Below are 144,179 nucleotides of genomic sequence, written 5' to 3'. Positions count from 1 at the left end.
AGCATGTTGGTATGGATGATTGATGCGAACATGTTGGTTGGGAACATTAAATTATCATATATGTTGATTCAGATCGATTGTTCAGTGTTCCCTTTTAGCTTTTCACTACTTTATAAGGACCGAGAACCTTGTCTAGTAAGTTGAAACCTTATACCCATATAGAGGGGTTTATCAGTATTAAAGGAAAGGTTGAATTAATTGGAATAAGTCTTGTGTGACGTCTCTGTGATCACTTGTTTAATTCAAAGATAAAAGAAGTTGCGTTTACTTGTTGAATATAATATTTATGTTTGATGAGTCATAACCAAGTATTAAAAGTTAAGTCATGTAAAGTGAAAATGAGTAGCAATAGCTTTAGACTGTGCACGTCTAAAGTGTCGGACAATCAGGAGTTGGGGTCATGGGTCGCCTATGGCTTTTTCTGGGGCCGGATTGATCACCGGTTCTATTTTATTCAAAAGTCCCTCGATATCGCAGGTCATTGGGGTTTACGGAGTCGCGCCCGTACCTCGTCTTCCTTAGTGAAGAAGAAGAAGTTTTTAGTAGACAACTCAGTCCATTGACTATTTCAATTAAAATAATGTTAATGATACAAAGGTCTAGTTCAGTCAAGTATAGTCTTCAAGTCAATATATCTTGATTATCCTTGCTTATGTTTTATTTAGTACCATGTTAGGATTGTTCGTTTAATAGAATCATGTTAGGATTATTATTGATTTAGTATGTAGTACTCAGCTTTGCTGATTACGTGCTTTTGCTTGTGCATGTTGATCATGGCTATGCCTTATTGATCCTGTGATGACCCAATCTTGGTGAGCAGTCTCTAAGGATCAATAAGCATTGTCCATCTGCAGGTTTGAAGATGATGCATCATTGGGGATCGGGATTAGAGAGCTTGTAGTTAGATTTGCTTTATTAAGTGATTTGGTTTGTTAACTTAAATTTGAAATTTGTCGTACTATTCGTATTTCCTTATTTCAGTTAAATGGGTTTTGGACTAAATCTGTAATCGATTATTTATAAACCTAAAGTTAGTTTTATGTTTTCCGCTGCAAAATTCTGAATAAGCCGTTACGTTTTCACACGGGCGATAATGCCTTGATAATTCTCTACGTTTTATATTAAAAGATTATTTTAGAAAAGAGAGAATTGTCGGGGTGTTACACAGATGAACCTTGTTGGGGTTTTTCTAGGAATGGTGATTTTACAGTTAAATCTGCTACATGGCTAGCACATAATTTTTGTTCCCCCACTAAGTGGGAATTTTCTTGGATATGGAAGCTAGATATTGCTCCAAAGTTTAAAAAATTTGTTTGGCAATTATTGCATAACAGCCTCCCTTCCCGGGATAATTTATCCTATCGTCATATAAACATTTATAATAGTTGCCCTTTTTGTGCTATTTCAAGAGAAATGCAAGACCATTTATTTTTGCACTGTCCCGTTGTTAGAGAATATTGGAATGCAAACGCCTCAGTTCGATGGCTTGGTACTCATCTTCGATCTTCTTCTGTTCTCTCTCTCTTCCGTGAACTCCGTAATAATGTAACCTTACCGGCTAAAAAGATCATAACTTCCATTTGGAGTATTTGGAAAACACGTAATGCTCACATTTTTAGACAATCTCCCGTCTCATCGATGGGAATATACAGTAGAGCTTTCAGGATCCTTACGGAATGGAATATGCGTACACGTCTCGATTCATTGGATGTGAACATTAATAATAATTCTCTTTCAAAGCCTCCACGTACCATGCAAGTTGCTTGGACACCTCCGACCCCTGGTATTGTGAAAATTAATTTTGATGGGTCAGTTCGTAACAACTCTGGATCGGAACAGCTGGTGTAGTAATTAGAGACCACTTAGGAAATAACATTATTAGTCGAACCTACAATCTTGGAACATCCTCTCCGATTCTTGCTGAAGCTACAGCTCTTCGTAATAGTCTTCTATTAGCCATCGAAAAAAATATACGACGTGTTTTCATTGAGGGTGATAATTTATTAATCATAAATATTTTGCAAGGAAAAACTCAATGCCCGTGGAAGATACAAGTATTGATGAATGATGTCAAACAACTTTTAAATAATTTTGATAGTATTTCTTCTCATCACATTTATAGGGAAGCAAATCGCGCTGCAGATTATGTTGCCGCATTAGGTCATTGCATACAAACGCACCAAGAAATTGATCCATACATAGATAGTAAATTTTATTATTTTTTATCTTTAGATAAGTTAGGATACAATCTTGAGCGAAGACTATCCTAACTTTTATTGTATCTTTCTAATAAAAAAAAATTAAAAAAAAAAAAGAAAAAAAGAATGGTTATTAAGAGTGAAAATACATTACACAACCTAAATCTAAGCAAAAGCACGAACCAATTACCACTTAGCATCATTTCTGTACAAAATCAATCGACAAACTAAACTCCTCGCGACTTTCTTCCCGTTTATGAAACAACTAGTTGGATATAACTAATACTATCGAGAAGCCAACAAACAAATTGAACTATCGGTTTTTATTAGATGCATTACCATGATAAGAAATCACTTTATTTACAGCATCAACAGGCCAGAATCTCTCCACTCAATTACCACCACCACCACCACCACCATCCGCGGTAGAATCAAGCAAGGCCAGATATTCATTAATAGCATCCGCTTCTATTGTCACGTCAATGTCATAATCTTCAAACGTGTCTTCTCCTTGGAGTCCCTCTAACAGTTCATTTTCCATCTCAACATCTCGTTCTATCCCTTGTTGAGAACTTGATGGACTCTCTCTCTCACCAGAACTAGAACTAGAACTAGAACTCGTCTGATTTTCTGTTGTTTCAGCATTTGAACGGGGAGCAGGATCAGAACTGGGTATGGATCCATCAACAGCAGCTCCAGGGGTCTGCCCTTGTGCAAGCAGCGCGTTTAATGCCTCAGTTCTTGTTCCGTGGGAATTAACAGCAGAAATCACTGTAAACAAAAACTCAATCAGAGAGGAAACACCAGAAAGAGGACTACAACATACATTTTAATTCCTTTTCTAGTTCAAACTTAAAGACCATCAATATACGTGAAGGATCAACAGGCTACAATAAATACCAGGCAAATCTAGCTACCTTCTAATCTTGGAAAACCCATGGATACAAGTTCCTCGATTCTTGAATTTAAATGGTTTTGTTGTCTTTTCCTCTTCTTAGAGTCAATATCAAGCTGCAAACAGAATGATGGTAAGAGGTATTAGAAAAGGTAACTAATCCAAAAATACAAGTTATAGTTTTACATTGTGAATGTGACAAAAGGTAACCTGTATCTTAGAATTAAGCTCAGGGTTAGTAAGAGCATCCAAAGCCTTTTGAGTGTCATTTTCATGTCTTCGCAGGGCTTCTGCAGCAAGCTCCCTCTCAAATCTAACAAAAGAACAGATTTCAAATTTCAAATTTGAAATTTGCTATATACTTGTCAGGAATTGATAAACAACGAGGAAATTATAGTCTATAAGTGTATTGTTCATCAATTCCTGACAAGTGAAGTATATAACAATTGAAATTCCTTTTCGTTTTAGGTGGGGGGACAGGGGGTCAAAACTTAACACTCTAACAGGGAAATGACATATCATGATATCAAGAAATCTGCTGAGCAACGGGTAGCCTTTGCTTAGATCTTTCCATCACCTTCACTTTTTTGAGGCAGTTCAGCAGTTTAGCACAACTGTCCAGTGCTAATTTAAGAGATAATATTTTCACATGCAACTTAATCGGCAACTCAATGAGCTCAAACTATATCTCACATCCCTCTCACATCCATACACCTTTAATATATAAGTAGTTATTTCACAAGGATGTATGAATGAAGTAGAAACCTGGCTAAGACAAATATAGGCAGGAAATAGCCCAAGGCCCTTAGCAGTAAGTGAGCTTACCCAATGCTCTCCATATAGTGCACTATTTGAAGATCAACAGCTTTACCAAGTGGAGTCTTTCCAAATTTCTTCTGCTCCCTGCAAGAAGTTAAAGCATTAAGTGATAGGAATATAGAAGCAACTAAATCGAACAATTAGAATATGTTAAACACACACCTAATTTCCTGCTGACGCTTGATATTGTCTTCCTGCTTCTTTGCTTTCTTTTCTTTCTCTTCTTCGAGAAAATTGATAGCGCTTTCAACATCCTGCTCATTCATTTTCAGACCTCTCTTAGCTTCATATTCATGGTATCCCATGCTCATTAACAGTGATAAGGCTTCGTCTGATACTTGAAGCTGAATATAAAAAGAAAAATTATCATCACTTCCAGCAGCGATGCAACTTAGTAATGTGGCCAACCTGGTAATTGGAGAAAGATTCAATTTGAATATGTATAGTATAGAGAAATCCAACAATAAAGGCAGTAAAATGGAAGTCATAAAAACCGTAATAGCCTCAAAACCAGCAAATTTACAGATCAACGCAGTCACCTCAAACGCAAGTTCCACAACTAGTTTTACCAGAGTACAGCTCATCATTGTTAACCTAATTTCCTAGAAATATAACAATATAGGACAAACTGATTACAATACTTATCAATCCCCAATCTCATGGCCAAAATTAGTTGACCACAAAGGCAAATACATACTACAACCGTAGAAACTCTATAAGACAACCCTGTCACCTATGCAAAAATGGTGTGGAAATTTCTCAGACGAAAAGAAGATTAAAATCTACATAGAAACAGTGTCCTTTTTATGTTTACACAGCAGGAGGGGGGGGGGGGGGGGGGGGGGGGGGGGGGGGGGACTTCACTTAATTATCTTCTTACTCTTCCATGAGTTCCATCTACAAGAAGCATCTCCTTCTTAAATATCAAACAGGTTATAAGATAACCGTCGATAAAGAAAATGACGGAAAAATGCATTGTTTGGCTAACATAAAACAGGCTGGTGCTCATCTTGAAGAATACAATATAATCCAACTTCTCCATACCTTGTCGAATCTTGCTTTGGCAGATGTCAAAGATTCTCTGCATTTGTCCAATTTTCCACAGTGAAATGCTGCAACACCTTCCAAGAGCTCCAACCTCAAATATCTAGGAGGAACCAAAAAGAAAGTAATGCACCCGGTCATCTTTCCCATCTTCAAAGAAACAACAAAACAGAAAAAAAGAAGGATGTAACCTACAATGCCATCTCTGGGCTACGACTTCTGTTAAGCTTTCTTGCACGAGAGGCATTCTTTCCATGGGAATGTTCAATTCCTATTCTAGCTACTTCAAGACGCTCACCAGCCAATGCAAGCAAGTTGATGTCACGGAGCATAAAACAGCACCACACCATATCAATTTGAAGGATCGGAACATTGTCAATCCTCTGAATATAATCCAACGAATTAGCACGCATATAATCGTATGCAAGAGACAACAAGAAGGAAGCAGTTAACCAGATACACTCAGATAAGCAACATATATCACTATAAGATACCAGCTGATAGCATAATTTAGAAACTCAGAAAGAAACGGATAAATAACACCTCTACGAATTTCGTATCAATGAGAGTAAAGGCCTCCTGGAAAACACAATGGATCTCATGTTAAGAACATCATAAGTAGAAACTGTAAGGAGAAATTTAGAATTTCATTTGGCAAAATAATTTCTTCCTTTAAAAAGACGTGCTGCCACTAACCTCTCCCAGTTTAAGCACATGCAATGCATCTTTATATTGTTGTTTTCTCATTAGCTGTTTTCCCTTTGTATGCAACATAAGACCCATCATTATTGCTCTGTCAAATTTAAACTATAAGGCACATGTGGTTGAATAGATTTAGGAGGCCAGAAAGTGCAAAAAGTAACACTGGCAGTAAGCAAGCACAAACCTTTGCTCAGACTCAGACTCCAATTTAACCTTCTGCCCTCTTTGATCTTCCATCTCTATGTTGAAGTCCTCAATCGGTAGTAATCCTTCAGCATGTCTCTTCACGAGCATACCTGCAGCTAACCTTGTAATTTCAAGAAAGAAATTTTTGAGGCATTAGGTCAGTAGAAATTCATCCAGCAATAAACAAATATCAAATTATGTTAAAGCAAGCAATAACCATCCTCATTCTCCTTAACCTCGAGAAAAATAACGTTACATTTAAACCGACTATAGTAAACAAACTTTAGAAACGCTTGACAAAATACAAAATTTGAAAGCCTAACCCTAGAACATAGTACTTGAACAAAGCACATACTTTCAAACAGACGATAGGACTCTGTAAAGTCACGAGTGATAAAATAAAAGTTCAAATGCGTAAGCCTACAACATAGTTAGACTGCTTCAACAACCAATATCTTTCTAAAGCAATTCAGATCAGAATTCGAAACCCCCTTATTATCATGATATTCATGAGCATAACAACAAGGCCCAAACAAACTTCTCACACGTAATGCTAAAATAAGCTAAACAGACTAAACCCTGAAAATCAAACTTCTTAAAGTACAATATGAAATCCAATCCCATAATTTATCAAAACAAAACCCTTAAAATCATGCTATACATTAACACGGTCTCCTTGATCAACAACCCCAAAACCCTTAATCAAAGCTATCAAAACATGCATTAACACAATCTCCTTGATCAACAACCCCTAAACCCTTCATCAAAATATTCATTAACACAATTTCCTTGATCAACAACCCAAAACCCTATATCAGAGCTACCAAAACATCAATTAACACAATATCCTTAATCAACAACCCAAAACCCTTCATCGACAAACAAAAAAGAAACAGAAATTCAACGAAATCCAACAGACGATAAATTAGCGCAAAATAAAAAATTGGGGTTTTCATACTCAAGGCGACTGAGCTTAGCACGGCGTTCTTCTACATCAGTCAATTCTTTCTGAAAAGACTTGCCGGCGTCAACATTGACTTGAGTGGACAAAACCTTGGAATTATTTTTAAGACCCAATTCACTCAATTTAAGGTTGTTGGTGTTGTTTTGATCATCAGTGTCTTTGAGTAAACGACCTCCAAAAATCAAATTGATCGATGATGGGTTGCAATTTGATCGATTAGCAACCTCTTGACGCAACATGGGTACTGTCAATTTCTCTAATTCTACCTCTAAAACACCTGACCATGTCCCTGCTATCTTCAGTTTCGCCGCCATTGGAAGGGTGATTGCAGAGGAGAGAGAAACGACAATTTGAGTATTCGGAGAAAAGACTAAATGCGTCATTCTATCTTTTGTACTCACCCGTAGCACATTATTTGATACACTTTTCTTTTTCGTCTGTGTTGGATATATTTTATCATTGTAGGTGCCGTAAGGCCTTACAGTATTCTATTGTCTATCTTTTCCCACTATTTTTTTTGTCCTCACACACTCTCTCATCCAATTAAAAATTATGCTACTAATGCTTATCACATCTACTTTCTCAATAAAATAACAATTGATAATCAAATAACCATTTATAACCTAAAAGTGTAGCGAGTAATTTAGGACGGAGGGAGTACGAGTTAAGCTAAGCGATGAGATTCACCTTTTATATTTTTCACTCTGTAGGACTTATATTTTTTTCACATTTTTCAATCTTTAAACTTATACATTTTTTCACCTTTTGGTCCTCAAATTCATTTTTCGACAAGTTAACTCAAAGTTAACCCATTGTGAACACCATATGTATATACACATATAAAAAGAGTTAAACTAATGTTTGAGGTCCAACTTTTCACATTTTTCACCTTTTAGGACTTACACTTTTTTTTTACCCTTTAGGACTTCAAACAAAACATGGTGAGTTAACCAAAACCCAATCAATTACTCCCTCCGTGTCTCGAAATAATCGAAACGGTTTGACCGACACAGAGTTTAATGCATTATAATTGACTTATTATTTAATTAGATGGTATTTGTTAGTGGGGTATTTTTTTTTTAATATAGATAGTGGAATGTGTGTCAAACTTTTAAAGGGGTAGGGAGGTGGGGGTGGGGTTAGAGCTGACAATTTCAACTGAACCCGATGGATATCCATCAACCCGATCCAGATTATACGGACGAAAACCCGAAAATAAGCAGATGGTTGACGGTTGATGGATGGATCGGATGACGGGTGAGTCGGATATGGATGAGGGTGCATCCAACCCACCACCCAATTCATCACCCGATCCATCAACCTATTAAATACTTGTATGATTTAATTTATCATCATTTACTTTCATAATATATTTATTATTTTAAATAAAACTATACAAGACATAACCGTAGCACAAAATATTGTGTTCCCTTACTAGGATATCTTAAGCTTTGTAAAAGTCATGCTATGGTGTTTTAAATAGAAAATTAGTCATGTGTACTATATGTGGACTAATGATTCCTAATTGCAATATGTGTCACTTTAAGTTGTTTTTATATATCTTTAAATATATTTCACCCGATTCACACCCGACCCACCTGAATCACCTGTGGATGATAGATGGATCAGATGTGGATGAAGAATTTTACGGATGATGGATGGGTTGGATGACGGATGAAATGTCATGGATGGATGCGGATTGAGCCTCACCCGATCCATTGCCACCCCTAGTGGGGGTAGTGGAATTTTTTAATGTTTTTTAGGGAGTAGGGATGTAGGTTGGTCCTTGTATAAGTGAGAAATTGATATAATATTAATTAAAGTTTACATTTTTAGAAACGTTGCAAGTAATTCGGGATGACCTTATAAGAAAAGCGTTTCGAGTATTCTAGGACGGAGAAGTATTAACCAAATGAGCAATATTATAAACAACAAAATCAATTAGATGCATAAAATACAAAAAGAAAAAATAAAAGAAATAAAAAGTAAATTAAAGTCCCGACTCTTGCATTTTCTCCATTAACACCCGTTATCCATGTCTATTTTACAAAGAATTTGGAAAGTAATGTTGAAATATGATGCATCTCATTCGTCTAACACCAAAACTAGCATCAATTTAAAGAGCATGCCAAAAAATAACAAGAAAATGTAGACACATATCGAGTATCTAACAACATCACCGAAATCAGATTAATTTTCACTAACTTTCTATCGAAGAACACGAACTCAACAAACCTAGAAATGGTGCGACCATAAGTTTATCTAAATAACCAAAACTTTGTTGGTTATATCCGATTGAAGATGGTAGATGAAGATAAATCACCAATTTGGGTGAAAATAAAAAAAATAAAAAATAAAAAGGTAAAATTTTCAACCGAAGAACAATGAAATTCGTCAAGAATCGCTATCAACCCAGTAGACATCGAAACCGTAAATTTAGTGCAGGCATGTGAGTTTGAGGGGAGCCGTTGATTTTGTTGATTGTTTTTATATATAATCCGCAACGAATTTTGGATTACTTTTGAGAAGAAAGATGAAACAGGTGTTGAAGAATCTAGGGTAGGGGAATTCCTTTGATTGAGCGTTGGAAATATTATTTCATTAGTGATGAATTTGACATTAATTTATATTGTCTGGTTTAAGTTTTTTAGTTTAATTTATTGGTGATTGATATGAGAGTGGAAGATTTTAAAAGACAGATTTGAGGATCTAGTGTGATGAAAAATGGAATTGAATGAGTAATTAATTATAACTACTATAGATTAATTAACATCTAATTTTAAAAAAGAAAACAATTTGGAATTAGATATTCTCCTTAAAAGATATTGATTTAATTTCATTCCCTAAAATAATGTTTTAATTTCCTTTGATTATCATAATTAATTGGCCACACTTTCTATGCTTAATTCTCATTGGTTAATGGTTGAGATTAATTTACATACAAACCAACCGGTAGTTGACACGTCAAATCTTTACAAGGGGATTAAACTTTTAACCAGGGGACTAACCATTTATTTGTTTGGGTTAGTTTTGACCGGAAAGTTAATAGTAGGTCCCAAACGGTGAAAAAAAATGTTTAGATCCCAAACAGTGAAAAATGTAAAAGGTGAGACCCAAACCTTATACTTAACTCGTATTTATACTGTTATGCTATTTTTGTTCTAACATCGTAACCGCATTGTCATTTGATTATGTCATGTCACCAGGTGTTATCTTGTCTACAAGTATTGTCGTGTCGCCTGGATAGGTCGTGACGACAGTGTTAAAAAAGAGTTAGGTCAAACACAATGGGCTTAGGCCCAAGCCGCCGCGCCGCTCTGTGTGTTGAATCGGTCAAGTATCCATGGACGAGTAGTGGGGAAGCTCCGGTCAATGCGGAAGACGTGGAAGAGTTAGTTGCATAACCCCCTCCTATATTCGAGGGATTCTCTCAACCAAGTAGTCGTTGCTCATGCCTTATAAAAGACGCTCGGATGTGCAACAAAAAGGGATAAGTTCACAACCATCCAAGCCCTAATACTATCTAATTATCAAGCAATAGCATCGAATTATTGTATTCTTTATTTCTTCATAAACACTGGCTTTATTTTTCTAGTTTGTACTTAGGAATTCTAGTGGATTGGTGAACTCATTTCCACCCGCAATTTTTCTTCCGTATTCATGGATTTTTCGTTTCATCATCTCCTTGTGTGGTCTCTTTCTTTGCTTTCTTTTATTATTTTACTTAGTTAGTGTCGACCCAAGCCAAGTGTATCCCCCTTAGACGATATTCGGCATAAACAGTTTGGTGCCGTCTATGAGGACATTAGCTAGGTTTTCATCCAAAACTTTCTCGAACAGAAAAGGCAACTGAAGATATGACGCTGGAGCACATCCAGGCTGCTTAAGTCAAGGCCCAAGAAAAGCTGGCCCGCCAAAAATCTGAAAACGACCGACTCACATCAGAGAATGTCTCCTCGAAGGCTTCTGTCGAGAACCTCCAGAAAGAGCTGAAATATGTGAAAAGAAATAAGTACTCATCTCACTATAAGTCTCCCATAAAAACACACCACTTGTTCAAGGTGTTCGCGTCGGAAGACGAAGACGCCCACGAAGATTTTGAGCACCCGTCGCCTTCACCCAAACCCTATAATGAAGAAGGCAGCGACCATTAGCATGTCGCCTAAACTTCCTGGAGAAGAAAATCTCGTTGATGTTGAAGTTGATGTCCAGGTTACCCGGGGTACCAACACCGGTAGAGGCAAAGCCTTCCTAAGGGTATGATGCACCACCTTTCTGCGCTGAGATCGCCATGGTAACTGTGCAGCACAAGCTGTCAATCCCAACCTGGACCACCCTCTGCGATGGAACGAGTAACTCCTATCACCACATCAACGTATACAAGCAACAAATGTGGCAGATAAGCATCCCATGGGACTAGGTGGAGCTTGTTATGTGCAAGTCGTTCGGAGCAACACTCACCTTACCAGCATTGTGGTGGCTCATCAATATCACACCTGGTCCCGTCTCTAAATTTGCTGACCTGATTAATGCCATTTACCAAAAGTTCGCCAGCATTCGTCACCTGGAAAAGAAAACTAGCGATCTTATCGCCTGGTCTTGGCTCCCACCGAGTATGTATGTAATTATTTCAGTCGATTTAATTGTGAGAAAACTATTATCATAAAATGTGATATCAGGACATGTATCAAAGCCTTCAAGAGAGGTCTCATCCCTAATTCGGAGTTGTACCAGGAAATCACCAAATATCCCTTTGCGATTTCGAAGAAGTCAGGTCCAAGGCCAACGCCCAAATGCGATTGGGACGATGAAGCAATTCGGATGTCGGCACCACAACCAACCGGGGCACTGATGAGCGACATTTATGTCGCTCTTAGCTTAGGATTTTATGTTAGTTTTTATACTTTTTTATAGTTTTTAATAGCTTTTTGTGTGAATTTTATAAGTTTCCTTCCATCTTGTGCTTTATAGGTGATTATGATGAAAAGTGATGGAAAACAAGTAGAATCAAGCCAAAACAGGGCTTGTGCGACCGAGTGATGGTTTGTGCGCCCGAACAGAGGAGTGCAAATGAGTACAAGGAATATCCAGTTCTGTGCGATCGAACGTGCTCTGTTGTTCGGTCGCACAGGATTAATTTTTGGAGTCAGAAGGTCTCTAATTTGGGATGCGATCGCAGAGCCCACAATTCGACAACACAGGTTTTGTGCGAGCGAACGTGCTCTATTGTTCGGTCGCACATGTTTGGTTTTTGGAGGCAGAATGTCCCTAATTTGGGATGCGACCGCACAAGGTTATCAACTCGACCGCACAAGAGTTGTGCGCCCACACAAGGCATTTCGTTCGAGCGAATCGTGATGCAGAGGAATAATGAGCCAAAGAAACTCCATTCGATCGAACATGGTTCTTCGTTCGGTCGCACATGACGAAGGAAATGTTCTTCGCTGCCTTCGCTCGCACAGGACCCAGTATGCGCTCGAATGACTCATTTACGTTCGGTCGCACAAAAGGTGTGTGCGACCGAATGGTTGCGCGGGCTGCCCTTATTCGAATTTTGGCTTCTATTTGGGGAAACCTATAAATAGATTTTTCGATTATTTTGTTAGAGTAGAATTTTAGTTGATAATTTTAGATTCTCAAAGTTAGTTTTTCAGTATTTCTAGAGAGAGAAACTCTCCTCCATTGAAGCATCAATTTGTAATTCTCTAAACTCTTCTTCTAATTTTGTGCAATTCAATTCAATTTCTTAATTCTTGCTTTTGTTTTGATTGTTGATTGTTCTATAATTCCTTCAATTCTTGAATTCTTCTTGATTTTACTTAGTTACTTTGATTCTTAATTCTCTTGTTGATTGTTCAATTGATTGTTCTAGTCTTTGATTCTCTCTTCTTAATCCTTCAATTTCATGCTTGCTAGTGTAGAATTAATGGATTTCTTGATTCCTAGAATGGCTAGTGAGTAGATTTAGGTTAGGGAAAGGGGAGAATCTAGGGGCCTAATTAGGGGAATTTGATGATTTAATTGATTAATGATTGATGTGATTAAATTGATTTAGTGCTAGGATTTTCCATGATCAATTGAGTAGTAGTTGCAAATGCTAGTTGATTGAGTTAGATTGGAATGTTTGATTTAGGTTTGGCAAGACATTGTGAGCCTAGTTCATGCAAGTGAATGATAGCACCTATTATATGCTTGCTAATCTAGCTTAGGACTATGCGAAAGCTTTCCAAAGGCTAGGTTGCTTCGCATGCTCTATCCGAGAGGTGGCGAGTACGTCATTAGTTTTCATTCCCCTAAGTGTTATTTCATTGCATCGTTCATGATTACTATATGGTAGTTCATTTCCCCCGATTTTCCCTAGACTATCCCCAACTCCCTAACGCTTAGCTTCCTTGATTTAATCTAGTTTAATTGTTAGTTTAGCATCTTAGTGATAATTCAAATCAAACCTCTTGTTCGAATTAGCTTGACATTTAAACTCAAGAACCATCGTTTCTTTGGGAGGATCCCTTTACTTGCCACTATAGTTGATATAGTTGGTTAGTCTAGTGGTTTATAAATTTTGTTTGATTGTGGCGTTGATCTTTCAACGACGGAAAAACGCCCTATCAAATTGGCGCTGTTGCCGGAGAACGGTTGTTGTTTTTTAGTTTAAGTTGAGACTAGTTCATCATTAGAAAATACAAAAACATTACAATTTCGCTTAGCTTTCTTTTTCCTTGGCATTGCTCACGGTTTTTCTTGAGTTTGTATGCTTGTTAGGGGGCGTGCTCGTCAAAGGACCCTCCATCCTCTTGACCTCGAATTGGAGAGGACACTTAGGAGACAAAGGCGTGTACGGTCTAGCTCATCAAGCAATAACAGATTTGCATCGTTGAGTGTTGGTGAGGAACAACAAGAGAGTGAGCAAGTTTTTGAGAACATGGCGCTCCCGGTTAAGAACTTGGGAATACCGGGAGCATTCGAAGCTACATGTGGTATTCAAGCCCCAACAACGGGTGCCAACAACTTTGAGATCAAGCCCGCCTTGATCGATTTGGTGCAAAGCCACCCCTTTTGTGGGAAGATTAATGAATCACCTCACGAACATCTCAAACAATTCGAGCACTATTGTGACACAATCAAGCACAATGGTGTCACATCGGATTATGTGAGGTTGACATTGTTTCAGTTCTCTCTACTTGGGCGAGCAAGTGATTGGCTTGACAAGGAGGTCAAGCCCAACTCACTTCGCACTTGGACCGAAGTGACAAGTGCATTCTTAAACAAGTTCTATTCGCATGACACTAGTAGAAAAAACCCTTATTGCAGCGGGCTTTTAGACCCCTGTTGCAGCGTACATCGTATGCTGTAATTGGGGGCCTACAACAAGTCTGAACTTGTTGCAGCGTACATTATTCGCTGCGAAAAGTACTTTTTTGCAGCGTACATATGCATGTACGCTGCAACAAGTGTCAAAAATTTCGCCAAAATCTTGACTTGTTGCAGCGTACATATTCGTGTATGCTGCAAAAAACCCCACCTGTTGCAGGGTACATCTATATGTACGCTGCAACAAGTCTGAAATTTTGCCAAATTTTACACCCTTGTTGCAGCGTACATATATATATGTACGCTGCAACAAAGCACTTTTGGCGGGAAAATTTTAATCTTATTTAGGGATACCTAGAGTGCCTTGCACCAAATATAAAAACCTGTCACAACAATAATAATATCGCAACTTGTATAAGAATTATAAAAACAATAACTGATGTTTTGTATATTATATATCCCAAAACAAATTTCATGTAATACATTTAAATATATGTACGTTCCAATTTCAACGTACGCATACATTTTAATATAAAAGATTGTTCTATAACATCTAAGCCAACTCGATCAAACGCGCTCAGGCCAATAATAAATACTTGCTGGTAAAAAACTTAGCCCATTGCTCACGAACCACATAAATTTCCTCACTAGCATAAGGCGTATTCCTCGTAGTATAGACCTTCAAAAACAAAAATTTGATGGGAGCATTAGATAAAATGTCATTTTAGTCTAAATATGACCTATAACGACCCAATGAGCCTTAAATGTGCATAAATAGATTGGAATGAGTATTGAAAACTTTAAAACTAAGCATATTAATCATGTAATAAGTTTGAAATAAGTCATTAAGTTCTTTAGTTCAAAGTTGGGAACGAAAATGTCATCTTAGTCTAAATATGACATATAACGACCCAATGTAAATAGATTGGAAGGAGTCTTGGAAGCTTAAAACTAAGCATATTAATCATGTAAAGGGTTTAAAATGAGTCTTTAGGTTCTTTAGTTCAAGGTTAGGAGCGAAAATGTCTCATTTTAGCCTAAATATGACCTATAACGACCAAACAAGTCTCAAATGTGCATAATAGATCGGATTGAGTCTTGAAAAGTTAAAAATAACCATATGAATCATGTAATAAGTTTGAAATTAGTTTTTAAGTTCGTTAGTTCAAAATTGGGAGCGAAAATGTCATTTTAGCTTAAATATGACCTATAACGGCCAAACAAGTCTCAAATGTGCATAAATAGATTGGCTTGAGTCTTGGAAAGTTTAAACTAATCATACGAATCATGTAGTAAGTTTGAAATGAGTTCTTAGGTTCGTTAGTTCAAAGTTGGGAACGAAAAATGCCTCATTTTAGCCTAAATATGACCTATAACGACCAAACAAGTCCCAAATGTGCATAAATAGATTGGATTGAGTCTTGGAAACTTAAAACTAATCATATGAATCATGTAATAAGTTTGAAATGAGAAAACTCCACATAGAAAACTCAAACTCTTAACACATAGAAATAAAATCAGTTTAATACTTGTGTTTGCGAGGGGGTATTTCACAAGCAGAAGATGACTAGTTTGAATGATGTATAAGGCTAATTATAATTATGGTAAATAAAAAGAAATTTAAAGACATACCAAGTCATCTGTCACCATGTCCAACTTTTTCAAAACAACTCCCTTGGAGAAAACCAACGGTGACTGCACATTTTAAGCAAATTACAATTAGTAGATGAAAGCTATTGATGGATAGACATACACCGACATTGTAAGTGCGAATAAAATTAGTGTCACTGATGTATTCGCCTAGATAAGGAGATGCACTGGCCCTGCAGATATTATTCTAGCAAAATATCAATGGAAGTCAGATACTGGTATGGTATGGAGTACTTTAGACACTTGAAGTTCTATGTCTCATGAGATGACATATTATTAGAGAGCATAAAATTCCAGCAACATTCAAATAAAATTACACTGAATTTTGGCCTTGAGCCAAATGGTGATATTTCAAGGAAAAATCAGAACAAATAATACTAGTACCTTTGACTCAAAAAAGAATTTTGGGCCAAGGGCTTTAGTAAAATCAAAGTGCATTGTAATGGACCAATCGACCACTGACACACCTTTTCTTGTGTACCACAGGCGCAACAAAAAGGGGAAGAAAAGCAACAACAACACTGCAACTGTACCAGAAAGAGGGGCAACCCACAAGGCCGTTGCCACCACCTGACAAGCAGAAGTACAGCAGGGTCATTTAATGCTTGTAAGCAGCCAAGTAGTATAAGTAGAGGAGAAGAGGAAAGAGAAGGGTATTCAGAAAATTATAGAGAGTTAAGAGAATTGTAACCTAAAGTTACTAACTGAAATTTGTAAAGCTACTACTCCTTGTAACAATTCAGTTTAAGTTCAGTCAATCGATCTTCCCTTCTTCTATTTATCCTTGTTCCAGTTCTGTTGTTTGGCCTTGTTATTTGGGTGTCTTCTGCTGTGTGTATTGCATTTGCAGGTGAGAGTAAAGCTAGGGCTTTACATGCATCCCTTCAAAAACTTCTGGCTTCAGAGACACTGCCAACAACCAAGGCACCCAAATTAAAAAAATAAAATAAAAATCAAGCTCCATTGAGCACGTAGTACAGTGAAATCAAACACATAAGCTCCAAATAAAGTTAAACAAAAAATATCAAAAACGAGATTAAACATTCAAAACACAACATCAATGTATTGTAAAACAACACCCCTCGACCCAAAAAAAACCAGAGAAAATACGGCATCTTAGAGAGCTATATTAGAAGATCAAACCATAAAGCCTGTAAAGGCTTACATAGAAAAGCAAAACAAAACTATATTGTTGCATCAGACTAGAACTCCTACGAGCAACTAGTGTAAACCAGACCTGACTCTGGCATGCTCTGTAAGATCATTCCTTCACTTACCTCCCAGGTTTGATTAAAGTCACTAACATCCTTGATGATGCTAAGCATTGTTTCTTGCAGCTGAGAACCCAATAACTTGGAAAAGACATGTACAATACGACAATACAAGTTTGGTAAAGCCAGAGTAGTGTACGATGCAAGCCTTATGGTTCTACACAATAATTAACACAACTTAGCTATACTAGCAAGACGAGAAATGGATTATTCACATAACTATTATGATCAGCCAGTCAAGGACATCAATTTCATCTATTAAAGATTCCTCCAATATCTCGTTATACCCAACTCAAGCTTTTTAATTGTGATCAAGCAAAAATACAAATTTAACATTTTGCGTTTCAAACATTTCTAATACTAGTAAAAATCACCAACATGTCAGGGAATTATCATCCTTCTATTAAAAAAAAGGGTTTTCACCAGCACTAAACCACCCTTGAACATTCCCATTGAAATCATGACAATAATGCTGAAGAGTTTCTTTGCAATCATATTATGTATGAGTAACTGGGTAAAGGCTATACACATTCTCATTTTGCTATAAGGAGAGCCTTGTTACTTGTTAAAAACATTAGGGTATAAAGGTATTGTATATTAGCATGAGTCAAGAGTCAAGAAAAACGCTTAGCAACTACAAACTCCGCAGCAACATAGAAACTCTAGCATGACCATGATGTTCTTGATAATATCCAGCAAATGGAGCAGCATCAAAAGTAGGAATTGATGGAGTTTTAATGTTTAAATGAGACTAAGGCTCTTATCAGACATAACTAATTGGTGATGCAGACCAAGCCTTTTGTTAGTAAAGCATGCAACCTAATTTTGATACTTTGCAAAGATGGGCAATGATTTTGTTTATTCAAGCTTTGAATCAGATTTGGTAGCTATTGTATCTCATCAGAACACAGATACTTCTTTAAACACTAAATAAAAAATCTGACAGAGCCATCAACGAACCCAGCATTATTAAGATGTCAGATGCTTTAATCGAGTCAATTCAAATCCAAGAAAAGCACAAGTATGAGACAGGGCAAGTTAACAGTACGTATAACTTAGACACCATAAAGTACAATTTATAAATGACAACAAAAAAAGTAGACCCCTAATCAGCTCACATTTCAGGTAATCTGATGTCAAAGAGTCTGACAGATCCATCAACGAACCTGGCAGAAAATTGACCTCCATGAACTTGAGAAGCAGCCTACAAATCCAATAAAAAAGTATTAACCAGAAATAAAGACAATTGAACAATATGTTAAAGCAGCTATTCATAAAGTTAGAGAGAGTAACATATGAATTGATAGCAGCGCATACAGAGTTTTGAAGAAAAATTCTATGCAGAGTTTTCTGCTTGAATATTTCAAGAAAATTTGAAGACTAAGACTAAAACATCATATTCATGAAACATGTAACAAAGGCTTTTTCAAGCGTAGCCCATAAAGGAGATACCAGTGCTGATATGAAACACTATTCCTTTTAAAACAGATTCCTTGAACATCAACAAAGGCTAGGTTATAATCTGGCACCTTTCATATCAATCTTCATTCATCACTACTATGCACAATAAAATTCTTTCAATACCATGATGACTCACCTACCACGTTTCAAGGTAGACACAACAACAACAACTCATATAGGTTGTGGCGGAGAAATAGTCTTTGACTTCCCTGATAATGAGGGTTGTCATTAGAAATTTGGAGATATAATTCTATTATATATAAGTCATGATTCATGACAACAAATTGAACTAAAATACATGTATGAAACTCAAGTAACAAAAAACGCCTCTGTAGTCTTCTTCTCTATATATTTTTTCAAGCACTTACCTCTTGTAGATGATATTGCATTGCGCTTTTGAAAGGTTAAATATTCAATGTCAGGCAGGCATGAAATCTGCATTAAGAGAAAGACATTAGCTAGAAAAAATTGTCTCTGTAATGCAAGACAGAAAATTAGGAACAATTAGGAATAAATTGTCTCTGTAATGCAAGACAGAAAATTCTACAGATGCCACCAGCAAAAGCTAACTAGAAGTAAAAAATTTCAAGCTATTAATGATCAAAGTAATACCTGCGCAACAGCTAGTTTCACTTCGCATTAAGGGCAAGCTCGAAATAAAGATTTTCACTCAATGCCACAGATATAAAGCATCAAAATTTAAAGAACTAACCCCAAAAAAGCACCCCATCACCATCCCAACAGAAATTCAGCAGCATCTGCAAGCAGAATCAAATTTCAATGTCCCCCAACTCCTCAATTGACCTAGTAGGTCGAAAATCAAAACAAAACGAACACAATTTCATTCCCCCTAACCCTAATTTCCCAAACTTGATGACATTCTAGGGTTTGCGAAAATGAAAATAAAAATTATGTCAAAATTAAAGGTCGAGAAGATCACCTGAGCAAAACACACCACCCCCGCAACACGAAACCCTTAGATTACAAAACCTATGTCGCAAAACAGCAATCGAAATTTGAAATCCTTTGCCCTAATTTTCGAAACTAGGGTTTTTTTAGGGCTTGTAAAACGAAACTAAAAAAAACAATTACTTGTTGTGGCGAGGAGAGTGACGGCCGAGCAAGCACCAGACTCCCACGACGGGGGAGGACACCGAGGAGAGGAGAGTTTTCAGCGACTGAAAAGTCGTGGTTCAGCCACCGGCGAGGACATCGACGCGACGGGGGAGATGAGGCAAGACCACACACCCACCGGCGAGGACAACAACGCAGGGCCGAGGAAGGGCTGAGTTCGACGGCGACGCAGGGCCGAGCAAGGGTTCGACGGCGAAAAGGTTCCACAATGCTTGGAGAGTTGGAGTTGAGCGCGGGGAATGAACTTCTAAAATTTTGAGATATTAGAATTAAGTATTCACGAAATACGGAGTCATATTATTGCAGCAACATATTTTGAAACGCGGACCTGTTGCAGGGTACAATAGCAAGTATGCTACAACAGTGTCTGGATATTGCTGCGGGCTTTAATTTTGTACGCTGCAATAAACAATTTCGCAGCGAACAATAAAAATTTACGTTGTGACAACCCTTTACAGGGTTTGACCCGCGTTGACCGACTGGTTGTTGCAGGGTATTAATACATGTACGCTGCAACAAGGGGGCTGCAACAGGGGTTTTTTCTACTAGTGTGGGAAGACGACGGAGCGTCGCCACAAGATTCAATCCTTTGAGAAAAAGCGAGATGAGTCACTCTTTGAAGCTTGGGATCGTTTTAAGGAGTACCAAAGGGAATGCCCTCACCATGAGATTCCTAAATGGTTGTTGCTCCAAACATTCTACTTGGGGTTGAGTCCAAGTTCGAAGACAAGTCTTGATGCGGGCGCGGGAGGCCCCATTATGAATAAAACTGAGGATCAAATAGAGGAAATCATTGAGGATGTAGTTCAAAACTACCAATCTTGGCATGTAGGCACAAGGAATTATGATGGGAAAGGTAGGAGTGAAGATGGTAAGGGTTCGGTGTACGCCATAGAGCAAGCACGGATGATAGAGAAGCTTACCTCACGCTTGGAGAAGCTCGAAAACACACCAAGCCAATCGCCATCACCGTCTACAATCCCCTCCTCCCTCGGCCACTCTTCTCTCTAAGGGGAAGGGCAAGGTTAGTTCTTATGGCTCAATGCCTCCGGGCACCTTCTTTTGCGAGAATTGCCAAGACTATAGTCATTCCCCCGATGCATGCCCCTTAGTTCATAACTTGTCATTTGTGGATTATGGCCCTTCGTATGAAGGAGAGTTTGATATAGAGTATGCTAATGCCGTAAATGAGAGGTCTAGGAATGATAACCCTAACAATCCTAATTTTGCTAGGCAACCTAGAGGGCCCTCCATGTATGGTCCCCACCAAGGCTATGGCCAAGGAAGTGGGTATGATAGCCAAAATCGAGGTGGCTATAGAGCACAAGGCTATCAAAGCCAAGCGCCCTATGGTCAATATCAAGGTTTTGGAAATCAAGGCCAATACAACTAAGGGAGTTATAATCCCAACCATCAAGGTGGAGGGGGTTATAACTACTCTTATGGGAAATTTAGGGGTGCCTCAAGTGGGGGTTATCCTTTGAAGTCGGGAGGTCCTTATGGTGCATCTCAATTGCCACCTCCCGTATTCAATGGACCGAGGACCTTTGGAAACCAATATCAAGCAAACCTTAGTGGTTATGGCATTGCACCTCCACCACTCCCGCCTCTTAAGTCTAATCTTGAGGCTCTCATGGAGTCGTTTGTGGGGGCGCAAGCCAAGAAGAATGTCGAGTTTGAGGATGGATTCAAGCAATCCAACACTCACTTAAAGATGATTGAGACCCAACTAGCTCAACTTGCAAATACCTTTAGGGAACATCATGCGCATGCTAGTCTCCCACCCCAAAGTCATGCTCCAAGGCAAATGAATGTCATAGTGACAAGAAGTGGGAGCATTTTAGATGATGTTCCTAGAGCTAGTAAAGTTTCTAAGCCCAATGGAAAGGATCAAGAGGGAGTCATTGAGTCTAGTGACAATGATGTGGTAGAAAAGGAGCCTCCCTTCAATGATGAAGGTGAAACTCCTATACCAAAGGAGGCAACTCTCCTACCTCTCCCCCCTCCTCCCCCTATCCCCAAAGAGTTAAAAGGCACAAGTTAGATGTGCAATTCTCAAAATGTCTTGAGGTTCTTCGAAAATTGCATATCACTCTCCCCTTTATGGACGCGTTGAAACAAATGCCTACATACTCAAGATTCCTTAAGGAAATCTTGAATGGGAAGCGGAATTGCGACGTAAAGGAGACAATGAGCCTCACCGAAAATTGTAGTGCTATCATTCTTAACAAAACGCCACCCAAACTCAAAGACCTGGGAAGTTTTTCTATCCCTTGTGCTATTAAGGAGCTTGAAATAAGCAATGTCTTGTGTGATTTGGGTGCTAGCGTTAGTATACTACCTTATTCGGTGTTTGCCAAGCTTGACGTTGGAGATCTTGTCCCAACCAACATCACCTTGCAACTTGCCGACCGTTCGGTCAAGTATCCTATTGGCAAGGTTGAGGATGTTCCCCTAGTTGTTGGCAAGCTTACTTTCCTTGTGGATTTCGTCGTCTTGGACATTGATGAGGTTGCCTATACCCCCATTATCTTGGGGAGGCCATTTTTGGCCACCGCGGGTGCTCTTATCGATGTGCAAGAATGACTAATCACCTTGAAAGCGGGAGACGCCAAGGCTAGTTTCAAGCTTGCAATTGATGAACATTGTTGCTCTAAAATGAAAAGTTGCATGAAAGTTGACACTCTTGCTTGTGTTGAGCACAATCATTCTTGTGCAATTGCTTCTAACAATCCTTGTGTTCTTGAGTGTGATTTTGAGATTGATAGGAAGGTGAAGAAGGATGTGCACGAGAGTTCCTTTGTGCAAGGAGATCCCTATGATGACGTCATTACCATTCCCGACACATTCGGGATGGATCTTGATGATGAAAAGTCACTCACTCCGGCATCTAATGGTAAGAAGTGTATGAGCAAGAAGTCCAAGCAAGGCAATCCTATGCCTAAAAGGATTTGGTTTAGTCCCCACTCATTAAGTGGTGATTTGGGTAAGTGGTTTGTGCCCAAGGAGGCCAAGAAAGGTTTGTTGACTAGTGGTGACACGAGGTTTGTTGTGTTTGACCCCCCCTTGACTTTTGGGGGGGTCCGTCAAGCTAATGACGTTAAACGAGCGCTACCGGGAGGCAACCCGTGTATTCTTTTCCTCTCTTGTCCCCCCATGAGCTTTGGGGGGATTCATCAAGCTAATGACGTTAAACGAGCGCTACCCGGGAGGCAACCCGGTTGTCTAACTCCTAGTTTCAGTTTTTGTTAGATTTTGTGCATTAATTTCCATTAATTAGTTTAATTTTCGATTTAAAGGGGAAGCTTGTAAAACATTTGCAAAATCTTGTTTTGTGCGACCGAACATGCTCTGTCGTTCGATCACACAAACCAGGTTTTTGAGACAGAATGGCCAGTTTTTGGTATGCGATCGCACAGTTTCAGATATTCGATAGCACAAGGTCTGTGCGACCGAACGACTCTTTCTGAACGGCTTAATCTATTCGATCGCACAGCCTGGCGGAGCTGTTTCTGAAGTCTTTAATTTCAAAAATCGCGAGCTCCTCCCCTTATTTCCCTTCATTTGCTCGACTCTCCTCTCCATTGCTCCCTCTTCTCTCACTTGCTACCACTACTCCTCATCAAATTCATTCACTTCCCTTCACAAATTTCACTTCCCATTCATCAAATACACTCAATCTCATTCATCCCAACCCCCAAAATCCCCAAATTTTCAGATTTTTGTAAAATCCCCAATTTCTAGGATTTTTGTGAAATTGTTCATAATTGTGTGTGTGGTGAATTGGAGCTCTTGAGGATACTTGGAATAGATCCTACACCACTTCCTTTGCTTGTGGTGATGATTTCTTTCCCTTAACTCTTGTACTTCGTTCCATTTTCACCATGTTCACATTGTTTTTTATTTTTCTGAAATAATTGATTCTTGGGTGTTTGTTGATGCATGTTTGTATTGTGGTTAATCTTTAATTGTCTAGATGAGCTATGCATGTTTAATTCCTTGTTCCATTTAAGCTCTAGACTTTTTGAGATGATTTTGTGAGATTTTGAGCTCCTTTGACTATACTTGTTTGTGGAAGTGTTGTTTGATTGATTGTGGTTATTTTTGTAGAGTAATGTGGTTAGTTCAAGCTTGTTGAGGAGTTGGTGTAATGTTTATAGCTTGATGATGAATTGATGAAGATAGTTTAATCTTAGCTCTTGTAGTAGTTCGTTTGTCCTAGATTGTGAACTAACTTAGTTTATCCTTCTTTGTGTGTCTTTGTTTGTTTCTTCTTGTTTTGTATATTTTTGCTTAGAATCCACTCATCTCAATGGCACCAAAACGCTCCAAGAAGAACCCCACCGCAACCGCGACCACCTCTTCATCAAAGAGGAAGGCAACTACGGCACCAACCCCGCCGAACATGGAAACTTTCGGAATTGAGTTTGCCGAGCAAAGGTCTTGAGACTTCTTCGAGCTCCTTTCCAAGAGGACAATTAAGCCCACCAAGTTCTTCCATCGGGATAGTGTTCGTAATTTGGGGGTTGAGGCCGAGGTTGACAAGTTGATCAAGGGCCTAGGGTGGGAAGAGTTCGCAAAGATGAGTGCCCCAACCTATAAAAGGTTGACATTGGAGTTCCTCTCCTCGGCTCGGAAGAACCTTGTAGAAGATGAGGATGGTGATAGTGTGGTGGAATTGAGCTTCCAAGTCTTCGGTCGCCAATACAAGTTGAACCACAATCAAATCAATGCCCTCTTCTCCATCGACTCGGACCATGGTTTCATCACGAACCCAAGGGCCGAATGTGCTAACACCTATGATGAAAATCGTTGGTGGAGAGAGCTCACCGGAGACGACGGGGATTTCTTCTCCGCCTCGGCCAAGTCTTCCGCATTCCATCATCCGGCCATCCGCATCATGAGCCGGTTCCTCATCTATGCCCTTTTCTCTAAGGGTGCTACCGGTGCCTTGTCAGGCACGGAACTTGGTGGCTTATGGTTGGCCACACAAGAGGAGCAAGGGGTACTTGATTTCGGGCAATTGCTCATTTCCCGGATCCTCGAGGTTAGGGATAGCCACTTGAATAAATCCGACATCCTCCTTGGCGGCATGCTTACTCTTCTTGTTCGGCTTCTACCAAACAACCTTCATGCCAAGGAGATGGCGGCTTCACCTCCTGTGCCCGGTGGTGAGTTCTTAAACATCCGGGCGATGTTCAATGCTACTTGGCTCCACTACACCACCAATGAGGCGCAATGGATTTGGCTTGTGCGGAAGAACGATTGGTGCTTTCTTCCGCACCCATATCAAAAATTTGTCAAGGTCGCTGTCGCCGCCGCCGCCACTTCCGAGCCTACCGGTACCACTACCGAGCCTACTCAAGCTCCCTCTCGGTCTCTTAGTCCTCCTCCTCCGAATATGGGTAACATACCTCTCTACTCTCCTTTTGACATGACGGGTTTGCAATCCACCCTTGCGACTCTCTTGCAAGGGCAAGAGGATCAAGCACGTGTCTTGGCTTCTCTTTCTTCTCAAGGGAACCGCACGGGGAATTCATTTCCCGATTTTGACTCGTCCTACTACGGTAGGCGGGTGTACGACTTTCATGTTGACAAAGGGGACTTTGCCCCCTATGTCAACTACCCTTACCACCCTCCCCAACAAGGGCCCATCCCTAGTTGGAATGAGGAGCGTACACCCACCTACCCGTATTAGACGGGTCCATCCCAACCCGGTGTCACTCCCCCCTCCTAGTTTTGTTTTAGGCCTTGAGGACACGGCCTAATTCGAGCTTGGGGGGAGATTCTATTGTTTGCTACTTTGATCTCCGTGTGATGGATTGCTTGATTTTGTGAATATTTTGGATTTTGTGCATATTTCTTGTTTAGTTTCATTGATTTTGTGAATATTTTCTTTATTTTCATTTTCTTTTTCATTTCTTTTCTTTTTCCTTATTTTCTTTTTCATTTCTTTTCTTTCTTTTTCCTTTTCTATCTTTGTCAAGGCAAGTTTTTCTAGCATTTTAGGCATTATTCTTGATTTGGGCAAATAAAATTGGAACTTGTAGGTTAGAATGCTTTTATTCCCAATTGGTAGATGTTTACACGGTTTTTAATGTCTTGGGTCGAATTTAGGATTTGGTGTTAAGGAAGTTGGTTAGAACTTTGGGTAGCATGCGTCTTGAACCCTTGGCTTGTGGTAAGATGGTGTCGATCTCTCTAGTGATTTGAAACCGGAGAGAGTGGTATTTGCTCCCTTGTGAGGTTCATGTTCAAATTAGCCCAAAAACATATTCATATATTTTTGAGTGGCATGGATCCTTGGCATTGACTTTCCTACTTCCCGAATTTGACTATTTCCTTCCCGAGACCGCGACCGAACTACTTTAGGGGACGATAGAGGCATTTCTTTCGGTGACTATTTTTCTTTTTAGTTTAGGACTTTATTTTCTATTTTTCTCATATGTTTTTGTTTGCATTTGCCCCCTTGCTAGCCATTTGAGCCTTGCCCCTTCATTTCTTATGAGCACAATACAAGCCTAATAGCCTTTGTTTTGTTTTCACCCTTAGAAGTTATGGTGAAGCTTAGAGTTATGATGCTTGTTGGTTTTTGAATGATTATGCATATTTGAGGAATGATGTTTATTGGTATGAATGGCAAAGTTTGGGAAATGTGTTGTATATAGTGAATAAATGATGCAAAAGCAAAAATGAGAAATAAAAGTTTTGAAAAAGCCAAAAATAGAGAAAAACAAGGCATGAGAAAAGTTTCAATTGAAACACAAAAAAGAGAAAATCAAATCAAGAAAAGTGCAAAAAGAGTTGTAGTTTAGAATCGTTGTTGAATAATCTTGAAGGTACCCCAAATAAGTGGTATGAGTTTGTATTTGGTTCGTTTTTCTTGAGTTGAGTTCTTATTGCGCTTCACTTTAGGTATGAGCACCAAATTACCAAATTTGTTCCACACCTTACCCCTAGCCTACGTTACACCCTAAAATTCCTCTTGACCCTTTTGAGTTGAGTCATTGTCGGTGGAGGGAGGATTTGGTCAAGTTTATGGAATGGGATTGTCATGCTAAGATGTCGGGTAGCCTATCTTATTTTCTCCGGCGCCTTCGCGGTGTCTCGAGACGCTACTCTCAAGGGTGGAAAAGTTCTAGAGATTTGACGTGGTATACTCGGTTGAAGGGAAATTGATTAGTGTTCACCCTTAGTTTGCTTTGCTTGGCACTTGAATCTTTCACTCGATTTAAGACATTAGTTAGCGTGTACTCATTTATTTGATTGGTAATGTTAGTGATCTTTTATACTCGTTCCATAATAAAGGCCCTATCTTGGATTTTGTAGTTTAATTTCTTTTCTTCTCTTTTCTTTTCCTCTTCTTTTCTTTCTTTCTTTTCTTGGTTTGTGCTTTTCATTCTTAGTCTTGCCTTGATTAGATTTGCTGGTTTTTTGTGTTTGTCAGTTTTTAGGATTCTAATAGTTGCTCATTCTTTCCTAGTTGAGTTTAGTTTGCTAGAGACTAGCAAACGCTTAGCTTGGGGGAGTTTGATGAGCGACATTTATGTCGCTCTTAGCTTAGGGTTTTATGCTAGTTTTTATACTTTTTTTATAGTTTTTAATAGCTTTTTGTGTGAATTTTATAAGTTTCCTTCCATCTTGTGCTTTATAGGTGATTATGATGAAAAGTGATGGAAAACAAGTAGAATCAAGACAAAACAGGGCTTGTGCGACCGAGTGATGGTTTGTGCGCCCGAACAGAGGAGTGCAAATGAGTACAAGGAATATCCAGTTCTGTGCGTTCGAACGTGCTCTGTTGTTCGGTCGCACAGGATTGATTTTTGGAGTCAGAAGGTCTCTAATTTGGGATGCGATCGCAGAGCCCACAATTCGACAGCACAGGTTTTGTGCGAGCGAACGTGCTCTATTGTTCGGTCGCACAGGTTTGGTTTTTGGAGGCAGAATGTCCCTAATTTGGGATGCGACCGCACAAGGTCATCAACTCGACCGCACAAGAGTTGTGCGCCCACACAAGGCATTTCGTTCGAGCGAATCGTGCTGCAGAGGAATAATGAGCCAAAGAAACTCCATTCGACCGAACATGGTTCTTCGTTCGGTCGCACATGACGAAGGAAATGTTCTTCGCTGCCTTCGCTCGCACAAGACCCAGTATGCGCTCGAATGACTCATTTAAGTTCGGTCGCACAAAAGGTATGTGCGACCGAATGGTTGCGCGGGCTGCCCTTATTCGAATTTTGGCTTCTATTTGGGGAAACTTATAAATAGATTTTTCGATTATTTTGTTAGAGTAGAATTTTAGTTGATAATTTTAGATTCTCAAAGTTAGTTTTTCAGCATTTCTAGAGAGAGAAACTCTCCTCCATTGAAGCATCAATTTGTAATTCTCTAAACTCTTCTTCTAATTTTGTGCAATTCAATTCAATTTCTTAATTCTTGCTTTTGTTTTGATTGTTGATTCCTCTATAATTCCTTCAATTCTTGAATTCTTCTTGATTTTACTTAGTTACTTTGATTCTTAATTCTCTTGTTGATTATTCAATTGATTGTCCTAGTCTTTGATTCTCTCTTCTTAATCCTTCAATTTCATGCTTGCTAGTGTAGAATTAATGGATTTCTTGATTCCTAGAATGGCTAGTGAGTAGATTTAGGTTAGGGAAAGGGGAGAATCTAGGGGCCTAATTAGGGGAATTTGATGATTTAATTGATTAATGATTGATGTGATTAAATTGATTTAGTGCTAGGATTTTCCATGATCAATTGAGTAGTAGTTGCAAATGCTAGTTGATTGAGTTAGATTGGAATGTTTGATTTAGGTTTGGAAAGACATTGTGAGCCTAGTTCATGCAAGTGAATGATAGCACCTATTATATGCTTGCTAATCTAGCTTAGGACTATGCGAAAGCTTTCCATAGGCTAGGTTGCTTCGCGTGCTCTATCCGAGAGGTGGCGAGTACGTCATTAGTTTTCATTCCCCTAAGTGTTATTTCATTGCATCGTTCATGATTACTATATGGTAGTTCATTTCCCCCGATTTTCCCTAGACTATCCCCAACTCCCTAACGCTTAGCTTCCTTGATTTAATCTAGTTTAATTGTTAGTTTAGCATCTTAGTGATAATTCAAATCAAACCTCTTGTTCGAATTAGCTTGACATTTAAACTCAAGAACCATCGTTTCTTTGGGACGATCCCTTTACTTGCCACTATAGTTGATATAGTTGGTTAGTCTAGTGGTTTATAAATTTTGTTTGATTGTGGCGTTGATCTTTCAACGACGGAAAAACGCCCTATCAGGCACCAGCGACAGAAAGTCCTACATCCCAAGGAGCAACAACTGGCGACAGCCACCATACAATCGCCAAAACCAGGTACAAAATGTCAATCAATATCATGATACTAACAATGGTTACAAAAATTAGTGGGCCTACTACCGGGATACATCAGAGCACGGTTTCAACGTCGGCATTGGAGGTGTTGTTAATGCCCTTAAACACATTGGCGGACACGCCATGTGCCCAAAAGTAGTGACAAGCCATATTCAATGAAAGACATGAGCAAAAGGTGTGAGTTCCATGACGACAACGACCACTAAACTGAAGACTGCATCTCCCTCAAATAGGAGGTAGCATACCTGCTGAAGCGTGGATATATAAAAGAGCTATTAAGCGACTAAGGGAAGGAAACCTTCAACGAAGAGCAGACCAACGAGGCTAACCCAACGCCTACCAACGAAAAACCGACCCCGCCTCAGTACAATAAAGTGGTAAATGTTATTTCTGGTGGTTCAGAATTTATGACCTAACCTCTTCTACAACTAAGAAAATAAACAGAGGTGAATCTATAGACGTCAAAGAGGGGTAAACTAAGGATGAGAACTCACTCGAGAAAACCCTAGCAGCAATATCAATCACCTTTGACGACTCACATTCAGTCGAATCGCACCACGAACATCACAACAAATTGGTGATATTTCTTTCTATCGGGATGCTCTGATCAAAAGGATATTAACCGACAAAAGAAGTTTCAAACGTGTTGTTTCTCGAAGCTCTTCAAGAAATGGGGCTCGTCGAGATAAACATAGTCAAGAGATCAATAGTTCTAGTAGGATTATGTGGGGAATCGATGCACATAGTAGGCGTAATATTCCTTCCACCTACGCAGAAGGTGTCAACATAATGACAAAATTCAACGTCGTCGATTACCCGTCAACATACAATGTCATTTTGGGGAGACCATGGATCCAAAAGATGAAAGAAGGTTCATCCACATACCACCAGTCAATCAAGTTCCCTACCAAATGGGGGATCAAGGGACAGCAGCGCGAAGCCAAACACTGCTACGAGACTGCACTGAAGCCATCTAAGACATCCATCTAGCAATTACAGCAAGGGTCGAAAGCAGACAAACCAGATGACCAATAGATCGATGAAGTTGAGTTTGACCTAACCAGGCCAGATCAGCTCATAAGGATTGGGGCGTCACCCCCTGACAATATCAGAAGTCAGATATTGGCGTTCCTAAAAGAAAACCTAGACTTCTTCGCCTGGTCGCATGAAGACATGATAAGAATCACCCCAAATGTCATCATTCATAAGCTCAACACCGACCCCAACTTCAAGCCAGTCAAATAGAAGTGACGAAAGTTTGCACCTAAAAGAAACAAGATCATAGATGAAGAGGTCCAGAAGCTGATCGAGATAGCTAGCGAAGATTCGAGAAGTTAAGTACCTGGATTGGTTAGAAAATATCATCGTCGTCAACAAAAAGAATGGCAAGTGGAGAGTGTGCATAGACTTCACATACATCAACAAAGCATGTCCTAAAGATTCTTTCCCCTTACCACAGATCGACGCATGGTGGACGCCACAGCCGGTCACGAATTGCTGCCATTTATGGACATATTCTAGATATAATTAGATCCTCATGCATCATGAGGATTAAGAAAAAATAGCTTTTGTAACAGATAGAGGAATATATTGTTATAAAGTCTTGTCTTTTGGTCTTAAGAATGCAGGTGCGACGTATCAAAGACAAGTTAACAAGATGTTCAAGGACTAGCTTGGAGACACGATGGAAGTCTACATCGACGACATGTTGGTGAAATCAAAAAAATTAGGCGACCACGTGGAACATTTACGACAATCCTTTGAAATATTAAGGAAATACGGTTTGAAACTAAACCCTACTAAATGTTCTGTTGGAGTGTCTGCTGGAAAGTTCTTGGGCTACATCGGCACCCAATGAGGAATTGAAGCAATTCCAGATCAAGGCCTATCGATCATCGACATCCAGTCACCAAGAAACATCAAAGAGGTACAACGCTTGACATGAATAGCGGTAGCATTAAATCGCTTCATCTCGAGGTCTTCAGACAAGTGTCAACTATTTTATGACGTCTTGAGAAAAAAACAAAGGATTCGATTATTCTAACGACCAGGGGAAACTTTGAAAAAATTAAAGAAATATTTGCTGACGCCACCCCTCCTGCCCAAGCCCAGGGAAGGTGAAGTCCTGCAACTTTACCTTACCGTCAGCCCTATAACAGTCAGCGCGATGCTAGCCTGAGAAGAAGAGACCTAAAAGTTACCCATCTACTACATCAATAAGTCTCTATTAGACACAGAGACCAGGTACTATTCTCTAGAAAAACTCATTTTAACACTCGTCACTACTGCCAAAAATCTAAGTCATTATTTCAAAACTCACTAAATAGTGGTGATAAATAATTTCCCTATTAAGTTTGTGATGCGTAAGCCAGAACTTACAGGTCACATGGAGAAAGGGACGATTTCATTAGGAGGATTCGACATCAGATACCTGAAGGAAATATTTCCTTCACCCAAGGCCACACTAATGACATAAAACAAATCTCCGGATTAAATGAATCAGGAATTCATTTATTGGCTACTCGGGAGTTTAGTTCAGAAAACGTAAATATACGATATGACGTTGGATCGTAATCGTATATCGTATTGCATATATTCGTAGGCCGGGCCGAACGAATAATTGTATCGTATGACATTGGATTCGTCAAGTACTATAAAATAATTAAATTCCGTAAGGCATTAGACGCAAGGCGAAAAGGGAACAAGCAAGTTGTTAGCCGACGAGCCCAAGTGCGCAAGCGTTGAGCCCATGGGCGCAACAACATAACAGCAGCGGCAGCACAACAACGTGTAGGACCATGGACTTGCTGTTCTATGTGTGCATGGGCTGTGCAGCGAGCAATACAGCAGCGAGCAATACAGCAGCAGTAACGCGCTATCCTGGGAGCGGCCCACGATCCTGCGGCTGTGCGCTTGCTTGCTTGCTAGGATGGGCTTGTTGGCCGGCCAATGCTTAATGCATTTGGTCGTTTAACCTATATCATTCGCAATAGGTTTATTCATTAAACCTAAGATAGCTTTCCATACTACACATTTGATGTAACCCTAGAGGTGTAGGGGTTTTTTTTTTTAGTGGTATTTTTTCGTATTTTGTATAACTTGTAATTTGAATTTTGTATGTAAGTGATAAGTGCTTGATGAATCTTGTTTAAGACTCACCAAAGACTCTAACTTAGCTTGTTCGATTTGTCAAGAGTGTGATCAACTAGATTTGACTTGATCTTCTGAATCCCACCCCTAAAAACGGAGCCAAATTCTAGGTTCACACAAGTGATGTAATTGAAATTGAACATAGAAAATAAAAGTTCAAAATATAGGAAAATGCGTAAAATACCCCTACGACTTTTGGAATTTAGTTGAATTATTCTGCATGTTTTTTACTTGTGAATTTGAAAGTTTTTTTCTGTTTAACTAATCAATTTTATTGAGAGTTAATAAGATTGAGATTTTGTGAATATGGTGTGGCTTCTTGTTGATGTAGTTTGGGTCTTTTGTGAAAATTCTTCGTGGTGCTTTTAATCGAAAAAAATTGAGATTTCGGAAAATACAGTAGAAATTGAGAGAATGTTGAAAAGAAAGGAGATATAAAGTTGTCTGTTTTGAGTTTTTATTTGATCATTATGTGAGAATTTATTTTGATTGGTGCAAATAATAATATGGAATATTAAAATGGACTGACTTTTGATCTTATCCAATTAACTATGTATAAATTATTTTATTGACTGTTAATAGGAGCAGTTAGTATTAACACTCTTTCGTTACGTGTTTCCGCTGCTTGGGTTTATCAACTTTTGTTTGCAAAGATAAATATTTAGTTTTTATTGGTTTTGCTTTTTCATTTGCTTGGTTTTAAGTACTCCGTAAAAATAAAAATCGCTTGGAGTTGTAAATAACTTCTAGCAATCTTTTTAACCAAATATCTCGCTAAAAAATAGATTTAACCAAACATATTATAAAACTATGATTACGATCGAGTATTTTTTCTGTTCCAATCTAATCTCAAAAATGCCAATCTAATCTCAAAAAAGCAATCAATTATCTTATATTTGTAAGCAATGGTCTATAACTTAAGTTTAGTTGGTTAAATCGTGGGCCATGACAATCAAATGTAACACCTAATACTTTGGGCCATTTGTATCTTGGTGTACACCTAATATTATGGTCTACCCAAGCAGCATTATGAATTTGTGTTGTTTGTTGGTGGAAATATCCTCATTTTTTGCGTTGAATGTTGAAATTCAGTGTTTTAGTGAAAATCATGTTATTATTTTCAGTTAGTGTGATTTTTAGGGGATTAATTAGGTGTTTGATATTGTTTTTTCTGTTGTTGTTTAGAGTTTTTTGTGTGTTTTTCTAGTGGATTGTGTTTTTTTAGTGTATTGGATTCCTAGAATCAATGAAGTTAACTGGGTCTTTGTTTTGTTAAAGTTAATTAGGTTCATCTTGTTTAGTTAAAAATGTGAGCTCACATGTCAATCCAAATCAGTTTAAATTTTTTGATTCGGTTTAGAATTTTATATAACACATTTTTAAGTTTTTAAGAACTAACAAACCAATCCAAATCAGTTTTAAATTCACATTGTCACTGACTATTCTAAACTGATGTTTTTTGTTCTGTTAAGATTTAGTTTTGTTAATTTGTTTAGCTCTATTGAGTTTGTGTAAAATGCCATTTTAAAATCTTTAATTATAGATTTCAGTTTCTTTTTAAGTGTATTGCATTCTTAGAATCTAATAAAATTTGAAAATAGAGATTACGTTCAAATAACAACTTATTTGAATAAAAAACATGAACTAAAATCTGTAATAATTAATTAAAATCAATAAAAGCATGCATATTACTATTTTGTTTAAGAGATTGATAGGCCACATACCTTACGTCGTTGGTTTTGTGGTTTGATTTTTGTATGCCTTGACGAACTTGCCACCAGATGCAAAGTCGAACTTTAAAATGAAACTGAAACATGCAAAAACCATTATTCATTTCAGTTTTCATTATTGATTTTAGATAATAGATAAACTAATGGTTCCAATTCATAATAAGAAATATTTTGAATATACCTTATATTTTGAAATCTACAATTAGAGATTAGAAAAATATAAGAGATTAAGAAAATATAAGAGATTATTTAATTAAAACCATGAATTAAAAATCACATACCGTATGTTGTTCGTTATTGTATCTCGTTATGAACTTCAAACCCAACTTAAAATCTGCATAAAAACCGACTCAAGTCAATTATTTTCCAATTCATAATTCTAATAACACAAATTTACTTCATCTCTATTACACATAAGCTATTGCACTCTCCCAAAAACCCTATAAACATACCTTATATTTTGAAATCTGCAATTAGAGATTAAAAAATATAAGAGATTATTTAATTAAAATGTGAAATAATTAATTAAAATTCATAAAAGCATTAAAGTCACATAACTTATATTTTGAAATATGCAAAATAAATTAAAGAAAAGTGTGTTAGTTAGACCGATTTAATTTACATAGCAACAATCTTTAAAAAGAACATTTGTTTATGTATAAAAATTCACGAATTATTATTATTTAAATTTGTTTAATTTCTGTTTTTATTAAAAAAAATTAATTGTTATGTATACTATAATTCCATGTATTTTTATACATAAACAGATTTTAATGGCTCTATCCCTGAAGTAATTAAATTAAAAATTCATGAATTTGTTAAAAATTTAATTATTTAATTTTTGTTGTTTTTGGTTATGCAGTAAAATTCACGAATCTCTATTAAAAGTGTGTTTAATTTCTATTTTATTTCTTGCAAGGATTTGTGAGAAAAGTATACTTATTTGTATGGGAGTGACTTCAACGGTGACATGGTTCTTCCAATAATGGCTTCCTTCCGAGAATCAAACTTTGCGAATGATTTTTCTTATTCTGAGAATCAGTGTTGTAGAACGTTTTTTTTCACTTTTGGTTTTTGGAGATTTTTTTTTTTGTTGCAAATTCTGGAGATTTTTTTAGACTCTTTTTAGAATAAGCTGTAATAATTTTCATTTCCTGATTTGACGATTGTAATAATTTGTAATATTTTCTTTCCCAATTTTTTTTAATGTCCTGATTTAAATGCTCAATCAACCCTAATTTAGGTACTGCATTCGATCGTATATTTAATGGGCCCCCGTTCACGATTTTGCCCGTTTTATTATGGCAGTCAAATTAGGTTTGCATGTTAGATTAAATAGTAATACCGTGAAGGGTGTTTTTGTAATTTACTCGCTGGACACGAAAAGTGGTGTTACTAAATTTCCCCTCCCCTTTTGGCTTTTATAATAGAGATATATACATATATACTAGATTAGATCCCGTGCATGCACGGATATTCAAAAATTATTACGCGACCATCTTTTTTATAAAATATTTAACTGAAATATTTGTCTCTCAAAGTTAACGCATATTCCCTCCGATCCATAATGTTTTTCACTTTTCCCTTTTGCGCGGTCTACAATGCACTACTTTGACCGTTAATAATTATAATTTCGTATTAGTAAAAATTATAAAAAAATTGATATTTAGAAAATTTATATTGAAACGAATCCAATTATATCCCACAAGTTAACATTTATACTCTTAATCATACTATTAATTACGGTCAAAGTTTTTAAACTTTGACCATATGAATAGTAAACATGAGGAACATTATGGAACAGAGGGAGTAGTTAATAAATCATGAATATATTCATTTAATAATCTAATATGTAATTTTCTTCCTATTATGTATTTTTTTTGAAACTATCCTACTATCCTACTACGTATTATATATATTTTATATTTTTAATATGATAGTTTGACCAAAATATTCGATAGGCTTAATATACCTATTTTGAATAAATCTATTTTCTATTATTAATGTTACCAAATCTTCTAATGTTGACATATATATACTATAATACTATATTTTTTTCCCATACATAAAGAGTTTATAGAAAAGGAAAGAAAATAAATGAGATTTTTTTTTAGGAAAGTGACTTTTGATAGGAAAATATATATTTCACCAGTAAATGACATGTGTCATTTTTTGTGTCTGTTTATTTATATATATATATATATATATATATATATATATATATATATATATATATATATATATATATATATATATATATATATATATATATATATATATATATATATATATATATATATATATATATATATATATATATATATATATATATATATATATATGGGGTAAACATTGAAAAAACAATATTCTCCCAAAATATTTATATGTGTGGTAAACATTGAAAAAACAATATTCTCCGTATGTGTTAACTGGTATGCATTGTAAAATGTTTGGTAAATATTGAAAAAAAACACACACACATATATATATATGTGTGTGTGTGTGTGTGGGGTAAACATTGAAAAAACAATATTCTCCCAAAATATTTCCAAATTTCGTTGCTTTTAAAGTATTAAACTAGTATTTTGTGTCCAGGTGATGCCTCAGATTACTACTTTAAATATCATATACTCCGTATGTGTTAACTGGTATGCATTGTAAAATGTTTGGTGTATATTATATGCTTGGATGTTCCAAGTTATATATACTAGATTTTAGCCCGTGTGATGCACGGATTCTATTAAATTGTTAAGTTGAAATAAAACGTCTATATGTATCAACTGCTACATTTTATATACGGAATATTAGATTAGATTAGTGTTTGATTTTGGATTGCATTTCCTTTTTTTTCTTTTTTAATTATTAAAGTGTTTGATTTTGGATGTAGTTGTAAATACGTTGTATTAATAATTAATTAATAAAAATATCTACGTGGCACTCGACTTTTCTAATTCATAAATGATTTCAAAATCTTACTTTTCATTGGCCAAAACCATTAGATTTCCTACGTGGCTCTCTACTATTATATTAGTGTTTGATTTTGTATTGAATTTCATTTTTTTTATTAATGTTTGATTTTGGATTTAATTTAATTTTGAATTTATTTTTTAATTATTATAGAGTTTGATTTTGGATGAAGTTGTATATATTAGTAATAAATTAATTAAAATATTTATGTGGCACCTAATTAATTATCTACGTGACACTCGATTATTTAATTCAAAAATAAATTAGAAATCTTATTTTTCATTGGCCGTAGATTTCCTACGTGGCGCTCTAATAATTCAGCAAATATGCCTCCTTTATATATATATATATATATATATATATATATATATATATATATATATATATATATATATATATAATATAGATTTATGTGCAATAAAGATCATATCTAATGGTTGGCTAAGATGGTAAGATATTAACTTTTTATTTGATAGATCTCATGTTCAAATCGACCTTATTGTGGTAAATTTTTAATCTATTTTATATGTGATATATATTCCTTGCTAATTAGATGACATGGCATGTTCTAGTGATTAAAGAGAGTATTATACGTCACACGCATACGTTATGTGTACACTAGATTATATCCCGTGCACGCATGGATATTTTAAAATTACTATTTGACCGTATATTTAATGAAATATTTATCCACTTAAATCTAATGCATAGTTAATAAATCTTGAGCATACTCATTTAATCATCTAATATGAAAAAAAATTCCTACTTCGTATTTTATATGCTTAATATGGCACGAGTAATAAATATTGATTAATATATCGATTTGAATAAAACATTTCTACAGGGATATATTATTGTCATATTCTGTAATCCAATATTTTTTTCCATACATAAACCCTTTATAAAAAAAATAGAAAAATAAAATCTAATATATATATATAAAGGAGGCATATTTGCTGGAATATTAGAGCGCCACCTAGGATTACTAATGGGTTTCGGCCAATGAAAAATAAGATTTCCAAATATTTTTTTGAATTAAAAAAATCGATTGCCACTTAGATAATTAATTAGGTGCCACTATTTTAATTAATTAATTACTAATTTATACAACTCCATCTAAAATCAAACACTCTAATAATATAATTAAAAAATAAATCTAAAATAAAATTCATTCAAAATCAAATACTAATCTAAAATAAAATAAATAAAATTCAATTTAAAATCAAATATTAGAGCGCCACGTGGGAAATCTAATGGTTTCGGCCAATGAAAAATAAGATTTCAAACTTAATTTTGAATTAAATAAGTCGAGTGCCACATAGATAAATAATTAAGTGCCACGTATATATTTTTATTAATTAATTATTAATATTACGCATGTACAATTTCATCCAAAAACAAACACTCTCATAATTAAAAAAAAAATCTAAAATAAAATTCAATGCAAAATAAAAAACTAATCTAATATATAAAATTGGTATATATATATATATAGGAGTTCTGTTTTAACATAACAATTTAATATAATCCGTGCATCGTACGGGCTAAAATCTAGCAAATAAACAAAGTAGATATATTTTAGAAAATAGATTTTTAGCGGGAATAGATAGATAGATTGATAAATCTTTGTTTCCTTTAAAATTGAGAATCCTTCTCCAACTTGATTTGTATCTTTGTTATTATTTAAGTAAAAGATAATAATTCTCCTAAAAAATCAATAATTACTGTTGGGGTGTTAAAATGGGCCCACCATTTTAACCTAAAAACCAATAAAATCCACTCAAGCCCAATATCCCTTACAAGGCCTCAAAGGCACAACAAAGGCACTATATATACCCCTCAAAGGGCAAGGTAAAGGGGCCATTCTCTAACCCTAGAGAAGCCACCCTACTCTCTCTCCCCTAAACACCTCATTTTATACATCAATTGTACTGACTTGAGCGTCGGAGGCTCCGCCTCGGGGACCCCCCCTTGGCCCGGAGTTCATCTTGCAGGCACCGTACGTGATCGGAACTCAAGACATCAAGGACGCTCCTTCCATCGTTTCAACCCCGGAACAATTTGGCGCCGTCTGTGGGGATCGAGAGCAATAACCCATGAAAATCCACATTTTCATACTATTATGTTCAACCGCAAAAATGGCCGGAAATCTGAAATAGCCGACCAAAAATTACTGTTTGTCAACAAATTACGTTATAATGGGTAGTGTGGTGACAAATAATGTTGCTACAAATTGTTGCTACAGATCGTTACTACATTTTGGTGGCCCAGTAGCCTCAAGGCCAAGTAAAGATGCTTTCCCACTCTCCCAGATCTGCAAACTCATTTTCAGAATAAAGAGGATTCATTTTGCTTGAGTACAGATTTTTGGAGCCAGTAACAGCTCACGCGTGAAAGTTATGAATTTGGAAATAAAGCAAGTTTCCACAACTCAGACTCAACTGAGCCCACAATCACCTTGCACGATTGGTAACAACAGCATACATTGGCATGATGGCACTACATCACTTCCGAAGGTAAAAATCCGAAGGATAAAACCGAGCCGAAGGTAAAAATCCGAAGGATAAAACCGATCCGAAGGTAAAAATCCGAAGGATAAAACCGAGCCGAAGGTAAAAATCCGAAGGATAAATCCGAGCCGAAGGTAAAAATCCGAAGGATAAAACCGAGCCGAAGTTAAAAATCCGAAGGTAAAAAGCCGCTCCGAGATTACAACTCGAACCGATGTTACAATCCGAGCCGATTTTAGAAGCACGTTCTTGAACAGATCTTCGGATTTGAAGAGCGAGGTTAAAAATCGCTCCGAGATTACAACTCGAATCGACGTTACAATCCGAGCCGAAGTAAAGAAATCGCTCCGAGATTACAACTCGAACCGATGTTACAATCCGAGCCGATTTTAGAAGCACGTTCTTGAACAGATCTTCGGATTTGAAGAGCGAGGTTAAAAATCGCTCCGAGATTACAACTCGAATCGACGTTACAATCCGAGCCGAAGTAAAGAAATCGCTCCGAGATTACAACTCGAACCGATGTTACAATCCGAGCCGATTTTAGAAGCACGTTCTTGAACAGATCTCCGGATTTGAAGAACGAGGTTAAAAATCGCTCCGAGATTACAACTCGAATCGACGTTACAATCCGAGCCGAGGTAAAGAAACCGCTCCGAGATTACAACTCGAACCGATGTTACAATCCGAGCCGATTTTAGAAGCACGTTCTTGAACAGATCTCCGGATTTGAAGAACGAGGTTAAAAATCGCTCCGAGATTACAACTCGAATCGACGTTACAATCCGAGCCGAGGTAAAGAAACCGCTCCGAGATTACAACTCGAACCGATGTTACAATCCGAGCCGATTTTAGAAGCACGTTCTTAAATAGATCTTCGGATTTGAAGAGCGAGGTTAAAAATCGCTCCGAGATTACAACTCGAATCGACGTTACAATCCGAGCCGAAGTAAAGAAATCGCTCCGAGATTACAACTCGAACCGATGTTACAATCCGAGCCGATTTTAGAAGCACGTTCTTGAACAGATCTCCGGATTTGAAGAACGAGGTTAAAAATCGCTCCGAGATTACAACTCGAATCGACGTTACAATCCGAGCCGAGGTAAAGAAACCGCTCCGAGATTACAACTCGAACCGATGTTACAATCCGAGCCGATTTTAGAAGCACGTTCTTAAATAGATCTTCGGATTTGAAGAGCGAGGTTAAAAATCGCTCCGAGATTACAACTCGAATCGACGTTACAATCCGAGCCGAAGTAAAAAAACCGCTCCGAGATTACAACTCGAACAGATGTTACAATCCGAGCCGATTTTAGAAGCACGTTCTTAAACAGATCTCCGGATTTGAAGAACGAGGTTAAAAATCGCTCAAAGATTACAACTCGAATCGATGTTACAATCCGAGCCGAAGGAAAAAAGCCGCTCCGAGATTACAACTCGAACCGATGTTACAATCCGAGCCGATTTTAGAAGCACGTTCTTGAACAGATCTCCGGATTTGAAGAACGAGGTTAAAAATCGCTCCGAGATTACAACTCGAATCGACGTTACAATCCGAGCCGAGGTAAAGAAACCGCTCCGAGATTACAACTCGAACCGATGTTACAATCCGAGCCGATTTTAGAAGCACGTTCTTAAATAGATCTTCGGATTTGAAGAGCGAGGTTAAAAATCGCTCCGAGATTACAACTCGAATCGACGTTACAATCCGAGCCGAAGTAAAGAAATCGCTCCGAGATTACAACTCGAACCGATGTTACAATCCGAGCCGATTTTAGAAGCACGTTCTTAAACAGATCTCCGGATTTGAAGAGCGAGGTGAAAAATCGCTCCGAAATTACAACTCGAATCGATGTTACAGTCCGAGCTGAAGGTAAAATCCGAAGGTAAAAATCCGAAGGATAAAACCGAGCCGAAGGTAAAAATCCGAAGGACAAAACCGAGCCGAAGGTAAAAATCCGAAGGACAAAACCGAGCCGAAGGTAAAAATCCGAAGGATAAAACCGAGCCGAAGGTAAAAATCCGAAGGATAAAACCGAGCCGAAGGTAAAAATCCGAAGGATAAAACCGAGCCGAAGGTAAAAATCCGAAGGATAAAACCGAGCCGAAGGTAAAAATCCGAAGGACAAAACCGAGCCGAAGGTAAAAATCCGAAGGATAAAACCGAGCCGAAGGTAAAAAACCGAAGGATAAAACCGAGCCGAAGGTAAAAATCCGAAGGACAAAACCGAGCCGAAGGTAAAAATCCGAAGGACAAAACCGAGCCGAAGGTAAAAATCCGAAGGACAAAACCGAGCCGAAGGTAAAAATCCGAAGGACAAAACCGAGCCGAAGGTAAAAATCCGAAGGACAAAAATCCGAAGGTAAAACCCGAGCCGAGATTACAACTCGAACCGATGTTACAATCCGAGCCGAGGTTAAAATTCTGAGCTGAAATCGACTTTCACTTGGAAGTGATCAAAATCAAAACCCAACCCATTTTTCAAATAGAATTGGGTCTGGGGGGCATTTGTTGGGGTGTTAAAATGGGCCCACCATTTTAACCTAAAAACCAATAAAATCCACTCAAGCCCAATATCCCTTACAAGGCCTCAAAGGCACAACAAAGGCACTATATATACCCCTCAAAGGGCAAGGTAAAGGGGCCATTCTCTAACCCTAGAGAAGCCACCCTACTCTCTCTCCCCTAAACACCTCATTTTATACATCAATTGTACTGACTTGAGCGTCGGAGGCTCCGCCTCGGGGACCCCCCCTTGGCCCGGAGTTCATCTTGCAGGCACCGTACGTGATCGGAACTCAAGACATCAAGGACGCTCCTTCCATCGTTTCAACCCCGGAACAATTACTATTAACATAGGTCATAGGGTTGATCTCGGTTATAAATACAGGGCCGATTTTATGTAAAGACCTTAATGACAAACACAAGTATTATATATGCAATCCAGTAACAAAGAAATGGGTTGGTCTCCCAGCGACTCCGTCAGAGGTCGATGATAAGGTCTGTTGGTGTTGTTTAATTAATATGTGAAGATCCTTATTTTAGTAATGAGTATGAAGATATTGATTACAGGTTTAGGGTTGTGGTAGTTGATCGTAACCCCGTGGACCGACTCTTAATTAAAAATCACCCTTTTGAGAAGATTATGAACTTGTTGGTGTTTTGTTCTGAGAGTTGTGAATGGAGGAAAATCAATGTTAGTATATGGTCACCGGAAATTGTTTTCCGGCTTAGATGTCCTTTGTATTTTATGGGTGTGGTTTGTGTGATACTAAGTCCCGATGCTTGAAGATTTTGGGTCAACTACCTCCGGATCATTTAGGCTCTTTCGCCAGACTTGAGCTTCAATATTGGCCTACGCCACTTCCTATAATCCCACCTCAAAACTGAAATATATTAATCCAACAGGACCACTTCTTGCTTAACCTATCAGATATCTATCTTTAATTTTCACTTTATATTTATTTTTTTTAAATTTTTGTTTTTATTTATTTTGTCACTATTACTTTAAATTTACAAGCTCTTTATTTGACGGATGTATTATTGATCAATACTTGATTGTTTATACTAATTTTATAATTGTCTTTTTCCGTCTCATTAGCTATGTGTTTATTTTGTTTGAATAATATCCGATCCTAGTATATACTACCTCTGTTCCAAACCCTTAGTGTACTCGAAAAATAAGGCTCATCTTCTTCTACCCAAAACCTCTCTTAATATGTCGGTTAGGTTTCGATCTTCAGCGAATACTTTAATAACTAATAAAATTGTGGGAAGTTCTAAGATTGTCAGTTTTCAAACATTTTCATCTGTTTCTACCCAACTGATGGAATAACCCATGAAAATCCTTTATGACAAAAACAAACAACTTATCTGTATTAAAATGATCATACAAACTTACAATCTGAATCAACATATTTTAAATGTTGGATACAATCATACAAGGGTTAGGAGAAACCGAGAAACCGAACTCTTTGTCCCTTCCTAGAAACAAAACAGACCTAAGACAATCGCTATTTCGTATACAACAATTACAAGCCAATCCTTGGAAACTTAGTTGCTTCTTGCAAGCCTTGGCGTAGCTCAGTCACTGCCCTGAGAAACTGCTGGGCCACCTTTATTAGACCTGTTCAACGGGCCGGGCTTAACCTAATAGGAACTCCCTATGAGTTCTCAATCATTTGGAGCTTGCCATGCCTCACAGATCAAAATGCAAATCGAAAAGCTACTCTAGCTGAGAAAGAGCATGATAATAGCTTTCTATACACGACTGTTGTTGCCTTTCAACTCTTGCATTGGGTATGTCAACTGTTAAATCTCAGGCCAGGATGGTGTATAAAATGTACAAATAACAAAATTGCAACTTCAGCTCCTATTTCAAAATGAGGGCTCCATGAATTGATGCACGCAGAATAAAGAATCACCTGACCTGCACAAAGTACGCGGTGGAATCACCGATATTAAAATGAAGATAAGATACACCAACCCCCCAAATACATGGGGTACTTATAGGAAAAGAAACAACTCAATTCAGATACTTTGTATAAAATTTGCTTCAAACTTTCCCCAAGGAAACATTACTTGCAGATTAATACTACAATGAGTAGCAGATGCGCTCTTCTCCTCTTTTCAAACACTCGAGGAAGAAACAGAAGGGAAATCTAGAAACATATGTGAATATCCTATCAACATTCCTCGTTCGTGAAATCAGTCGCAGCACAATTATCACTGAGAAGGTGTAGTAAATACAAGCGTACAGTAAAATGGCACCAGAAAGACTGAATCACAGAAGCATGGACGAAAGAAGAATTCAATTGCAACATTTGTAAGCAAAGCCAGTCCTAAGACTTCATGTCTAAGAAAGGATTCTAGATTGGGTGTCTGCTTTTATAGATAAATCATCATAGTTTCAAATCTATTATTGTTGTCCCCTATGAGTTTTCTTAATTTATGTTGTCAGAACATCAAATTGTTACTTTCTGGAAGCATGTTAAGAGTCAGAAGGGTACCTGCAAAGTTGCAAGTTTGCAAATGTTCACTAAGATAGTGAATTCAAATTTCACAATGTACCGCGGTATAGCCCTTGAACTCAATTTGATAACTCCAGTCAAGTGACCAGTAAAGCAAACAATTAGCTGCTGAGAGATGATTATGTCTATAAGCATGTAACACAAACTACTGTTTCTAACATAGTAACAAAAATCAACCAAAAAAACCTTCTGTTATAATTCCCGAAGAAGTCCACATCTAGGCAACCTTACCTCCACAAGTCTAGAACTCTAGAGTATTGAGAGAAACAAACAATGAAACAAATAGGACAAAATAATGCAATTATGAAGACTACAGAAAACTTTGAGACAAGCATACTCACCTCAGTATATAAACTATACACATCTGGAAATTTTTGTACTCGTAACTTCGGAAGTAACAAAATTTATGGGGCACACTTCATTGCATCTGAATTGGCAATTTATCATGCCTGATCGAGTGCATAATATATTTTTGACACCCGTCGCCGCAGTAATGGTTCAAGGCGAAATGATGGTACCCCAGTGTACCACCTTTTTGCTTCATCCATCTCGTTCCATGCTTGTACAATCTCATCAATCTTGAAACCTACACCTAAAATCATGACATATTGTTAAGCACTTCAAATGGTATAAGGGTTGAAGTTGATGTTTAATCCTGTAAAAGTTCTGTACATACTACCTTCTAGCCCAGTATCATTGGAACAATGATTCTTCACCATAACAGCTATGTCAGCTGGAGAAGCTCCTGCAAGTTCAAATTTTTCCAGAGCAGCCTCCAAACATTCATGCCAAACCGGCAGGCATAACTTAAACTCCATGATAGATCTTTCATAAAGCATGGTACCCCATAGAACGTTAACCTGGGAACTGATTGTCATAGCCATTTCTTCACTGTCGGTAATTGATATATCTTGAAATAAACGATCAAAACCCATTTTCTGCATCTGAGCGTGGCTGTTGCTGGGGCTGGAGTGTGAATTTTGACGCTGCAGCTCTATTTCCTCCCATATTTGCACTCCTTTTTCTATGTTTTCCTCAGCATTATTATACAGATCAAGGACACCAGTTGGTGACCATGTGTCTAAATCAACATTGCTTGCAACTGCATAGTACCAAGTAAGTTTTGCCTGCTCAAACTGCTGTAATGCTAATGCTAGGTGTCCTTCGTAGAAATTTGGCATTATCTTAAAGGCTGCTTCATACTTATGCCCTGCTTTCTCATACTCCTGTTGGGCCCAATCATAGGAAACTTTTACCTGATCAAGCATTATATCTTGGTTTGAATCTTCCACAAAATGTACTCGCTTCCTTGCCCGTGCCATGTGAACGTTACCCCAATTAAACAGTGCCAATGCTGCCATTTCCTGGAACTTATCAGCTGCTGAATCAAACAGTACCTGAGCTTCTTCGCAACTAATTGTCTCCTCCATGGCCTCAGAATAGAGTTTCACCCCCAGCTCATGAAGATCCAAGTATGCATCAGAGCTGAAACCAACATAGTTCTTGAACAATTGAGCAAACGGGACTATCCATTCTTCAATGCACAGTGCCCCTTGATCTTTTACCTTTTTCCCTTTAACACTACCGTTCTCGGAGAAACTATTTTCTTTTGCATGTACATGTTTCCCTCTTAAATGCTCATAGAAAGGGTCAAGCTCTGGACTAACTTGTACTATGTAAATCTTCACAGAACCTTGGGGGTCTGCAGATGCTTCAGCCAGTCTTAGCTCATCATTAGTAGTAATAGTGATCATATCTCCCTCGTCATCTTTGTATTTTACAAGAACTGACTTTGAGGTAGGAAATCTATCCTGTATGACCTCCCTCAATTTCAAGAGACTACAATTTACAGGCAGTTGTGCCCACCTAATATCCTCTCCAAACACCAATTTCACAATACTCTTTTTATCATCTTCATTTGCATAAGACATCGTCTCCTCAACCACCACCTTATCCTCAGCTTTCTTCTCCACCAGATACTCAACTTCTCTCTGCTGATTATCTTCTGCTTTCTTTTGTACACTGGTCTTCGGTGTCTTCTTCTTTTCCTCGGATCTTGCTTTCTTGTATTCCTTAATGGCCGCTTTCTTCTCCTTTTTTCCCTCCAGTTTCTCCAGTAAGTCCTCCAAGCCCTTTTTATCTTCTTCTGTCTTCTCATTTTTTGAGCTACTCTTCTTCTTCAATTTCTCTTTCACTGCTCTGAGTAGAGGCTGTGAAACTGGAGCACTAGGAGATTCAATATACTCAGGAACAGGATGGTCAAAGACCCTAACACCTCTACTTTCCTTAGTCTGCTTCACCCTTTCCACTATCTCCAAGGCTGTTAAATTACTCGGCTCCAAAGATAAAACAGCATTCAAATCTCTTAAAGCCAACTCCAATCTGTTGAGCCCCTCATAACACTTAGCCCTCTTAATAAGAGCCTTGGTGTACTTTGGAGAAACCTCGAGAGCTAAATTGCATTCGTGAACAGCTCGAGGATAATCACTAATACCCATTTGCATATAACAAGCGGCCATATTGCTGCGAAGATAAGCTACATCTATGTGATTTCTAGGTAGCAATTTCAACGCCTTTTCATACTTCAACAAGGCTCCTTCAGAATCCCTCCCTTGAAACAACCTGTTACCCTCATCCTTCAACTCCTGTGCCATTGCAATGAACACTTCAGTATCCTTATCATACACCACCCTCGGACTACTATCTTCTGTTCTAGTTTGCTTTTGGGTCAAATCTGCGGATTTCTCCCCAATCTGTTTTTTCTTCTTCCCACTTGACCTCCCCATTGCAGACCTACCAATCCAAAATCCCAAAAATTTCATCTACAGAACACTAGAACATTCATTTCTTTCCTATACTTCATGCTTATCTAACAAAACCCATATTTCCTAAACAATTTTAATCAATATATTTTGAGATAAATTAATGTCAAAGTTCGACGTCGAAAAGCGAAAGTAAGATACTAATCACTATTTAGGAATAATAAATATTTAGGAATGATGGAGGGAGTATTAATTCACAAAAGTAGTGTATCAGCATTATCTCTTACAATCTGGAAAACCCATCAAAATTCCCACAATTCTTTTTCTTCAATAATTACAATTTAGCCATTATACTAATTAAAATCACCAGAAGTCCAGAATCATTATAATCAAGTATTCAATTGCATAAACACAATAAACTAAAATGAGCTCAAAAAATCAGCTAAGTTAAACATAATGTAAGGTAAATTACTTACAAGGAGGCCAAACACCAATCTTCTGCAGAAAATGGAGTAATCTGGGCAACAAATTTCCTGTAAAATGACACCCACCACAAAAATCCGGAGAGAGAAAATGAGAAAGTTGGAAAAACTATAAAAGAAGAAACCCAACACAAATGGGCAAATGGGTCCTCCTTTCTTTTATCTTAGATCAACTTTTTTACAGCTTAGAATCAAATCCAATTGAAAAAAGATAAGAAATGAGCTGCAAATTTTGTTTCTTTTTCCAGAAAAATAAGAGAAATCCCAGAATTTTGATTTTTCAAATAAATACAAATTGGGTGTTTGCCAATGTTCTCCCAAATGGCAGGAATTTTAGTGTGAAAATGTAGAAAATGGATAAATCCTCTTTGGGATTGGAGAAGGTTTTATGAAATTTTGCGATTGATTTTAAAATAAATGGAATTTCAGTATTTAGCTAAATGTTTTTCTGTGAAAGAATATTAAATTCAAGAGTTTGGCAGGAAAGAGATCTGGATTATAGTTATACCCTTGCTTGCCCACACGCACTCTTTTTCTCTTTTAATTTTTCTTTTTCTTTTTCTTTTTCTTTTTCTTTTTCTTTTTTTTCTCTTCACGCTATCGGATTCCATACTTGAAATTACATTTTCCCGGAATGATTTTCCTCTATAACGCTGAAAGATGCTCGAGTTTCTAAATACTTTTTTAACAAAAAAAATTCCTCGACCCTTGTATTCCTAAACTAATTTCAATGTAAAAAATGTATTAAATGTTTTAAAGACTGCATATATCATTATTCTTGTAAAAACATACGAAGTACGATATATAAGGTTATAAAAATACGATATGTATACGGATTAACATTGATAAGTACTTCGTATAAGGTTGTAAAAGAGGATATATATACTCTATTCGTTTAAAAATAATGGTTACACTTTGACTTTTAACACTATTTACAAATTTTAATTTGACTATCATTTGTCATTTATACGTGAGGAAAAATATAGTCTTATAGGATTTTGTTTGGTTCGTCTCGACGTACTTTCGAAATATCAATTTTTATAATTTTTACGAATACAAAATTAAAGATTTTAATCTTTAATCACTTACATTGTCAAGCGTGTAAAGTAAAGTGTAACCACTCGGGTAGGGTGTTATTCTTAAAATCATATCATACCGGATAAAGCAAAATACATTCAAATATATTATACCAGACAAGACAAAAAAATTCAGACCTGAAAAAATCAAACAAGACCAGACCATAAAAGAGAAAAGTCAGGCCACATCATGTGAAAATAATATAGTATTAATGTACTTAATTTCTGTCATGTGAAGATAACCTAATATTGAGTAAGTCTTCTCGGCTAACAGGTACTCCGTATGTGTTAGCAAATAAATAACAGCACATAAAAGAAAATGAAAATTGAATATAAAATTAATTTGGGGGGGGGGGGAAATGAAAGTGTACAGTAAAAAATACAAGGAGCTCTTACTTACTTGGACCAGCTGACGTGATAACCTGAAATTAAAAAAACTACAATTTTACTAAAAATGAGTACCATTGTAAGTTACAAAAAAAAAGTACCATTACAAATAACAAAAGTATCATTGTATTGAAAATGGTACCATTATAAAGTATCATTCTATTGAAAATGAGTACCATTAATAAGTAAAAGAGGTAGCATTACGAGTAACAAAGTATCATTCTATTGAAACTGAGTACCATTATAATTAACAAAAGTATCATTCTAAGGTCACGCTGGAACCGAACTCACAACGTAGATTTATTAAACCACATCAACTTTTTCAAAAAATTTCTGCAATTTACAAAATTAACCCCGATTATATATTTGACATACATAACAAATAGCCACAGCGACGAGCCCCATAATATCAGTGTACTTAATTTCTACTCATTATCAAATGTATATTTAATTCTTTTTTATGATATACTACCTCCGTTCCTAAAAGTTTTTTACGCTTTCCGTTTTAGTCCGTTCCTGAAAGTTCTTTACACTTCTACTTTATTCCATTTTTACTCTTATTTGGCCCACCATAATTTACCCACTCACAATACTTTAATATTAGTTTCCACCCACTCACATTGTTGGACAATTTATAGCCACTCATTTTCCATTTGTTACCCCACCATCACATGTTCACCAAAATTCCTTAATTACCGTGCAAATAGTAACCGTAAAGATCATTTAGGAACGGAGGTAGTACTCAAGTGTATAATAGGAACACCACTATTGTGGTGTTCAGTTGTTCACGTTACTCTAAGTGCATGTGTTGTAAATTTGTAAAGGGTAACGAACTCCCGCGAGAATTCTCAACTGTCAAAAGTGTGATAAAAGTTGTTTGGACAGCTGTTGGATTCTACGTAAAGTCTTCTATACCAAAAAGTGTGAGAATGCGTTTTAGTGGACACCAAGCCAAACATGTCCTTAACGTCACTTTCAAATTATCAACCGTTAGTTGAGATTTAATTCTACATTTATACGACATGACCCTCACAAAGTCAAGTCACTAATCTCACTACTACACCAAAATTTTATCCCATTTTATAATTTGTGAAATGAGTCCATTGTACCGACTCATGCAACCAACCAAACAAAGTAAATAATCTATCCGTCTTATTTTACTTATTCTATTTAACTATTTTTATGGGAGTTTATTCTATACTCCATATAAAATTAGGTTTTGTTATGTTCGACTTATTTTGACTTATTTCAGACATAATAAGTTCAGATAAGTTCAAATAAGTTCAGTTAAATTCAGATAATATAAGTTCAGAAAATATAAGTTTTTTTTTTCAGACAAATATAAGTTTCTATTTTAGACAAAATAAGTTTTTGCACATAAAATAACTCCAAATAAGTTTAATTAATTTCAGATAAGTTCAGATAAGTTTAGATAAGTTCAGATAATATAAGTTCAGTCAAAATAAGTCTAATAGAACGGAGCCTTAGACAAGTAATGAAACGAATGAAATATATTTCCTCCGATTTTTAATACTTGCAACATTGGTAACTTTCAAGCATGCCTATGCAAAACTTTGATCATTAATATCTTTAATTCTTTTTAAGCAAAAATTATTAAATTTAATATTTTGAAAATACAAATTGATACGAATCTAACAAGATCCTACATGATTATGTTTTATCTTACGTATAAATCACCAACATGGTATTGAGCCATCCGAACTGCGCTGGGCACCCGCTTCAGAGGGACAACAGAGCAAGGATCAACAGAAGTAGAGGTCGAACCCAATGTTGCTCGAGGCCTCTTGACACGATGCCCCAACTCAATCCCCTCCGGTTGAGCAAAGGCAGTAGAAGCATCTTGCATCTCCCCTTCAGCAGTTTCAGGAATCTTCACCTGATGCTCAGTGTCACGGTCCGAGTGTTTTGACACCGGATCCGTGCGACACGCTCTTGCCTATGGGGCGGCAAGGGCACAAGCCTTGTGCGGAAAGTGAATCTCAAGGCTCGAGGCACGAGCGAGTGTTTGCTTTAGAATGGGCACTCTTGCCTATTGGCGACAAGAGCGAGGGTCGAGGGTCGATCGGGGCGCTTGTGTGCGCACATCAAGCACAAGCGGGACTGACGACGAGAGTGTGTCTGTTTTGCAAGGGACTTTGATGGGTCTTGGAAAGCTTAAAAGCATGCGACAGCACAATATCTATAAAGGCTAGCAACAACACATGAATTAAGCAAAGGCAACTTCTGATGAGAGGTATTGGTTCATACCCCTCATAGAGGTTTATTTTGAATTAGCTAAATCTTGCTAGTGAACACTGGAATTACAGTAACATAATAATTCTCCCTAAAGCCTAGAAAACTATTAGAAAGATCCTAGAAAGAAATAGGAAGGAGAAATACAAGTAAAGGAAGGTTGGATTCTAACATCCTCCCCCACTTAAGTTGTCGACGCCCTCGTCGACTTACAAGAGTTACAAAAGATGAAAGAAAAAGCTCATATTCTAAACTCTGTAGTCTTCTCTGCACCGTTGGTTGATGGCGGTTGCTGGAGTCTTCTTGAATCTTGTTGTGTCTTGATAGGCTGGTGAATCTTGTGAATCCAAGTCTTCCTTGTTTTCAATTTCTGGCTCGGAGCGGCTTGGCTTGAGCTTGTATCTTGTTTCTTGTTTTTGATGCGAGGGGGTATCTGGGATGTCGCCTTTCTGAGTGGCTCCATCACTCGCATTGCCGAAAGGAGTCGGCCCTTCTCTTTTGTCTTTGTGGGAGTACCTGTACTTCGAACTAGACAAGTTTGTCCACCTGCTACAAGCAAAGAATTCAAGTGAGGCATTACAACTGCTTTGCTGGAGCGGAGGAACTCCAATCCTAGTACAAGATTGAAGTCGTCCATTTTGACGGCAGTGAAGTTCATTTTTCCTTCATAGTCTCCCAACTTTGCTTCCACCTTTTCTGCCACACCGAGAATCGGCTTGGATTTGGAGTTGACGGATTTCATGCTACCGCCTCCTTTCTTGAGCACTAACCCCAATCTTCGGGCTTCTTCTTCGGTCACAAAGTTGTGAGAGGCGCCGGTGTCTACCATGGCTCGAGCATTCCTCCCATTTATCACGAGGTCCACATACATCATGTTTGTGGATTCCTCTCTTGTCTTTGGGGCCTCTTTCCCCATTGCATACATCATGTAGACAGAACTCAATCTCCGGGGTTTGTCGTCTTCATTGCATGCTTCTTCTTCTGTCTCTTTTGGGGTTTCCTCCACGGACATGGCCGACAACTTCCTCTGTAGGTTGTCGATCTCCCCTTTGTGTTTGCACTCCCACCATTTGTGTGGGCCTCAACATAGCAAACAGTTAAGTCTACTAATGTTTTCCGAGGGCGTGCTGATCTTGGATTCCTTTGTTGATACGGAAGGTGATGACTAGGATTTATGTGAATCTCCTCCCCCCATTTCCTTTCTTGAATCCCCCGACTGAGCTGGACGACACCCTTGAGTCACTTCTCGCACTCTTGGGTGAGCTTGGAGTCGGGCCCTCCGAGCTTGTAGGCGTCCCCCTTGTTCCTTCTTCCGAGCGATGAGCCCTTCCTGCGGAGTAGTCCATCAATCCCTCTGCAGCAGTCATAGCGGCCGAAAGCGTGTCCACTTTTGCCCTCAATACTTCACGTTGCGCCCATTCTTGTAGCCCGTGAACAAAGTTGAACAACCAATCTTTCTCATTCATGTCTCGGATGTCCAACATGCAGGCCGAGTATTCCTTCACATAGTCGCGTATGGAGCCCTTGTGGCGGATCTCCTGTAGCTTCATTCTTGCAACAAACTCGGTGTTCTCGGGATATAATTGATCTTTTAGTTCCTTCTTGAACTCCTCCCAGGTGTCTATCTTTATTTTCCCCTCTTCGATGTCGGTGTGCTTGGTGCGCCACCACAGCTTCGCATCATTCGACAAATGCATGGTCGCGGTATCCACCTTTAGATTGTCACTCAGTTGACAAATTCTGAAATACTGCTCCATGTCGAAGAGGAAGTTATCAACTTCCTTCGAGTCTCTAGCCCCACTGTAATCTCAAGGCTTTGGAGGTTTGATCTTCATCGCACAACCTCCACTCGAGTCAGTCCTTGCAGCGCGCATCAGTGTCGCGCATTTATCTTCAGTTTGCTTCTGGACAAAGTTGAGTTGTTCCTAAAGCGCTTCTTTCTCTTGCATGAGCTCATCGACCGCACCCTCGAGTCTTTCTATCTCTTTGGCTTGGCCAATCACAATTTCCTCGAGTCGGGTTCAGCTATCTGACTTGCCTTCTAGCCAGGCTAGTCTTTCTTCGATCGTTTCCATCTCAAATTGCTTGCTTGGGTCTCTCGATGCCTAGGTTTGAACCTTGGCTCTAATACCAACTGTCACGGTCCGAGTGTTTTGACACCGGATCCGTGCGGCGCGCTCATGCCTATGGGGCGGCAAGGGCGCAAGCCTTGTGCGGAAAGTGAATCTCAAGGCTCGGGGCACGAGCGGGTGTTTGCTTTAGAATGGGCACTCTTGCCTATTGGCGACAAGAGCGAGGGTCGAGGGTCGATCGGGGCACTTGTGTGCGCACAACAGGCACAAGCGGGACCGACGACGAGAGTTTGGCTGTTTTGCAAGGGACTTTGATGGGTCTTGGAAAGCTTAAAAGCATGCGATAACACAATATCTATAAAGGCTAGCAACAACGCATGAATTAAGCAAAGGCAACTTCTGATGAGAGGTATTGGTTCATACCCCTCATAGAGGTTTATTTTGAATTAGCTAAATCTTGCCAGTGAACACTGGAATTACAGTAACATAATAATTCTCCCTAAAGCCTAGAAAACTATTAGAAAGATCCTAGAAAGCAATAGAAAGGAGAAATACACTCAGCCTCCGAAGGACCCACCAGAACCTTCTCCGGAGTCTCTGGACCATCCCCCAAGTCAATAATGGGTATGTCTCCCCCCTCGGGAACGACAGGCTCATAGAAGTAGGGGTGTGCAAATGCGGGTTCGGTTACCCGTTAGAAATTTATTTCGGGTATCCGTTAGTTTCGGGTTGCAAGAATACCGACCCTAAACCGTATCCACAACTACCGGTACCCGCTTTTTCGGGTATCGGGTTTTTTCCGGTCGGTTCGGTCGGGTAATGATTCACTTTAATATTTGATTTACGTAGTATACAAAAACAAATTCAATCACATAAGAATATCCAACGTTAAACATCAACGTTAAACATCATCATCAGGTATTCAGGTTAGACCTTAGAAAGTAAGAGAACAACCCTAACGACAGGTTACGGCACACAGGCGGAGGTCTCAACACAAGAATCAGCAACTAGAGATACATCAGTTTAGCAGATCATATGCATACATCAGTAGTTAGCACGCCGGAGGTGGAGAACGCTCAGAACAAATGTTGCTTAATTCAATTATATAAACTTCATAAACATCGAAAAGAAGTGAGTAGCTTGGAAATTTGGAATGTCAGACTCCAAGCTTGGAATGTCAGTAACTGAACATCCCTACACATCTCCAAGCTCAGAATGTCCCTAATTGAAGACAACAAGGTTTCGGACCCTAATTGAAGACAACCAAGTTTCGGACCCAAATAAATTAATTAATTTATTTAACTAAACTGGTTGGGAAAAATGGATAAAAGTTTATTTATTTATTTATTTTAAATAAAATTTTATAAATTCGGTCGGTTCGGTTACCTGCATGTTCGGTTCGGGTGTTTTTTTAAAGCAAAAAGTCCGACCCTAACCCTATTATTTCGGTTCGGTTACCCTCTTTTTTGGTTCGGTTTTTTCGGTTATCGGGTTCGGTTTCGGTTTTACGGATTTTTTGCACACACCTACATAGAAGACAGGAGGAAGATCGGTCGCCTCGGGAGCTTCCTTGTGAGTCACATCTGCGACTACCACTTCAGCAGGGACGATCGGCTTCAAGGGCGGCGGCACCGGAATCTCCTCAACAATAGGCTGGTCCACCGGGTTATGCACAACCGGTATCACCACACTTTTTAACTTCTTAACAGACAAGGGAATGAGACCTCGAAGCTTCTTTGGTGGACCCATCTGGCGAGCGAGATAACGTTCACCCGCCTCGGCAAGCTTGGGATCCTCGGCAACCACCTGTCAAATCGCAGCCTCATAAAGGAAAGGTAGTTGCTTTAAAAATTCAAGCACCTCAGGGCTGGATTTTACCTTCTCTGAAGAATGTGAACCCTTTCTCTTCTGCTTCGGAGAAGACCTCCTCTCAGAAGATGCTTTCCTTTTCCCTCGTCTCCTTTCCTCCTAAAGGGGAAGAAGAGATGAGATCAACATCAAAATAAAAGAGGAAGAAAAGGAAAAGAAAATAGGAAAAACAAAAACAACTAAGTACCCGAGTCCTAAAAACAGAAAGATCTAGCCGAGTCGGTGATGAAACTGATGGGACAACACGCGGCACAACGTCAATCACAGGTCCCTAAAAAGACCAGGACTAAGACGTCAGGCGACGGCCATCAAACGGACAAAAAGAAGTGAAAGCATAAGTCTGAAACCTTACCGGATCCGAATTCGTCACGAGTGGACCAAGGACGACATTCAAAGGAGCAGCGTTCCCCGGATTCGTAGAGTCCTAGGGGTCGGCTCGGACGTCGTTCACCCGAGCAAGCGCTTCGGGAGATAGCTTATGCTCGTGAATCCGAGGGTTCAGATGATTCCCCTTCTCGAACCTATACTCAGGATTCGGGTTGTAAATGGTCTTCAAATCCAAGGAAATACCGAGGATGTGAGGATCAAGCTTAAAGAATCCGAGCTCTGCAAAGAAAAATAAAATCAACATCATATATTGAAACTGAAAAGCTGGAGATCAAGTAACTGAAAAACGGTCTCAGCCGAAAGAAATCTCACCCCTATCAAAAATTCTGCTGAGACCGGCAGCAGCAAGGATGACCTCCAGGAAAATATAGTGTAAGTTGGGAAGCCAATGTTGGGGTAGCTTCGAGTTGTCAGCTCGAGCCAAGAACCAAAGCAGGAGATCCTGAGAGTTGCGGCTATTCCTATCCGGGGCACGAACCCCAACCATGTCAGGGTCTGGATTCACGAACCACTTGGGAGGACGATAGAAATTGGATGCTTCGGATCCGTGGGAACCCGAACAAGCAGCCACTGCCCCTTCCAATTAAGGTCGAACTAACGTAAGGATGCGTCGTAATATAAGAGGGCTCACCCTTCTTCTTCGTCCTCCTGTTGATGATACTCCACCAACCATACCCATTTACACCTACAACAGCATCATTCTTCACCAACTCATGTAGATCCCTGAAGACCGCCACAGAGCAGGGAAAGTTGATGAAGTCACACACCCATCCGAAACCGACGATGTGTCTCATGGATTTCGGGGTAAGTTGGGCCAACGAAATATTATACGAGACCAGAACCTCCGCCACAAATGGGTCCAAAGGAAACCAAAGGCCATTCTCGAAGTGGTGGGTGTAGACGGCAATGAAACCCCTCGGAGGATGAGTCACCCGAGGATGCTCGCTTTCAGGAATCTCACATCAGTACCCTAGAGTATACTGGATTCCATACAGATCTTCGGCAACCCGATGATAGGCACCGGCCTTCGCCTTCACCAACCAAGCACCGTCGGGATCCTTACCCAACGGCCCTGTAAGTTCTGAAGTCTCATGCAAAATTGGCGCAAGCTTCGACTCCGGATCCGCTTTCTCGGTACGGCAAGGATAAGCACGATACCCCCCCCCCCCCCAAAGAGCCAGCTTGCCTGCCAGACTCAACACGACCAGACCCACCAGCAGCGGCGCCTCCCGAAGCACCCTCGTCTCTAGAGGACTTCTTCGCCCTCTCCAAAGGAATTTCATTATCTTCCCCTTCACTGGAGGACTCAACTACAAACTTTCTCTTACCCTTATCTCTAGCCATTATCGGAAAACCTAAATTCTAGGGTTTAGACGGTGGGGTACAAGGGAAAATACAGAAAAAAGAGGAAAATTCACAAGCAAATTACCTTCTTCAGAAGCGGAACTCGCCGATGAACCAAATGACACAGGTTCCCGAAGAGAAAATCCAACCAAGAAGCAAAGATATAAAGATTTCAAACGAGTAAGATCGCCGGAATTTGAGAGAATTCCGAGAGAAAGAGGTTCAAGCTGAGTATTTATAGAGAAAATAAAACCACTTGAACTTCCCTCAAAACTCACACCCACGATGTGAAAAATTTGAAGAGACTTCGACACTTGTCACCATTGCATATTCAAACCACCTTTCTCAAATAAAGAGGCGGGACTTTTAACTCCCCAAGGTACCAGATGCATATGAATACCCGTCCATTTAGCCATAAATGGACCGGGTTTGGAGGAGAATGTTGTTTGGGTGCCCAATTGACTACCAATTGGGCCTACAGCCCAAAAGCCCAATAGGCTACAAAACATCATAAAGTCATTCACCCATCAAAGGCCAGTCAACCAACCTACATGGGCCACGACCCATCAAGTAATAAATGACCTAAGGGCATTTACTACACAAGCACTATAAATAAGCCGCCAAGGCTCACAATTCAAGGTACGTCAAATTTATTGTCTTAACACTACTTTCTAGAGAACTCTCTCTAGAATCCGAACATAGTGCTTACTTAGGCATCGGAGGGGCTTTTCTCGGAACACCCCCGAGGCCAGTTACTTTGTTCATCGTGTAGGTAACTTCGAAAACTACATAACCAAGCAAGCTAGATCTTTCACATCAACAAAAGGGCATTCAATCTGAAGCCCATTGTTTCAACACCGGAACAGTTACGATTGCTACTAAGAAATCCATAAAAGTTATTTGAACTGATAAGATATACGAAGTATAAAGTAAGAGAGAGTTAGTGAAAACATGTAACATTGTAGGAAAATGGGATAAAACGTGTTTGCCAAAATTAACATAAAAAGATTATAAAACCATATAGTCTCATATCAAATCGTCTTACAATTTCTTAATTGTCAGAACATGCATAATAATACAGTATGTTAGTTGAGTATGAGATGAGTGCTATAACATGTGGTTTCTGGCAGACGGACTTTTACAAGAACTTGTATATAAACGCCTCAACACAGAAATGAGGAGAACATAACAAAACAAAGAGAGTATATAGAAAGGATAACATTTGAACTTGATCTAGCTTAAATATCACTTTCACACATTCTTATTTACAAGTGGTGTACAATATTTATTGTACACCAGAGTAAAAATTAACTCAAAATGCTTAAAAGTTACCCTATATACGTAAAAGTTATCTATTTTTTAGTGGTAAACTTTTATTTTAATAAAAGGTATTACTTCAAAATCACTAATAATGTATGAAATTAATTATTTAACCCTTTAAAATGGTTATCTATCAACTTTTTTTTGATAATATAAAAGTTAATTAAAACATATTAAAAGTTACAAAAAATAGGTAAAATTTACAAAAAAAACCGGGTAAAAGTTATATTGGTGTTTAAGAAATTTATTTGTACACCTTGTGCGCGCAAGACCCTATGTGTTACTTTATCTCATAGAGATGGGAACGTGTCGGGCCATGCATGTGCCAAGCGCATGCATATGTGACTCGTTCCTCAACGAACCATGCCTTTGAACGAAACAAAAAGGTTGTTTTGTGCCATATTCATGTCTTTCTTTCACAAATGAGGCTCATGCATGACCCGTCCCATTGCGTCGTGTCAGGTTGGGTTGGATTGAGTTAGGTTGTGCCGTGCCATGCAGCGGGCCTCCACTAATTTTAAGAATTTTGGTTAATTAGTTAAGATTAGCGTGCGAATGTGCGGGTCGGTTTACCTTGCTCGTGGCAAATTTCTAAAATGATGTCCATGCATGACTCATGACCCATCACCGTACCTCTCGTACAATGTCAAACTTACAATGGACTTTTGCCGTATCGGGCCAATTTCGTGCCGGCCGGCAATGCCCAGTCTACTATCCCATAAGACAACCAAAATGGCCAATGAAATATATCCCAAGTCCATCGTTTGGTATCCAAATGCGAAGCTCCAATGGCCCAATTACCGTTTGACCATTCTTATTCAAACATTTTTTTGGATGATAATTGGTCGAAATGACGTGGCAATCTCAAATGCCCAATAGGACCCATACCCGGTTACAATTTGATGACCCAAATAAAAAACAAAATTAAGTTGACGGACCCAATCAACACCTACTTCGGTTCTTCATCTCTCTTCTTCTCGGAAGAATTAATTCTGGGTTTGATTTTGATCAAAATTAGCGAAGATGAGATTTTGTTGGTTAATCATCGCTCCATTTTTCCTGTATTTCGTAACCCTGAAAATTTCAGGTGATTCAGTAATCACAGCTCAAGGAGGTAAATCAATCTTATAAAAAAAATTCAGTATTTTTCATTAGCCCGTTTCAATTTAATGCCAAATTGTTTAGTTTGGTTGTTCTTTTTCAAATAATTATGCTCTTATATAATGTACTGAATTATTTGTGTTGCAATTTTTGTCTTACCCAGTTGGGGAATCAAGAACCCTAATCGAGAGTGATTTTTTGGGTTTCATTTCTGTTTACTAATTAGTTAATGTAGATGTTTTGAGCTGGATTTCCCGAGTTTATGAATTTTGAGACAAATATGAACCCCCATTAGAGGAAATCTAAACTTTATTTTGGTTTTGAGTAAATGGGTTTATGCTAAACAGGAATTTTCTGTGGGTTTAGCTTGTTTTGGAGGAATCAATTCGCTTGATCTATCGATTTCGTGGGATTTGGTTGATTTCAGTTCTTATATGGCTGTCATGTCTTCAACTGGTGATATTGAGTGTTCTTTGGGTTGTTGTTTAATGTTTTACTTGGATGGTGAGAGAATGGGTATTGTTGTATGTGAGTGCTTTGACAGTTAGACAAACTAAGGGTCAAGTTTAACTTTCTCCATGTTATTGCAACTCACAAGGGTGAGGTTGTATATGTAACATGATAAATCTAATACCCCCTCGCTTGTCCTTAGCAAGAGCTGCTGTAGATCAGCATTACCAGGAAGGCAGTATGTTTCGGTACGTGGAATAGTATGCAATTCGCTTTCTACGTGGAAGATTCTGGATTGTGGTTTGTGGGGGGATTTTGTAAATTAGGTGACATTGCTTTAAATCCAAAGGAATGACGCTGATGTTGTTGTAGACTCTTAAAGGGTATAGGTTCACATCTTCTTAGATTTGGGGAGGGATTATCAACCTTGGCTTTTGTTTAAAAGGCTTGAATCTGCTATATCCTGTTATCTTCTTCGTTTTTAAATCATGGGCTGCACTTAACCTTTTGTCGTGCTTTGATAATCGATTTGTTAAAAGTGTATACTGATCTACAATGTGAAATACTGAAATTAATAAGTTTCAGTTCATTTTTAGAAGTACTTCTACAAAAGAGCATTTTTCTATAGTGCGGGCACACACACACACACACTTACACAACCCAAAAAGAAAGAGAGAGAAGAAGAGAAACCAAGAGAGTTAACTTTGGCCATTTGGTTGGAAATGGAAACTTACTTAAGTTTATTGTTCAATGCAGCTGGCACAAATTCTCACAGGTCACGCGAACCAAAATACAAAATTGAGTTCCACTCAGAAGACTCGCCATATCTTCCTGTAAGCAAGCTGATAAAAGTGTAGATTTTGGGGCTATTATGAACCTTTTGTCCGTATTTGGGTTGTGTATGATTCTTGCTGCACTGCTGGCTACTTTTTGGAGTTGGTTGACTTAGTTTATTCTTTATTCTTTCTTGACTAAGGATCAAATAAGTCTCCGTCATATTCTATGTTGAGATTGTTTTCAAGGATTTTCACTCTAATGTCAACCAGTAACTGATTCTGCTACCCCTAGCACAGGTCCCAGTACTAATGCTGAGAACATACTATCTCTTGGCTTGTTTTCTAACTCCTGAGAAGCTATGGGGTGACTGGTGGTATTGGATTATTAGATATGAAACTGCAAAAGCATGGACTTAGTCTAAGTTATTTTCTATGACTCTGTAGTTGGACCTGTAGATTTCTCTAATTCTTTTTTTAGGAAAATTTGTGGCTTTTATTCCTGAAAATTTATTACTTTAGATGTAGTCCGAACTCTTAAGTTAAGCAGTCTATTGTTTTATGCAATCCAGTGCTTTAAAGTGAACTTGCCGCATCTGGCGCAGCAATTTCTTGACCTCAGATATAGGGTTATAAACAGCTCTAATCTCACAGTTAGCTGAGTGTTAATTGTTGTTCAGCTATATTAGGTAGTTTTCTAATTTGGCAACTCTCAAAACCTTTTCTTAAATTGAGGCCACACAATAGAAAATAATTCCATATACTTACAGCAATAGCCGACCTCATTTTCCTTCCATTCACACACTCTTAACACTCTCACACAATCAAATATAATTCTACCTTGAGCAGCATCCATTTACATGATAATTGTTGGCTGAACAATTTGGCATGTACTTCCTTCTTCTGTGTGGATCTACTTAATGATTGATAATGTTGTTTCTTGACAATGATATGCAGGGTGATGACCAAGAGTCTATCTTCATGCCAAATGAAGATGGGAAGAATTATTTGTGCTTTCTACCCAAGATTGAGAAACCTAAGAGTGGAAAGCCAGTCAGCCAATATAATACTACTGGCATGATCATGGAAAGTGAGAGAAGGATCAAAGTAAAGACACCAGATGAGCTACTTGAAGTACTGGAAGATCAATGCCTTCTCAGGGTCAGTATCAAGACCTTTTCATGTGAAATCTATGTTATAATGACTCTTCATTTTATCCTAATTATCTTGATACTTAGACTTCGATATGAAATCCTAAACTGATAGTTGATATCCTGATTTTCACCTTGACAACTCACATCTTGAATGACTTGTTGGTAGATACTAATACAAAAACTGTGGATTGTTACATCTTTAAAACAGGGCATGAGGGAAGTACTTATAACTTTTTTTAGCAAACTAGTCAACCTGAAGCTCAATATTTTTTATTTTTGTATCTGTAACATGTAAGGCATTTGCAAAAGTCATAAGAATCGGGATATTTATATACTTGTCCCTGTATCCTTAAGTGTGAACCATATCCTACAACCGTGTCCAAAATTTCAAAATGTGTCCCTGTATTCTAAAGTTTTAAGCCATCTCATTTCATATACTCGAATACCTACACTTTTGGACGTAACCCCATGTATAATATGAGTAACTCAGCGTGAAATAGATAGGTTCTTATGGCATCTCCTGTTAGGCATCTATTATATACTAATGAGACTTTTGAAGCTGCCTTTAACAGTTAGAAGAAAGAAAGTGGCTCCACTATTATCTCCCCTCCCCCCTGCATTATTACTTTGTTTTTGTGTGTGCATGTGTGTGGGTAGGGGTCTAGTCTTTGCTCTTGCAGAAGGTCATCTTCTTTTCTTTCTGCAATTTTTCTGTATCATGTGGTAATTGATGGAAGTTGAGACCTTGTTTCCCCCTTTTCTTGCAGCAAGAGGGTTGGTGGACATATGAATTCTGTTTTAAGAATAAACTACGGCAGCTTCATTTGGAAGATGATAAGGTAGACAACTAACTATCTCTTGGTTTATTGCTTTTACGATCTTTAGTGTTCCTGCTAATTATGTTACTGATTTTGTCCTGGTGTTACTATACTGGAATAGTTTGGTCATTTTGGATTACTTTTTGATTCATGGAAGAATGAAATTAGAACAATGAAGAAGTTGTTTTTATTAAATTGACAGCCTCTTAATTTCGAAGACACGTAGCAGGAGTTGGCTTGTTTTCTGATTATTCGTTGGTGGCAATTCCTTTCCTGAGCTTTATCCACAGTTGCCTCTGATATTCTATTTCTTGACGCAAATAGATTTTCGGGCATAGTTAAAAAAATTATGCCTTGGCTTTTGCCCTACTTTTGTAATGCCTTGGACTCTTGGAGTGTCATTGTCTGGAGCCAATTTTTAGTTAACTTCTATTTTTTTGTATCTTACGGAGTATTTTGTTTTTCCCTTTTCCAATACAACTGTCTGCTAATCACTCCATAGAATTAGATGACAACGGGAGCTTTAATTTTATTCTGAGCTCAATTATTACTCTGATATTTACAAACTTACGAGTATTCCGTAGTGGCGTAGTGCATTCATACTTTGTGTGGTTATACAGATAGCTCAAGAGTTTGTGCTGGGAGTATATGATCCTGAAGCTACAACTCTTAATAATCAGAATCTCTCTGACATTTCTATATTGAAAGATCCACATTCAAAAGATGCTTCTCAGAGGTATGATAACTTATAAGCGTATTAGCTGAATTATAATTTTACTGCTTGATATAAATGCTACTGGAGTGATGGTCTGAGCTATGCAGGTATCATGCTCATCAGTACACCAATGGAACAGTCTGTGACCTTACGAATCAACATCGAGAGACAGAGGTATGAAACGCATTTACAATTTTATTCTTCATCTGTGCTCATTGTTAAATATTTTCCTTTTCCAACACAGGTTAGATTTGTGTGTTCAGAGGGCAAAGCCATGATTAGCTCCATTACAGAGTTATCCACCTGTAAATACGCACTTACAGTTCAGTTTCCGATGCTTTGTTCACACCCGTGAGTCTTTCTCTCTCTTTCTCACTGGCGCAATGTTTTCACTACTTCTAGTTACTCATCCCCTTCTGTCCAGAATTATTTGTCATACTGTTTTAGGATGTATGAAAAAAGTTGCCACCTTTCCTCGTAAAGTAATGGTTTATGAATAGAATTTCCTATTTGCTGCTGATATTAGTTGACGGGGAGAGGATAGAATTGTTCAACCATTATAAAGGGTTGTCTTGTAAAATAATGTCACGTTCTTGAGGATGAGGGGGTTAAGTTAATGTGACAACTAATTTTAGATCGAGGGAGTACATTGAATGTTAGTAATATAACTCTGTGAGAGGCGGCTTGTTACATTACTGGTTTTCCTTCTCTTTTGCAGGATGTTTCAAGAAGAGCGGCCTGTTTGGTATGCCATACATTGCAACTTGCTTTCCAAGGATGGCAAAGATATGAAAGCAGAAGAAGATACTGAGCATGACAACAGAATCAAATTGGTCTCGGAAGTTGAATACCCGTTTGACATTGGTGCTGACGAATCTGCTGCGTAAATGTTTTTGTTTAAGTTTTTTACACAGACAGGTACAGGTAGCTAGGGAGGAACTTCGAAAGAAGAAATAGAAATGTTTACTTATAGTGCCAAATGTAGATTGCTGTAATTTTGTAGATTGATGATCCCTTCTACATATCAGTCAAGTTTCTACGTTCATTTGCTTACTAGAAAGGTTCTTTTGTTCCTTGTTTTACCTTGATGTTGATCAAAGAGCTTCTAATTGTTATTCCAGTAGGAACACACACAAGAGGGGGGGGTGAATTGTAATTAGAACTTTGATAAAGTTTCTTGCGGAACTTAAGAAACAATCAAGGAACTGAGAATAGAGAAGACAATAACAACAATTGTGAAAACTTCTTGACACTAATCAAGAAGAGAATTCTTTTATTATAGTAATGCCTCGATTACAATAATCTCTCCAACACAAGTTCCTCTCAAACTTGTGTTCCTCACAGTAATCTACTCTGATTACAGCTCTTTCACTTCTCTCTCTCAGACTTAAACTCTAAGTCTCAACAAGATAACTCTATCCTTACTAATACCAAATACAATTCGTGTTTGGAAAACTCTAGATATTAATGATGCTTTGGTGTATATATGTCACTTAGGAACTTAGGATTAACTAGGACACAAACTGTTTTTAGAAAAATCTTTGACAATGCGTTTTTAGGAAAGCAAGAACTCTTAGAAAGTTTGTGTATTTTTTCCAGAAAACTTCTTGGCCTTATATAGAGTTTTGTCCTTAGGGTTTGTTCCCTTCAAAAACTCAACTGCCAACAACTGACACTTTGATTTTCACGTCCCTAGACTTGAGGAACAAGGGGAGACCACTTCCACACAACTTCCTCAACTGCTGGACGTGTTTAAGACTATGTCAATCACTGAAAAATGTTTATTTATTTTGTCAAAATATTTAGGAGAAGTTTTAGGAAGATAAAAACTGTTTTTATTTAAGTAACAGAATGTGATGAAAATCTTATTTTTATTAAACAGGAAAAGATATTTTATTTAAAGTATTTTCCTTAAAACTGTGTTGCTTGATATTTTGACAAAAACACACGAGTAATCCAAGTTCCTCTAGTTCCTTATATACTACTTAACATATTAACATATTACATATAATCTAAGCAAGATAAACTACCTAGACATATATGTCTTTCCTTTGGTGAGGCATTCAACTCTGAAGCTTCACTTGTTCCAGCTCAGGAACATTAATGAGTTCCTCTTATGTTTAAATAGGAACTCGTGGCCATGAGTCTGTAATAGTTCTTGTGAATATTCGGAACTCTTGTTATGTAACTGTGTTGCTCCTCTTGTAACTTCAAACTGGAACAAATACAACTTCCAGCTCTGGAACTCCAGTGACTGTTCCAAGTGTACATCAGGAACTTCACCATCTGATTCAAGTTCCTATCCTAATAGAAACTTGGGCATTTACCTGTTCAAAGTCATTTAGCAACCATAATCAGGAAGTTTGCAATATGTGTGTGTCATCAACCAAAACTTAGGAACAACAATATTCCCCCTTTTTGGTGATGACAACACTTGCAAACTTTTTACAAAGAGAGTAAGTACAAACAGGAACTTATACAGACTATTGTGAAACAGAACATAAAAATTGAAAAACAAAAGAGAAAGATTAAAGAGAAGAAAGAAAGAAAGAAAAATAAACTTACAGAGAGATTCAGAGAGATTGATGCAGGAACTGGGATTGAGTGTGCCTTGGAAGTTTGCACCCTTGACTTCCCCCTGTTGACATCAACAAAAAGCATAGCACGAAATATAGCCATTCCAAACACAGTGCCCCACGATCAACGTTTGGCAAGTTAAGCTAGCCTCAAAGTATTAAACCAACTCATACAATAAATTGAAAGCAAGCAGTAATGATCAAAACTAGAAAGCACAGATAGGTGTAACCAAGCAAGTCAAAATAAGATGGAACAAATACCCAAGTTTGAAAATTATACAAACCAAAAGCAAATTAAAAAGATTGTTCCATGGCAAAAGATAAAAGAAACATGGGATAGGGTGATTAGGCTTGGGATGGGGAACCAGAACCAGCAGTTTCTTCTATCACAGTCTCCTCAAAAGATTCCAGATTGTTGATCTTGGTGAGGATTGTGGCACGAGTTGCATTGGCTTGTTCTGAGTAGTGGTGAAGAGTGGTTTGGAGAGTCTTGACACTGGTAACCAATGCACCTATGTGGGCCTGCATTGAGCTAATCCTGTGATCTGTTCCCTCCTGCAGTTCCACCAGACGAGCAACTGTTGCCTTCAGCTCCAATATCTGATCATCCTTTGTGTTCCAGGCACCCCCATGATCTTGAACATGTTCCTGTTCAGATGGAACACGACGAGCTTTGGACTTTTTGGAGGATCTGGGTGTCCTTTTTCTTGGCCCAACAGTTTCAGGCAGTTCCTCTTGATTCAGTGGAACAACATCTTCCTCTATGGGCATCTCCTTGACATCCCCTTCCTCATTTATTTCCATGAAGACAGGCCCTCTTTTCTTGTTCTCCTTCATTGCCACCCTCAAGCTCTTTCTTTTTCCTTGGGATCCTACACTCTTCCTGTTTTCTCGAGATAAAGGGACCTCTATTTGTTCGAGTTCCTCCTCCTCCTCCTCCACTTCTTCTTTAACTACAGTTCCTTCCTGATCTTCCTCATCTTGTTTCTCTTCCTTTCCAGCCCTAATGACTTTACCCTGAACCACTTTAAGATTTAATAGATGGAGCATTTCAAGTTGAAGGATTTGGGTGGATTTTAAGGGAATCACAAAGTATGGGCTAAGGTCAACTGAGAAGCTTTTGAAGATTTCTGTAAGAAGGGAGGAGTATGGAATTTTGAATTTGGGGATACAGGTGGATAAGTGTTTGATCATGATTGCAGGAAAGTTTATGGGAATTTTCCTTTCAAGACAATACATGAGACATGCATCAAACAGACTTGCTATGTTCCTTTTCTGAGTTCGAGGAACTACACCTCTCCACACAATATTAAACAGTAATTTTTGAAGAGGTGAAAAGCAGTTGTGTGAGGTGGAGGTGGATACTTTAGAATCTCCTCCAATGGAACCAACTATATCTTTCTCATCTACATTATCTATGGTCACTGTGATTTGACCTTTGAGCCACATATCAAAACCCCTATTGGGTGTACCAAACAGCTGTTCCAGATGAGGCATCAAATTCGATGCGAGTTCCATTCACTTTACTTGAACATACATTATCAACACATGCAAAGTTCTTGCATAATTCTTTCATAGCTTCAGGAATTAAGGGGGATTTGGCATAGGTACTCAACAGACTTACCCATTTTTGTTGTTCAAGGATTTCCATCAACTCTTTAAATTTCGTGGCTTCACACCATGTTGAGTTGATTGCGAACCCCTCGACCAGGTTGTTTTCCTTTGCAGTGAGTTTCTTGGACGCTTTTGCTTCCCCCTGAGTTTGAGCATTCTCCTCTGTTTCCTCGATGTTTTCACCAGAAGCTTCCACTCGTCGTTTTTTGGATTTTCTTGTGGAGGATCTAGGGTTTGAGATTGGGGATTTCATTTCGATGTCAGTGTCGGTTTGTTCCCCCTGAGTGATTGCGAGCATTGGATTGTGGGATCGAAGAGGAATTGGCGATTGAATGGGTGAGGTATCCATGGGAACTGGAGATGAAGGGTTTCTCTTTCGTTTGAGGGAAGTGAGATCAGTGTTGTTGCTTGTGAGAACCATGGTGAAGGTTTTTATAGGTGAAAGGAGAGGTGATGTCAGTGGAGAAGGCGTGTGGGAGAGAGAGAAAGGGGGTTGCATGGATTGAATGTGGAAAGGGAAGAGTTTCTCCTATTTATTGCCAATGGAACCGTTCCAAACATTCTTTGAATATGGGTATTCGGTTTTGAATTTTAAAAAATAAATAAATAAAAATAAAAGGAAAATGTAGAAAAGAATTGTGTTTGACTTTGACTTGCTTAATTTCGTATCTCTGACTTAACTAGTTTGAAAGGAACTGCTTACCTTGCTTATTTGGAGTGTGAGTGAATTTGCCACGATGGTAAGCTTCAACTATGTTTGCACACAAGATTTTGTGTTTGTAATAGTCTATATGTACCATGATTTTTGCTTTTGCCTTAGAGGAACTTCAATTTAAAAATTACCTTAGCTTGATCATTCCGAGTTCCATTCTCATTTTCTCATGTTTCTCTCTGTTCAAGGGCTTAGTTAAAATATCAGCAATTTGGTGATCAGTTTGGCAAAAATCTAATTTGATCAAGCCTTTCTCAACATTATCTTTAAGGAAATGGTGTCTAATGTGGATGTGTTTGACCCGGGAATGATGAACCGGATCTTTTGAAATACAAATAGCACTAGTGTTATCACAATAGATAGGAACACAATCATAGATAATACCAAAATCTCTTAGCTGTTGTTTTATCCATAGAATTTGTGAGCAACAAGCTGCAGCAGCTACATACTCAGCTTCAGCTGTGGATAGAGCAACAGTGTTCTGTTTCTTGGAACCCCAAGAAACCATGCATGGACCTAGGAACTGTACTATACCTGATGTGCTTTTTCTATTCACTAAGTCACCTGCATAATCAACATCCGCATATCCTCTTAGCTCGAAAGATCCACTTCTTGGATAGTATAGGCATAGGTCATCAGTTCCTTTGAGATATCTTAGTACTCTTTTCACCGCAGTTAGATGGGACTCCTTTGGATTTGATTGAAATCTTGCACATAGTCCTACACTAAAAGAAATGTCAGGTCTACTGGCTGTTAAATACAATAGTGATCCAATCATACCTCTGTATTTCGTTTGATTCACACTTTTCCCATTTGGATCAGTGTCTAATCTGGTAGCAGTTCCCATGGGAGTGTGATTTACTTTGGCTGATTCTAGCTCATATTTCTTTAGGAGTTCCTTCACATACTTTTGTTGGTGTATCATGATTCCTTCCTCGGTTTGCTTGATTTGTAAACCAAGGAAGAAATTGAGTTCCCCCATCATACTCATTTCAAATTCACTGCTCATCAAGCTTGCAAAATCCTTGCACAAATTTTCATTAGTTGCTCCAAATAATATATCATCAACATAAATTTGAACTACTAACAAGTCAGTTCCTCTAGATTTTAAGAATAAGGTTTTGTCTATTCTACCTCTTTTAAAATCATTTTGAAGGAGGAACTTTGATAATCTCTCGTACCAAGATCTAGGGGCTTGTTTTAGTCCATAGAGAGCCTTATCTAATTTGTAAATATGATTTGGAAATTCGGGATTTTCAAATCCAGGGGGCTGTTCCACATAAACATCTTCCTCTAAGAAACCGTTTAAGAAAGCACATTTAACATCCATTTGATAAAGTTTAAAGCCCATGAAAGCAGCAAAAGCAATTAAGATTCTAATGGATTCTAATCTAGCAACAGGTGCAAATGTTTCTTCAAAGTCAATACATTCATGTTGGTTATAACCTTTGACCACTAACCTTGCTTTGTTCCTTATGATTGTTGCATGTTCATCTTTCTTGTTCCGGAACACCCATTTCAGCCCTATCACCTTCTGGTGCTTTGGTTTGGGTTCCAAGTGCCATACCTTGTTTCTTTTGAATTCATTTAATTCTTCTTGCATGGCTATGATCCAGTCAGCATCCTCCAGAGCCTCAGTGTGATTTCTTGGCTCAAATATGGAGAGGAACGCGTGGAATGCGCAAAAGTTCCTTAGTTGTGCCCTTGTCTGAGTTCCTTTTCTGATGTCACTCACAATGAGTTCCATTGGGTGGGACTTTTGATGCTTCCAAGGTTTAGGTTGAAATTGAGCTACTGGTGTTGTGGCATTTTCGTCAGTTCCTTCTATGACCTGAGTTTCCTGTTGGTCATTGTGGGGTTCCTCTGGTGTTGTTTCTGGATCTTCTTGGTTTTCTGCTTGTTCCTCTAGTACGGGAACTTCTTGATTTTGTTGAGCAGTTCCTCTGGCTGTGTGTTTGCTTGGTTGGAACTCCTCATCATTTTCTGCAGCACGAGATAAACCAATCTCGAAAAATTCTTGTTCCTGTACTATATCAGTTTTGTTAGATTCATCAAATATTATATGTACACTTTCCTCAACACACATAGATCTTTTGTTATAAACTCTATAAGCCTTGCTATTCAAGGCATATCCTAGGAACACTGCCTCATCGCTTCTTTCATCAAACTTCCCCAAGTTCCTTTTTCCATTGTTGTGGACAAAACATTTGCTACCAAAGGCTCTAAAGTAAGAGATGTTGGGTTTTATACCTTTTAGTAGCTCATAGGGGGTTTTGTTTAGAATTGCTCGAATCATAACTCTATTTATAATATGACAAGAAGTATTGACTGCTTCAGCCCAGAAGTTCCTAGGCAGGGAACTGGCTATTAACATGGTTCTTGCCATGTCCTCTAAGGTTCTATTTTTCCTCTCAACAACTCCATTTTGTTGTGGAGTTCTGGGAGCTGAGAAATTGTGGTCCATACCTTGTTCCTTGCAGTATTCATCGAATTTGTAATTTTCAAATTCTGTTCCATGATCTGATCTTATATGGATCAGTTGATGACCTGTGGTTTTCTGAATTTTCTTTGAAAATGTAACAAACCCATCAAACGTTTCATCCTTGCTTGTTAGAAATATGACCCAAGTAAAGCGAGAGTAATCATCAACAATAACTAATACATATTTTTTCCCACTTCTGCTTTGAATTCTCATTGGTCCACATAAGTCCATATGGATGAGTTCCAATGGTTTTGTGGTGCTTACCAATTTCTTAGATTTAAAGGAACTTCGGACATGCTTGCCTTTTGCACATGCATCACACACTTTATCAGTTAGGAACTTGATTGAGGGGAGTCCTCGAACCAGTTCCTTTGATCTTAGTTTGTCAAGCAGAGAGAAACTAGCATGTCCAAACCTCCTGTGCCATAGTAGGGAATTTTCTTCAAGGGCACTGAGGCAGGTTAGATTGTTCATGGGAACTGTATTGAGATCCACAGAATATGTGTTCCCTTTACGAGTTCCTTCCAAAATAACCTTCCCAGTGTTATTGTTTATGATTTGACAGTTTTCAGAAGTAAAACTTACAGAGTTTCCTTTGTCACAGAATTGAGAGATGCTTAGTAGACTGTGCATCAAACCCTCGACTAAAAATACATTTTCAATGGCGTAGGAACTTGACCTTCCAACTTTTCCAATTCCAACAATTTCTCCTTTCATGTTGTCTCCAAAGGTCACAGTTCCTCCATTGTAGGCTTCTAGTGAGAGGAATTTAGATTTGTCTCCTGTCATGTGTTTGGAACACCCGCTCTCGAGATACCACGAGCTGTTCCCCTTCACTAGAATCTGTAAAGAGATCAAAGGTTAGTTACAGGAACTCGGGTTTCCTCGAGTTCCTTTTCAACTATAACTTCAGACTTCTTGACCCATTTTTGCTTTACATAATTTATGTTTCTTTGATCCTGTTCCTTCATCTTGGAACACTCAGTACTTATATGACTTCCACTTCCACATGAGAAACAGACTTTTACACTAGGAAGATCCACATACTTTTTCTTATGACTAGTTTTATGGTTAAAGCCCAATCCTTCTGTTTTCTTAGATTGAGCATTCTCAATCCATTTGGGAGGAACTTTAGGTGGTTGTCTCTGTGCCCTGGCCATGGATAGTTCCCTTTCCAGTTTCTCTTTTTGTTCCTTTGTGGTGATCAGATCTTTGTTTAAATTTTCTAAGTCGATGTTAAAAACTCCCATGTTGATCTCCAAGGATTTTGTAGGATCTAAACTTAGATTAAACATCTTATATTGACTGAGTTGAACTTGTAGAAGGATGTTTTCATTTCTAATTTTTTCGAATGACTCATTAATAGAGGTATTTCTATCTAGTAATTCAAAGAACCTGCCTTGGACATCAGATCTAATATTGTTCAGATAATTTATGTGGTCTTTACTGAGTTCCAAGGCTCTATCACTTTGTGCTTTTAATATACTTAGCTTTTTGTAATCATCTAGAGTTTCTAGCAACAGTTCAATTAGTTTTGACTTTGAGAGACACTGAAGAGTGGAGGAACTTACTTCTTCTGATGGAACTTGATCAGTTCCTTCTGTTCTAGCCATAAGGCAGAGATTTGCAGTTTCTTCATTTGGTTGTTCCTCATCGTCTTCTGAGTCTGTTGCTTCGCCCCATGCAGCTATCATGGCCTTCTTGAAGTTTGGTCTGTTGAAGGTAGACTTGTTAAAGCGATCTTTGACCTGTTCCTTCCCTTTTCCTCTGGTCTTGTCGTTCTCCCACAGAGGGCATTCACGAATTTGATGATCAGTTTCTCCACATTTGAAGCAACCTTGCTCAGTTTTGGAACTAGTGATTTTCTTGGCAAAGTTCCTTCCTTTCTGGTTTCCTGGTTTGAAGTTCCTATAGAGCTTTCTCATTCTTCTGACCAGCATGGCAGCCTCCTCTTCATCTGGTTCAGATTCATCGAGTTCCTCAGCCTTTAGAGCAAGTCCTCGACTTCTTGAGCTCTCAGGAACAGCAGCTCCAAGATGCAATTCGTGCGTCATCAAGGAACCAGCAAGTTGTTCAATGTTGAACTTGGTAAAGTCCTTGGTCTCAAACAGTGCAGTGACCTTTGTTCTCCAACGATCATCTTGTGGCATGCTTCTTAGTATTTTTCTTACCTGTTCATCTGTGGGAATGATTCTACCAAGAGAAACTAATTCATTGGTTATGTTAGTAAATCTAGTGAACATTTCTTGAATAGTTTCTTTTGGAAGCATTTCAAATCTTTCATATTTAGACATCAAAAGGTCAATTTTGGAACGCTTAACTTCATTAGTTCCTTCGTGGGTTACTTGAAGTAGTTCCCAAATCTGTTTTGCGTTCTTGCACCCCATGACTCTGTTGTGTTCATGAGGTCCAAGCCCACAATGCAAGATTTTGACAGCCATGACATTCATCTCATATTTATCAAAGTCTTCTTTAGAAAATTCAGACATTGGTTTAGGAACTACCTCGTTTTCAGCATTGGTCTTTGTTACCTCGAAGTCTCCAACTTCAATTACACGCCAAACTTGGTAATTTTCAGCTTTGATGAATATCTCCATTCTATTCTTCCAGTATGAGTAGAACTTGCCATTGAACATAGGTGGCCTTTGTGTCGAGTAACCTTCTTCCAGTTTCTCTTGTGAGTTCATACTTTCAGGAACTTGACTCAAACAGGGTTTCCTGTGTTTTAGTGAGTACTGGCTCTGATACCAACTGTTATTCCAGTAGGAACACACACAAGAGGGGGGGGTGAATTGTAATTAGAACTTTGATAAAGTTTCTTGCGGAACTTAAGAAACAATCAAGGAACTGAGAATAGAGAAGACAATAACAACAATTGTGAAAACTTCTTGACACTAATCAAGAAGAGAATTCTTTTATTATAGTAATGCCTCGATTACAATAATCTCTCCAACACAAGTTCCTCTCAAACTTGTGTTCCTCACAGTAATCTACTCTGATTACAGCTCTTTCACTTCTCTCTCTCAGACTTAAACTCTAAGTCTCAACAAGATAACTCTATCCTTACTAATACCAAATACAATTCGTGTTTGGAAAACTCTAGATATTAATGATGCTTTGGTGTATATATGTCACTTAGGAACTTAGGATTAACTAGGACACAAACTGTTTTTAGAAAAATCTTTGACAATGCGTTTTTAGGAAAGCAAGAACTCTTAGAAAGTTTGTGTATTTTTTTCAGAAAACTTCTTGGCCTTATATAGAGTTTTGTCCTTAGGGTTTGTTCCCTTCAAAAACTCAACTGCCAACAACTGACACTTTGATTTTCACGTCCCTAGACTTGAGGAACAAGGGGAGACCACTTCCCACACAACTTCCTCAACTGCTGGACGTGTTTAAGACTATGTCAATCACTGAAAAATGTTTATTTATTTTGTCAAAATATTTAAGAGAAGTTTTAGGAAGATAAAAACTGTTTTTATTTAAGTAACAGAATGTGATGAAAATCTTATTTTTATTAAACAGGAAAAGATATTTTATTTAAAGTATTTTCCTTAAAACTGTGTTGCTTGATATTTTGACAAAAACACACGAGTAATCCAAGTTCCTCTAGTTCCTTATATACTACTTAACATATTAACATATTACATATAATCTAAGCAAGATAAACTACCTAGACATATATGTCTTTCCTTTGGTGAGGCATTCAACTCTGAAGCTTCACTTGTTCCAGCTCAGGAACATTAATGAGTTCCTCTTATGTTTAAATAGGAACTCGTGGCCATGAGTCTGTAATAGTTCTTGTGAATATTCAGAACTCTTGTTATGTAACTGTGTTGCTCCTCTTGTAACTTCAAACTGGAACAAATACAACTTCCAGCTCTGGAACTCCAGTGACTGTTCCAAGTGTACATCAGGAACTTCACCATCTGATTCAAGTTCCTATCCTAATAGAAACTTGGGCATTTACCTGTTCAAAGTCATTTAGCAACCATAATCAGGAAGTTTGCAATATGTGTGTGTCATCAACCAAAACTTAGGAACAACACTAATGAAGCTTAGGCTCGAGTATAGCGGTGTGTAGTTGTTGATGATCAAAGTTATGCATTGATAAACGTGTCTACTTAAATAAGAACAACTAAAACAAAACGCAAACTAAAAACCGAAAACATAAGCCTCAATTCAGTTTGTAACCTTTGCCCTTACCCCCAAGGACCTAACTCAGAGAATGGTATAACAAGAAAGTGTGTTTATTGGTAGTCTTCATGGGAGTATGGAGCAAAGTCTTCAATAAGACTCATTCAGAAGTGCATAAAACTGATACAAAAGTCTTTGTGGTGGGTCTTGACTCTTGAGTATGCAATTTCTTTCAAAGAATTGCAAGTGGGACAACATTGACTTTCGTCATCCAATAAGTTGAAGTAAGTATAGAGATAAGACATTCGTGTGTGCTTTTTTATTTTATTAAATTTGTTATGTACTTCCTCTATTTCTATATAGTTGCAACATACACTTTTTCACATACTTTACGAAAAAAGAACCAAACTTCTTTATTTTGAGGGCATAAATGGAAAGTTCCATTATTTTATTCAATTCCGCTTGCATGGACCCGGTCCACCATTAAGGTTACCATGAACCAGGGTAATTAGGTAATTTGCAGCGCTGATTAGGATATACCGTTAGGAAATCACGTGATCCAAAAAAACAGAACGCGCGACCCAACTAAACCCTAAAATCACTATTCTCCAGCAGCTTCTCTCTCCTCCAACAGCTTCTCTCTCTTCGAGCTTCAACAATGGACGACGATTTAATCAATTTGAATATCGATTTAAATCGCGCAATAGAAGAAAAATTGTATAATTATGACGGTAATATTCAAATCCTATAACTAACTACGAAGAATTATAGTAACTTTCATACTCATTGAGTAATTATTATTATTTTAGAAAATTTAGAGAATCATAGAGAAGTATATGACGTTGAAGATGAAGATGAAGGCACATCTCAGCAAGTTATGGTTGCAAATCAATGTATTGAAGAATGTATGATATAGTATCTCTTAATATATATATATATATATATATATATATATATATATATATATATATATATATATATATATATATATATATATATATATATATATATATATATATATATATATATATATATATATATATATATATATAGTAACTGTTTATATTGATATAGTAACTGTAGAGTAACTATAAACTATAGAGACTAACTATATAAAATGGAAAGTAACTATCACATATAAAGAGGAACTATATACTGTAGAGTAACTATCATATATAAACAGGAGTTATATTAACTGTGAGTAACTATAATATATAAACAGTAACTATATTTAATAAAGAGTAACTATCACATATAATGATAACTATATTTAAAATAAAGTAACTATAATTTATGAAAGGTAACTATATTAATTATAGAGTAACTTCACATAACGAAATAATCTATATAAGAAATAACTAGATTTAACTTATAGTAACTATAACATATAAAGAATAACTATATTAACTGTAGAGTAACTATAACAATCAATAGATTCTTAGTAAGTATGTTAAATATAGAGTAACTATAACATATAAAGAGTAACTATATGAACTGTAGAGTAACTATAACAATCAATAGATCTTAAGTAACAATGTTAAATATAGAGTAACTATAACATATAAAAAGTAACTATATAAAATGAAGAGTAACTATCACATATAAAGAGGAACTATATACTGTAGAGTAACTATCACATATAAAAAGGAGTTATATTAACTGTGAGTAACTATAATATATAAACAGTAACTGTATAAAATGAAGAGTAACTATCACATATAATGATAACTATTTTTATAATAAAGTAACTATAATTTATGAAAGGTAACTATATTAATTATAGAGTAACTTCACATAACGAAATAATCTATATAAGAAATAAACTACATTTAACTTATAGTAACTATAACATATAAAGAATAACTATATTAACTGTAGAGTAACTATAACAATTAATAGATCCTAAGTAAGTATGTTAAATATAGAGTAACTATAACAAATAAAGAGTAACTATATGAACTATAGAGTAACTATAACAATCAATAGATCTTAAGTAACTATGTTAAATATATAGTAACTATAACATATAAAGAGTAACTATATAAAAATGAAGAGTAACTATCACATTTAATGATAACTATATTTGTATTTGTACAGGTTCAATAATACATTCAATTGATACAAACCACAACATCTTTGAAAATCCAAATAATGAGCAGGAAGAAAACATTGATAAAGAATTAGATGGCAGTTTAATTGGAGAAGCAAGGAAAACAACCGATGAGATTTATGATCTATATTGCAAACATGCTGCTATTATTGGTTTTAGTGTACGAAAATGGAAGAATAGATATAAAGAAGGAACCACAATTGTTAATGGAAAATACTTCTACTGCTCTGCTGCTGGAATAAGAGACCCTCCTAAAAACAAAGAACTAAAAAATGAAGATGATCAATCAGATGCAAAGAAGAAAGAAAGGAGAAAGAGGGTTATGATAACAAGAACAAAATGTGAAGCTCAAATATTTGCAAAGAAGAATGAAAATGGAGATTTTGAAATAGAAAAGCATGTAGTGGTACATAATCACCCATTGACAAGAGAAATAAGTAATTATCTCCACCGATCGGAACGACAAATGACAGAACCTAAAAAAGAAGCTATTGAGGCAATGTCAGAATGTGGTCTAAGACCAATGGAGTCTTATAGGTATATGTCAACAGAAACTGGCGGAGACGACTGTGTAGGTCATACGATGATTGATCATCTAAACTACTGCTACAAGTTAAAAATGAAGCAAATTGATGGCAAGGATTCACAAACACTAGTGAACAAACTGTATGACATACAATCAATAGATCTCGAGTTCTTTTTCAGAGTAAGACTCAATGCTGAAGGAAAAGTTGAGTGCCTATTTTGGAGGGATTCTATGATGAGAGAAGATTACAAAATATATGGAGATGTTCTAGTTTTTGATACTACATTCAGAACCAATAAGTACAATCTCATATGTGCTCCATTTGTTGGTATCAATAACCATTGGAAAAACACAATGTTTGCTTGTGCTTTCATTGGGGATGAAACCACAGAATCTTTCGTTTGGGTGTTTGAAACTTTTCTGAAGGCTATGGGAGGAAAGCACCCTATATCAATTTTCACTGATCAAGATGCAGCTATTGCTGCTGGAATAGAACAGGTACCTCTTCATATATTATAGTTACTATTTTGACAATATAGTAACTCTTTGTTAAAAAAAGTTACAATTTTGACAATATAGTAACTCTTTATAAAATATAGATACTATTTTGACAATATAGTAACTCTTTATAAAATATAGTTACTATTTTGACAATATAGTAACTCTTTATAAAATATAGTTACTATTTTGACAATATAGTATCTCTTTAAAAAATATAGTTACTATTTTGACAATATAGTAACTCTTAATACAATATAGTTACTATTCTGAAATTATAGTAACACTTTATAAAGTATAGTTACTAATTTGACAATATAGTAACTCTTTATAAAATATAGTTACTATTTTGACAATATAGAAACTCTTATTACAATATAGTTACTATTTTGACAATATAGTAATTATTTATAAAGTATAGTAACTATTTATAAAATATAGTTACTATTTTGTGGAACTATATATATTCATTATTGTTTTTCAGGTTTTTCTTTCTTCAAGACACAGGTTATGCTTGTGGCACTTGAGTAAAAATGCAAACAGTAGGTTTGGTTTATTGAAGTCTGATAAAAACTTCAAAAACGCATTCTACAAGTGTTTAAGTGGGTGTATAACACCAAATGATTTTGAAGAAACTTGTAAATCTATGATCAACACTTTTAAGCTGGAAAAAGATGACTGGTTCAACAGATTGTATGGTCTTAAAGAAAAATGGTGTACAGCTTTAAGTAAAGATTTTTTTTCTGCCGGTATACTTTCTTCACAAAGAAGTGAAAGTACAAACCATGCTGTTGGATTTAAAGCAAATAAAAGTACAACATTAACAGAGTTCTATAGTATTTTTCAAGCTACAATAAATTGATGGAGAAAAACCGAAGAAAAAGACGACTTTGACTGTACAAGGGGAATATCAACTTCAGAGCTAAGTATGAGTGCTATATTAAAACAGGCAGCAAATGTATACACGATAACACTTTTCCGTGATTTTGAAGAAGAGTTCAAGCTTTTTGTGGCAAGTAGTACAATGTTCAAGGGAAGTGTTGGAAGAACAGTGTTTTTTGAAGTGTGGATAGAAGGAATAACAGGTAAAAAAAACTATAAATCTTTATTTAATATTTGGAGTAGATGTTCTTTTGAATAATATTACATTATATGTAAATAATCTAACAGGATCAATGCAAGAAGTTCAATACAAAATGGAAGATTCAACCGTCACTTGCACATGCAAAAACTTTGAAGAATCTGGATGGTTGTGCTTCCATTGTTTGAGAATATTGCATTTACATTCAATCAATACAATTCCAGATCGTTACATAACAACAAGATGGACTAGATATGCAAAGAAACAAATATGGGAAAGGGTTGATACAATAAAAAGGGAGAAAGGTGAAATCAACAATTTTACTGGTTGGAGATTACATATGATCAGAAGGTAATTTTTCAATATACATTAGTTCATTTTCATATAGTTACAATTACAGTTGATATTTGACTTCATGCTTAAACTTTATACCACATATACTTTAACTTAATTTTGAAAGGGCATAAGATAGCAAAGGCCAGAAAATTTATCGAGGAGAAGTTTAAAACGGATAATAAAGCAGTTGATGAAATCATAAAAAAAGAAGAAGAAATGAAGGCAAAAGAAGAAGCTGCAAAGATAGCAGAACAAGAAAAGGCAAAAGCTGAAGCACAACGACAAACACAAGACGAAGAATCAACTAATTCTGAAATAACAATTGTGCTTGATCCTGATCGTGCTAATACTAAAGGAAAGAGTAAGAAGAGAATAAAGGGTCAATATGACAATTACAAGCAGCCATCAAAGAAAGGAAAAAAGAAACACAAAGAATTTGGATCCAAGACACCAAATATTCAATTATTTACACCTAAAGAACAACTATTTTAGTGATGTTCTTGTTTTATATTATAGTTTTGACAATATAGTAACTCTTTATAAAGTATAGTTACTATTTTGACAATATAGTTACTCTTAATACAATATAGTTACTATTCTGAAAATATAGTAACTCTTTATAAAATATAGTTACAATTTTGACAATATAGTTACTCTTAATACAATATAGTTACTATTCTGAAAATATAGTAACTCTTTATAAAATATAGTTACAATTTTGACAATATAGTAACTCCTAATACAATATAGTTACTATTCTGAAAATATAGTAACTCTTTATAAATTACTATTTTGACAATATAGTAACTCTTAATACAATATAGTTTACTATTTTGACAATATAGTAACTCTTAATACAATATAGTTACTATTTTATAGTAACTATTACCAACATATAGTAACCTTTGGAATCATATAGTAACTCTTAATACAATATAATTACTATTCTGAAAATATAGTTACTATTTTGACAATATAGTAACTCTTAATACAATATAGTTACTATTCTGAAAATATAGTAACTCTTTATAAAATATAGTTACTATTTTGACAATATAGTAACTCTTAATACAATATAGTTACTATTCTAAAAAAATATTATGCAATCAAAATGACTTATAGTAACAATCTGTTTATCAAATAATAAAGTACCATAAAAAAAAAGAGTAATTTATCTTATTAAAGATAACTATATCTGTAACATAGTAACTATTTGAATTTATACACAAAATTATTCACTATTTATATATACTAACTCTTCACATTTAGTGGTCACCCTTCTTTACATATAGTAACTCTATATAAAATATAGTTACTATTTTGATAATATAGTAACCTTCGTTATGCAATCATATGACTAACAAATTTATAAGAGTAACTATATTTTAAGAAAGGTAACTATATCATTCAAATAGAAACTATATTTATACTGAGTAAATTGAACAATATGACACAAATACTGCAAAAGTTATAATTACTCTCATATATCAAACAATTAAAAAACACTGAGAGTAACTATATCAAAATTAGAATTAATTGTACTTTGTAAACAGTAATTTGACTACATACTAACAAAAAAAATTAAATTGTTTTTTCACCAATGATTATTAACCATGTCCACGTCCACGTCCCTTACCGCGTCTGCCTCCTCTGGCGCGTCTCCCGCCTTTGCCACGTCCTTTCTCTTCAACATTGACATCTGTCTCAGCTTCATCTTCTGTTTCAACATGTTTGGATTTCCTTGCTGAATTATTTCTTGCAACAATTTCAATTTTTGAAGCGTCATTTATGTATTTCTGCGTCAACTCTTCCCTTTGTTTAATTAGGGCATCCAAAACATCTTGTTTCCTGTTTTTCCTGAATGCAACCATTCGTTTCAGAAATTCATCTTTGCAACAATTCAAATCTGACAACACAATGGTGCCACACATACAAGCCCTGAGAAACTTCCTGAAATCCTCCTGCAAATATTAGAACAGTAACTATTATAATAAAAACAGTAACTATGATAACAAAACAATAACTATAAAGAATGAAAAGAAAATATGAATAACAATAATTATTTTTAACACAAAAACTTACATCTGCCAAGGGATCAAAGTCAAAAATCCCAACACCATCTTGTACCGATTCAACACCATGAAAGACCACCATAAACATCATCAAATAGACATAACAGTCTTTGTCATAAGCACCTCGCTTCCAATTACCACCGACCGGGATAAATTTGAAGCTTTTAATATCTTCATGATGAATGTTATCCATATCTTTCAGTAGTTTTTCCAATGAAGAACACTGTACAAAACATATAGTAACTATTACCAACATATAGTAACCTTTGAAATCATATAGTAACTATTACCAACATATAGTAACCATTAAAATCATATAGTAACTATTAAAATCATATAGTAACCATTAAAATCATATAGTAACTATTAGAATCATGTAGGAACCATTAAAATCATATAGTAACCATTACCAACATATAGTAACCTTTGGAATCATATAGTAACTGTTGTATAAAGAGTTACTATATTTTATAAAGAGTAACTCTTTGTACACATAATTATTTCTAAAACAGTATAGTAACTATTGCATAACATATAGTAACCTTTCAGATAATATAGTAACTATAGTACTAACCTATTAAATCACTCAGTAACTATTTATAAAACATAATTACTGCTTTAAAGTTAAATTACTTTCTAGAAAAGATAGTAACCATTTTAAAAACATAGTTACTGTTTTAAACAAATAGTAACCTTGTCAAAAATATAGTTCCTCTAAAAAAGAAAGACTAATATAAAGGTAACTATAACATTTATAGAGTAACTACAAAAAAAAAAGGTAACTATAAAAAAAACTTACCAAGACAGAATAAGATTTCTTCCTTTGTTCCATCTCTTTTGATTCCAGAAGCATATTATCAACGAAATAGACACTTTTGTCTTTCATACAAATGACAAACAGGTAATAATTCTTCGGGTCTTCTGTAATCCCCCGTAAATTTATAAATTTTATTAAATATATTTTAACGTATATTATTTATATTTAAATAGAATTTATGAATTTTAGTAATAAATATATAATTAACGTATATTTATTTTATTTACGTTTTAAATATTTCAACGATTTAGAAAATTAAAAGTAATTTTAGAATTTTACGTTGAAAAGAATTCGAATTATGAAAACGCGTTCGATTGAATTTGGATAAACAATCCTAACTATTTTTGGATTCAAACAACATCAATTCCAATCCTAGCCCAAGTTTGCAAAGCCCAATAAAGAAACCCAAACAAAATTACCCATACCTCTACTCTCCTTCAATTCACGTAAAAGCAAAAACAAGAGAAGTCAAAACCCTCCTTCCCTCCTATTCTTTCACGTAAACCAGAAAACCCTCAAACCTTGGTACTCTCTGCCCCAGCCGCAGCCACCGTACACTCGCCGGACCACCGCCGCCGCGTTGTTGCACCGCCGATCCCTCCGTCCGGTACTCTTTTTCTCCCTTCTCCCTCTCTTACTCTCTCTCGTTCTTTCTTCTTGTCCCCTAATGTCTATTTGTTTCTTCTTTTTCAACTCCGGCCGGTTAGAACCGCCGCTGCCACCAGTGCTCGCCACCACGCAAGCCCAGCCGCGTTGCCAGTTCGCCGTCCTGGCTCACCGTCGCGCCTTGCCCCGCCAACTTCTTCTCCCTTTCTTCTTTCGCGGGTTACCACCGTAGGCGCACGCAACCACCACCCAGCAAGCCACCTGCGCCACCAGCCTTGTCGACCGATCGTCGACCACCCACACCTGCTGCCGCGCCGCCATTGCCGCCGGCCAGCAGCCTTTCTCTCCTCCTTAATTTTGGTTATTTCTCCCCCTTCAATTTATTTAAATTATTATTTGTCTTTTAATAAATTAATTAATGTTAATTTTCATGATTTAAATTATTAAGTTTTGATGATGTATTTAGAATTCAGATTATATGTTGATATTATAATTTAGTTTATTTCAGATTTATTAATCATGTTTAAGTTAGGATTTTAATTATATTTTGTCAATTTAAATTATGTTTTCTTGAAGTAAATTTATAGTTTTTATGGTTTAAATATAGATTTCAAATTATATGTACTATATAATGAAGTTATTAATTTTCAGATTATATAATTTTGTCAAATGAGGATTTGAATTATTTAAAGAATGAATTTTAATGCTTTAATAGTTAGAAAATCATAGTATGATGTTTATGAATTATTAAAGTTATTGTTTTTATGATTTTAAGCATATTAATTATGGTTTGGTGAAGTTTTAAACTATTTTATATTGCTGGAATTTCAAAAAGGGATGCTTTATTGGAGTTTATGATAATTGGTGATCATTAGTGTAGGAATCACTATGCTAGGAGGTTTAGTAGCTAAGTGTTGTCATTGGGGAATGTTCTAATTATGTTTAGGAAGGGTTTGAAGCACCCTAATGTTGCTGAAAATTCAATGTGAGTTGATATGAATCTATATTGGTTGTTTTTAGGTGGAGAATTCTCGTTAGGCGACTTTTGAAAGTGTTAAAGTGGCCTATTAGTTTGTTTACACAAGGTACGTACATACCTGTGTGCTTGGAATGTGTGCTAATTGTTGAAACCATGTTGAATTGTTGATGAACTTGGTTATGTTGATATCGTTGATGAATTTAGTCAGGTTGAATATTGCATGTTTAATACTGTTGGTTAGACATATTGAACCTATATGGCATTTTGAGGATTATAGCATGTTAGTATGGATGTTGATACAAACATGTTTGATTGGGAACACTAGATTACTTTGTATATAATTCAGATTAGTGGATTGTTGTTCCCTTTTAGCTTTTCACTACTTTATGAGGGCCGAGGACCTCATTTAGTAAGTTGAAACCTTATACCCATATACAGGGTTGATCAGTATTAAAGGAAGGATTGGAGTTAATTGGAATGAGTCTTATTTGATGCCTTTGTGATCACTTACTTAATTCCAAGATAAAAACAGTTGTAAATAAATGTGGATTGTATGACTTATGTGATTGTTGAGTCATAACAGGGTGTCAATTTGTAAATCATGTAAAGTGAAACTGAGTAGCAATAGCTTTAGACTGTGCACGTCTAAAGTGACGGACAAACATGAGTTGGGGTTCATGGTGGTAGCCCATGGCCTTTAATTCGGACCGGATTGATCACCGTGACCTATTTTTATTCAAACGTTCCTCGATATCGTAGGTCACTGAGGTTACGAAGTCGCGCCCGTACCTCGTCTTCCTTAGTGAAGCATCTAGCTAGAAAACTCGGTCCATTGTCTATTTCAACTAAAATAATATTATTGTTGTAGGTCTAGCCTAGTCTAGTCAAGTATGGTCGTCAAATTATCATGTTATGTCTGCCCTTGTTTATGTTCATTAGTATCATGTTAGGGTTGTTCATTAATAGTATCATGTTAGGATTATTATTGTTTTAGTATGTAGTACTCAGCTTTGCTGATTACGTGCTTTGTTTGTGTGTGTTGATCATGGCTATGCCTTATTGATCCTGTGATGACCCATCTTTGGTGAGCAGTCTCTAAGGATCAATAAGCGTTGCCCATCTACAGGTTTGAAGATGATGCATCATTGGGATCGGGATTAGAGAGCTTGTAGTTATATTTGCTTATTTAAATGATTTGGTTTGTTAACTTAATTTGAAATTTGTCGTACTATTCGTATTTCCTTATTTCAGTTAATTGGTTTTGGACCTAATATGTAATAAGATTATTTATGAACCTAAAAGTTAGTTTTATGTTTTCCGCTGCAAAATTCTGAATAAGCCGTTACGTTTTCACACGGGCGATAATACTTTGATAATTCCCTACAGTTATATTTAAAAAGGGTTATTTTAGAAAATGGGAATTGTCGGGGTGTTACATCTTCAATCAGAACAGGAGCAAAAATCTATATAAAAAAGAAAAACAACAGATTACAACTACATGAAAGGAGACAAAAAAAAGAAGATAATATGGTTATATAAAGAAAATATAAATCATACCATATTACAATCTTTCAACGATTGAACTCCATTTATATCTTTCACACCATAATTAAGACAAACACACAATTCAGACAAGACTTTTTCATTGTGATATGCATGTTTTATATAGTATTTTTACCCCCGTCCCTTAGTACTTTTATGTGTCAAACGTGCTCTTAGGAGTCGTTTCTAGTACTAATGTGTGTTATTGAGTATGCCTTGAGTTTCAGGTTTGATTATGAGAAATTGGTCGTTTTAGACGCCAACCCCCAGCACTTATGCGCGAGTTTTCTTTCCGTTTTTTTGGGCTTTATTTTGGGCAAACTATATAAGCAAGCCTTAATTGTTTTTAGAGAACACTTTATTTTCTAGCATTAAAGCTTAGTATTATTTCCTTAGCCTAATTTTCTCTCTAGTTTATGCAAAAACACTTATTTTAATTCTCAATAAAAATTCAAGCTTTCAATTCCCTTGTTCTTCAAATAGGTATTAATTCTTATTTCAATTCATTGTCTTGCTTTAATAATGCTTTCAATTATGATTATTGCTTTGTTAATTGTCAACATGCTTGAGTAGTTCAATTTCTAGGGTTGGGGATCCATGAATAATATGAAGGGATGATTGAATGATTATGATTGTTGGCATTGTAATTGATTCCTATTGGTTGGTTTATTTCACTATACAATTAGATTTGCGCAGGTTTAATTGTGGTAGTTATGCAATATCAAATTAAGATTCGAGAGATGCAATTTGATGTTTAGGCTTGTGTCAATAGGTAGAATTAGAGTTAATACGTAGCGAGAGCCCGTTAATTCTAAGTCTATGATTAGTATCGACTTGAGAGAGCATGCTAATCTAATTAATTACTTTGTTGATTATCGTGATTGTTCAATGTCCTGGATTATTATTTGTTGGCAAACCTATACCCTAGATTCCTTAATATATTGATTCATTCTTGTTTAATATTCGTTCGTAGTCTTAGTATACAAACCATCAACCAACTTTGTTCACAATAGTCTAGATTAATTAATTGATAGTAGAAAGAACGCCTGTTTCCCTGTGGATTCGATCCTGACTTCCCTTGCTACCTAGCTAGTGGACCTTAGGTTATTTTTTATTAGGTAATACGACTTTAGCCTGTCAAATTTTGGCGCCGTTGCCGGGGAGACGGTTTTATTTTCTGTTGTTGATTGCTTATCCTAGACTATTGTTTGTTACTACTCAAGGAACTCACGTTCCTTGAGACCGGATCTCACATTGTTTTGTAGTCTTTGTCTATGCCCAGGACCGTAGGTACTAGTAATCTTACTCCATTCGATCCTGAGCCCGAAAGAACCTTTCGTAGACGAAGAACTTTCATTGCACAGTGTGGGAATTACTCTGATTCTGATCATAATATTGGCGATCTTTTTCCTTCAGATACAGATTCAGTTTCAGAGAATTAAGTACGTTATTCTTTACGTTTATGTGAATTAAGTACGTTATTCAGCACAGTGTGGGAACTTTACGTTTATGTGAATTAAGTACGTTATTCTTTTCGAATTTAAATTAAAGATATTCGGAAAAAAAAAAACAAAAAAAAACAAGACCTTATTCTATTTATTCGTTATTATTTATTCGTTTAATAAAAATTTCTTTCTTAGTAATCATTCTTGTTTTATTTTAAGCGTTTCAATGTTCACTTATTTTGATTTATGACGAGAGATGGGTAGTATAAGAGGGGCATATAAGATAGGATTACATGTGCATTAGTAGTTAGTTAATTCTAGCATAAGAAATTAATTGTTATGTACGTGCATGTGTTTATTGTTTAAATGTTATAATTATATGTGCATAATAGAAATTGTTTGCATCCACCAAACTTATTGTGTTATCAAATTTTGATTATGATTTGGTTGGGAAGTCATTAGTGAGACCTGAAATTGTTTATTTCAGAAATAAAATATTTCTTTCTAAGTATACTAACATAGGATCTCTCGAAAAAGATCGATATAGAGACCACTGGATATTTTTGTGAAGAAAGTGGTGTTTAGATGTGAATATCTTGCTAGGATTCAAGAGCAAACCAATTGTACTAAGGAATCATGAGAATGAAATGAATTATAAATCTGACATTAATAGTTACACCAGATTTGAATGCACTTTGCGTCATATATTAAGAACAGAAGACCCTGATAGGGATGAGGAAGTCATTCGTGAGTTTGACCGTGTTAGAGGGCATACTAGAGTTGATATTTATAATGTAGTGATACTGAGCCAGAAGAGGATGACCTCAGTCTCAAAGATTACGAAGATCCACAAGGCATATAAAACTAGCTTAATATTTTAATACCGATGATGAGGATGAATTTAAATACGAGCCCTTTACTCCAGAAAGCCATAAGGAATCAAAGAACGAGATTGATAATGTTTCCCTTTAAGATTGTTTCATTATTTATTTATGTGGGGAATAATGTGGGACAAGTCTCCCAACGGGAGTTTGATATTCTATGCATAGCGCTTTTATTTATTTTGGGACAAGTACGTTATTATGGTTTAGAAATTGTTATTAATATTCTTTTGAGGAATAAAAGCTTCTTTTGAGGAATACAAGTTTCTTTTGAGGAATTAAAGTTAAATATTTAATTATCCAAGTGGCCAATGATTTAGTTTGGGCACACGAAGAGGAATAATTTCTTTTATTATTATTATTTGTGATGATTGAATTTGATTTGTTTCCCTCGATCGGATGTCCTTTATGTGAATGTCGTTCGCGAATGATCGAGGAGAATTATTTTGCAATGATTGTTGCACCTTCGTAAATGATTTTATGTGAATATTGTTTATAGAGGCGATCTCTATGGTCAAATCAAATATTACTTGATATAGAATGACATGTAAGTGATGTTTAGAACCTAAGATAGAGTATATTAATTTCAGGTCGTGTTATAGAATGGCCAACAATAATGACTTAGTTGTTGCTATTCGCCTCTTGGCGGAAAAGCTGATCCAAGAGAGAACTGCGCGTCCCGATTCTGCTGGGGACATGTTTGAGAGACTAGCCAAAGTTAAGTCACCATACTTTAAGGGGGAAACTGATCGAGGGACTAGCCAAAGTTAAGTCAGCATACTTTAAGGGGGAAACTGATCTTACTTTTTAGAGAACTAGGTTAGAGAGTTTGAGAAATTGTTTGAGGCTGTGAACTGTCCTTAGAATATGAGAGTGGGCCAAGTTGTCATGTATTTGAAAGATGAAGCTGATTTATGGTGGAGAGAGAATAGAGTTAGGCTTAGCACTGCTGAGAGATTCAATTATGATTCAATTTTTACTTCCTTAAGGGAAAGTCTTACCCTACCTTTTATGAGAAAACAAAAAGCATAGGAATTCATAAACCTTAGGATGGGGAATATGACTATCGCTGATTACTATGAAATATTTATAGCGTTGTCGAGGTTTGCACTTGAGGTTGTAGCTACAGAGGAGCTAAAGGCTCAAAGGTTTGAGCAAAGGTTGACTGATGAGATCGAATTAGGATTAGGTGGGGAAACCTTTACATCTTTAGATATTGTGTGAGCTGCCCATATTTATGGTTTGCAGTCTAGAAGGGACAAGAAAAATGTCGTTGTTAGGGAGAAAAGAAAAGAGTTTAAGGCTGGGGAAAACAAAGGGAAATTCAAGAGGAATATGAATGATAATAGGAATGGGAATGGAAATGAAGATTTTCAAGGAAGGAACAATCAAGGGCACAACAATAGGAACCAATCTGAGAGAGTGTATCATTGTAAGATGTGCAATAACAACCATCTTGGTAGAAATTGTAAGGGAGAATTAATGAACTGTAACTATTGTTAGAAAAAGGGGCATAGGAGGTATGAGTGCTTTACTAAGCAGAAGAGAGAGCAAAATGGTAGTGAGAGTGGTAACCAAGGGAAACCAGGGTTTAACCAATCCGGAAATCTGAGTTCGAAGCCTATAGGGTCGCAAAATAACCAGGGAAACCCAGTAAGCCTGCCAATAAGAACAGCAACCAGAATAAGACTCCGGGGAAACCGTTCGTGATGAGTAGAAATGAAACTGAACATTCTGCAGACATAGTTTCTGTTACTTTTCTATTAACTCTGTGCTAGTTAGAAAGTTATTTGATTCAGGGAAAGCTTATTCTTTTGTTTCGTCATCTCTTATTAAGAGTCCAAAGTTAGTAGATTTTGAGGTGATTGATTTACCCGTTAGTATTCCTACTGTTGTAACCATAAGGTGTACCAAATTGTTTAAGAACTTGCCTTGTGAACTATTTTTTTTTGGTTGTGTGAGCTAGATGTGAGTTAAGAAGTCGGGGTGAAGATCGAGGATGTTCCAATTTTGAATGAATTCATGGATGCATGTGTTTCCTAGTGAGATTGCAGGTATGCCACTTGCTAAGAGCCGTTGAGTCCCCTATAGACTTAGTTCCTAGAATGACGCATATATCTAGAGCACCATATAGAATGACACCTCCTGGAATGAGCTAATTAAGACAAAGTTGCAAGAGTTGTTTCGTTAGATGTATATTAGGCCTAATGCATCACCGTGGGGAGCTCCTGTGTTGTTTGCTAAGGAAAAAGATAAGAGTATGGAATTATGCATCGATTTTAGGGAACTAAACACCATTAAGAACATGTATCCCTTGCCTAAAATAGATGACATATTGGACCAATTGAATTGATTTGGGTTTAAAGTACCACCGATTGAGAGTAGCTGATAGGAATATAATTAAGACCTCATTAGGATTCGTTATCATCATTAAGGGTTTAGAGTAACGTCTTTTGGGTTAACCAATGCACATGCATTAATTATGGATTTGACGAATGAAATTTTCTACGAATTCCGAATTAAGTTCGTTATTATGTTATTGATGGTATCCCGATTTGTTCAAGGAATGAAAAAGAGCATGACAAACACTTGAGAATTACTTGGAGACGCTTAGAAAGAATCAAGTTTTATTAAATGAAGTATACAAATCTTGAAGTCATATGTGTATAAGTGACACCGACGGAAAAGTGAAGGAATAAATTGATTGAGAACTATGTTACGTAAGGGAATAAATTTAAGAGAAGATTCGAGTGGTCCAAGATCGTTAGAAATCATTGTTGTATTGAAAAGACGGGAGGAAACACATGAATTGGTGTAAGATCTAAGAGTTAAGCCAAAAGTTATACATCTATTAAAGGCGTAATGAGGTTCGGTAAAAAGGAAAAGTTGAGCAGAAGGAGTTTCTGTAGATCCTGCTAAGATTCAAGCTGTGAGTGAGTGACCTACTCCAAAAAAAAAACGCGTCTGATATCTGAAGTTTTCTAATCCTAGATGACCATTATAGGAGGTTGTGAAAGAATTTTGGAAGAAAGCAAAACCAATGACCAACCTATTTGAAAAAGGAATCGAAATTAAAGTGGAGTGAGAAATGGGAGTTAACTTTCCAAGTTTGAAAAGAACATTTAACCTCTGCACATGTTGTCGCGTTAGTTGAAACCCCATGAGACTAATTAACCTACTCATGACCTAAAGCTACCTACTATTGTGTTATCTGCGAATATTTAGAGACATTACCTTTATAGAGAAACATGTAAGATCCTTACCGAGCACAAAAGTCTGAAATTGTGGCAATAAGGTCCAGTTGCATTTGGGAAAACATTGAAAAAGAGTACTGCCTTCCACCCTGCAATTGATGGTCAGCCTGAGAGGACTAACCAAACTATGGAATATATGATGAGAGCCTGTGCTATTGACTTTAAGGGTAGTCGAGAACCACATAGATTTGACTGAATTTTCTTACAACAATAGCTACCATGCGAGCATTAAGATGGCACCTTCTGAGGCATTGTATGAAAATAAGTGTAGAAATCCCACTTACTGGAATGATTTTAGTGAAAACATAGTATTAGGGGCAGAATTCGTTGAAGAAAAGATATCCAAAGTCATTCCCTGAGATGAGTTACGAGGGCGTAACTCGTTTTCTTTAAGGGGGGTAGAATGCGATAGAAATTCGCGCTTTTTATCTATTTTTATGGTGTTTTATGCATTTTTATGCTTATTTTAGCAAATTATACATGTTGGTGCAAAGTAAATAGATTCTCCGCATAAGAAAAACGTGTTCATGAGTAACACAAGCAACTTTTAAGTTGGCAAAATGTGCACATGAGGGGCACAAGTACCTCTCCAGTAAGAAAGTTAAAATCTTTTGGGAAAATGTGGGAACTTTCGTGTCAAGTTTCGGGACGAAACTTCTTTTAAGAGGGGTAGATTGTAATCCCCCGTAAATTTATAAATTTTATTAAATATATTTTAACGTATATTATTTATATTTAAATAGAATTTATGAATTTTAGTAATAAATATATAATTAACGTATATTTATTTTATTTACGTTTTAAATATTTCAACGATTTAGAAAATTAAAAGTAATTTTAGAATTTTACGTTGAAAAGAATTCGAATTATGAAAACGCGTTCGATTGAATTTGGATAAACAATCCTAACTATTTTTGGATTCAAACAACATCAATTCCAATCCTAGCCCAAGTTTGCAAAGCCCAATAAAGAAACCCAAACAAAATTACCCATACCTCTACTCTCCTTCAATTCACGTAAAAGCAAAAACAAGAGAAGTCAAAACCCTCCTTCCCTCCTATTCTTTCACGTAAACCAGAAAACCCTCAAACCTTGGTACTCTCTGCCCCAGCCGCAGCCACCGTACACTCGCCGGACCACCGCCGCCGCGTTGTTGCACCGCCGATCCCTCCGTCCGGTACTCTCTTTCTCCCTTCTCCCTCTCTTACTCTCTCTCGTTCTTTCTTCTTGTCCCCTAATGTCTATTTGTTTCTTCTTTTTCAACTCCGGCCGGTTAGAACCGCCGCTGCCACCAGTGCTCGCCACCACGGAAGCCCAGCCGCGTTGCCAGTTCGCCGTCCTGGCTCACCGTCGCGCCTTGCCCCGCCAACTTCTTCTCCCTTTCTTCTTTCGCGGGTTACCACCGTAGGCGCACGCAACCACCACCCAGCAAGCCACCTGCGCCACCAGCCTTGTCGACCGATCGTCGACCACCCACACCTGCTGCCGCGCCGCCATTGCCGCCGGCCAGCAGCCTTTCTCTCCTCCTTAATTTTGGTTATTTCTCCCCCTTCAATTTATTTAAATTATTATTTGTCTTTTAATAAATTAATTAATGTTAATTTTCATGATTTAAATTATTAAGTTTTGATGATGTATTTAGAATTCAGATTATATGTTGATATTATTTATTTCAGATTTATTAATCATGTTTAAGTTAGGATTTTAATTATATTTTGTCAATTTAAATTATGTTTTCTTGAAGTAAATTTATAGTTTTTATGGTTTAAATATAGATTTCAAATTATATGTACTATATAATGAAGTTATTAATTTTCAGATTATATAATTTTGTCAAATGAGGATTTGAATTATTTAAAGAATGAATTTTAATGCTTTAATAGTTAGAAAATCATAGTATGATGTTTATGAATTATTAAAGTTATTGTTTTTATGATTTTAAGCATATTAATTATGGTTTGGTGAAGTTTTAAACTATTTTATATTGCTGGAATTTTAAAAAGGGATGCTTTATTGGAGTTTATGATAATTGGTGATCATTAGTGTAGGAATCACTATGCTAGGAGGTTTAGTAGCTAAGTGTTGTCATTGGGGAATGTTCTAATTATGTTTAGGAAGGGTTTGAAGCACCCTAATGTTGCTGAAAATTCAATGTGAGTTGATATGAATCTATATTGGTTGTTTTTAGGTGGAGAATTCTCGTTAGGCGACTTTTGAAAGTGTTAAAGTGGCCTATTAGTTTGTTTACACAAGGTACGTACATACCTGTGTGCTTGGAATGTGTGCTAATTGTTGAAACCATGTTGAATTGTTGATGAACTTGGTTATGTTGATATCGTTGATGAATTTAGTCAGGTTGAATATTGCATGTTTAATACTGTTGGTTAGACATATTGAACCTATATGGCATTTTGAGGATTATAGCATGTTAGTATGGATGTTGATACAAACATGTTTGATTGGGAACACTAGATTACTTTGTATATAATTCAGATTAGTGGATTGTTGTTCCCTTTTAGCTTTTCACTACTTTATGAGGGCCGAGGACCTCATTTAGTAAGTTGAAACCTTATACCCACATACAGGGTTGATCAGTATTAAAGGAAGGATTGGAGTTAATTGGAATGAGTCTTGTTTGATGCCTTTGTGATCACTTACTTAATTCCAAGATAAAAACAGTTGTAAATAAATGTGGATTGTATGACTTATGTGATTGTTGAGTCATAACAGGGTGTCAATTTGTAAATCATGTAAAGTGAAACTGAGTAGCAATAGCTTTAGACTGTGCACGTCTAAAGTGACGGACAAACATGAGTTGGGGTTCATGGTGGTAGCCCATGGCCTTTAATTCGGACCGGATTGATCACCGTGTCCTATTTTTATTCAAACGTTCCTCGATATCGTAGGTCACTGAGGTTACGGAGTCGCGCCCGTACCTCGTCTTCCTTAGTGAAGCATCTAGCTAGAAAACTCGGTCCATTGTCTATTTCAACTAAAATAATATTATTGTTGTAGGTCTAGCCTAGTCTAGTCAAGTATGGTCGTCAAATTATCATGTTATGTCTGCCCTTGTTTATGTTCATTAGTATCATGTTAGGGTTGTTCGTTAATAGTATCATGTTAGGATTATTATTGTTTTAGTATGTAATACTCAGCTTTGCTGATTACGTGCTTTGTTTGTGTGTGTTGATCATGGCTATGCCTTATTGATCCTGTGATGACCCATCTTTGGTGAGCAGTCTCTAAGGATCAATAAGCGTTGCCCATCTACAGGTTTGAAGATGATGCATCATTGGGATCGGGATTAGAGAGCTTGTAGTTATATTTGCTTATTTAAATGATTTGGTTTGTTAACTTAATTTGAAATTTGTCGTACTATTCGTATTTCCTTATTTCAGTTAATTGGTTTTGGACCTAATATGTAATAAGATTATTTATGAACCTAAAAGTTAGTTTTATGTTTTCCGCTGCAAAATTCTGAATAAGCCGTTACGTTTTCACACGGGCGATAATACTTTGATAATTCCCTACAGTTATATTTAAAAAGGGTTATTTTAGAAAATGGGAATTGTCGGGGTGTTACATCTTCAATCAGAACAGGAGCAAAAATCTATATAAAAAAGAAAAACAACAGATTACAACTACATGAAAGGAGACAAAAAAAAGAAGATAATATGGTTATATAAAGAAAATATAAATCATACCATATTACAATCTTTCAACGATTGAACTCCATTTATATCTTTCACACCATAATTAAGACAAACACACAATTCAGACAAGACTTTTTCATTGTGATATGCATGTTTTGTATAGTATTTTTACCCCCGTCCCTTAGTACTTTTATGTGTCAAACGTGCTCTTAGGAGCCGTTTCTAGTACTAATGTGTGTTATTGAGTGTGCCTTGAGTTTCAGGTTTGATTATGAGAAATTGGTCGTTTTAGACCCGTTTCATTGTTGATCTAGGCCACTATATGAGTCCGAGAAGTTCGGGACCTCCATCGTCGACTTTCGGGAGCCTTGGATGCTTATGGTTGGGCCCCGGGAGTTAGACTCAGTGATATGGGCGAGCTACATTGAAGATTGCAAATCGCCCTGGAAGCTGAGGGCGAAATGCAACCATCGGGCGGAATTATAAGAAATCTGGAATCATCAACGCGCCCCCGATCGGGCGCAGCTCGCCCGATCCGGATCGGGCGGTCAATCTGGAGGCTGTATGGAGAGTTCACAAACCGCCCGATCGGGCGGATTTTGGCCCGATCGGGCCGACTATCGAGTGGATCGCCCGATCGGGCAAAGCGACGCCCGATCGGGCGACGCCAACCCCCAGCACTTATGCGCGAGTTTTCTTTCCGTTTTTTTGGGCTTTATTTTGGGCAAACTATATAAGCAAGCCTTAATTGTTTTTAGAGAACACTTTATTTTCTAGCATTAAAGCTTAGTATTATTTCCTTAGCCTAATTTTCTCTCTAGTTTATGCAAAAACACTTATTTTAATTCTCAATAAAAATTCAAGTTTTCAATTCCCTTGTTCTTCAAATAGGTATTAATTCTTATTTCAATTCATTGTCTTGCTTTAATAATGCTTTCAATTATGATTATTGCTTTGTTAATTGTCAACATGCTTGAGTAGTTCAATTTCTAGGGTTGGGGATCCATGAATAATATGAAGGGATGATTGAATGATTATGATTGTTGGCATTGTAATTGATTCCTATTGGTTGGTTTATTTCACTATACAATTAGATTTGCGCAGGTTTAATTGTGGTAGTTATGCAATATCAAATTAAGATTCGAGAGATGCAATTTGATGTTTAGGCTTGTGTCAATAGGTAGAATTAGAGTTAATACGTAGCGAGAGCCCGTTAATTCTAAGTCTATGATTAGTATCGACTTGAGAGAGCATGCTAATCTAATTAATTACTTTGTTGATTATCGTGATTGTTCAATGTCCTGGATTATTATTTGTTGGCAAACCTATACCCTAGATTCCTTAATATATTGATTCATTCTTGTTTAATATTCGTTCGTAGTCTTAGTATACAAACCATCAACCAACTTTGTTCACAATAGTCTAGATTAATTAATTGATAGTAGAAAGAACGCCTGTTTCCCTGTGGATTCGATCCTGACTTCCCTTGCTACCTAGCTAGTGGACCTTAGGTTATTTTTTATTAGGTAATACGACTTTAGCCTGTCAAATTTTGGCGCCGTTGCCGGGGAGACGGTTTTATTTTCTGTTGTTGATTGCTTATCCTAGACTATTGTTTGTTACTACTCAAGGAACTCACGTTCCTTGAGACCGGATCTCACATTGTTTTGTAGTCTTTGTCTATGCCCAGGACCGTAGGTACTAGTAATCTTACTCCATTCGATCCTGAGCCCGAAAGAACCTTTCGTAGACGAAGAACTTTCATTGCACAGTGTGGGAATTACTCTGATTCTGATCATAATATTGGCGATCTTTTTCCTTCAGATACAGATTCAGTTTCAGAGAATTAAGTACGTTATTCTTTACGTTTATGTGAATTAAGTACGTTATTCAGCACAGTGTGGGAACTTTACGTTTATGTGAATTAAGTACGTTATTCTTTTCGAATTTAAATTAAAGATATTCGGAAAAAAAAAAACAAAAAAAAACAAGACCTTATTCTATTTATTCGTTATTATTTATTCGTTTAATAAAAATTTCTTTCTTAGTAATCATTCTTGTTTTATTTTAAGCGTTTCAATGTTCACTTATTTTGATTTATGACGAGAGATGGGTAGTATAAGAGGGGCATATAAGATAGGATTACATGTGCATTAGTAGTTAGTTAATTCTAGCATAAGAAATTAATTGTTATGTACGTGCATGTGTTTATTGTTTAAATGTTATAATTATATGTGCATAATAGAAATTGTTTGCATCCACCAAACTTATTGTGTTATCAAATTTTGATTATGATTTGGTTGGGAAGTCATTAGTGAGACCTGAAATTGTTTATTTCAGAAATAAAATATTTCTTTCTAAGTATACTAACATAGGATCTCTCGAAAAAGATCGATATAGAGACCACTGGATATTTTTGTGAAGAAAGTGGTGTTTAGATGTGAATATCTTGCTAGGATTCAAGAGCAAACCAATTGTACTAAGGAATCATGAGAATGAAATGAATTATAAATCTGACATTAATAGTTACACCAGATTTGAATGCACTTTGCGTCATATATTAAGAACAGAAGACCCTGATAGGGATGAGGAAGTCATTCGTGAGTTTGACCGTGTTAGAGGGCATACTAGAGTTGATATTTATAATGTAGTGATACTGAGCCAGAAGAGGATGACCTCAGTCTCAAAGATTACGAAGATCCACAAGGCATATAAAACTAGCTTAATATTTTAATACCGATGATGAGGATGAATTTAAATACGAGCCCTTTACTCCAGAAAGCCATAAGGAATCAAAGAACGAGATTGATAATGTTTCCCTTTAAGATTGTTTCATTATTTATTTATGTGGGGAATAATGTGGGACAAGTCTCCCAACGGGAGTTTGATATTCTATGCATAGCGCTTTTATTTATTTTGGGACAAGTACGTTATTATGGTTTAGAAATTGTTATTAATATTCTTTTGAGGAATAAAAGCTTCTTTTGAGGAATACAAGTTTCTTTTGAGGAATTAAAGTTAAATATTTAATTATCCAAGTGGTCAATGATTTAGTTTGGGCACACGAAGAGGAATAATTTCTTTTATTATTATTATTTGTGATGATTGAATTTGATTTGTTTCCCTCGATCGGATGTCCTTTATGTGAATGTCGTTCGCGAATGATCGAGGAGAATTATTTTGCAATGATTGTTGCACCTTCGTAAATGATTTTATGTGAATATTGTTTATAGAGGCGATCTCTATGGTCAAATCAAATATTACTTGATATAGAATGACATGTAAGTGATGTTTAGAACCTAAGATAGAGTATATTAATTTCAGGTCGTGTTATAGAATGGCCAACAATAATGACTTAGTTGTTGCTATTCGCCTCTTGGCGGAAAAGCTGATCCAAGAGAGAACTGCGCGTCCCGATTCTGCTGGGGACATGTTTGAGAGACTAGCCAAAGTTAAGTCACCATACTTTAAGGGGGAAACTGATCGAGGGACTAGCCAAAGTTAAGTCAGCATACTTTAAGGGGGAAACTGATCTTACTTTTTAGAGAACTAGGTTAGAGAGTTTGAGAAATTGTTTGAGGCTGTGAACTGTCCTTAGAATATGAGAGTGGGCCAAGTTGTCATGTATTTGAAAGATGAAGCTGATTTATGGTGGAGAGAGAATAGAGTTAGGCTTAGCACTGCTGAGAGATTCAATTATGATTCAATTTTTACTTCCTTAAGGGAAAGTCTTACCCTACCTTTTATGAGAAAACAAAAAGCATAGGAATTCATAAACCTTAGGATGGGGAATATGACTATCGCTGATTACTATGAAATATTTATAGCGTTGTCGAGGTTTGCACTTGAGGTTGTAGCTACAGAGGAGCTAAAGGCTCAAAGGTTTGAGCAAAGGTTGACTGATGAGATCGAATTAGGATTAGGTGGGGAAACCTTTACATCTTTAGATATTGTGTGAGCTGCCCATATTTATGGTTTGCAGTCTAGAAGGGACAAGAAAAATGTCGTTGTTAGGGAGAAAAGAAAAGAGTTTAAGGCTGGGGAAAACAAAGGGAAATTCAAGAGGAATATGAATGATAATAGGAATGGGAATGGAAATGAAGATTTTCAAGGAAGGAACAATCAAGGGCACAACAATAGGAACCAATCTGAGAGAGTGTATCATTGTAAGATGTGCAATAACAACCATCTTGGTAGAAATTGTAAGGGAGAATTAATGAACTGTAACTATTGTTAGAAAAAGGGGCATAGGAGGTATGAGTGCTTTACTAAGCAGAAGAGAGAGCAAAATGGTAGTGAGAGTGGTAACCAAGGGAAACCAGGGTTTAACCAATCCGGAAATCTGAGTTCGAAGCCTATAGGGTCGCAAAATAACCAGGGAAACCCAGTAAGCCTGCCAATAAGAACAGCAACCAGAATAAGACTCCGGGGAAACCGTTCGTGATGAGTAGAAATGAAACTGAACATTCTGCAGACATAGTTTCTGTTACTTTTCTATTAACTCTGTGCTAGTTAGAAAGTTATTTGATTCAGGGAAAGCTTATTCTTTTGTTTCGTCATCTCTTATTAAGAGTCCAAAGTTAGTAGATTTTGAGGTGATTGATTTACCCGTTAGTATTCCTACTGTTGGTACCATAAGGTGTACCAAATTGTTTAAGAACTTGCCTTGTGAACTATTTTTTTTTGGTTGTGTGAGCTAGATGTGAGTTAAGAAGTCGGGGTGAAGATCGAGGATGTTCCAATTTTGAATGAATTCATGGATGCATGTGTTTCCTAGTGAGATTGCAGGTATGCCACTTGCTAAGAGCCGTTGAGTCCCCTATAGACTTAGTTCCTAGAATGACGCATATATCTAGAGCACCATATAGAATGACACCTCCTGGAATGAGCTAATTAAGACAAAGTTGCAAGAGTTGTTTCGTTAGATGTATATTAGGCCTAATGCATCACCGTGGGGAGCTCCTGTGTTGTTTGCTAAGGAAAAAGATAAGAGTATGGAATTATGCATCGATTTTAGGGAACTAAACACCATTAAGAACATGTATCCCTTGCCTAAAATAGATGACATATTGGACCAATTGAATTGATTTGGGTTTAAAGTACCACCGATTGAGAGTAGCTGATAGGAATATAATTAAGACCTCATTAGGATTCGTTATCATCATTAAGGGTTTAGAGTAACGTCTTTTGGGTTAACCAATGCACATGCATTAATTATGGATTTGACGAATGAAATTTTCTACGAATTCCGAATTAAGTTCGTTATTATGTTATTGATGGTATCCCGATTTGTTCAAGGAATGAAAAAGAGCATGACAAACACTTGAGAATTACTTGGAGACGCTTAGAAAGAATCAAGTTTTATTAAATGAAGTATACAAATCTTGAAGTCATATGTGTATAAGTGACACCGACGGAAAAGTGAAGGAATAAATTGATTGAGAACTATGTTACGTAAGGGAATAAATTTAAGAGAAGATTCGAGTGGTCCAAGATCGTTAGAAATCATTGTTGTATTGAAAAGACGGGAGGAAACACATGAATTGGTGTAAGATCTAAGAGTTAAGCCAAAAGTTATACATCTATTAAAGGCGTAATGAGGTTCGGTAAAAAGGAAAAGTTGAGCAGAAGGAGTTTCTGTAGATCCTGCTAAGATTCAAGCTGTGAGTGAGTGACCTACTCCAAAAAAAAACGCGTCTGATATCTGAAGTTTTCTAATCCTAGATGACCATTATAGGAGGTTGTGAAAGAATTTTGGAAGAAAGCAAAACCAATGACCAACCTATTTGAAAAAGGAATCGAAATTAAAGTGGAGTGAGAAATGGGAGTAAACTTTCCAAGTTTGAAAAGAACATTTAACCTCTGCACATGTTGTCGCGTTAGTTGAAACCCCATGAGACTAATTAACCTACTCATGACCTAAAGCTACCTACTATTGTGTTATCTGCGAATATTTAGAGACATTACCTTTATAGAGAAACATGTAAGATCCTTACCGAGCACAAAAGTCTGAAATTGTGGCAATAAGGTCCAGTTGCATTTGGGAAAACATTGAAAAAGAGTACTGCCTTCCACCCTGCAATTGATGGTCAGCCTGAGAGGACTAACCAAACTATGGAATATATGATGAGAGCCTGTGCTATTAACTTTAAGGGTAGTCGAGAACCACATAGATTTGACTGAATTTTCTTACAACAATAGCTACCATGCGAGCATTAAGATGGCACCTTCTGAGGCATTGTATGAAAATAAGTGTAGAAATCCCACTTACTGGAATGATTTTAGTGAAAACATAGTATTAGGGGCAGAATTCGTTGAAGAAAAGATATCCAAAGTCATTCCCTGAGATGAGTTACGAGGGCGTAACTCGTTTTCTTTAAGGGGGGTAGAATGCGATAGAAATTCGCGCTTTTTATCTATTTTTATGGTGTTTTATGCATTTTTATGCTTATTTTAGCAAATTATACATGTTGGTGCAAAGTAAATAGATTCTCCGCATAAGAAAAACGTGTTCATGAGTAACACAAGCAACTTTTAAGTTGGCAAAATGTGCACATGAGGGGCACAAGTACCTCTCCAGTAAGAAAGTTAAAATCTTTTGGGAAAATGTGGGAACTTTCGTGTCAAGTTTCGGGACGAAACTTCTTTTAAGAGGGGTAGATTGTAATCCCCCGTAAATTTATAAATTTTATTAAATATATTTTAACGTATATTATTTATATTTAAATAGAATTTATGAATTTTAGTAATAAATATATAATTAACGTATATTTATTTTATTTACGTTTTAAATATTTCAACGATTTAGAAAATTAAAAGTAATTTTAGAATTTTACGTTGAAAAGAATTCGAATTATGAAAACGCGTTCGATTGAATTTGGATAAACAATCCTAACTATTTTTGGATTCAAACAACATCAATTCCAATCCTAGCCCAAGTTTGCAAAGCCCAATAAAGAAACCCAAACAAAATTACCCATACCTCTACTCTCCTTCAATTCACGTAAAAGCAAAAACAAGAGAAGTCAAAACCCTCCTTCCCTCCTATTCTTTCACGTAAACCAGAAAACCCTCAAACCTTGGTACTCTCTGCCCCAGCCGCAGCCACCGTACACTCGCCGGACCACCGTCGCCGCGTTGTTGCACCGCCGATCCCTCCGTCCGGTACTCTCTTTCTCCCTTCTCCCTCTCTTACTCTCTCTCGTTCTTTCTTCTTGTCCCCTAATGTCTATTTGTTTCTTCTTTTTCAACTCCGGCCGGTTAGAACCGCCGCTGCCACCAGTGCTCGCCACCACGCAAGCCCAGCCGCGTTGCCAGTTCGCCGTCCTGGCTCACCGTCGCGCCTTGCCCCGCCAACTTCTTCTCCCTTTCTTCTTTCGCGGGTTACCACCGTAGGCGCACGCAACCACCACCCAGCAAGCCACCTGCGCCACCAGCCTTGTCGACCGATCGTCGACCACCCACACCTGCTGCCGCGCCGCCATTGCCGCCGGCCAGCAGCCTTTCTCTCCTCCTTAATTTTGGTTATTTCTCCCCCTTCAATTTATTTAAATTATTATTTGTCTTTTAATAAATTAATTAATGTTAATTTTCATGATTTAAATTATTAAGTTTTGATGATGTATTTAGAATTCAGATTATATGTTGATATTATAATTTAGTTTATTTCAGATTTATTAATCATGTTTAAGTTAGGATTTTAATTATATTTTGTCAATTTAAATTATGTTTTCTTGAAGTAAATTTATAGTTTTTATGGTTTAAATATAGATTTCAAATTATATGTACTATATAATGAAGTTATTAATTTTCAGATTATATAATTTTGTCAAATGAGGATTTGAATTATTTAAAGAATGAATTTTAATGCTTTAATAGTTAGAAAATCATAGTATGATGTTTATGAATTATTAAAGTTATTGTTTTTATGATTTTAAGCATATTAATTATGGTTTGGTGAAGTTTTAAACTATTTTATATTGCTGGAATTTCAAAAAGGGATGCTTTATTGGAGTTTATGATAATTGGTGATCATTAGTGTAGGAATCACTATGCTAGGAGGTTTAGTAGCTAAGTGTTGTCATTGGGGAATGTTCTAATTATGTTTAGGAAGGGTTTGAAGCACCCTAATGTTGCTGAAAATTCAATGTGAGTTGATATGAATCTATATTGGTTGTTTTTAGGTGGAGAATTCTCGTTAGGCGACTTTTGAAAGTGTTAAAGTGGCCTATTAGTTTGTTTACACAAGGTACGTACATACCTGTGTGCTTGGAATGTGTGCTAATTGTTGAAACCATGTTGAATTGTTGATGAACTTGGTTATGTTGATATCGTTGATGAATTTAGTCAGGTTGAATATTGCATGTTTAATACTGTTGGTTAGACATATTGAACCTATATGGCATTTTGAGGATTATAGCATGTTAGTATGGATGTTGATACAAACATGTTTGATTGGGAACACTAGATTACTTTGTATATAATTCAGATTAGTGGATTGTTGTTCCCTTTTAGCTTTTCACTACTTTATGAGGGCCGAGGACCTCATTTAGTAAGTTGAAACCTTATACCCACATACAGGGTTGATCAGTATTAAAGGAAGGATTGGAGTTAATTGGAATGAGTCTTGTTTGATGCCTTTGTGATCACTTACTTAATTCCAAGATAAAAACAGTTGTAAATAAATGTGGATTGTATGACTTATGTGATTGTTGAGTCATAACAGGGTGTCAATTTGTAAATCATGTAAAGTGAAACTGAGTAGCAATAGCTTTAGACTGTGCACGTCTAAAGTGACGGACAAACATGAGTTGGGGTTCATGGTGGTAGCCCATGGCCTTTAATTCGGACCGGATTGATCACCGTGTCCTATTTTTATTCAAACGTTCCTCGATATCGTAGGTCACTGAGGTTACGGAGTCGCGCCCGTACCTCGTCTTCCTTAGTGAAGCATCTAGCTAGAAAACTCGGTCCATTGTCTATTTCAACTAAAATAATATTATTGTTGTAGGTCTAGCCTAGTCTAGTCAAGTATGGTCGTCAAATTATCATGTTATGTCTGCCCTTGTTTATGTTCATTAGTATCATGTTAGGGTTGTTCGTTAATAGTATCATGTTAGGATTATTATTGTTTTAGTATGTAGTACTCAGCTTTGCTGATTACGTGCTTTGTTTGTGTGTGTTGATCATGGCTATGCCTTATTGATCCTGTGATGACCCATCTTTGGTGAGCAGTCTCTAAGGATCAATAAGCGTTGCCCATCTACAGGTTTGAAGATGATGCATCATTGGGATCGGGATTAGAGAGCTTGTAGTTATATTTGCTTATTTAAATGATTTGGTTTGTTAACTTAATTTGAAATTTGTCGTACTATTCGTATTTCCTTATTTCAGTTAATTGGTTTTGGACCTAATATGTAATAAGATTATTTATGAACCTAAAAGTTAGTTTTATGTTTTCCGCTGCAAAATTCTGAATAAGCCGTTACGTTTTCACACGGGCGATAATACTTTGATAATTCCCTACAGTTATATTTAAAAAGGGTTATTTTAGAAAATGGGAATTGTCGGGGTGTTACATCTTCAATCAGAACAGGAGCAAAAATCTATATAAAAAAGAAAAACAACAGATTACAACTACATGAAAGGAGACAAAAAAAAGAAGATAATATGGTTATATAAAGAAAATATAAATCATACCATATTACAATCTTTCAACGATTGAACTCCATTTATATCTTTCACACCATAATTAAGACAAACACACAATTCAGACAAGACTTTTTCATTGTGATATGCATGTTTTATATAGTATTTTTACCCCCGTCCCTTAGTACTTTTATGTGTCAAACGTGCTCTTAGGAGCCGTTTCTAGTACTAATGTGTGTTATTGAGTATGCCTTGAGTTTCAGGTTTTATTATGAGAAATTGGTCGTTTTAGACCCGTTTCATTGTTGATCTAGGCCACTATATGAGTCCGAGAAGTTCGGGACCTCCATCGTCGACTTTCGGGAGCCTTGGATGCTTATGGTTGGGCCCCGGGAGTTAGACTCAGTGATATGGGCGAGCTACATTGAAGATTGCAAATCGCCCTGGAAGCTGAGGGCGAAATGCAACCATCGGGCGGAATTATAAGCAATCTGGAATCATCAACGCGCCCCCGATCGGGCGCAGCTCGCCCGATCCGGATCGGGCGGTCAATCTGGAGGTTGTATGGAGAGTTCACAAACCGCCCGATCGGGCGGATTTTGGCCCGATCGGGCCGACTATCGAGTGGATCGCCCGATCGGGCGGATTTTGGCCCGATCGGGCCGACTATCGAGTGGATCGCCCGATCGGGCGAAGCGACGCCCGATCGGGCGACGCCAACCCCCAGCACTTATGCGCGAGTTTTCTTTCCATTTTTTTGGGCTTTATTTTGGGCAAACTATATAAGCAAGCCTTAATTGTTTTTAGAGAACACTTTATTTTCTAGCATTAAAGCTTAGTATTATTTCCTTAGCCTAATTTTCTCTCTAGTTTATGCAAAAACACTTATTTTAATTCTCAATAAAAATTCAAGCTTTCAATTCCCTTGTTCTTCAAATAGGTATTAATTCTTATTTCAATTCATTGTCTTGCTTTAATAATGCTTTCAATTATGATTATTGCTTTGTTAATTGTCAACATGCTTGAGTAGTTCAATTTCTAGGGTTGGGGATCCATGAATAATATGAAGGGATGATTGAATGATTATGATTGTTGGCATTGTAATTGATTCCTATTGGTTGGTTTATTTCACTATACAATTAGATTTGCGCAGGTTTAATTGTGGTAGTTATGCAATATCAAATTAAAATTCGAGAGATGCAATTTGATGTTTAGGCTTGTGTCAATAGGTAGAATTAGAGTTAATACGTAGCGAGAGCCCGTTAATTCTAAGTCTATGATTAGTATCGACTTGAGAGAGCATGCTAATCTAATTAATTACTTTGTTGATTATCGTGATTGTTCAATGTCCTGGATTATTATTTGTTGGCAAACCTATACCCTAGATTCCTTAATATATTGATTCATTCTTGTTTAATATTCGTTCGTAGTCTTAGTATACAAACCATCAACCAACTTTGTTCACAATAGTCTAGATTAATTAATTGATAGTAGAAAGAACGCCTGTTTCCCTGTGGATTCGATCCTGACTTCCCTTGCTACCTAGCTAGTGGACCTTAGGTTATTTTTTATTAGGTAATACGACTTTAGCCTGTCAAATTTTGGCGCCGTTGCCGGGGTGACGGTTTTATTTTCTGTTGTTGATTGCTTATCCTAGACTATTGTTTGTTACTACTCAAGGAACTCACGTTCCTTGAGACCAGATCTCACATTGTTTTGTAGTCTTTGTCTATGCCCAGGACCGTAGGTACTAGTAATCTTACTCCATTCGATCCTGAGCCCGAAAGAACCTTTCGTAGACGAAGAACTTTCATTGCACAGTGTGGGAATTACTCTGATTCTGATCATAATATTGGCGATCTTTTTCCTTCGGATACAGATTCAGTTTCAGAGATAGAGATGGGTGATGAAAATCTGATACCGCCACCTACCCCACGGCTTACAGACTATTCTAAGCCAAGTCTGTCCGTGCTACCAAAGGCGATCATGCCTTCTATTGCAGCTGAGACCTTCAAGATTGAGCCTGCATTGATTAACATGATCGAGAGACGCTAGTACGGTGGGGACCCAGGTGAAGATCCGAATCTTCACATTCAGTCCTTTATCCAATATTGTTCCACCATCAAGCAAAAGGGATTGACTCCGGAGCAGACTATGGAGATACTTTTCCCGTTCTCTTTGAGTGGGAAAGCTAAACTGTGGATTAATGGGTTGAATCGGGCGGCTTTAAAAATCAATAATTGGGAATCCTTGGCTCTTGCTTTTTATGTTAAATATTTTCCACCTGAGAAAACGGCTCGTCTGAGGGGTCAGATATTAGGTATCTCACAACAAGCGGATGAGAGTTTGTTCGAGGTCTGGGAGAGATTCAAGGATTTGCAAAGAGAGTGCCCGCACCATGGTTTGGAAGATTGGTTCTTGATTCAGCAGTTTTATAATGGTCTGGGCAATGAGTCTAGATGTTTGTTGGATTCAGCTGCAAGTGGGAGGTTCATGCAACTTGAGGTGCCTAGAGCTATGGAGGTGATTGAGGAGATAGCCATTCACAATGCCCAGTATGGAAATCCTAGAGGTCTATCTAACAAGGGTGGTAAGCATGATTTAAATTCTATTGAACAATTAACTGCCCAATTGACTGCTTTACATTATAAGTTTGATAATATGCAAGCGGCCAATGCTCAATCTGCCCAACCTGTTAGTGTAGCTGCTATGAGTGCCCAACCTGCTACTATTTGTGAAAGTTGTGAAATGTCTGGTCATTATGCACAGGAATGTAGGAGCTCTATTGAACAATGTAATGCATTTCAATCCTACAAACAAAACAACCCATTTTCCAACTCTTACAATGAGGGCTACAAAAATAACCCTCTGCTTTCCTACAGGAGCAACAATATCCAAAACCCTCACCAAGTTCAACATCCACCACCACAACCATATCAACCCCCACACCAACAATCTTACCAACCCCGAAACAACTACAACCAACAGTCTAGTGGGCCACCTGGGTTCTCTAGACAACACACATCACCCCCACAACCACAACCTCAAACCACACAGCCCGACCCTATGCTAGTAGAGATGAGAAACATGATGCTACAAATGCAAAAATCTCTAAGTGAAAAGGATGCAAAGATCGATGCTCTTACTGCTCATAACAAGATCATTGATACACAATTGGCACAGATGGCTACAACTATTGCAGGGAGGCCACCAGGCCAACTTCCTTCACAGCCCGAAAATAGGGAGACTGCTAATGCAATTACATTGAGGAGTGGTAGGGATTATGATGGTCCTTCTATGCCGGTTGAGGTTGATTCCGGGGTGTCTGCTAGTGATCTGGTCAGTGAGGAAATCCCGAAGGTAGTTATGGGTGAAAAGGAAGCTGAAAAGGTAGTCAATGAGAATGAGGCTACAACTGAGGTTAAGAAGGGGGCGGATATTCAAGTACCACCTATTACACTCCCCTTCCCAAACCGACAACTCAAGAATAAGCTGGACAAGCAGTTTGGCAGATTCTTGGAAGTGGTCAAAAATTTGCAGGTGACGGTTCCTTTTACTGAATTAATTTTACAGGTTCCTACTTATGCTAAATTCATGAAAGATATTTTGACCAGGAAACGTGCTTTTTGTGAGGTAGAGACTGTAGCTTTTACTGAGGAATGTAGTGCTTATTTGCAAAACAAGTCTCCACCTAAACTTAAGGACCCCGGGAGTTTTTTCATCCCATGTAACATTGGAACCGTATTTATTGATAAAGCTTTATGTGATCTAGGTGCTAGTGTGTCTGTCATGCCTTTGTCTGTCTGTACTAAACTGAATATGAGTGAGCTTAAGGTTACCAATATCACTCTACAAATGGCCGGCCGTTCTGTCAAATACCCCTTAGGTGTTTTAGAGGACGTCCCTGTTAGAGTAGGTAAATTCTATATACCTGTAGACTTTGTAGTATTAGACATGCAGGAGGATTCTCAAATTCCCATAATCTTAGGTAGACCCTTCCTTCACACGGCGGGGGCGGTAATTGATGTTAAAAGTGGGAAATTGACATTGTCTGTTGGGGATGATAAGGTGACTTTTAATCTAAACAGTGCCTTAAAAAGTCCCATGCTAGAGGAGGAACAATGCTATCGCATAGATGTAGTTGACTTTATTACTCGTGATAACGTCTCCCAAGTTCTCGAAAGAGACCCTTTGGAGGCAGTGCTTTGTTGTGAGTCTTCTGCAGGTGATAGCAGTTCTTGGAGTGCTGAAGTGGATGCTCTGGAGTTGGCTCTTAATGGTGAAGAATCCGAGCCGGAGAGCACCAAATTGAAGAGGTTAGTTCGGCCGGTTTGTTCTGTTAAAGAGGTAAAGAAACCCGAACTTAAGCCTCTTCCTGCTAACCTTAAGTATGCATTTTTAGATAATGAACAACTTTGCCCTGTGATCGTCAGTACTGCACTTGATGCAGACCAGTTATCCCAACTTTTTATTGTGTTGAAAAGGCACAAAAAGGCCATTGGGTACAGTATTGATGATTTAAAGGGTATTAGCCCTGACTTTTGTATGCATAGGATACATCTAGATGAAAATCATAAACCATGCATCCAACCCCAGCGTCGTTTGAACCCTGTCATGCAAGATGTTGTAAAAGCTGAAGTTATGAAATTGCTTGATACGGGTATTGTGTATGCTGTGTCTGATTCTAAGTGGGTGAGTCCTGTTCAGGTAGTGCCTAAGAAAGGGGGGACAACTGTGGTGAGAAATGAAAAAAATGAGTTGATACCAACTAGGTTAGTCACAGGTTGGCGCATGTGCATTGATTATAGGCGTCTTAATGTTGCTACTAAAAAGGACCATTTTCCCCTTCCCTTCATTGATCAAATGTTAGAAAGGCTAGCCTGTCACAAGTTTTTCTGTTATCTGCATGGTTATTCTGGTTTCTTTCAAATTCCCATACATCCAGACGACCAGGAAAATACCACCTTCACCTGTCCCTATGGTACCTTTGCATATCGTAGGATGCCTTTTGGTCTGTGTAATGCACCAGCTACTTTCCAACGTTGCATGATGAGTATCTTTTCTGATTTTATTGAGTCTATCATGGAAGTGTTTATGGATGATTTTAGCGTCTATGGTACTTCTTTTGATTCTTGCTTGCTAAATCTGACTAAAGTTTTGAAAAGATGTGAAGAGTGAAATTTAGTCTTGAACTGGGAAAAGTGTCATTTCATGGTTATTGAAGGGGTGGTTTTGGGACATTTGATATCTGATAAGGGCATTCAGGTGGATCGAGCTAAGGTCCAAGTGATTGAACAATTACCCCCTCCAGTTAATGTGAAGGGTGTTAGAAGTTTTCTTGGTCATGCGGGGTTTTATCGCCGCTTTATCAAGGATTTTTCTAAAATTGTTAAACCACTTACCCATCTCCTCCTCAAGGATGCCCCGTTTGTATTTACTGATGCTTTTCTTGAAGCCTTTGACAGGATTAAACAGGCACTGATTTCGGCTCCCATCATTCGTTCTCCTGAATGGGATCTTCCGTTTGAGATAATGTGTGATGCAAGTGATTATGCAGTTGGGGCAGTTCTGGGTCAGAGAAAGGAGAAGGTTTTACATGCCATCTATTATGCAAGTAAGACCTTGGATGAAGCTCAAGTTAATTATGCAACTACTGAGAAGGAGCTTCTAGCTATAGTCTATGCCTTGGATAAATTCCGCACCTATCTGATTGGATCCAAGGTGATAGTCTATACTGACCATGCGGCCCTTAAGTATCTGCTCTTTAAGAAGGAAGCCAAGCCTAGGCTTATTCGATGGATACTACTGCTACAGGAGTTCGATCTAGAGATCCGCGACAAGAAAGGGGCTGAGAATGTGGTTGCAGATCACTTGTCTAGATTGAGGTATGACGATGGTAAGGGATCTACACCGATTGATGATTCATTTCCAGATGATCATTTACTTGCACTTGCCAGTCAGTCACCATGGTTCGCAGATTTTGCTAACTACATTGTAGGGAGAATTCTTCCGGCCGATCTTTCATATCAACAGAAGAAGAAATTCCTACATGATGTCCGGTTTTACTTTTGGGACGACCCTTATTTGTTTCGTGAGACTGCTGAAGGGTTGTACAAGCGTTGTATTCCAGAATGGGAAGTTCAAGGTGTTATCAGTAGGTGTCATTCTTCACCTTATGGTGGTCACCATGGACCGTCTAAAACAAACGCTAAGCTGTCACAATGTGGTTTTTACTGGCCTACTATGTTCAAGGATGCACAGGCTTTTATTATGGCTTGTGATGCGTGCCAGAGGGCCGGCACTATTTCGAGGAGGTATGAGATGCCACAGAACGGGATCCTCGAGGTTGAGATTTTCGATGTGTGGGGAATTGATTATATGGGACCATTCCCATCGTCCAAGGGTAACTTGTATATCCTTGTTGCTGTAGATTATGTGTCAAAGTGGGTGGAAGTCGTTGCCTCACCTACTAACGATGCTAAGACAGTCATCTCCCTGTTCAAGAAGATCATTTTTCCTAGATTTGGGGTTCCGCGCGCTTTGATCAGTGATGGAGGGTCACACTTCCATGAGAAGCATCTGGATGCGCTCCTGCGCAAGTATGGGGTTTACGCACTGGGCTAGCCTACCACCCTCAGACGAGTGGTCAAGTTGAGGTCTCCAACCGAGAGATCAAATCTATCCTTGAGAAAGTGGTGGCGAAGTCTAGGAAGGATTGGAGCGATAAGCTAGATGATACTCTATGGGCATACAGAACCGCCTTTAAGACACCTATTGGTACCTCCCCGTATCGGTTGGTGTATGGCAAGGCGTGTCACTTACCAGTAGAAATGGAGTACAAGGCTTATTGGGCAATCAAACAGCTCAACATGGATGCAAAGCTAGCCGGTGAGAAGCGGTTACTTCAATTGGGTGAGCTCGATGAATTCCGACTACAAGCCTATGATAGTGCCCGGATTTACAAGGAAAAGACCAAGAAGTGGCACGACAATCACATTTTGCATAGAGAGTTCGCGGTGGGCGACAAGGTTCTACTTTTTAACTCTAGGCTTAAGTTATTTCCTGGAAAACTTAAGTCTAGGTGGTCTGGGCCGTTCACCGTGGCTATGGTAAGCAAGTTTGGGTCTGTTGAAGTAGAAAATGAGAATGGTGAACGATTTAAGGCCAACGGGCAACGTCTGAAGTTGTACCATGATGGGGCTACTGTAGGAGTGGTTGAGGTCCATCACCTCAATCCCTCCGCCTCATAGACTGCATATTCAAGGTAACAAGGTCGAGCGGGACCTAGAAATAAACCAGCGCTTTGCGGGAGGCAACCCGTATTTTATCGCTTTAGTAGTATAAGTTTGATTTTTCTTTATTCTATTTTTTTGTGTGTTTAGTTAGCATTTCCCATACCTAAGTGTGTTTAAGTATTGTTTTTGGTGTTAGTGAGGCGAGAAGAGGGCATTACGCTGTTTGGGTGTTTAATAATGTGCAGGCCTAAAGCTCCAAGTTCGAGAAAGTGAAATTACGCACAAGGCCAAGCACGCTGCAAACCGCCCGATCCGAATCGGGCGAGGTGCGCCCGATCGGGCGCGCATGGAGGAGTTCCTTGCAGTTTATTTCCGCCCGATCGGCGAAATAATTTTGCCCGATCGGGCGGTCTGGCGAGTGGTACGCCCGAGTCGGGCGATTGTTTGCCCGATCGAGCGCAGAAGGCGAGTGGAACGCCCGATCGGGCGAAATAATTTTGCCCGATCGGGCGGTTGATGAAAATTTCGAGAAAAAGTCAAGGATGATTCTGGGCAGGAAAAAAGTCAAGAAAATGAGCATTCGCAAATCGCCCGATCGGGCGAGGTGCGCCCGATCGGGCGCGCACGCATGAAAAGAAAAGGATCGCATCCCGCCCGATCGGGAGAGACGCGATTTCAGCGATAAACTCACGGTTTCCCCAATCTTTCTTCACTTCCTCTTCATCTTCAACCTAACTTTCTCTCACTTCCTCCATTAAACCCCAACTTCCAAAAACTTCAAACCACCATATCTCCCTCAAATCTCCACCAAATTCAACAATTCTTTCATCAAAATCATCCTCTCATCATCCTCTACAACCTACACCTAACCGATTTGAGTTTTCTCTCATCCCCACAAAATCCCCAAATTCACCCAAAAAGCTCAAAAACTCAAAAATTCAGATTTTTCATCAATGGCAAACCGACCACAAAGGAAATGCACGAGGGTACCAAGAAATCAACCTGAGGCTTCCACGAGCCGAGCTCGGGAACCGACACCACCACCTCCACCGCCGCAATTCGAGCCCGACACGGATTTTCCGGATGTCATCTTTATTACGGAGGAGCAACGAGCACGATTCATGCACCTCAAATTGAGGGAGGTAATCCCTACTCGATTTATATGTCAAAAATCCTTGCATGAAATGGGAATTGAGCGTGATGTAAAACGTGTTTTTGTTGGTGTTGGTATGAGTAACATGTATAGTATGCTCCGTCTCACATTTAGACGGTTGACTCTAGAGTTCTTGAGTAGTTTTAATGTGCGTAGGGATGGTTATCGAACCGTGTCATCGGTTCAATTTCGTGTGATGAACCGAACCTACACCATGAGCTTATCTGATTTTGGTAGGATTTTTGGATTGTCTACCACATATAGTAGGAAACCTAAGGAGACCCATAACAACTGCACCATGTGGGGAAAGCTTACGGGAAATGATAATCCCGGGAGTATGCAACATTTGCATGCTTCCAAGATACAACACCCGGTACCCATTGTCTTTTACAGGTTCCTAGGATTTACAATCTTTGGTAGGGATGAGACCCAGAACATTAGGAGTACGGAGCTAGAGATCCTAGGTGGCTACGTTTCAGAAGGAGAGGAGAGCTACAAAATGAACCTTGCACATCACATGGCCTCTCAATTTTACTCCATAGCCACTTCCACACATACTACCAAAATTACCATTGGTGGGTTGATCACCCACATAGCCATGGCCACGACCAACTTTATTGAGGCTAACCAGATTCCAGTTCTGGGTAGCAACTTGCTTGATTTGGCTTATTTTGCTGGACTCCGTAGGCTACAGGGGGAGCATGGGTTATTTAGGCTGGGAGCCATGTACTGGATGTTCGAGGGAAACAGGCTTTTCACCTTGCCTGACCCTCAGGGCCGCACTAGTTTCAGACCCGGTCAGGCTCATTATCTATTTGTTGGATTTGAGCAAGAGCCTCAGCCTGACCCCCAGCCTCAGCCTGACCCTCATCCAGAGCCCCATCAGTACCAGCCAGAGCCTCGCACCTACTTCAGGAGGGGGCGTCGAGACACGGGGAGGCCCCAGAGTGGCCCGGTAGTACATGAGGAGCAGGGGTCCACTGATGAGAGGTTGAGCAGACTTGAGCTCGGGTTCCGGGAGTTCGCAGCTGATCACCAGAGGACCATGTTCCCATTTTATGATCAGTATGCCAGGCAGGGCTATATTGCCCCAGATTACGAGCACCCTACCTGGTATACCTATCCCGCGGAGGGATATGGAGCTCCGGGTTCTATGGGCACCTTTACACCCATCCAGTACGGAGGGTGGGGAGCGGGTCCTAGTGGGCATGGTGGCCGAGATGATGGTGATGATGATGATGATGGCGGCAATGGCCGTCAATGATGGAGATGAGATCGAGTTGGTTCGATACCCTTGAGCCAATGAGGACATTGTCTGATTTGGTTTGGGGAGGGTTTCACATTACTTTACATTGTAGGTATGTTTTTCTTTTCTTTTCGCATTTCTTTATTTTGGTGTGTTTAATGCTTTCTAGATTAGTTTATTTCTTTGAAAAAAAAAATACAAAAATACGTTCCGATGAATGCAAAATCATGCTTCCCTGTGCCCCTTTGATTGAAAATTGTTTTGATTCTTGGTGTTTGATGATAGGCAGTGTAGATGTGTTAGCCATGATTTGATGTTCGATTGTTTTGATGCCTAAACATGAGTCAACTCCGACTAACTACTTGTGGACTTGGTGCTTGACTAGTTGACTTGGTTAGGATGTGTGATAGCTTCCTGGTGTGCCATTGATTTTGAGTATTGGTTTGCAACTATTAGTAATGTTTTATGACTCACATACATGCACATTGTGGAGGACGAAGGCATTTTTCTATTTAGGTAGCCTTCAGATGAAATTAGATACGTTTGTTCCCTCTTTTTCTACCCATGTTGTGCTTGTGCCATTTATTCGGTGACTAACCACATTACAAGCCCGTAAATTCCCCATTGGCTACTAGTCCCAAGCTTAGCTTGGGGGAGCTAATAGTAGTGAGATGAGGGAGTTGTAGTGTGGTACATTTTGAGCATATTGAGTATTGAAAAGGGAAGTTCTTCTTATCATGATTGTTGTTGAAAAAAAAATGAAATGAAAAATGAATGAGATGAGGAGAATAAAAAAAAATCGTGTGAAGGTTCCAAAAGAAAAAAAAATGAGATTGAGCAAGAAAAAACAAAGGAAAATTGTTATTCTCAAGAAAATTCAAAGCATTGTTTCACTTAAGTATTGTAATTTCTTATCTTTATGAGTGATTGATTTTAATTGTGAAAGAAAGGCAAGAAAGTATAGTGTGGTTTGTTTGTTGTTTCATCATGTGTTGAGTGGGAGAGTTGTGGTCATCATTTGTGGTTGATCATGGTTTTGCTATGCTCCCCAAAGCCAAGGCTTTAAGCTCACATTTTACCCAAATTTACCGCACCCCTACCTAAGCCTATCATTACAAGCTTTGAAGACCTTCCGACCTTTGTGCATAGAGTCATACTAATGTGAAAGTAGTTGTTTATCAATGCAAGTTATGACATGACACATTCTGAGTCGACTACTAGGTTGAGTGCATGTTTTTCTAGACACACGAGTGTTGTGATTTTGGGAGGGCATTGTACACATATATGTTGGGAGGGGAGCGAACGGGTACATTTTTTATCCTCCACATAAATGAGTGACGAGTGTGTGAGCACTAGTCTTGAATTCCATTGTACACTAGCTTGTGGTTCGCTTTGCGTGACGATTGTTGAGGTGGATTGGCGGTTGAATGAATTTGATTGGTTAACATTGATGCATGCTTGTTGGATTTTGCCTCGAATTATGTTTTTCATTTTGAATTATGTCGGGGGTGAAGTTGGTTTTGTGTTCATTGATGATTTCCTTGCTTAGGGACAAGCAAGGATCTAGCTTGGGGAGGTTTGATATGCATGTTTTATATAGTATTTTTACCCCCGTCCCTTAGTACTTTTATGTGTCAAACGTGCTCTTAGGAGCCGTTTCTAGTACTAATGTGTGTTATTGAGTGTGCCTTGAGTTTCAGATTTGATTATGATAAATTGGTCGTTTTAGACCTGTTTCATTGTTGATCTAGGCCACTATATGAGTCCGAGAAGTTCGGGACCTCCATCGTCGACTTTCGGGAGCCTTGGATGCTTATGGTTGGGCCCCGGGAGTTAGACTCAGTGATATGGGCGAGCTACATTGAAGATTGCAAATCGCCCTGGAAGCTGAGGGCGAAATGCAACCATCGGGCGGAATTATAAGCAATCTGGAATCATCAACGCGCGCCCGATCGGGCGCAGCTCGCCCGATCCGGATCGGGCGGTCAATCTGGAGGCTGTATGGAGAGTTCACAAACCGCCCGATCGGGCGGATTTTGGCCCGATCGGGCCGACTATTGAGTGGATCGCCCGATCGGGCGAAGCGACGCCCGATCGGGCGACGCCAACCCCCAGCACTTATGCGCGAGTTTTCTTTCCGTTTTTTTGGGCTTTATTTTGGGCAAACTATATAAGCAAGCCTTAATTGTTTTTAGAGAACACTTTATTTTCTAGCATTAAAGCTTAGTATTATTTCCTTAGCCTAATTTTCTCTCTAGTTTATGCAAAAACACTTATTTTAATTCTCAATAAAAATTCAAGCTTTCAATTCCCTTGTTCTTCAAATAGGTATTAATTCTTATTTCAATTCATTGTCTTGCTTTAATAATGCTTTCAATTATGATTATTGCTTTGTTAATTGTCAACATGCTTGAGTAGTTCAATTTCTAGGGTTGGGGATCCATGAATAATATGAAGGGATGATTGAATGATTATGATTGTTGGCATTGTAATTGATTCCTATTGGTTGGTTTATTTCACTATACAATTAGATTTGCGCAGGTTTAATTGTGGTAGTTATGCAATATCAAATTAAGATTCGAGAGATGCAATTTGATGTTTAGGCTTGTGTCAATAGGTAGAATTAGAGTTAATACGTAGCGAGAGCCCGTTAATTCTAAGTCTATGATTAGTATCGACTTGAGAGAGCATGCTAATCTAATTAATTACTTTGTTGATTATCGTGATTGTTCAATGTCCTGGATTATTATTTGTTGGCAAACCTATACCCTAGATTCCTTAATATATTGATTCATTCTTGTTTAATATTCGTTCGTAGTCTTAGTATACAAACCATCAACCAACTTTGTTCACAATAGTCTAGATTAATTAATTGATAATAGAAAGAACGCCTGTTTCCCCGTGGATTCGATCCTGACTTCCCTTGCTACCTAGCTAGTGGACCTTAGGTTATTTTTGATTAGGTAATACGACTTTAGCATGTCACATTGTCTGGTTTCTCAATCAAATCAGCAACATATTTCTGCAAATCAATATTAAAAGAAAAATTAAACAAAGGCCAAAAAAATTTAAAATAATTAACATTCTATATTATTAAAAATATAACTTACACAATATGTGCCACCTAAAAACAGCTTCTCAGGAGAACCGGCAGGATTCCTTTCATTTTCATTCAATAAGAAAGCCCAAGATTCAATATGAATCAAAAGAATATCAAATGTGGAAGGAAGGGTCCACATGTCATCTCTTGCTACCGCAATAAAATGATTGTATTCTACAACTTTATCACTGAAAAACATAAAAAAGAAAAAATAAATATGTCAGAAGAATTATAAAGGTTACTATAATAAATAAAAAGTAACAATAGAATATAAAAGGTAAATATAGTAAACAAAAGGATACTATAGTATACAAATAGTAACTATATTATATGAAAGGTTACTATAAAGTTAAGGCAGCAACTTCACTTTTAAGAAAGGTAACTATATTATATGAAGGGTTACTATAAATTATGAAAGGTAACTATATTATATGAAAGGTAACTATAATATATGAAAGGTAACTATAATATATGAATGGTAACTATATTATATGAAAGGTAACTATAAATTATTAAATGAGAAAACTTCTACTTACTCAGTCAAAATACCCTCTCCATCAGTCAAAGCAGCAAAGTCCACAACTTCTTGAACAAATGCTGGAAGATGCCTCATTAAATCTTCAAATGCTATCATAAACGGAGACATAAACATCACATTTTCCTCTATGCCATAGACACTGACATTCACTCTTGATACAGCATGGTTGTTAATGATGCATTTTTGAAATGCAGCCCACACGCGCTCATATTCTTCTATTTCTTCATCATCATCCTCCGTAATTTCTTTAGCTTTGCTTTTTCAAAGAATCAAGAGCTCCATGTATTTGAGTGTCAGGATCAACTTCTCGAATAATTTCTTGGGTAGATGTTGTTGCATCAACAACAACAGCTGTACACAAACTTGCAGGCTCAGTTGGAACAACGGCAGAAGGTTGAGGGGCAACAGTAACAACTGGATTGTTACTTGAACCAAAAATGTCATCCCAACCATTTGGTAGATTCTTCACCAATTGATGAATCTCCACCAACTCATCAACCATCTTTTGATAAGTGGAATTTTTCAAAATATCATCGCCATGGTTCTACGAAGGCATTGAAGCCTTTATTTTGAACAGCTCTTCAGCATGGATGGCTGAAACTACATCCATATCTCTCTTCATCAACAACCACTGACCATGAAAATCCTAAAAAACAAAATACATAAATTTAAATATGGAACATAATATGAAAATTTAATTAAAAGTACAACAAATATTATAAGAAAAGGTATCTATAGTATATAAAGATAACTATAGTAAATAAAAGGTAACTATAGTATATAAAAGATATCTATAGTAAATAAAAGGTAACTATAGTATATAAAAGATAACTATAGTAAATAAAAGGTAACTATAGTATATAAAAGATATCTATAGTAAACACAAGATAACTATAGTATATAAAATATATAGTAACTATTTATACCATATAGTAACTGTTTAAAACATATAGTTACTATTTATTAAAACAAAGTAATGGTAACTTATTATATGAAAGATAACTATAGTACATAAAAGATAACTATAGAATATAAAAGATAACTATATATACCTACATTTACTAAACCAAAGATAATGATAACAATAGTGTATAAAAGATAACTATAGCATATAAAAAATAACTATAATATATATTGACAAATATATCAATAATAAAGTAAACTTACATTAGTGGCTCTAGAGAAAATTTCTTCATCAGTAGGATGAGATTCAGGGATTTCAAACTGAAGAATCCTAGGACGCCGACTTGGAATTCGACGGCCAACATAGGGCTGTTCAGCTCTTCCCCCACTGCTGCCAGCTTCATTTTCTTTCGAAATAGATTTGATTTGTGTCAAATCTATTTGACCATCAACAAAAACAAACTTTTTGGAAATTTGATACTTCTCCTTCTCCAAAATACCAGAACCATATAATGCACTCATATTGGCATTTTCAGCATGAATCCGATCGGTTACCATCTTCGATGTCCAATGCTGAATAAGAGGTAATTGATCAGGAATACCACTGGAATTCCTAAACTTAATCCTCTGAAAATACACAAGTTGCAAAAACACAACACAGCCTCCAAATGTCTTTTAATCTTTGCCTTTCAATAAACAATTTTTAAATTTCACTGTTTCCTCACATAATACGTCAAGAACGTATTTACACCAATTGTATTTGGGAATCATTTTAGGATCTTCCAAAGCTTTAGCCAATCTCAAATCTACAGTCCTATTGGCTGTTGGAGTAAAAAATGTAGAGAAAGCAACAAAAACAAATAATTGTTTAAACAGATCACCACCATCTGTCAACAATTTAATCTTGTCCTCAAGCAACCTTATAGGAATTTGAGCATTGACCTCTTCAAAAACGAACTCTTTTCTCCACTTGATCTTCAAATCAAAATCAGGATTAGTGGAATTGCGCCCACGTTTAACCCCTTCAACCTCCAGCTCAGAAAGGGGGAGCATAAACAAATCGTACACATCATAATCAGTGATTTCAAATTGCTTGGAATCACTGATTGTAAACAGAGAACTCACACCATCAAAGCACTTGATGCACCAGTACATCATCTGAGTGTTTTTTCGACTTAATTGAAGGCCTAACAATCCTCCAAACCCTATCTCTTGAACAGCTGCCTTTTGATCAGGAGAGAAGTCTTTAATTAATTTACACAATGATCCTCCTGAACATTGTGTATCAAAATTAAACCTGAAAAAAATGAATAATGAAAGTAAGTCAGCTTTATATATCATATAGTAACTATTTAGAACACATAGTAACTATTTAAAACATGTAGTAACTATTAGAAACATATACTAACTATTTAGAAAATATAGTAACTTTTTAAAACATATAGTAACCTTTCAAATAATATAGTAACTATAGTACACATAGTACACATAGAACCTATTTATAACATATAATAACTATTTAGAACATATAATAACTATTTAGAAAATATAGTTACTATTTTGACAATATAGTAACTCTTTATAAAATATAGTTACTATTTTGACAATATAGTAACTCTTTATAAAATATAGTTACTATTTTGACAATATAGTAACACTTTATAAAATATAGTTACTATTTTGACAATATAGTAACTCTTAATACAATATAGTTACTATTCTGAAATTATAGTAACACTTTATAAAGTATAGTTACTATTTTGACAATATAGTAACTCTTTATAAAATATAGTTACTATTTTGACAATATAGTAATTCTTTAAGAGATATAGTAACTGTTTAGAACATATAGTGACTATTAACAACATATAGTAACCTTTGGAATCATAATGGTAAATGTTTAAAACATATAGTAAGTATTTAAAACATATAGTTACTATTTAGAACATATAGTACATGTTTAAACATATAGTAACTGTTTAAAAACATATAGTAACTATTTAGAACATATAGTAACTGTTTACAAAATAAAGATAGTATGTACCTATTACAAAGATATAGTAACTACTTAAAACATATAGTAACTATATATAAATTAAATTAACACTTACACAATTGGCAAGCCATCAGCACCAACTTCTTTCAGAACTTGAGAATGAATTTGATAAGATTCAGGATGTGCAACGTCAACCAAAGCAGAATTTTGTAAAGCTAGTTGATTAGATTCTGGTTCTTCAATTGGTTCGATTTCAGGTTGAAGCTCAATATCTTTTGTTTTGCGCTTGTCAAGCTTTTTGTTCTTTTTTATGCCCACAGAATCCTTAGCAACTGAAAACAAAACAATTATAAGACAAAATATTACTATATAGTAACCATTACAATCATATAGTAACAATTAAAATCATATAGCAACCATAATAGAATATAGTAACCATTTGAATGATATAGTAACTATTACAAACATATAGTAACCTTTGAAATCATAGAGTAACTATTTATAACAAGTAGTAACTATTTATTAGACATAGTAACTGTTTATTAGACATAGTAACTATTTGTAACAAAGTAACTATTTATTAGACATAGTAACTATTTATAACATATAGTAACTATTGTAGATATATAGTAACTGTTTAAATCATGAGTACATAGTAACTATTTCTTAGACATAGTAACTGTTAATTAGACATAGTAACTATTTATAACAAAGTAACTATTTTAGACATAGTCACTATTTTAAACACATAGTAACTATTGTAAACAGATAGTAACTATTTTAAACACATAGTAACTATTTTAAACACATAGTAACTATTTTAAACACATAGTTACTATTTTAAAATAATAGTAATTGTTGTTAAAAATATAATTAATGTAAAATCTACTACTAAAATAACCACAACGAACATTAAGGTAACTATAAAAACACTTCAAAAAATAAAATAAAGGTAACTATATCATTCATATACTAACTATATTAAACGCAAACCCTAATTTCAACAAAACAACATGAAAATCAAATCCCTCAAAAAATAAACCACTGAAATCACTTCAAAAACATACCAGAAGGTTGGTTACGAAAACAAAACCTAATTTCAGCAAAACAACATGCAAATCAAATCGCTCAAAAAAAACCCACTGAAATCACTTCAAAAACATACCAGAAGGTTGATTACGCCGCGGACGAGTTTGAACAACTTCATTCGCCGGTTGTTCCGACGAAGCGACGACAACGTCCTTTTTTGAAACAGTAACAACCTTCTTTTTCACCATTGTAACAGAAATTCAAACAACGCAGTGATTTTTTGATGATTTTTGAGTTGATTTGGACACAAAACCTAGAAATTATTGATGAAACTGAATGAAAGAGGGAAATTGAAAAACAGTTGAGAGAGGAGAGAGAAATTGAGAGAGAATTGCAGGAAGTTGAAACGCGCAAAAAAAGAAATAAAAAAAATTCAAATTAGTTTATATACTACACGAATCCGCACGTGACAGTCACTTGTTTTCAGTTGCTAAGAAAGTTGTAATGCCTATAATACCCTGGTCCATGCTATGGACCCGATTTAGTATAGTGTAAATATATTTTATTTGGTGGGTGAGAAATTGGGAGTTAGTAAAGAGAATAAAGTGGGGGTATAGATGTCATTGCATACAAAATAGTTTATCATTTATAGTGAGCTGCAAGTATTGTGATGTTTCTGTTTTAGGAAAGTGTTGCAAGTAAAAAGAAATGGAGGAAGTATTTGTTTTATTAAAATTTCTTTTGAACGCTGGATGCATTTTTGTTAATGATCAGTTTTTACTGTAACAAAGAGATCCTTATGATTTTGTCTAGCTCAACGTGTTAATTTGCCACAATTACAAATAAATTTCTATATGTTTTCTTGTTAGTTAATTTAACTTTTCGATCTCTTAAAATTTTTGACTTTTTAACAATATTATATACCTGTGAATTGTAAGAAACCAAATTTACCTGTGAATTGTGAGTAACCAAATTTTACTACGGGATAATATACAACACCAAATTTAACTATACATCATGTGAGACCTTATTGTACATATGCCTTTAATTTTAATCACTACTCCACTGGACGAAGACCTAATCGGTAGAATTTTTACTATTATGAGTAGATGGTTAAATATTAGATCATCTATCCTCCTACAAATTTGATCTTGCATAAGATGTTCCGCGTCTAACTAGAGTTAGGTGCAGCAAATCAGATGGAGCATTTTGTCCCATTTGATGATTAAGTGCACCGAATGCAAGATGGACAAAACCTCAATCTAGTTCGTAACCTTTTCTCCCAAAGGTGAAAGGCCCAACTCATTCTCCTTTCACTCCTTTGCTCTCCTTTTGCTCCTGTCGTTTGTGTGTCTGGTATCTTCCAACTTTCCTCATTTATTTATTTTTTTTCCTTGCAAATTTCACTCCTTTAATTTTCTCCATTTTCTTCTCTCCTGAAGTTTTCAGGGTTTTGGAATTATGGAATTAGGGTTTTGCAGCTCTCAATTGGGTAAAATTAATGGGTTTTCAGAGTTGGAATTTGTCATGTTGGAGACCCTTCTGCTTGCTGGGAAATCTCTTGCTTGCCTTCTTCTTATGGTATAACTTCAATTCTCCTTTTTCTTGTTGGGTATTTTACTGTCTTAATTTCCTCTTTTTTTTCTCTAAATTGCTGCATTATTTTCTAGCTTAGTTTACTGGTTATGGTGTGAAATTGGTTGTTTTTATTGAAGATTTTCCAGCTTAATTTCGTTAGGATTTGGTTGTTTTTATTTGAAGTTTTTCCAGCTTAATTTTGTTAGGGTTTAATATTTGAACTTCTGTGTAGTAAATTTCAATTTTTTGTGGACTAGTTTAGTAAATTTCTCCCCTTTCCCCCTTGAATATACTGAATGTACATGCCTATTCTAGCTTCTAAATGAATGATTGCAGTTTGTTCCGGTCAATATGATTTCTCTTATCTACATTATAACATTTAGGTTTGACTCATTTTTGGGCAAACCGGGTCTGGAGAAGGCTTATGGTTGTTCATGTGATTGTCTATGAATGGAATTGTTTGTCGATTACTCAGCCTTTGGGGTCTTTTTCCATTTCTGTTGCTCTTGCTCACTATGAGTTGTTTATTTCTGCAATATACTGGACAATTGTCCATAGGAATGGCGGGCCTTCCTCATTTGTTAGATTCGCTTGCTTTAGAATTTCCTTATTTAGGAGCTTGTGTGGCCTTCAAAGTCTATCTTAGTATGATATCGGGTATACTGGTATACTTAGTAGTATTATGCTCCTAAGAGATAAACATTAGATACTGATACCTTAATAGGATGGATTTTGGAAGCCACACTAACTCCTACATCTCACACTTGCACCATTAACAGTAGATTACTACTAGATTTTTGAATTTGTGTTTTCGGAATTCGGATAGAGATTATAGGTTAGGATCTTCAAATTTTTTTCAGTTGATTCTATTGGGACGGGAAAGTGCTTCTTGCTGCTATTCTTCTATCTTTAAGCATTAAAAAATCTTTTGACAAACCTAAGAGACTTGCCTTCTACCATAGTTGGGATTTTCTTTAACATACATCGTTCCTTCATAGAACTAGTTGCTAATCTTTGAACTTTGGGATTATAAGTACTTAAGTAGTGCTGATTGGTGTTTATTTTCTGTTATGGATGGCCTGGCTCATTTTTGAGACGAATGGGTCTGGAGAAGGCTTATGGGTGATTGTCTATGAATGGAATTGCTTGTCAATTGCTCGGTCTTTGGGGTCTTTCTCCATTGCTGTTGCTCTTGCTCACTGTGAGTTGTTGTTTTATTTCTGCAATATAGTGGACTATTGTCCATAGGCATAGGGGGCCTTCCCCGTTTTTGAGATTCGGTTGCTTTTGGATTTCCTTGTTTAGGAGTTTGTGTGGCTCCCGTAGTCTATCTTACTATGATATTGGGTATACTGGTATACTTTGTAGTAACTATCCTCCTAAGAGATAAACATTAGATAGCTTATACCTTAATAGTAATTAGCCACACTAAGGCCCTGTTCGGCAAAAGTAGCAGTAGCGGAAAGCGGGTAGCGGCTGAGTAGCGGTTAGCGTATGGAGTAGCGGGTAGCGGTCAATAGTAGCGGGTAACGGTTAGCTATCAAAGTAGTGGGTATCTAATATGAGTGTTCGGTAAAAGTAGCGGTTGATATTATAAAATAAAATAAAAGCTGAAATATTATTTAAAACTTTAATATAAATTTGTCAAACGCTACCCGTTACCTTAAACGCTACTATTTTTAACGTTTGATAAAAGCTACTCAATCTCTACCGCTAACCGCTACCTAAACCGCTACCTCGCCAAACACTTACAAATTTTTCAGGTAGCGTCTTGATTCGGTCAAAACGCTACCCGCTACCTCAAACCTTACCGCCGAACACGCCTTAAGGCTCTGTTTGGTTTGGCGTAAAATGTTTTCAGTGGAAAATCATTTTTCAAGGAAAAAAACAATTCCAAATTAGGTTTCTTTTGTGTAGTTCCTTATAAGAAAATTAATAGGAAACGGAAAATGGGAGAATATGAGAGAAGATCGATGGTAAGAAGGAAGAGGGGGGTAGAAAAAGAAAATTGGAAAAGTGGTTTACCTTCCTTTCAAATGAAAAGGTTTTTCCACCTTTGAGGGAGTTATAAAAATTATTTTCTTTCCCTTACCTTCTCTTGCCAAACCAAACAACGTAGAATGATTGAAAAGGAGAAAATTGTTTTCCATGACAACGTTTTACACCAAACCAAACGGAGCCTAACTCCTACGTCTCCCACTTCGCCACAAAGGCTATATTACACCTTGTCAGTAGATTGCTACTAGGCTTTTCAATTTATGTTTTCGGAGTTTGAACAGAGAGATTATAGAACAATAGGATCTCCATTTTTTTTTCAGTTGATTCTACTGGGATGGAAAAGTGCTTCTTGCTGCCGTTCTTTTATCTTTGAGCCATTAAAAAAAGTTCGACAAACCTAAGTGACTTGCCTTCTACGGAAATCAAGATTTTCTTTGACATACACCGTTTGTTTATAGAGCTAGTAGCTGACCTTTGAACTTTGGGATTCTTTGGAATCCGGCAAGTGGTAGAACTTGGTAGACTATAAGTCTATAAGCTATGAAGCACGGGGACGGTTGTCCACTGCCGTTTCCCGTACCGGGGACGGGTACGGGTCGGGTACGGGACGGGTACGCCATGGATACGTCCCCAAAACGAATCCTGAATCTGGGTACGTGGGCTGAATATGGGTACGGGTGGGTACGGGGTGGGTACGCGGGTGGGTACGTATTTGGACAAAAACCAAGTACCCAACAGCCATTAATACCCAAATTCGAAATTTAGGGTTTATTTCAACTTTCTCTCTCACCTGTTACTCTGTTAGAGTCTTCGACTCTTCTTCGATTCGACTCGCCGCCGGTGTTCTTCCTCTCCACCAGCCCAGGCGGCGCCGGCCACTTCTGGTGCGAAGCCGGAAGCTCGAACTCCAAGTCTTCTACTCTTCTTCTTGCGAACTTGTGAACACGTGAGCGATTTCGACTAGCCTTGTGAACACTGAACACGACGACGGCGAGGGAGGAAGCGCGATCCACCGCCGCCGCCGTGACCGCCGTCTCTCCTTGTCTCTCTCGACTCTCGCCGCCAGGTGAGACCCTTCTCTTTTTCTTTTATTTTTTTCTTTTTTTTATTTCTCTGTTTGTTTGTGACTTTGTGTTTGAATGGGAATTGAGAATACTGATTTATATTTTTGTTCTTTATTTAGTTTGTTTATTTTTATTCTTCAATTCATTTTTTTTGGACGTTTTTTTTTGTGTAATTATTATTTTCGTTTTTAAAATAATTAAATGTCATTTGATTTTGTGATAAATTGATAATGTGATTTAAGTAACTTAATGTTTAAAATCTCTATTATTTTGAACTTTGAACTATTTATTGTGTTTTTGGTATTTTGAACTATTTATGTATGGATGTTTAATTTAGTTAAATTCTTGTTTTTTTTTTTTTTTGCCGAATCCATGCCGTACCCGTTTTTTGCATTTTTGATTTTGCCGTTTTCCGTCCCCGTATCCGTCCCCGTACCCGTATCGGTGCAACCTAGTCTATAAGTAGTGCTGATTTGTGTTTATCTGCTGTTATGGATGGCAGAGTTAAGTTTTGCTTGGGGATTTATGGCCTTATGGGTGCTAGAGGCAATGTCTTCGTTCTCTCTTTGAGTCTTTGGTCATTGTTATAGCTTTATAATATTTTCTCTTGTAAAGTCATGCTCTCTAGAGAAAATTATAAATTAAAGCCTGTAAAAACTGCAATGACAATGCTCATTTCTGAAATTTGTTTCAGCGAGTGTATACGTGTTAGAAAGCGGATGGAAATTCTTGCAATTTTTTTCCTAATAAATGTTAAAAGAATTGTACTACGTAACACTTGTTCTCCTGAATCTCACTCTTTGAATTTTTTTTCTGAAACATCAATTTTGTTGATGCAAGAATGCAATTTTACAATGTTGAGAATTGATGTAACTTGAAATGGTTTCAGACCGGAGCTCTATTGGGTGGTGTCAGCGAGCTACCTGGTTTGACTCCTACTGAGGACAGGTATATATTGTTGCTTCAGTTAACGCGGAGTTGTAATTTGCATGTGTGAAGTCTTAGATGTTTGATTGGTCAACGATGATTGGACAGGTTTCCTATTGATCAACTCCGGAAAACTGAACGACCTGGTCCTGAGAACAAGGATGGTAGTGACACTGAGGATGACGACGAGGAAGATGAAGATGCCGTAGAGGATCAGGATGATGACGACGATGAGGATTTCTCAGGAGGAGAAGAAGGTGGGGGAGACGATGATGAAGAGGGTGACCCTGAGGATGACACAGAGGCTAATGCCAATGGGGAAGGAGGAAGTGATGACGATGATGATGATGACGAGGATGGGGATGATGATGATGATGGCGATGAGGAGGAAGAAGAGGACGAGGAGGAAGAAGATGACCAGCCTCCTGCAAAGAAGAGGAAGTGAGATTCAGTTTAGATTTTTTTTTTAGGGTTTTAACTTTGCTTCTTGTAAGCTTCCAAATTTCAATCATTAGAGAGTCGAGGCTTCAGGAATCAGGAATCAGGAATCAGGACTATGTCTAGTTAGATCAGGTTAAGGATTTTGTATTGTTATTGATTTACATTTGGTAGCTCTATTCAAAAGATTTGTAGAATGTATTCTAAATATGAATGTTTCCTTTTTATGAAATGATGTAGTAATCTATATTTGATTTTCAGATATGTGTTTCATAATATTTGAATGTTGAATCAACAATTGGAAATAAATGACTAAAATGTTTCATTAGAACCTCTGAATTTTATGGGATATAGCCACATGTAGTATTTATGAAATAAATGTATATGTATTCTCCTGAAAGCTGCTATGATTGAGGGTAGACATTTGGCAGTTGCTTATGTTGTTTTTTGTTTTCTGAATACCATATTTGGGCCGTCAATTTTGAAGTTGATACGATCTTTGAAAGAAGAGGAAGTGATTTTTGATCCTTGATAGTGGAAATAATTCTGGGAATGATCCCTTTTTAGTTATGAAACTAATGTACTCCATAGTCCATGTGTAGAAAAACTTGGCAAATATAAAATCACAATTTGCAGTAATCTATGGCGAGTTAATTCAGTACGCAAATAGCTTGTACACTGTAAGCGTATATGCACCTAGCTTGTCTGGTAGTAATTAGTATAGCGCAAAGGCAGGGACCCATATGCATACGATATAGGGAAATGGTGCTTGGTGTAAACAGTAAACTTACAGAGCAGGAAGTTAAATATTTCAAGTTTTGAATCTGGGAAATCCATCGCACTAATATTTGAGACAAGTTCACGACTCCTTAGTCCTTACTATTACTCAGACAAACACAAGGAGTTTAGAGTTTAGAGTTTAGAGTTTAGAGTTTAGACTTCACATATCACATATGTGAGGAAGTTAAATATACTGCAATAATATTTGAGAGAAAAATATGCTTTTTATTCTCAAAGCCATTACAATAAATAGGCACACTCGTTTAACCTAAGAGTTTGTGCCAGCTAATGATTGCTAATCATCATTTACGACAGAAATAAAACGGCAAAAAGACAAAATACAGAAAATATGTCAGCCTGCTAAATGCTGATGCTGCATCCTTCTGCTGATGCTCAAGTTTCTATGCTTAGGATGGATCGTTTTTCAATGAAAAGCCACCATGTAGATTCTGTATTTTACTTGGATCAGAGCCTGCAACAGAAGGGGGGAAAATTGCATGCATGAGCATCAAGTGCAAGTAAGCAGAACAGAAATGTGTGTTAAAGAAAAGATGCATAGATACATGCTCGACATGTTGGGGCCAGCAGCCAGTAAAACAGTGGTTCGAATGAGTCACTATTGTCCTCGACTCAATATTACTATTACAGGATCATCCTAACAACAGTTGTATACAAAAACTAAGAAAGGATCCAAATTAACTCCTCAACTCAATATTACTATTACAGGATCTAGATAGGTGATGGGCATTAAAATTTAAAAGGACTCCATCATTACACAGCAAATAACATCAGAGAGAAGTACTAAATGTGCAACCCAAAAATTGCATCAAACTTCTTTTTATCAATTGCCCTATAAACAAAAATACTGGTTGGCCCACAAAATCCTTGATGAACAACCAAATATCCAAAATTTCTTCATTGATAAACTTTGAAAAGGAAACTACATATCAGTATCATTTTTGGATGCTTGAAGACCAAAAGCATGTAGCTCTTCACAAAGAGTGAACTCCTTTTAAAAAATAAGATTATACATTGCATGGTTCATATACGGTAATACAACCACCATCGCCTAGAAACAGTTTTTGTGTGTCCTTGTCGTAGTGGAGGGTACAAATATGGCATAGCCTCCTGAATGCTGAAACCCTTCAACAAAAGGCCTACATACTAGCTGGTTATTATGTTTGATAAAATCGACTTCATCTTCTAAATTGATGTCGCAACAAAAAATCTCTGCTTTCCTCTACCTAAAGATTTTCCAGACACACAATGGCAGTTCAAGCCAATCTAATATTAACCCATTATCCCCCAATAATATCCTTCCACTGGGCAGGGTTGAGTCATTACCAATGTTGCTAACTCGATATCCCAAAAAAACTCATCTATCACCATGCCCCACTCCCAAAATGAAGCGGCTGATGTGGGTGAAGGAAAAGACTAAAACAGGACAGACACAGAGCGCTTGACTATATGAGACCAAAAATTATCAGAATTTTATCTTCCAACGAACAATGCTTTGTTTTTAGCATGTAAGCATCATTTCAAGAATGCAATACACAGTAGACCATGAACAATGTTGATTATAGCATTTAAAACTACACCCGAGGCACACGGTTGAGTCATAAACTCATAAGGCTATACCTCAACAGTAGCCTCACAACAATTATATACCATCAGTAAAAAAAAAATTGAAAAGAAGATCCCAAGAATTAGTACTCAAGAAGATAACTCAAAATTGCCATTGCAGAACCTAAGTATCAACGCTTAACGGTATTCAATTGAGTGATAACATCCAATTCTGCAGTTAGTAATCTTGGAAAATTGTTAACTATCAACGCTTAATGGCACTAAACTGAAATTTGCCTTCATCCTTCAGAGACTATCATTTGTTGAGGCATAAATGTATTCGAAACGAGTACATCTTCTAGTAACCAACAAGACTAGGTTCATCAAATTCTAACTACTTCATAGAAGAATCAACCAAAACTACCAAGAAATTAAACATCATATGCAAAAAGATAGTTGAACAATCATCAAAGCATATACCTCATATCTTTTCTTTTGGTTTTTTTGACATTCATAAAAGCATATACCTCATATCGAATGAATCAGTAATACACAAATACACAATAGCTAATAGCCTAATATAGTAGTTAGGCAATCAAAATCATGAAATATCACAATAACCTAAACCATGCCAAGCAAACATAATACTTGTATATGAGTAAGTGACAAAATCATAAACCAAAGCACACAAACAACATCAAAGCAAATATCACTAAGACAATGAAATCCAAGACTACTCACAATGGGAGCTCCCGGGCTCGGAAAATCGCAAATTTTGACATCTTAGAACAAGAATAAGGGATCCCATTATCCTTCAAGAGCTCTTCAATCATCTCCTTAGCTTTCTCGGGCTCGGAACTCTCACATTCAATCTCATACAAAGTCCCAAAATCGAAAAGTGTCTCATCCACCTCCAATTCCAAGCCTTTCCATTCATAAACCCCTCTTATATTCTTAAACCCTCCTAAACAAACATACCCACTTTCCTTAACCCCGAATTCTTCTCTCACCCTCTTCAAAACCCTGGACTCTGACGACCCAATTAGATTCGGGTTGGCGCAAATCTCCCGTCCTAAAAAGGGGTCAATCTCTTCCTCATCTTCCTCAACTCTGCTAACCCCATTGACAAGGACAGCTTTAGCTTTTAGGCTCGAAACGCAGCGTTCTGCTGTCTCAGGATCTTCGCCGTAGAAACGTAAACGGAGAACAGCGCGACGGGAGGAGAGCTCGGAGGCAGCCCCGTCGAAGAAGACATTGTGCTGGAAGTGGGTTCGGCGGAGGAACGGCGATAGGACGGTTGAGAGAGACTGGTGAGCGGCGGAATCGGGGAGCCTTAGCTTGACTTCCACTTCCATTTTAGGGGAATTAAGGGGAAGAGAGACCGATGCGTTGGGGTTTGGAGGAAGAGCGATCGAAGTGTTGGAGAAGAGTGGTAGTGGTAGTTTCGGCGGCGGAGGTGGTGGCGGTATTGGAGGTGGAAGAAGGGGTGGTGTAGCGAGATTGGAGTTGTTGGAGTTCTTCTTTGTCTTCTAATTTGACTTCGATTTTTGTTGGCTTTCTTCTCAACATTCTATCTCTCTCTTTTTTTGTTAAAGAATGATTGGATTCTTCAGAATTTGCTTAAATAGCTCCCCTTAGGTCGCAAATATGATGGTGCAGGGGTGTGTACAGTGCTCTTGGTGCACTGGTGTCCAAACGACATGCAATAAATATAAAACGCGGATATCTTGTTGAATCCGGAGAAGAAAAGAACAAATATTGTTTTTTTGATAAGAAAAAGAACAGACGTTGTTCTTTTGTTAAAATAAAGAACAATGACTGCTCTGTCCTTTTTTTTTCGTTCTTTTGTTTTTCACTCCATTTTTCTGGTATATATACCTTCTTTTTTATAATTTTCGAATCAGAATTTGTGAAGAGGAGAGAGAAAAATTATGGAAAGGAGAGAGAAACTGTGAAAAGAAGAGAGAAAGTAATAGAAAATTCTCAGATTTTGGTTGATTTTTCTACTTCAATATCAAATTCTATTGATTCTTCTTCTTCAAATTTGAATTCCTCTGCTGATAATCCGATTTGTGAAGGTAATTTTTCAATTTTTTAAAACGAATTACTTATTTATGATGATTTTGATTTCCATGTTCATTATTTTCATCAATTTCAATTTATTTTGATTTTTTGGATCATTTCGATTTCTGCATTTCTCAATAACCTTGATTAATGTATTTTAATTCTATATTTTGATAATTTTGATGATTAATGTATCTTGATTATATATTTCTGATGATTTTGATTTCTGTTCTTTTTTGGATTTTATATGTTCTTTTAGTCTTATCTTTTGTTCTTTTATATATTGGTTCTCATATATGTATTAAGAGATTGTAATAATACAGAAAATAATTATTGAACATGTTGTTGTTTTTTGCTTTAGCTTGTTGTTCTTTGTTCTTTTTTGCTTTAGCTTGTTGTTCTTTTGATATTACACACTTCAGATCAAATTGTTCTTTTACCATTTTTGTTGTTCTTTTATCTTTTTTGTTGTTCTTTTTTCACATGGTTAAAATAAGTGTTCTACATGATATGTTCTTTTCTGCTATTTTTAATGTTCTTTTTCTTTACTTTATTATGTTCTTTTATGCTCTATTGTTGTTCGTTTTTTTATTGGTAATGTTGTTTTACATGGTTAAAATAAGTGTTCTACATGATATGTTCTTTTCTGTATTTATAATGTTCTTTTTCTTTATTTATAATGTTCTTTTAGGTTCATCCTCTTTTTGTTCTTTTGAGGAATTGCTCTGTTTATTCAGCCTCTCTTCTTGTTCTTTCAGCTGTTTTTGAAGATTTAACATCATTTGTTGCTGGTCAAGTAAAAGCTTCCTTTGCTCTTCAATACTGTACTTTTTGAAAAAAGAACAAACATAAAAGAACATTAAGATTTATATCTAATAAACATAAAAGAACAGAACAACAAAACCCAAAAAAAAAAAAAACAAGTGCACCGTTCTTATCATGAACATGGCTTGTATTTCTTCTCCTTTCCCCTCTTTTGTTTTATTTTTTTTATTTTTCATTTTCTATATATATAATATTTCTCCTATTGGATTCATAACTTCTCATTTTAGAAACACATTCTTGAGAGAGAAAGAGGAGAGCTTTTAGTTTCTCCCAACAAAAGAGAGATTTTATGAGAGAGAAAGTTCAAAACAAATTTTCTCCTCCTTTCTCTGAAATGTGATTTTAATTGAATTACGTTTACAAAAAACTAGTTTATTAAGCGAAATACTATTTCAATTTCGCTATTTTTTGATTTTTTTTATTCTTTCAAAGAGGTTTATGCTGTTGATGAAGGTGCATCGGGTGATTAAGGTAAATTTTCTCGTTCTTAATTCTATGTTCTTTTTAAATTTTAATGTTCTTTTCTTATAACTTTCTATTTCTGTGGCATCAAAACAGTGTGTTCTTTTTTAGAATCAGCAATTGTTCTTTTTACATATTTATAGTGTTGTTTTCAGATATCTTTTGATAAATAAAATAACGGAATTAGAACATAAATTGGTTGAAAAAGAGCATTTCCAGAACTTAAAAGAACAAGAAAAAATATAGATCTGGTTTTAAAGTTCATCAAATGTTCGTCGTTTTATTTTTTAATTAGAACATAAATTGGTTGGAAAAGAACGTTTCCAGAACTTAAAAGAACAAGAAAAATTATAAATCTGGTTTTAAAGTTCATCAAAGGTTCGTCGTTTTATTTTTTAATTAGAACATACTGTAAATTGGTTGGAAAAGAACATTTCCAGAACTTAAAAGAACAAGAAAAAATATAACTGCTTTTTATATTTGTACTTTTTGTCTGATTTGTCAATATTAGTGTTCTTTTTGTTAGTGTTCTTTTTTTTAATGTTCTTTTTGTTAATGTTCTTTTGTTAATGTTCTTTTTTTTTTGCGGTTTTTATTTTTGTTGCGTTTTATTGTTATTTATGTGCGTTTTGGGACAGGTGCACCAAGAGCACCATGCACACCCCTGCACAATCTGAGCGTTGCCCTTAGGTAACCACTAAGTTTTTTATTTACTTTTTTTAAGCGGAGAGGAGAAGGACTTTATTGAATCGGGATTCTCCTATTAAATTGTAAAATGATCGAATAGATTGGATAATTGGACTCGTACACTCATACATTAAATATAGGTTACCGTACGTGGTTAGCGTGTCGATCAAAAGTAGTTCGGGGGTTCGTTTTATGTCACAGCGTATGATTCTATGAATCAATCAAATCAGGTTGATCAAAATATATCCGATTCTTTTCCTAAATTTTCAAAACTCACTTGAGAATCCGAAGTACTCCATAACTAGTCGACAACTTTCAATTAAACTTTGGATACAAAAACTCATAAATGGCGGTCTTAGGAATATATAAGACCAATTTCTTACAAAATAGTTACAATTTTTAATTAAATAGTTATATTCAATCATTATAACCAATGAAATATTTATAATTTCTAATCAATTAGTTACACTTTGTCATTATATAGTTACATTTTTCAGATGATGATCGACATCGACGATTTTATGCGTATGATGATCTCATAAGAGACCTACTCAAACTTAGAAGAGTTGTCTCATCTAAATCGATCTATTAGGAAAAGAATTCAACATAAGAGAATGTACGTTGTTAGCAATATATGATCGATGTTCTACCCAAGTACTTGTAGTACTACATAAAATTACGTAATTCAGAAGGTGGACCATGGCGCATAGTGAGCATGATTCACCTTAAGAACACAAGTACATAACTAAAAAACATCACCTTAAGTAAAAGAACATTAAATATATTTTATTTATACTTTTAGTAAAAAGTAAAACAATATATATTTTTTTGTAACAAATTGTGACATAATATATTGCATGCATGTTCTTTTGCTTCTAAACACATGTTTTTTTGGTGCACCATGCTTGTTACCATAGTCCATAATCCACGAATTGGATTATTAGATATAGGATTGTTATTTCAATTTATTGTGGAAGAATTAGAAGGTTCAATCTCCCTGAATTAAGCCATTGTTTTCAAATTTATTTTGTCGGAGTATATATATACACTATTTTATTTGGAATTATTTTATCTGAACTTGTTTAGCCTTAAGTTATCTTATTTGTGTGTAAAATATGAAAAAAAAAATACTTGTATGAACTTGTATGGATTCCCCCCCCCCCCCCCCCTCTAAACTCACTTGAACTTGTTTCACAAATTCTAATTTACAAGTGGTTTACAATAAATTAATATTGTATACCGTAGTAATTAAAAGTTAATTAACTCAAAATATTTAAAAATTACCATCTATATGTAAAAGTTATACTTTCTTCGATTTTTAATACTCGCAACGTTTGTATATTTTACACTATTCACATATTCTATTTTGACTACTGTTGGTGATTTACACGTAAGATAAAACATAATCATGTATGATCTTGTTAGATTCGTCTCAATTTGTATTTTTAAAATATATTTTTTTTATGATTTTTGCTTAAAGAGAATTAAAGATATCAATGATCAAAGTTTTGCATAGGCATGGGTGAAAGTTACCAACGTTGCAAGTATTAAAAAGCGGAGGAAGTATATTTTTAGTGATTAAATTTTTTTATTTTAATAAAAACATATTTTGCAAACTCACTAATAATGTATAAAATAAATCATTTACCCTTTAAAATGTTTATCTATCAACTACTCCCTCCGTCTCTTTTTGTTTTTTACGTATTCCATTTTGGATGTTCATTTTGTTCTTTACAATTCCTTTTATATTGTCACATAATGCATTAATATAATAATATTCTATCAAAATTTGTGCCCAAATATTATTTTAACCAATTAAATCCATTGGACATTAAATATTTCTCATTTTCCTAATGTCAGATTTTTGATAAAAATGAAAACATTATAAATAAACGTAATTTTTCTTGTTTAAATAAAAAGTAGAGGAATCTCAATGCACATTAAATAGTCGTTAAATCGCGTGAAAAACATCAAACGTAAAAAAACAAAAAGAGACGGAGGGAGTAGCTTTTTTTATATAATATAAAAGTTAATCAAAACATATTAAAAGTTGATGTACAAAAAACTAGGTTAAAGTTACAAAAAAGTGGATAAAAGTTATCTTGTTGTACGATATATTTATTGTATACATTGTGCGCGCAAGATCTTTTGAACTTGTTTTGTCTAAAATAAATTAAAATACGTTAAATTAAGTAGAACAAAACATACCATAATATAGTTATACAAATTTAAAATCTTAAACAAAACATGCGGACTTAGATTAGTGCAAAAAGCAGTAAATTCTTCAACTTCCTAGAAACAATGGTAGTAGTCTATTTTATCTCTAGGAAGTTGTTATTTTAGCATGGAAAAACCAACACACACTATGCAATGCATTAGTTTAGGTTTCCCATTTCATATATAATTATATATACACATATTTCTTATACATGTATCCTTGTACATCGTCTAAACAAATCCGAATTCTAGTCATAAAACAAGGAAATATACAGTATGAGTTTTTGGAGCATTTTAATAGGATCAGGAATCATGTTAGCAGCTGATTTTGTTCAGATGATTCCGGTTGTCGGACCGGCAATTGCAACTGTTGGGAGGTTGGCTTCACCCTTTCTGGTGGAGCTTGTTAGGAAGTGGATTGATAAGGTGGCTTCAAGGCGCCGTATTGCGGCCTGAAATTGCTTGCAAGATTATTAATGCGGATCAACATGAGCTCCGTAGTTAAGTACGTAGTTTATCAGTTGCATTTGTAATCGATTATTGAATGGTAAGAAAAATGTTACTCGAATCGGTCTAATTTTCTCTCTTATTTCTTTCATTTATTTATATTGGTAAATTAGTATACAATAGTACGTACAAGTACTAGTAATTGTCATTTCATTATTGATTGTTCGGTGGATTGAACAAAATTAGCTTTTGAGCCCGTTCAAAGAACGGACAGTTATATTAGTGGTTATTAAACCGTCTTTTAAAATGTTAATTTTATTGAAGGTTTGTGATCTTGATTAATGGGAATATATGCTTTATATATGAGTTAAATTTAAATTAATAAACATATAGATTAGATGGTGAATTAATATTACGTACAAGTGTTAAATATGGAGATGGAGTGAAAGAGGTTGAATGAATATATGAACTAAATGGTGAATTGATGTTGAATGAGGAAGATGAAGGGGGTGAGGTGTTGAAGCTGTAAAATATTTCGTATAACAAAATGAAAAAATTAAAAAAAATATATGGAGGAAAGATGGGGTGACACGTGTTATTTAATGATCTTTGAAAGATGGGTGACACGTGTCATCTAATGGTCTATGATTTTCTTTTTTAAATAATTGGTATAGACTAGTTATAGATTCTTTCTGTCAATTAGAGATCACAAGTCTTCTAATCTTCTATATTGGTCGACTTATAAGAAAAAACCTATTCTGTTGGTATTCTACGAATTAGCCACAAATTAATACGGAGTACTACGTAAATTATATACCAAGTATATAAATAAAATGAAGGTAATACTCAATTAACAATTTTGTATTTTTTGTGTGCGAATGAGTCACAAGAGCAATATAAAATTAAAATTGGCAAATAGTTAAAGAGAAAAAGGAGATTCGAACATGTGATTGTGAACTTTCGTACACATCATCAGTTTTAATTATTAAACCAAGACATCATTGGTAACACCTCCACATCCACCTTCATGTATGTTGGAACTTGTACCAAGAACAAAATTTGACACTACATGCAATTGAGAAGTTGAGGGTGGTCTAATTGAGATTATAACACCAAAAAACCTCCCAAATCTTAATTACTTTTAACCCATAAAATTAAATGCATTCAAAAGAAACATTATTATACTCGCAATTAAGGAGTTAATTAAAACTGTCTTAGTTAACCCCTCCAGTCTCCACGGCCATCCCCTCTAGTAATAGTACCACTTTATAAAGTGTCACACATTATCCTCCTTCACAAAAAATACACGAATACATAGTAGAAAACTAAAACAACCATGGCAAGAATAATATATTCTTGTTCAAATTCTTTTATGTTCAAACATTTGATTCTTGTTTCATTATCCATATCTCTCTCGTTTCGGATCGGATATGCTAGTAGATCCTTCCCAAGAGACGCTCAAGGGTGCATTCAATCTGTTACGAGTATAGGTATGTGTTTCACTGACTTCTGGACTAACCATGGGAAGTTAAGTGAACCATGTTGCAAAGCGTTACAAGGAATTGACGATGCTTGTTCACCTACATTATTCCCTCAAAGTCCGTTAATAATTCCCTTTTTTAAGAACTTGTGTTCGGGTGGTAGTAGTGGAGGGCCTGGTGGCAGTGGTAGTAATTCCCCACCTTTAATGCCTTTTCCTATTCCCTTTCCACCGATTGGTGGAGGTGGTGGTAGTAGTGGAGGTGGTGTTCTTCCATTTCCACCTTTTATGGGTGGCGGCAGTAGTGGCGGTGGTCTTATTCCATTCCCACCTTTTATTGGTGGTGGCGGTAGTGGAGGGCCGGGGGTGTTATTCCATTTCCACCTTTCTTGTCTCCACCAGGGATCGACAAAGGTGCTAGTGCTCCAACACCTCCAATGGAAGAATGATTTACCAGCGGTCATTACTTTAATTTGCTTTTCACCTATAATAAGTATCTCGACTTACTACGTGTACATTTAGTAAGTACTATACAATAAATGTATTCACAACAATATATGCTTCTCTTGTACGTATAGTAGGATCTAGTAAGTTATTTTATGGTTCCGTTATTTATAACTATAGAGATTATTTGCAATATTTAACGATGTACGTATTCATGCAATTTTATTCAATTTTATCCATGATACAACAATGTTGGTCCAATGTAATGTTGCAAGGCCTAAAGAAACCTACCGCACATGCTTTAGAATACATCGATCAAACAATGTGGACGTCGACTTGGTTAATTGGTTAAAATTGTGAAGGTATGACATATGAGTCGTATGACCAAAGATCTAAAATAAACACACGTATGTATCATTTTCTCGCGAGGCTCTTTCTACGGACAAAAAAATAAAACGAAGGATTTAGCAATAATTACGTACGTACTCCACAAGCTAGGTGCGTACACTACAAAATGATGCTTAGAGACGGATTTGAGACGGATTTGAGACGGAAATAGGGCGTCTCAAAAAAATTTGAGACGGAATTCTTGCAAAACCATTACAAATGTGAGACGGAATTTTTGAAACTCCATATACAATTTCATCTCAATTTTAATTTAGAGACGAAATTTTAGTAATTCGTCTCAAGTTTGAGACGTTTATTGTATCCGTCTCAAAATCCATCTCTACTTGATACATAATTTTGTAGTGGTATACAAGCAAGTGAAGTAACTCAACTTGTTAGACGACGAGCTAACATAATCTAGCTAGACCCTCCGTCTCGCTATTTGCTTACAACAAGCTACATCATACGAAGTTATCATCAGAATGTACTTCAATATCAACCAATTCAAAAGAATATATGATACGCGAAAAATAGAACCTTAATTAAAAGGATGTAAATAATCCAGTAAGATGTATTTTTTGTGAAATTAGATTAGATGTATGTGTGTTAGTTTCACAGAGTTCCTCAAGAGGGGGGTGAATTGATATTTTACGGTTTTACAAAAATTAAACTACTAGGAACAGAAACATTAAATATGCAAGCGAGATTTAGCGTGGAAAACTCTCTAGGCCCAATAGAGAGGAAAAAAACCACGGCCCCTTTGGGGACTTAAACACATTCACTAATTAGGCAAAATAACTCAGTTTCTTTACAAGCCTAATCTACTCGGGCCACAATCTGTTAGTCGCCTCTGACTACAGATGACCAGGAACAACCCCTCGTTGTTCCTTCCCTTACAGAAACAGTCCCTCAACTGCTTCTCCTCACAGATCTCTTGTGAGATCTTCTCTCTTGCTCAAGTAAGCCTGACTCAGGCTTAACATACAATATCTCAACACTTAAACTGAAATCAAAGTAATATTAACCATAATACTAAATACTAGATATAAGACCACGTAACAAATACTGCTCTATATGGGAACAGGAACAGACTCTTTAAAGATTAAGACTTTAAGGGTAATACCTGAAAGCTTCCGGTTAATGTAAATAAGTCTGATAAAAACTTTCGCAGAGAACTTAAGGTGTATATATAGGAAAACCAGAGTTTACCCTAGATTCTAATTCAAACCAATTTAGGACTCTTTTCAAAAGATATATTTTCGTAAATAACATCTTTAAAACGCGTTTTAGATAAACTCAATCCTTACGGATTTGAGAGTTGTGAATTAACTTAAAACGTTTAAGAGTTTAACCTTAAGTAAAATAGTAAAATCAGTTTTGTAAATCGACACTTATCTTTTATAAAATAAAACTGATTTAGGACTCTATGAAATATTCTGTTCCCATACTAAGCTGTATTTGTTTCTACTGATCTTATACCTTTCTGGACTCTAATTGACTTGCTGGGCTTCATTCTCCTTGGCCCATGATTCAATCTGTCCATACTCTTTAGACTTGTATTCTTCATGATGTTGGACTTAATTTCCACGCTGCTTCACTTCTTGCCTCGTTGTGTACTTGTCCTAGCTTATAGTGACTTGCTCCTGTCAATCCTTATTTCAACAATCAGTAGAGTGTAAGCTTGTCATCATCAAAACCCAGGAAGCAACAATTTCCCCCTTTTTGATGATGACAACCTTACATATTAATAGAATTAAAATATATAAGAATGACTGAGAAATGGAACATGTAACCTGACAGTCAAGTACCAAGATCAATCTTAGCCAGGTACAGAAGAGTCACTAAGGTGTCGAACCTATGTATAGACACCAATAGTTTTGAACACATGTTGCTCCTCTTAATATCTTCCCCCTTTGGAATTATCAAAAAGGGTGCTAGGAAAAACGGTTTCTCGACGAAGAGGAAAGAACATATGTGAATTATGTTACCCTTCCAAGCAGATTGACATCATGCAGCTCAAGTCGGTCAACGAGTTTGACCGCACCCCTGCAAGCAAAACAAGGAAAATGCAACAAAGAGCACAATACAAGCAACCAATTCTACAAGTCAATGTGGGTCAACTATCAGAACGTAGGAAAAGCGCACTAATGATCATTAGTCATAAACTTGGCGCATCAAAACCAACCAAAAAAAATTGTTTAGAGAGCAATCAGAGATAAAATTGTTTTTGAGATAGCAGAATTATAGGGGGTGGGGTAAGATCTGGTTGTAGCAGGGTCAGGGTTGGGGTGCATCATCATCAGCAGGAGCCACCTCTTCTATCACCATGTCAGCTAGGCGCTCCGTCATGTCATTGAAGAACTCAGCCTGGTCCTGCTGCATCTTGTGTATCAGCTCCTGTAAAGATGTGATAGCAGACATCAGAACAATATTGTCTAGCTGCAGTTGATCTACCTTGGTCATTAGGAGCTGAATTGAGCCATCTGGTGAGGGGGCAGCAGACTGAGTTTCCCCTTCCTTGTCCGAGTCAGAATCCTCAACCCGGTACACCGGAGGTGCGCCCTTGGAGGAACTGGCGAGACGGCTGCTACGGCGAATAGGCTGAGTGGACACAGGGGAGAGATGAGGTTGCTGAACAGGTGAGGCAGATGGTTTTGGACTTTGTGGTTTTGGTCCCGCATTGTGAGACACATCCTCAGATTGACCCTCTTCGTCTTGACATGGAACGGCTACCTCTCCCTCTTCCTCAGAGAAGTCCTCCTCATCATCGACATCTTCTTCTCCCTCTTCCTCCTGAGGTGTAGTATCTCCCACATTCGTCTTACCAACACAGACGACTCCATCCACTACACTCAGGCTAATCCCATTCAAGCAAGCTTTGTTAAGGATATGGGCAGGAGTAAGAGGTTCAGCTGAGTAACGAGTAAGGTCAACCCCAACCTTTCTCATGATGAAGGTAAGAAGAGAACCATACCCAATCATATTGTTCTGGGAGACGGAGTGAGTGAGATGGGAGATAAAAACGACAGGAAAGTTTATTTGACGCTGAGATTCTAGGAGAAAGATGTAGATCAGATCTAACCTGCTTGCCAAAGCACGCTTGTCATGACGCGGAACAATACCTCGTCGGACCACATTAAAAAGGACCTTTTGAAAAGGAGTGAGGACAGACTGGTTGAGAGCTTTTGGGTGCTTCCCTTGACCACCAAAATATGAGTAAACTTCCTTCATTGTTGCACCCCCGAGCTCAATTGGACCCTTACCCTTGTGATAGACTTCCTCTCCTAACACAGGGACTTTGAACCAAGACCCTAATTTCTCAGCATCGAGATTGGAGTTGTTGGAGTTCTTCTTTGTCTTCTAATTTGACTTGGATTTTTGTTGGCTTTCTTCTCAACATTCTATCTCTCTCTTTTTTTGTTAAAGAATGATTGGATTCTTCATAATTTGCTTAAATAGCTCCCCTTAGGTAACCACTAAGTTTTTTATTTACTTTTTTTAAGCGGAGAGGAGAAGGACTTTATTGAATCGGGATTCTCCTATTAAATTGTAAAATGATCGAATAGATTGGATAATTGGACTCGTACACTCATACATTAAATATAGGTTGCCGTACGTGGTTAGCGTGTCGATCAAAAGTAGTTCGGCGGTTCGGTTTATGTCACAGCCTATGATTCTATGAATCAATCAAATTAGGTTGATCAAAATATATCCGATTCTTTTCCTAAATTTTCAAAACTCACTTGAGAATCCGAAGTACTCCATAGCTAGGCCGGACAACTTTCAATTAAATTCTGGATACAAAAACTCATAAATGACCATGTTATGAATATATAAGACCAATTTCGTACAAAATAGTTATAATTTTTAATTAAATAGTTATATTCAATCATTATAACCAATGAAATATTTATAATTTCTAATCAATTAGTTACACTTTGTCATTGTATAGTTATATTTTTAAAATGATGACATCGATCATTTTATGCGTATGACGGTCTCATAAGAGACATACTCAAATTTAGAAGAGTTGTCTCATCTAAATTGATCTATTATGAAAAGAATTCAACATATAAGAGAATGTACATTGTCAACAACATCTGGTCGATGTTCTACCCAAGTACTTGTAATAGTAGTACTACATAAAATTACGCAATTCAGAAGGTGGACCATGGTGCACAGTGAGCATGATGCACCTTAAGAACACAAGTACATAACTAAAAGAACATCACCTTAAGTAAAAAGAACATGAATATATTTTATTTATACTTTTAGTAAAAAATAAAACAAATTTTTTTTTTTGTAACAAAAATGTGACTGTAATACCCCGAATTTTTAAAACTCGATAAATTATGCTTAATTGTTTTTATTTAGTTAAAATCGTTTTAAATCCTAAATTCAAACTTTATTTTTAATTAACGAAGTTTTATTTCGCTTGAAAATTTTAATATTGTTACACGATTTATTATTTTTCAGATTCTACGATTTAATTTTTAATTTACGATCTTAAGCTACTTTTTAAATAATAGTTATTTCGTAATTTATTTCAATTTTTTTTTTTTTTTTAATAATTTTGAAGCGTTCTTATTATATTCGAAAACTAAACTATTTTTCGTTAACGATATTTTTATAAAAGATTATTTCGAAACTTAGTTTTAATTAAGAATTTCTATTTCCATTATAAAAATAGAAATCGTTTTTCTGAATTTTGCCTAACTAAAGGAAATTACCAAAATGCCCCTAAAAGCAAAATTGGCATCTTGCTCCCTCTTCCTTTGTCCCTCACGTAACTCCTTCCTCCCTCTCTTCCCTAAAAGCAGTCCATGTTCATGCCTTGCTCTCCAAGGACTTGACACTATAAACAAGACAAATTTTGTCTCAATTTTTCCAACCAAATCAGTTAACAAAACTAAAAACAATCACCACCATTGCCGCCCTCTATAAGCACAAACAAACCAAATTTCTGAATCAAAAATCAAACCAAAAACCAAGTTTCCCCCCCCCCCCCCCGCTTTTTGTTTCTCTGATTTGAACCAACCACCACCACCATAACCACCGACTACCACCGTGACATCCCCCACCACCATCCACCACCATTAACACCAGACCAACCACCCGACCACCACTGTACCCCACCGTACTTCCCCCTGCCCTCCCCCTCTTTCGTCGCATCTCCCCTGCTCCATCTCCCCTTCCCCTGTCGCACTGCCGCGAACCACCATATCACGCAACCACAACCACCATCATCAATAAATTATTGTCCAAGATCCCTGGC

The 144,179-nt window shown here is 36.8% G+C and overlaps 9 protein-coding genes, 5 long non-coding RNA genes and 2 other non-coding genes across 29 annotated transcripts in view; 9 read left to right on the top strand and 7 right to left on the bottom strand.

The window, feature by feature from the left end:
• Nucleotides 1-1,002, top strand: part of LOC130467048 (uncharacterized) — a 1,269-nt gene extending 267 nt beyond the window's left edge. The window contains exon 2 of the long non-coding RNA XR_008927209.1: nt 821-1,002. This is a non-coding gene — a long non-coding RNA (uncharacterized lncRNA). The remainder of the gene's footprint in view (nt 1-820) is intronic.
• Nucleotides 1,003-1,413: 411 nt separating this feature from the next.
• On the top strand, nt 1,414-1,848 carry LOC130467591 (uncharacterized). The gene has a single exon (XM_056836142.1). It carries the CDS (start codon nt 1,414-1,416, stop codon nt 1,846-1,848), a length of 435 nt encoding a protein of 144 aa, XP_056692120.1.
• A 456-nt stretch (nt 1,849-2,304) lies between these two features.
• On the bottom strand, nt 2,305-7,206 carry LOC110793302 (uncharacterized). Of its 2 annotated transcripts, none has more exons than XM_021998165.2 (11): nt 6,803-7,206; nt 5,843-5,965; nt 5,653-5,749; nt 5,500-5,535; nt 5,152-5,339; nt 4,957-5,059; nt 4,075-4,256; nt 3,919-3,996; nt 3,304-3,406; nt 3,116-3,209; nt 2,305-2,969 (listed from the first exon to the last, which is right to left on the bottom strand). In XM_021998165.2, the coding sequence occupies exons 1-11, from the start codon at nt 7,189-7,191 to the stop codon at nt 2,590-2,592; spliced, it is 1,773 nt and encodes a 590-aa protein (XP_021853857.1). In that variant the 5' UTR covers nt 7,192-7,206; the 3' UTR covers nt 2,305-2,589. The 2 variants fall into 2 exon arrangements, with proteins under 2 accessions (XP_021853857.1, XP_021853859.1); XM_021998167.2 differs by having other exon boundaries at nt 4,075-4,166.
• A 7,334-nt stretch (nt 7,207-14,540) lies between these two features.
• Nucleotides 14,541-19,973, bottom strand: LOC110777685 (uncharacterized). Of its 12 annotated transcripts, none has more exons than XR_008928123.1 (10): nt 19,594-19,973; nt 19,442-19,491; nt 19,114-19,259; nt 18,870-18,936; nt 18,638-18,710; nt 18,159-18,244; nt 16,461-16,678; nt 16,237-16,339; nt 15,752-15,814; nt 14,541-14,798 (listed from the first exon to the last, which is right to left on the bottom strand). It is a non-coding gene; the product is annotated as an uncharacterized lncRNA (long non-coding RNA). The 12 variants fall into 12 exon arrangements; XR_008928126.1 differs by having other exon boundaries at nt 19,214-19,259; nt 19,594-19,972; XR_008928119.1 differs by having other exon boundaries at nt 19,442-19,973.
• A 227-nt stretch (nt 19,974-20,200) lies between these two features.
• LOC130468268 (small nucleolar RNA R71) lies at nt 20,201-20,306 on the bottom strand. The gene has a single exon (XR_008928680.1). It is a non-coding gene; the product is annotated as a small nucleolar RNA R71 (small nucleolar RNA).
• A 1,450-nt stretch (nt 20,307-21,756) lies between these two features.
• On the top strand, nt 21,757-22,221 carry LOC130467590 (uncharacterized). Its single transcript, XM_056836140.1, has one exon. The coding sequence runs from the start codon at nt 21,757-21,759 to the stop codon at nt 22,219-22,221; it is 465 nt and encodes a 154-aa protein (XP_056692118.1).
• Nucleotides 22,222-43,229: 21,008 nt separating this feature from the next.
• Nucleotides 43,230-48,222, bottom strand: LOC110777684 (protein PHOX1). 2 transcript variants are annotated; one of them, XM_021982274.2, is made up of 4 exons: nt 47,650-48,222; nt 45,091-47,204; nt 44,753-45,003; nt 43,230-43,810 (listed from the first exon to the last, which is right to left on the bottom strand). In XM_021982274.2, the coding sequence occupies exons 2-3, from the start codon at nt 47,195-47,197 to the stop codon at nt 44,855-44,857; spliced, it is 2,256 nt and encodes a 751-aa protein (XP_021837966.2). In that variant the 5' UTR covers nt 47,198-47,204; nt 47,650-48,222; the 3' UTR covers nt 43,230-43,810; nt 44,753-44,854. The 2 variants fall into 2 exon arrangements, with proteins under 2 accessions (XP_021837966.2, XP_021837967.2); XM_021982275.2 differs by having other exon boundaries at nt 45,091-47,056; nt 47,650-48,220.
• A 3,390-nt stretch (nt 48,223-51,612) lies between these two features.
• Nucleotides 51,613-52,383, bottom strand: LOC110777687 (DNA damage-inducible protein 1-like). Its single transcript, XM_021982277.1, has one exon. The coding sequence runs from the start codon at nt 52,381-52,383 to the stop codon at nt 51,613-51,615; it is 771 nt and encodes a 256-aa protein (XP_021837969.1).
• Nucleotides 52,384-59,287: 6,904 nt separating this feature from the next.
• LOC110777686 (protein OS-9 homolog) lies at nt 59,288-64,434 on the top strand. Its single transcript, XM_021982276.2, has 8 exons — nt 59,288-59,477; nt 60,671-60,747; nt 61,645-61,848; nt 62,609-62,680; nt 63,280-63,395; nt 63,482-63,548; nt 63,619-63,725; nt 64,093-64,434. Exons 1-8 carry the CDS (start codon nt 59,387-59,389, stop codon nt 64,259-64,261), a joined length of 903 nt encoding a protein of 300 aa, XP_021837968.1. The 5' UTR covers nt 59,288-59,386; the 3' UTR covers nt 64,262-64,434.
• Nucleotides 64,435-77,471: 13,037 nt separating this feature from the next.
• LOC130467589 (protein FAR1-RELATED SEQUENCE 5-like) lies at nt 77,472-79,976 on the top strand. The gene is made up of 6 exons (XM_056836139.1): nt 77,472-78,029; nt 78,514-78,819; nt 78,979-79,114; nt 79,200-79,436; nt 79,571-79,807; nt 79,963-79,976. Exons 1-6 carry the CDS (start codon nt 77,472-77,474, stop codon nt 79,974-79,976), a joined length of 1,488 nt encoding a protein of 495 aa, XP_056692117.1.
• Nucleotides 79,977-83,047: 3,071 nt separating this feature from the next.
• On the top strand, nt 83,048-85,293 carry LOC130467047 (uncharacterized). Its single transcript, XR_008927208.1, has 3 exons — nt 83,048-83,301; nt 83,962-84,026; nt 85,013-85,293. It is a non-coding gene; the product is annotated as an uncharacterized lncRNA (long non-coding RNA).
• A 7,073-nt stretch (nt 85,294-92,366) lies between these two features.
• LOC130467046 (uncharacterized) lies at nt 92,367-94,562 on the top strand. Its single transcript, XR_008927207.1, has 3 exons — nt 92,367-92,578; nt 93,231-93,295; nt 94,282-94,562. It is a non-coding gene; the product is annotated as an uncharacterized lncRNA (long non-coding RNA).
• Nucleotides 94,563-101,964: 7,402 nt separating this feature from the next.
• On the top strand, nt 101,965-104,210 carry LOC130467045 (uncharacterized). The gene is made up of 3 exons (XR_008927206.1): nt 101,965-102,218; nt 102,879-102,943; nt 103,930-104,210. It is a non-coding gene; the product is annotated as an uncharacterized lncRNA (long non-coding RNA).
• Nucleotides 104,211-106,641: 2,431 nt separating this feature from the next.
• Nucleotides 106,642-106,748, bottom strand: LOC130468240 (small nucleolar RNA R71). The gene has a single exon (XR_008928658.1). It is a non-coding gene; the product is annotated as a small nucleolar RNA R71 (small nucleolar RNA).
• Nucleotides 106,749-122,741: 15,993 nt separating this feature from the next.
• LOC110789402 (phosphopantothenoylcysteine decarboxylase subunit VHS3) lies at nt 122,742-127,810 on the top strand. The gene is made up of 4 exons (XM_021994059.2): nt 122,742-122,899; nt 122,986-123,124; nt 127,073-127,131; nt 127,219-127,810. Exons 2-4 carry the CDS (start codon nt 123,005-123,007, stop codon nt 127,553-127,555), a joined length of 516 nt encoding a protein of 171 aa, XP_021849751.1. The 5' UTR covers nt 122,742-122,899; nt 122,986-123,004; the 3' UTR covers nt 127,556-127,810.
• A 683-nt stretch (nt 127,811-128,493) lies between these two features.
• Nucleotides 128,494-131,492, bottom strand: LOC110789404 (triphosphate tunnel metalloenzyme 3). Its single transcript, XM_021994060.2, has 2 exons — nt 130,633-131,492; nt 128,494-128,800 (listed from the first exon to the last, which is right to left on the bottom strand). Exons 1-2 carry the CDS (start codon nt 131,244-131,246, stop codon nt 128,794-128,796), a joined length of 621 nt encoding a protein of 206 aa, XP_021849752.1. The 5' UTR covers nt 131,247-131,492; the 3' UTR covers nt 128,494-128,793.
• Nucleotides 131,493-144,179: the final 12,687 nt, after the last annotated feature.

Source organism: Spinacia oleracea, chromosome 2, assembly GCF_020520425.1.
Source record: "Spinacia oleracea cultivar Varoflay chromosome 2, BTI_SOV_V1, whole genome shotgun sequence".
Taxonomy (NCBI): domain Eukaryota; kingdom Viridiplantae; phylum Streptophyta; class Magnoliopsida; order Caryophyllales; family Amaranthaceae; genus Spinacia; species Spinacia oleracea.
Note: the sequence above shows the minus strand (reverse complement) of the source record. Positions and strands in the feature narration are given on the sequence as shown.

Excerpts from the sequence above, each read along its gene's own strand:
- LOC130467589 (XM_056836139.1), top strand. The coding sequence starts at position 77,472 with ATGACAGAACCTAAAAAAGAAGCTATTGAGGCAATGTCAGAATGTGGT. Across the intron at positions 78,820-78,978 it reads GTGAAAGTACAAACCATGCT|GCAGCAAATGTATACACGAT; the intron begins GTTGGATTTAAA and ends ATATTAAAACAG. Across the intron at positions 79,115-79,199 it reads GTGGATAGAAGGAATAACAG|GATCAATGCAAGAAGTTCAA; the intron begins GTAAAAAAAACT and ends ATAATCTAACAG.
- LOC110793302 (XM_021998165.2), bottom strand. The coding sequence starts at position 7,191 with ATGACGCATTTAGTCTTTTCTCCGAATACTCAAATTGTCGTTTCTCTC. Across the intron at positions 5,536-5,652 it reads ATGTGCTTAAACTGGGAGAG|GAGGCCTTTACTCTCATTGA; the intron begins GTTAGTGGCAGC and ends TGTGTTTTCCAG. Across the intron at positions 3,407-3,918 it reads CACTATATGGAGAGCATTGG|ATTTGAGAGGGAGCTTGCTG; the intron begins GTAAGCTCACTT and ends TTCTTTTGTTAG.
- LOC110777686 (XM_021982276.2), top strand. The coding sequence starts at position 59,387 with ATGAGATTTTGTTGGTTAATCATCGCTCCATTTTTCCTGTATTTCGTA. Across the intron at positions 60,748-61,644 it reads AAGACTCGCCATATCTTCCT|GGTGATGACCAAGAGTCTAT; the intron begins GTAAGCAAGCTG and ends AATGATATGCAG. Across the intron at positions 63,549-63,618 it reads ATCAACATCGAGAGACAGAG|GTTAGATTTGTGTGTTCAGA; the intron begins GTATGAAACGCA and ends TTTCCAACACAG.
- LOC130467591 (XM_056836142.1), top strand. The coding sequence starts at position 1,414 with ATGCAAGACCATTTATTTTTGCACTGTCCCGTTGTTAGAGAATATTGG.
- LOC110777684 (XM_021982274.2), bottom strand. The coding sequence starts at position 47,197 with ATGGGGAGGTCAAGTGGGAAGAAGAAAAAACAGATTGGGGAGAAATCC. Across the intron at positions 45,004-45,090 it reads CAATGATACTGGGCTAGAAG|GTGTAGGTTTCAAGATTGAT; the intron begins GTAGTATGTACA and ends TCATGATTTTAG.
- LOC110789402 (XM_021994059.2), top strand. The coding sequence starts at position 123,005 with ATGGAATTAGGGTTTTGCAGCTCTCAATTGGGTAAAATTAATGGGTTT. Across the intron at positions 123,125-127,072 it reads TTGCTTGCCTTCTTCTTATG|ACCGGAGCTCTATTGGGTGG; the intron begins GTATAACTTCAA and ends AAATGGTTTCAG. Across the intron at positions 127,132-127,218 it reads TTGACTCCTACTGAGGACAG|GTTTCCTATTGATCAACTCC; the intron begins GTATATATTGTT and ends ATGATTGGACAG.
- LOC110789404 (XM_021994060.2), bottom strand. The coding sequence starts at position 131,246 with ATGGAAGTGGAAGTCAAGCTAAGGCTCCCCGATTCCGCCGCTCACCAG.
- LOC110777687 (XM_021982277.1), bottom strand. The coding sequence starts at position 52,383 with ATGTCCGTGGAGGAAACCCCAAAAGAGACAGAAGAAGAAGCATGCAAT.
- LOC130467590 (XM_056836140.1), top strand. The coding sequence starts at position 21,757 with ATGCCTACATACTCAAGATTCCTTAAGGAAATCTTGAATGGGAAGCGG.